This window comes from Bos javanicus, chromosome 22, assembly GCF_032452875.1.
Source record: "Bos javanicus breed banteng chromosome 22, ARS-OSU_banteng_1.0, whole genome shotgun sequence".
NCBI classification, from domain to species: domain Eukaryota; kingdom Metazoa; phylum Chordata; class Mammalia; order Artiodactyla; family Bovidae; genus Bos; species Bos javanicus.
In genome coordinates, this window is record NC_083889.1 from 53,006,222 (window position 1) to 53,149,342 (window position 143,121).

General features: G+C 45.6%; 4 protein-coding genes across 8 annotated transcripts; 1 reads left to right on the forward strand and 3 right to left on the reverse strand.

Annotated features, from left to right (window-relative positions):
• The first annotated feature begins 20,267 nt into the window (after window positions 1-20,267).
• On the forward strand, window positions 20,268-53,760 carry LTF (lactotransferrin). Its single transcript, XM_061397016.1, has 17 exons — window positions 20,268-20,467; window positions 24,229-24,392; window positions 27,370-27,478; window positions 27,774-27,956; window positions 28,573-28,720; window positions 29,662-29,717; window positions 35,065-35,243; window positions 35,671-35,845; window positions 36,432-36,586; window positions 38,544-38,634; window positions 40,869-40,916; window positions 41,539-41,694; window positions 43,599-43,740; window positions 48,498-48,565; window positions 50,482-50,666; window positions 51,797-51,986; window positions 53,541-53,760. Exons 1-17 carry the CDS (start codon window positions 20,425-20,427, stop codon window positions 53,573-53,575), a joined length of 2,127 nt encoding a protein of 708 aa, XP_061253000.1. The 5' UTR covers window positions 20,268-20,424; the 3' UTR covers window positions 53,576-53,760.
• An 11,710-nt stretch (window positions 53,761-65,470) lies between these two features.
• CCRL2 (C-C motif chemokine receptor like 2) lies at window positions 65,471-82,698 on the reverse strand. Of its 5 annotated transcripts, XM_061397020.1 has the most exons (3): window positions 67,009-67,115; window positions 66,853-66,906; window positions 65,471-66,583 (listed from the first exon to the last, which is right to left on the reverse strand). In XM_061397020.1, the coding sequence occupies exon 3, from the start codon at window positions 66,569-66,571 to the stop codon at window positions 65,525-65,527; it is 1,047 nt and encodes a 348-aa protein (XP_061253004.1). In that variant the 5' UTR covers window positions 66,572-66,583; window positions 66,853-66,906; window positions 67,009-67,115; the 3' UTR covers window positions 65,471-65,524. The 5 variants fall into 5 exon arrangements, with proteins under 5 accessions (XP_061253004.1, XP_061253001.1, XP_061253003.1 ...); XM_061397017.1 differs by lacking the exons at window positions 66,853-66,906; window positions 67,009-67,115 and adding an exon at window positions 82,235-82,698; XM_061397019.1 differs by lacking the exons at window positions 66,853-66,906; window positions 67,009-67,115 and adding an exon at window positions 67,141-67,418.
• Window positions 82,699-94,774: 12,076 nt separating this feature from the next.
• CCR5 (C-C motif chemokine receptor 5) lies at window positions 94,775-99,655 on the reverse strand. Its single transcript, XM_061397025.1, has 2 exons — window positions 99,556-99,655; window positions 94,775-97,823 (listed from the first exon to the last, which is right to left on the reverse strand). The coding sequence occupies exon 2, from the start codon at window positions 97,810-97,812 to the stop codon at window positions 96,754-96,756; it is 1,059 nt and encodes a 352-aa protein (XP_061253009.1). The 5' UTR covers window positions 97,813-97,823; window positions 99,556-99,655; the 3' UTR covers window positions 94,775-96,753.
• Window positions 99,656-108,190: 8,535 nt separating this feature from the next.
• CCR2 (C-C motif chemokine receptor 2) lies at window positions 108,191-111,999 on the reverse strand. Its single transcript, XM_061397024.1, has one exon. The coding sequence runs from the start codon at window positions 111,997-111,999 to the stop codon at window positions 110,887-110,889; it is 1,113 nt and encodes a 370-aa protein (XP_061253008.1). The 3' UTR covers window positions 108,191-110,886.
• Window positions 112,000-143,121: the final 31,122 nt, after the last annotated feature.

The window sequence follows — 143,121 nt, forward strand, 5'->3', positions numbered from 1 at the left end:
CAATTTTATTTATCCTTTCAAAGAACCAGCTTTTGGTTTTGTTGATTTTTGCTATGGTCTCTTTTGTTTCTTTTGCATTTATTTCTGCTCTAATTTTTAAGATTTCTTTCCTTCTACTAACCCTGGGGTTCTTCATTTCTTCCTTTTCTAGTTGCTTTAGGTGTAGAGTTAGGTTATTTATTTGACTTTTTCTTGTTTCTTGAGGTGTGCCTGTATTGCTATGAACTTTCCCCTTAGGACTGCTTTTACCATGTCCCACAGATTTGGGGTTGTTGTGTTTTCATTTTCATTCGTTTCTATGCAAATTTTGATTTCTTCTGTGATTTGTTGGTTATTCAGCAGCGTGTTGTTCAGCCTCCATATGTTGGAATTTTTAATAGTTTTTCTCCTGTAATTGAGATCTAATCTTACTGCATTGTGGTCAGAAAAGATGCTTGGAATGATTTCTATTTTTTGAATTTACCAAGGCTAGCTTTATGGCCCAGGATGTGATCTATCCTGGAGAAGGTTCCATGTGTGCTTGAGAAAAAGGTGAAATTCATTGTTTTGGGATGAAATGTCCTATAGATATCAATTAGGTCTAACTGGTCTATTGTATCATTTAAAGTTTGTGTTTCCTTGTTAATTTTCTGTTTAGTTGATCTATCCATAGGTGTGAGTGGGGTATTAAAGTCTCCCACTATTATTGTGTTATTGTTAATGAATGTGTGTATTCTTAAGATACATTTTCTCGTGCCTTTCTGTTGGTGTGTGGTCAGGGTGTTCTCTTGCTCTGTACATCCTCTCCCCGACCAGTGCCTGCTTCACCTGCGTCCTGCTGACGAGACTGAACTTCCTACATTGTTGTCTCCACTCCAACTGCTGGTTGCTCTTATCAAAGGCATGGTGAGGGGTATACCTCACCCTGGTAATTGGTTTCCCTGGTAATTAATGAGCCCACCTGATGATCAGTCTTCCCCCTGGGAGCAAAGACTGTCACCACGTTCTGCCTGCCTTCCACCACACGCGGTGGGGTGTTGCTCCCAGATCTTGCTTCAGACAGGTAAGCTTCCCCATCCATTAAACTGCTGGTGTCTCTGTTCCCAACTCCAGGCTCTTTCTTTGGTATTGAGGTGGGGCAAGCACAGGCCTTATAGGCCTGTGGGGTGCAGCCCACCAGTTGGGTAGATACACCAATTTTTTTTTTTGAAAGTTTATGAGTGTTTCAATTGCTTTAATCCTCACCAGCACTTAGAATTGTCCAACCACCAGTCCAGGGGCATGACCACCAGCTTGAGTCTGCATTTCTCATCTCATTGGCCTTGGTCCCAAGGGGTCGTGATGGGGCAGCTTTATTAAATCAGGACCCTTTTCTCTGGAGCCAGGGCAAACCATCTCTCCCCCAGGGAGTCCTTCTAGGGCAGCAGAAGAGTTAATAAACAAATAGTCAATAATATAAGAATAATTCTAAGGTATAAGGAAACTACATAGTATTGTAGTAGGGCTCTGGGTCTTGCAAGGGGTCTGGGTCTCCCTGGAGAAGGTGTGGTCAGTCCAGGGATAGCAGAGATGGTCACCAGGGGCCACGGGGCCAGGAGGCCTTCTGAGAGCCTGGAGCCTTGCCCTGCGGCTGCAGCTCAGCGTGTGACTCTGGGCTTGGAAAGGAAGTCTGGGTGCCAGCGCAGAGCAGGCCACACAGGCTGCGTGGGACTCCTGGATCTGTGTGGAGAGGGCTCTGGAAAAGGTCATCACCAGACCCAGGCTACAAATGGGCAGCCCAGACCGCCTGCACTCAGGCTCACCCTGTCCCCCCCAACCCCCCACCGCCAGCGCTGGAAGTGGCAGGACGCCTTTCTCCTGCTGTGTTCTTCCAGCTCCCCCTGCTGAGAAAGCTTACCATCTCTCTCCCTCTAAAGGAATTCCAGCTCAGAGCATGCGCTGACCGCTGCCGGTGCATTCTGAGCTGGGAGGCAGTAAGCTCATGACTGACACAAACTGTACACAAACGTGTGACAGGACCCCGTTGAAGTGGCTGACGGGAAAAGGGGCTGATCTGAATCACTGTAGCAAACAGTGTTTTGCCTGGGAATTATAAGGCTAAAGATGACAGGAGTTGGAACAAGCATACTCTAATTGTAACTGGTAAACGTGTTTTCTAGAGGGCTGCAATTCCAAAATTGCCTCACAGGTGTGCTGAGATAGAAGGTGGATAGAAGGCTGTTTGTACCGCAGGAGAGGGAAGGTGCACACCAGGAAGGAAGGCTGGAGTGAATCCTGAGGACGGCTTAGATCGTATGCAGCTCAGGACGTACTCAGCTGGTGGATACAGAAACAGCGTGAGTACATCTGAGCGTGTGATTTACACGAGTTGCCTTTACCTTCGGTGCCTCACTCTGTTGAGAGGGGCCAGCAGCAACAAGAACACCCAGTGTTAAGACTTTGGTTTCTGATTCTCATTGTCCAGTAAAAGGAAGGAAGACTCCTTGGTAAAATAGCTGATTATAGGCTTCGGGCAGGAAACGTACAAGATCAGCCTGTAGCATCTTGTGGTGCCAGAAAATAAGGAAGTTCTCAAAAAACAAAAGGATGCAGGCATGCCAAAAGGATGTGGGAACCAACTTGAAACAGATCCCAGCTGGCCAAAGCTGGGGCTAACATTTCTCTAAAGGGCCAGACACTGTGCCAGTTTTGTTTTTTTTTTTTTAAATATCGAATCCTGTCTACAGCCCTGGGAGGTTATTACTCCCATTTTAGAGATGAGAAAACTGAGGTCCAGAGAGGTGAATCGAAAACGCCTCTCCTGTAGCCCAGGGGCACTGTTGGAAGCTGAAGGCTGCCATTTGTCTCATGGCTTGTTGGTGTGGCCCCCAGGTTCCAGGTGACTGGCCCATCTGAGACCATCCCTTCCCAACCGTGACATCATTTTTCCCTTGGGCCGTCCTCCCCGCAGCCTGAAAAGGCCCTGCTGTGGGTGAGGAAGCAGGAAACCAGGCTGCTTCCTTGTTCCTGCCTGGCCTGAGGGTGGGAGTGGGGCGTCTGTCTGTGTGGCGTCCGGGGGGTGGGCTTTCCCTGCAGAGCAGCTGACCCCAGGTGGAGCGCAGCTGCTCCCCAAAGCAGCATCCGCTCTTCACAGAACCCAGACCTCTGTGCTCCCTCCTCCCCCTTGCTTCTAGAGGACCTGCCAGCCTTCTCCCCTTGTCCTTCCTCTTCCTCTGCTGTGACAAGCCTTAAAGGATTCCGAGGAAGGTGCACCAGGGCAGTTTCTCTTCTAAGACCTTTACGTGGAGGGCAGCAGCTGTGGTGTGTATCTCACTGACGCCTCCCAGCTTCAACTCAGTCCACTGCCTCAGGCCCCACCCCCCATCCCCACCTCCCTGGAGCTCAGGATGCCTTGGTTCCCAACCAGTCAATATTAGCTACAGCTAACCTGACCTGCCTCTTGAGAAACCTGTATGCAGGTCAGGAAGCAACAGTTAGAACTGGACATGGAACAACAGACTGGTTCCAAATAGGAAAAGGAGTACGTCAAGGCTGTATATTGGCACCCTGCTTATTTAACTTATATGCAGAGTACATCATGAGAAACGCTGGGCTGGAAGAAGCACAAGCTGGAATCAAGATTGCCGGCAGAAATATCAATAACCTCAGATATGCAGATGACACCACCCTTATGGCAGAAAGTGAAGAGGAACTCAAAAGCCTCTTGATGAAAGTGAAAGAGGAGAGTGAAAAAGTTGGCTTAAAGCTCAACATTCAGAAAACGAAGATCATGGCATCCGGTCCCATCACTTCATGGCAAATAGATGGGGAAACAGTGGAAACAGTGTCAGACTTTATTTTTGGGGGCTCCAAAATCACTACAGATGGTGATTGCAGCCATGAAATTAAAAGATGCTTACTCCTTGGAAGGAAAATTATGACCAACCTAGATAGCATATTGAAAAGCAGAGACATTACTTTGCCAACAAAGGTCCATCTAGTCAAGGCTATGGTTTTTCCTATGGTCATGTATGGGTGTGAGAGTTGGACTGTGAAGAAGATTGAGCACTGAAGAATTGATGCTTTTGAACTGTGGTGTTGGAGAAGACTCTTAAGAGTCCCTTGGACTGCAAGGAGGTCCAACCAGTCCAGTCTAAAGGAGATCAGTCCTGGGTGTTCATTGGAAGGACTGATGCTAAAGCTGAAACTACAATACTTTGGCCACCTCATGCAAAGAGTTGACTCATTGGAAAAGACCCTGATGCTGGGAGGGATTGGGGGCAGGAGGAGAAGGGGACGACAGAGGATGAGATGGCTGGATGGCATCACTGACTCAATGGACATGAGTTTGAGTGAACTCTGGGAGTTGGTGATGGACAGGGAGGCCTGGCGTGCTGTGATTCATGGGGTCGCAAAGAGTCGGACACGACTGAGCGACTGAACTGAACTGAACTGAACTGAACACGCTGCAAGTGGCCAGCATCACAACAGTGAACCCTGACCCAAAACTTTGAGGAAGACGATGTAGGAAGAACCACTTTACAAGTGTGACCACCAACATGCGTGGGAGAAAAGGTTCGAGTCAGCATGAGTGGGTTCTGTAAAGAGGCTGGACACAGGGAGGGTGTGGCTTGCTGGCATCCTAGGGGACAGGTACCTCCTGTAGTCCTCTCCTCTGAGGGTGCCCCCTCCTCACCTCAGGAGCCATGTGAGTCCTCAGAGCTGCACCGCAGCCCCACGGGGCTCAGCCCTGACCTTCGCACCCCTTAGTGACTGACATTAAGCCCATGGTGGTCCCTCGCTGCCAGCAGCGGGAAGGACAGGAAGGAGCTGTGGGACATGCTGCGTGGCACAGCTCCCTGCTTCCCACCAGTTTTCCTTCTTTGCCCCGCACCCCATTCCTGCTCATGCTTGCTTGGAGAGCTCTGCTTCCCTCCCCAGTGGATAGTGTGTTGCAGCCCTTGTGGCTGGTCTGGGTGGGCCCAGAGCACAGCCGGAACCGAGGGGATCAAAGCCTGGAGCCCAGCCAGCAAACCTGGTCATCACCCTCCAGGCTGCCTGCCTCTGACTCAGCCAGCCTGCAGCCCTGAACTCTGCTCCCAGCTTCCCGGATCCCTGTTTCAGCTGAGCACAGGACTGAGGTCGGCCGATCAAGAATTTAATCCACAGAAAGAAAGGAGGAAGGCTGGCTTCCAGGGGGCTGGCAGGGGCTCGGGAGAGCCAGGGGTCTGGCCGGGGAGGAAGTGTGGCCTTGGGCCAGGCCCGGGCGTCATGGAGACTCTTTCCAGTCAGGAGCTTGCTCAGCAGCCCCTGAGGGCATGGAACAGTTGGCCTCTCTGCCCCAGAGTGGCAGGTTCTTGCCCCGCTGGACTCTGAGGTGGGCAGGGTGGGGGTGGGAGGTGAGACAGACTGTGAAGCTGGAGGTATCAGCCCTCGCTGGGAACATTCTGCTCAATGATTCAGTTGTTTCCTTATTCCTCCTGTGGACCCCTTTGATGTCCCTGCTTCATATGATGTTCACAGCTCATTGTGATCAACAGCAGTGTGCTGGGGCCTCCAGAGTGGAGGCTCAGTGCCAGTGTGGGAGGAAGGTGGACACTGCCAGGACATTCAGGCCCGTCTTGGCACTGCCTTCCCAGCAGGGACACAGAGTTTCCTAGAGGAGCGGGGTGTGGAGGTGGGGTGGGGTGAAGAGAGCACACAGCCCCTGGGATCTGAGGCAGCCTAGAAGGGCTTTGGCGTCACCTTGCTCCCAGGCCTCGGCGTCCTCATCTGTGAGATGGGCGGAATAACAGGGGGACCCACCTCGCAAGAATGGCTGAGGATCCGAGTTGTGCACACACAGCGCCCGGCACTGTGCTCGGGGGTTGGGCAGGGTCTGCCAAGCGTGCTTGTTTCTTTTTCTCTCCCTCTCCCGCATCCTGCTCTCCCTTCACTTCTTCTCCAGAGCCTGTTCCCAGCTCAACTCCATCACACTGTGACTTTTGTCCATTTGCAAATATTCTTCCCCTTCCTCTCCCCTGGACTTTTCCAGTGGCTCAGATGGTAAAGAATCTGCCTGCAATGCAGAAGACCCAGGAGACGTGGGTTTGATCCCTGGATCAGGAAGATCCCCTGGAGGAGGAAATGACTACCCACTCCAGTATTCTCGCCTGGAGAATCCCATGGACAGAGGAGCCTGGTGAGCCATAGTCCACGCTATCGCAGAGAGTCAGACACGACTGTGACTAACACTTTCACTTCACTCTCCTCTCCCCATGGGCTTCCCAGATGGCTCTGGTGGTAAAGAACCCAGCTGCCGATGCAGGAGACTTAAGAGATGCAGGTTCAATCCCTGAGTCATGAAGATCCCCTGGAATAGGAAAGGACAACACTCCAGTATTCCTGCCTGGAGAATCCCACGGACAGAGGAGCCTTAAGGGCTACAGTCCATGGGGTCGCAAAGAGCTGGACACGACTCAAATGTCTTATCAAGTTCTTCTCTCCGCCTTCTCTCTTCAGCCACTGCCACAGGTTGCCATTTGAGGGAAGGAGTTGTTTTTCTTTTTTAACCTTTTTATTTTGTCTTGGAGTATAGCCGATTAACAAACAATGTTGTGATTGTTTCAAATTCAGTGATGGCCATCCATATTGATAATATGAAATCAGTCACCTTGGGAATTGGCAAATGCTACAAATCAGGGCTTAATAGACAGTTGTTTTTTAGTGGTTGTCTTAGAGTTAGACTTAAGAAAGTGGCAGAGAAAAGCCCCATAATGCAGATTAAACTAATGCACGTGTCATCTCTATAGTTATAGCATTGTAAATAGCACAAAAAGTTGAGAAAATATTTTTCCAGCACTGGAAAATGCTTATATATCTGATTCAGGAAAGATGTTGCTCACATCATTGACAAATAATTGAAGTTCTGTCATGGGTCTAGTCATTTCTCTTTCATCTTGCTCTTTAACATAAAAGAAATGTATCAAACAACTACGCTCCCAGAGCCAGTTAGTAAGCACTTTGCCCAGCCCTGGTCATGGGGCATACTGTGCTTCAACTCATACTGCCCAGTGGGTCTCCAAGGGGGGTTGTACCTGTTTATATGTTCGTTGGTGGGGTTTTAAACAAAATTCAGTTGTAGTTTGTAGTCATATCTCAGGACCAGCAGCTTCCTAGAAACTAAGCCCATGACTGAGCAAACTAGCTGACCCAGACTGGTTGAGAATGACCCGCAGTAGATTCCATAAGCAAAACGTACTTCCTAGGGCCACTTGCTGACGTGGGGTCTGGGAAGGGTGGTAGGCCATAGGAAGGAAGAGGCGACGCAGGTGCAGCTGCTCGGCTTCCTGGAGGGGGCTGCAGTTGGCTGGCCCTGAGAATTTTTTATTTAATTTTAATTTTTTTTAGTTATAATTCCCCCATTTAGTATTTGTTTATTTTTAATTGGAGGATAATGGCTTTACAAGATCGTGTTGGTTTCTGCCATATACCAACATGAATCAGTCATAGGAATACATCTCTCTCTTGAACCTCCCTCCTGCCTCCCACCCCCCACCATCCCACCCCTCTGGGTTGGCTCCGAGAATCTGAGTGAGGAAGGGAGGCTGCAGGCATCAGGGCAGGGGCAGCCCGTGAGCACTTTGGGGCAGAGTCCAGCTGGAAAATCTTCCCACAGACAGTGGCAGAGGGAGCGGAGCCGGGGGCAGCTCCCCTGGCCATGGTGTCCCCACTGTCTGGGGCTCCTGTCCTGTGTGCATCGGCCGCCTGGCCCACCCAGGAGGAAGCCCCAGCGAGGCTGTCCCTGGGGCAGAAGCCCCGGGTGAGGAAGCCGTGCTCTCCTCCTCAAGGCTTCTTGAGTTCAATTCATTGGTTTAATTCTCACATCTTATGGATCACTGCCCAGATCTGATCTCAATAAATCCTTTAGTGCCCTGAAGTCTGTGGGCAACACAGAGCAGCCTGTAAAATGATGAGTAAACATTGTTGAGAAACGCACAGAAACCCTTCGGGGGCTTGTGAATATGCCCATTGTTCTCCCTGCAGCCAGGGTGGACATTTCCTACTGTCTCGCTCTGGGAGAGGCCATGATGTGGTCAACAGTCATCACAAAGCAGGGTTAGTCCCGAATTTCCCAGAGGCAGGCTCTGTGCTAGGTGTGGACCGTGTGGAGAAACACTTCAACCCCGCCGAGTCCCTGTGCAAGGAAGGCACCCACATGCATGGAACAGCGAGGGTGAGCCCAAGGCTTGAATGGGAGACAGTCTGCCCTCCACTGTTGCAGGCGAGGGCAGTGCAGGGGCAGAATGGTCAGGGGGACCTCAAGGGGGCCATTAGGGAAGTTGTCCGAGACCCCCAACATGTAAGACTGAGCCATCGACATGATACCGAGTGTTTCATGAGCCCCTGATGCTGGACACTGTTTTGGGTAATTAGGCATCAGCATTATCCGGGAGAAGATGGATCCATGGTCCAAAAAATAGTTTTAAATAAAGCTCCAGAGCACTCTGCCTTTGGCCCTTGTCGGATCATCATACTCTGGGCAGCTGCAAGTCAGGGAGCTTCCTCTCTCACAATCCACCTGGAGGTCCAAGGGTCTGTCAATATGATGGTGCCCAGGATGGAACTTCTGGTCCACCTACTCCCAGTCTGTTCCATCCATGGTCTTCCTCATTTCAGTTAATGCAAGTTCATCCTTTAGCTTCTCAGGCCAGGCACCTTGGTATTGTCATCTCCCACTCCTGATCTTCACATTCCATATCCTCTGGAGATGTAAGCAAATCCCATCATGTCCACCTGTAAATCACACCTAGAGTTCAACTTGTCTTGCCGCTTCCCTGCTGCTGCACCCCAGATGAAGCTGTCTCATCTCTCTCCCTGATTATTGATGGTAACTGCTGCTCACTTACTTGTCTGTTGTCTTCGGGGCCTGGGACCAGGTCTGATTGACACTTGTGACCCCAGACCTTGACAAGCACCTGGACCACAATAAATGCTCCTTCAACTGAAGGAGACTCCCCTCTTCCCTTAGTGCAAGGAGTCAGGAAGCCAGATTCTACCTAGACCTACCAGGGCGGGAACAGGGCTCTGGGGTTAGAGACTTCATTTGTAAAATAGCATCAGAGGAAACATTCAGCTCTGAGAATGTCTGATTTTTTTTTTTTTTTGGTCAGGTTATTTCATAGGAGCAACCGCATGCCAGAATATTTCCAAATATCCTGGAAATTGCTTACTTCCCCGACTCTTTCTTCCATTTCCAAATAGCCATCAAGTTCTGCTTTGTGTAGCAGGTCCCCAGGCTTTGTTACCAGTTCTTCATTCTACGAGTCATCTGCCACCTTTAAGCCCTCATCTCGGCCTCTGGCCTCTGGCATCCGTGCGGCATCCCGCTGCTGCTTTCTCATCAAGGTGCCCCTTCCCGGATGACCAGGGAAGGATGGTTCAGAACGAGCTGGCCCTGGACTCACTCTCAGTCCCTGGTACTCTCCATGGCCCCTGAAAAGCACATCACCCGTCCTTAGTCACCAACGTAGTGACCCTCTGCTCCTGGGGAAGTGGCCAAGTGGCCACGTGGACCCTGGGAAAGCTTCCTTTGTAGCCCAGAGAACTCTGGAGGCATCAGAGAGAAGATGCGGAGCAGAAGTAGGGCCTGAGAGTCAGGAAATAGCTGGCTAGGAGACAGATTAGAGACGCCAAGGTGAGCCACAGAATTCATAAGTGAATTCAATGAGGTTGCCAGATATCAGGATAACGTTCAAAAACAGATTGTATTTGTAATACTAGCAATTATTAGGAAATGAATAAGATTCAGAAAGTTGAAAAAAAAGGATGATCTCGCTAACATAAATGTTGACTGAAAGGAATCAGAAACAAAAGAATACATACTGTATGATTTACATAAAGTTCAAACACAGGCAAAAGTAAACTATAGTGTTAAATATTAGGATAGTAGCTTTAACTTTGGGGATAAGAGAGAGGGTGTTGGTTTGAGTTGGGTATAAGGGGACTTCTGAATGTTGGCAGTGTTTTCTTTTTAGGCCTGACTGGTGGTTACATACGTGTTCTTTTTGGGACAATTTATTTAGCTCTACATTTATGTTTTTACACTTTCCTGTATGAGAGAGATTTTTTTTTTTTTAAGTTAAAAAAAAAGAGTACTCGGCCAGCTTGAGTAAGTGATCCACAGTTTAAGTTAGTTGACTGTAGCCAAATCCGAAGAGCCATGTGATTCAAAGGTAGCCCTTTCCAGGACAGTATGAGAGGGGAAGGGAGAGACATGGGGGAGGTGAGAGCCAGAGAAAGTGATCTCATTTCATGGGGGGTCCCCAAGGAAAAATGGGTTCTCATTCTGTGTGTGTGTGTGTTTCCCCCTATATCTGAACGTACACACCTGTGTTACTCAAAACCTTGGCTTGGCTGCTTGCTTTAAAACTAACTGGGTTCTTATTCAAAGTTGTTGTTCAGGAAGAACTCAAGCTCCCCATTTTCGACTCTTTGACCCATTGATTATTTAGAAGTATGACACTTGGTTTCCAAGTGTTTGAAGGTGTTCCTATCTCTTTGTTCTTGACTTCTAGTTTGATTTAGTTGTGATCAAACACATTTTGTACAATTTAAATTCTTTTAAAAGGGTTGAGGTTTGGTTTGTGTTCCAGGATGTAGTCTGTCTTGCTAAATGCTCTGTGGGTACTTGAGGAGAATGTGTATTCTGCTGTTGGGCAGTGTTCCCCAAATGCTGATTAGATCTTGGTTGATGGTGCTGTTGGGTTGGTCCTTACACATTGCTGATTTGCTGTCTCCTTGTTCTATCAGTTGTTGAAAGATATACTTCTGACTATAATTATAAATTTATCTGTTTCTCTTTTCATTTCTTTAAAAAAAAAAACATTTATGTGTCTGTGCTGGGTTTTTGTTGCAACATGCAGGATCTTTAGTTGAAGCATGTGGGATCTAGTTGCCCGACCAGGGATTGAACCTGGGCCCCCTGCATTGGGCGTGCAGAGTCTTAGCCACTGGACCACGGGGGAAGTCCCTCTCTTTTCATTTCTAGAGCTCTGGTTTTGGTGCATACACGTTTGGACTGTTGTGATGTCTTGATGTGTAGACTCATCATTATGTAATATTTCTTGCTGCCTGTAATAATGTTCTTTACTCTGATTTGACTTTATCTGATATTAATATAGCCACACTTTCTTTTTTTTTTTTTAATTAATGTTTACACGGTATATATTTTTTTCCATGCTTTTACTTTCAACCTAGCTATGTTGTTATATAGTTTAGTGAGTTTCTTGTAAGCAGTCAATGCAAGATTATTTTTTCAAAGCATTCCTCCAATCTCAGTCTTTTAATTGGGATGTGTGTGTGTTAGTTGCTCAGTCATGCTCAGCTCTTTACAACCCTGTGGACTGTGGCCTGCCAGGCTCCTCTGTCCATAAGATTTCCCAGGCAAGAACACTGGAGTGGGTTGCCATTTCCTTCTCCAGGAGATCTTCCTAACCCAGGGATTGAACCCTGGTCTCCTGCACTGCAGGCAGATTCTTTACCGTCTGAGCCACCAGGGAAGCCTCTTAATTGGGATAGTTAAATTATTTATATTTGATGTGATTATTGACATATTAGAGTTAAGCCTGTCATTTTAGTTTTGCTTTTTGTTTGTTTTTCCTGTTTTGACATTTCACTGTTTTCTTTCACCTAATATCTCATAGGTTGTCTAAACATTTTTTAGAATTCCATCCTGATTTATCTGTAGTGTTTTCGAGTGTATCTCTTTGTATAGTTAACCTAGTAGTTGCTCTAGGTATTATCTCATACACACAGTTTATCATTGTATACTGGTCTGATAGGTTGAGTGTGGACCCCAAAGATGTACACGTCCTAATTCTTGGAACCTGTAAATATGTTACCTCATGTGACAAAAGGGATTTTGCAGATATGATTAAATTATAGATCTTGAGATGTTTTTTACCTTAGTGGGCCCAATGTCATCATAAGGGTTTTTATAAGACAGAGGCAGGAGGGTCAGGGTGAGAGACTGGGCTATGATGATCGAAACAGAAGGGGGAGTGAGGCAGGGCCAAGGAAGCTGGGAAAAGCCAGGAAGCGGGCTCCCTGGGGCCTCCAGGAGGAGCACAGCCTGGTGTTCTGTGGCCTCTGAGTCTGACTTCAGCCTCTGCTTTTACAACTATGAGATGATTCATTTGTGCTGTTTAAGCCACCGTTTCTATCATCTCCAGGGTTTAAGCTGTATTAGCGGGGTTGGTAGGGGGGATAGGGAGATATGTGTGTTCTCCATCATGGGCCAGCACTGGAAGCTGGGTATGCTGCTTTGGGGTTCTGGTGGGACTTCAGACAGAGTTGTCTGGGTCACAGCTGAGATGAGACCTGGGTGGGCAGTATGGTTCTGGGAGGTTTCAGCACCTCCCAAGGGGGAAGAAGGATGAGATTCTTCAGGGACAGAGTGCAGGGACAGGAAACGGGGTCAAGCGGAGATGCCTTGGGACCGCTGTTAGCTCTGTGCTTCTGAAAGATTGATTCCTTCCGGCACAGACTGCAGCGGGGAGTCGAGAGGCAGGGGAGAGGTCAGGAGCCCAGGGCCATCTTGTGACCATAGGATAGAAAGGAATGTGTGGGCACAGGGGCAGGACGAAGAAAGACCAGCTGCCGTTGGGCCCCAGACCGCACATTATGGGTGAAGGAGAAGGGGAATCAAAAGACACATGAGTATTTTAACCCCGTGAGACTGAGAACCTGAGCCCAGCCCTGCCAGACTGGAGTGAAGAGAAGACCATGGGGAAGGGGAGTGTATAGGGAAGGGGCAGGAAAGACAAGCAGAGAAGCCCTTTGATCACTGAGTGTCCTTTACAAATGGGGCCACGATGGGCAACACCGCTACTGGTTCAGGGCCCTTGCTCTCCTGGCCCCCAGCCCCCTCCCCTCAGATTCCTCCAAATCCCCCACAAACACCATAGCTCCAGGGGGTCAGCTCTCTTTTCAAGAGGGCCAACCAGATGGCTGAACTTTAAGAGTCTTTTCTCAAATGCATTTTTTGGAAATTAATTCTCACTGAAAGAAGATTTTGCTGAGGGTCAATCTAGATCAGTCTCGGGTGGGTGACAAAGAGGAGGCATCTTGCTACCCCCCACCCCCACCCCACCCGCCCTGGGCTGGTGCCTGCGGAGCGACCTTGGGAGAGCGTCATTTCCGGAGTAAGACATGCTTGAAGGATAAAGGCCACAGCTCTCCGGCAAACAGCTCCGAAAGGGCCCCGGGTTTGTGCTAGTTCTACTTCTGGTTGCAGCCACAGACCCTTTCCCCCTGAGCTCAGCATCGGGGACGTGGGGTAGGGGTGCCAGAGATGAGTTGGTAATTGTGATGACTGGGGTAGAAGAAAGCTCAGCCACGGTCACAGCAGGATCCAGGCAGCAGGGCATCCAGGACAAATGCAGATGTGTGTTTCAGGAGGCAAAGAGCAAGAGAGAGCTAGACATGGAGAAAGAAGCCAAGGAGGGACAGAAAGCGAGAGGGGGAGGAGAGGAGGCAGGGGTTAGAGACAGAGACCCGGAGAAGGGGCCAGAGAGCAGGGCAGGGCAGGACTGAGCACTCTAGAAAATGGGGCGCCTGGGTGCACCCTAGGTGGGCTGTTCCCGTGTCTGTCAAGGCTCCCTGTGACACCTGTGTGTGTGCACCTCTCAGCACACACAGCCCCTCCCGCCGGGCCCGGTGCCCCCAGAGGCCATTTCTACTTCCCTTGTTACGCTCTGTTTAGCTAAGCCCCACGTGGCCGGGGCTGCTGAGTGTCTGTAAATATGGACAATAGCTCGCCTGTTCTGAGCCTCTGTAAACATCTCAAACATCAGGTCTGAACTCTGCCCACTTCAGGAACTGATATTATCTGTGTCCTTTTTTTTTTATACATCTGGGGAAACTGAGGCTTAGGCAGGTTGAGAGATGGCCCAGGACCAGGTGGCAGTTTAGGCTGGAGCAGATGGGAACCCCACGTCCAAGCCCATCTCTTGAGTTTCTAACTGCATCTCCCCTGTGCCCTCCAGCATGCCAGGCTGTCCAGGGAAGAAATGAATGGAGGGATGAGGAAGGGAAGGCTGTGTGGAGCAGCGGTCTGGGTGCTGGGCACTCCCAGCCTGGACGAGCTCTGAGTGTGCATCTCCAGCTGCTTCTCGGTGAAGGCCATCCTAACCTCTCTCCATGGGGTGCAGGTGGCAGACACAGAGGCCACCTGAGCTGACTTGCTCAAGGCCAGAGAGCAGGCCCCCTCTCTGCCCGAATGCGGCCCTGGGAGGGGCAGCAGAAGGGCCCCCAGGGCTCAGGTGCTTCCTGCTTGGGGGCTTCCCTGGGCAAGGGGCTCATTCCTTCTGGGAAGACATTTGCGTGGCTGGCCAGGGGCCAGCCCCCAGCTTCCTCCAGGCTGCCCTTGACTGGCACCTTCCTGGGGGACTCTCCCTGGGCCTGGCATGCTGCACATTCTCACCTCGGTGGATACCACGGTTCGGTGCTCATGGAATCCGATTGTTGCCAGGAATGTGGGGTGCCAAAATTGAAACTTTGCAGCTGGGTAAACCTGGGGTGTTTCCACTGCCCCTTTGACTGCTGGGGAGACTGTTGTTCAGCAGGTCTGTGGGGTGTCTGCCCCGGGAGGGCTTGGCCCTGAGAGGAGAGGGTCCATGCCGGCCGAGGGTCCTGATTATGATGAGGGGCAGGGAGGAGGAGGAAGAGGTCTGTGCACAGAAATAGAAGCTCTTTGTCTCTGTGGGTTCTTTGTAAATTGGGCAACAATTGGCAACACAACGTGTTAGTTAACAGAGGCCCGGTTTTCCTGCCCACTGCCCTTCTGAGCTCCCTCCTCCTCCTGATGACCCCCCAGCACCCACAGGCATGTCCAAAGGCTCCCAGGGACCTTGGGCTCTGTGAAAGGGCCCAGTGCGAAGACCTGATCTGAAATCTCAGTCATCGCACTGGCGGGAAAGCTGGGAGCTCTCCATCCATCTCTTGCTCATTCTTGCTTACTTTCTGCTCTCTCTTCAAGGTGGTCAGCACAGGAACGATCAAACCATTAAGAGGTCATGGGGCCGGGGGCAGGGATCAGTGACAGATTTCTAGCTGGATGGTGGACGAGCTAGCTGCTTTGCCAGAGTCCCCACGTCTGGAAGGAAGACCAATAAGGCAATCACGGTGCTTCTGTGAAGCTCAGCTGATGTGTGAAGGGGCCGACAGTGCCTGGGCCCCAGTTCGGTTCAGTCGCTCAGTCGTGTCCGACTCTTTGTGACCCCATGGACTGCAGCACGCCAGGCTTCCCTGTCCATCACCAACTCCTGGAGCTTGCCCAAACTCACGGTCCACAGGACGGTCCAATACCACCACTGAGATCGAGGGCAGAAGCCATCGCTGGGCCCTGGTCTCACATGCAGAGCTCTCAGAGAGTTCTGGCCGAGTGGTAGAAAGCGTGCCTGGCTGTGGGCCTAATGGGAGACACAGGGTTAACAATTTGGTCTCCATCTTTCACTCACTGCGTGACCACAGGCGACCCTCAGTTTCCCTCATTTTAGAGCAGGAACAGTGACTTTCTTAACTCAGAGTTTCTGTTAGAGTCACAGGAGACAAGGTGACTGACAGTGCTCTTTGGAGGAGAAGGTGCCATCTAACTGCTAGGCACTATTATCTTCTCCCTGCTAGGATGACACTCCCCCCCACACACACCCATTACAACAATGGGCACTGTGTTCCTCCAAATAATGACCAGCACAGGCAGAGGTCTGCTGTCAACTGGCTCTCTTGGAGGGAAAAATGACCAGACATCTAGAATTCGCTAATTTCCACAGTATAAATATTCCCACCATGACTGATTCCAAGCTACCAGTGGTTTGGAACCCGCCATGAAAGCCCTCAATACTTAACAAGTGGCTCTGTACCAAGCCAGTGACCTCACTAGCAGGGGCAGGAAGCAAGGCCTGGGTCTCCTGTCAGTCAGGCTGGAGCCCCCATTGAGTGGATGTGTTGGGAATTCCTGTTTTCCTATATCCCATGTGAAGCCAGTTCTGCCCAGCTCCCTCATTTCTTTCCAATACTCCTCTTGGCGGTTGAAGCTGGAGGACTCTAGAGAGGGCATGGGATTTACTTGCCCATCTGTGGGGAGGGCTTAGCTTGGACGGCAGAGGGTCACTGTGTGAATTTCAGGGGTGGAGAGAGGGTGGATCCTGGGGGAAGAGCTTCCCTCACAGGCCACGTCTCTTGTGTCTCCTGCATTGGCAGGTGGATTCTATACCACTTGTACCACCTGGAAAGCCCTGTTAAACACCAGCTCCTGCCGTAACACAGGGGTTTGTACCATAGCCAGATTCTTTATGTTCCTTATATTCAGGCTCTGCCACTGTCTCAGCTTCTGGAAACCTGCATCCTACTTCCCTGCAGGCTCTTCAAGATCTGGTCCAGCTCCAGGCACATCAGAGGTACCCCATATATGGATGTTGAGTTAATGGGTAAACTGATGGCTCCAGGCACAAGGGCTCTGGGGTGACTGTCATAGCCAGCCCTGGCCCTCATTGTCTTTCACATTTGACACATTACAAGCAGGATCTTTTGCTGCCCTCCTGTCCCTCCAACAGACTGGTTCCAAATAGGAAAAGGAGTACGTCAAGGCTGTATATTGGCACCCTGCTTATTTAACTTCTATGCAGAGTACATCATGAGAAACGCTGGGCCGGAAGAAGCACAAGCTGGAATCAAGATTGCCGGGAGAAATATCAGTAACCTCAGATATGCAGATGACACCACCCTTATGGCAGAAAGTGAAGAACTAAAGAGCCTCTTGATGAAAGTTAAAGAGGAGAGTGAAAAAGTTGGCTTAAAGCTCAACATTCAGAAAACTAAGATCATGGCATCTGGTCCCATCACTTCATGGCAAATAGATGGGGAAACAGTGGCTGACTGTATTTTTCTGGGCTCCAAAATCACTGCAGATGGTGATTGCAGCCATGAAATTAAAAGATGCTTACTCCTTGGAAGGAAAGCTATGGCCAACCTACACAGCATATTGAAAAGCAGAGACATTACTTTGCCAACAAAGGTTCATCTAGTCAAGGCTATGGTTTTTCCAGTGGTCATGCATGGATGTGAGAGTTAGACTATAAAGAAAGCTGAGCGCCAAAGAATTGATGCTTTTGAACTGTGGTGTTGGAGAAGACTCTTGAGAGTCCGTTGGACTGCAAGGAGGTCCAACCAGTCCATCCTAAAGGAGATCAGTCCTGGGTGTTCATTGGAAGGACTGATGTTGAAGCTGAAACTCCAATACTTTGGCCACCTGATGCGAAGAGCTGACTCATTGGAAAAGACCCTGATGCTGGGAAAGATTGAAGGCAGGAGGAGAAGGGGACGACAGAGGATGAGTTGGTTGGATGGCATCACCGACTCGATGGATCTGGGTTTGGGTGGACTCCGGGAGTTGGTGATGGACAGGGAGGCCTGGTGTGCTGCGGTTCATGGAATTGCAAAGAGTCAGACACGACTGAGGGACTGAACTGAACTGTCCCTCCTCCTCATTCATTCACTCATCCATTCAACCAATGTTAATCATTAAGTGCCTGGCACACATATAGGGCTCATTGGCCAGAGGATTTGAGGATGACTCCAAGGCTCTTCATTTGTGGGAAGTAGTAGGAGGGATTCCCTCATAACTCAGTTGGTAAGTCATCTGCCTGCAATGCAGGAGACCCGGGTCCGATTTCTGGGTCAGGAAGATCCCCTGGAGAAGGAAATGGCAACCCACTCCAGTATTCTTGCCTGGAGAATCCCATGGACAGAGGAGCCTGACAGGCTGCAGTCCATGGGATCACAAGAGTTGGACATGACTTAGTGACTAAACCACCACCACAGTAGGAGGTACGAGAGGAAATGTGGGGCTTGAGGGAGCAGAGGAGATCTATTTTTGATGCATTGACTGTAGTGCCTGCAGGACACGCAGCAAGGGGCAGATAGACACCTGACGTGGAGCTCAGGATGGAGGACATGACTTTGTGAATCCTCCTTCAATGTGTTCCAGGTCGGAAAGCCTAGGGCAACTTTTGGTTGTCCACTGAATCCATGTTCTCAAGCTTTTACCTGGCTATTTCCTCTACCTGAAGTTCTCTTGGTAGATAGGTAACCTTTCTTTCAGGTACCTAGGTCAAATGCTCTTCTTCAAAGCCTTATGGGCTCCTGATGATGCAAACCGGTCAAATGGCCCTCCTTCGGCTCCCTCGCTCACTCTATTTATGCTGCCTTGCCTCTTCCGTGGCCTGTGCCCACCCCACCCTCGGTGTGCCATCAGCTCCTTGGGGCCAGGACGGGACCCCCTTCTCTGTGTCCCTCTTGGTACCCACCAGTTCTGGCTTGGATGAGTGAATGAATGAATGTTGATAACAGATCCATGGAACATTGTCTTCTGGGCAGCCCCACCTCCTTTGTCAGCTTCAGATGGCCTTGGGGGCTGTTCTGTTGGCCTGAGGCTGGGACATTCCTTGGAGACACAGCATGAAAACAGTCTGCTTACTCCAATCCTGCCTCCAGGGCAATCCCTCAGCTCAGCCTCAGTTGTGGCCCCAGGTTCTCTATGTTCCTGCCAACTCTGTATCAGACATGAGAGAATCTGCAGGCATCTTACCTCCCAACCCATCCTTTTTCTAATTTGCACTTGGAGATACAGACCTGGGTTGTGACATGTCTTAATTCTTTTATAATCACGGAAGGGCAAAGCCAAGTTGCTAATTTAGATACAAAGATGCTTCAGCACTCCTGAGAATTAGTCAATTTTGTGTTACTTCATTATTTTTGTAATGGCTTATTGCAGTTATTGATGAAAGCAACTTTTAATGGTGCAACACTGTGTTTCCAAACCATGAGAGACCCTGGATCCGTCACCCCAAAAGCTGACTGGTGATTCTCCCACTGAACCTTGGATCCCACTCCTGTGCCCAGCAAGCAGGATCCCTAGTCAGACTCCACTCATGTGCCTTGGCAGGATCCACGCCCAGGGTAGAGGGGCCCCACAGCCTCCTCCAGGGCCTCCGAGACTTGGGCTGGCTCTTCTTCGCCATGGTGCCAAGTGCCGCCCACTGCATATCCACCCCCAACAGGGCCGCCTCCTGAGGTGTTGCCCCTCTGCTCCTGGAAACCCTTTGTGTACTCAGTAGTCTAAGCGAAGAATCAAGGCCAGCTTTTCAGGACAGACAGATTTCAGAATAACATACTGTCTAGACTAACCCACAGAGGGAATTTCTCTCACTGTTAGTACCTGACTTCTTCACTTAGTATCTCCTGGAGCTAAGTGCTCATCAGTACTTGCATGGTGGCCCTTTCTCTCTGGGCCCCCCAGTATGTTCCAGAGCATCATGCTCTATGTGACACCTCCCCTTTTTTTTTAAACTTTTTGGCCACACCTCACAGCATATGAGATCTTAGTTCCCCCAAGTGGGTTTGAACTTGCACATGCTGCAGTGGAAGCGCCAGGGAAGTCCTCCCCCACCTCTTGGTGGACACTTAGTTTGCTTGCAATCAGTGAAGGATAAGCAGGGCTGCACTGGAGACCCCTGCGTGGGAGTCGTTGTGTTTCAAGGGAGTGTACTCCAAGGATGCAGAGCAGAGTTCTAGCTTTAGAACTGAAAACCAGCCTCCTGAAACAGGGTCAGCCTGTGTACTGAGGACAAAATAGGACATTTATCAAAATGAGGTTCCTGTCTCCCACCTCATATTGCCACAAAACAACACAAGGGGTAGGGTATCCTTTTCATTGGCAAATGAGGGACCAGGAGGCAGCCTTTGGGCACTTAGGCCTCTGGTTCTGTTTTCTGGGAGCTGTATTGCGGTCTCAGGAGGACCCCAGGGGCAGTCTGGGTCAGACTCTGGGCAGCCTCTGCCAGCTGGACCAGGCTGCCGTGGACCCCGGGCCAGGCAGCGGGCCCTCTTTCAAAACTCCAGGCTGGCTGCTGCGTGCAGATGCAAGGGTCTCCGTCTGTCTTAACTGGTTCCCAAGCACTTTAGATACCTTCTCTATAGTCAAGGTGATCCGCAAAGATTCACCCTAGGACCCCTGCTCTGGATCCCGCTCTCTAGGAGGCACTGAGACCGGAGCGGGGACAAAACCCAGGGACTGCCACTCCCGAAGGGCTGCGGACAAGTGGGAAAGAAAGAGTATCCCCCAACTAGGCAGCGCTGGGGAACTTGAGAGGTGGGTGTGGGTTGGGTATCCTCTCCCCGAGCGCCAAGCCCCGCCCGGGCACCTTTCTCGCTCCCTCGGTCTCCACCCCCACTCTTCCCCCTTCCCCCCGGTTTTCCCCCTCTAGGAACTAGCAGACCTCGGGAGAGGGGAGGAGGGAGGCTGGGGCGCTTATAGGACCACAGGGCGGGGCAAACCTCGTGAGGTCACCGAGCACTGGATAAAGGGACGCAGAACGAGCGCAGGTGGCAGAGCCTTCGTTCCGGAGTCGCCCCAGGACCCCAGCCATGAAGCTCTTCGTCCCCGCCCTGCTGTCCCTTGGAGCCCTTGGTGAGTGCAGGTATGAGTGGGGGCGGGAGCATGCCCCTCCAGGTAGATGTCCCGGTCCCCACGCCCCGCTGTGGGAGCATCCAGTCCCCTCACCCCTCAGTGTAGGCGTCTGGGTCCTCGCTCCCCGCCGTGTGGGCCTCCTTGTCCCCGCAGCAGGCAGTTTGACACGGGCACCTGCCGCAGAGGAGGCGCCGGGAGCGGAGCGGAGCGGATCCCGCCCACTCGCCTGGGGAGGAGCCCGGAGCTGGGTTCCGAGAAGCCGGCGGGGTCCGGTGCCCAGAGCTGCCGAGCTCCCCAAGGGTCTTTCCCGGTCCCTGTCGCTTCTGTCCTACCCATAGCACTGGTGACAGGAGTATACAGAGGGAGGCTGGGTGGTAATGAGATTCCGAGAGGGCTAGTGACTTGCCCAAGACACTCAGGAGACTGCAGATGGGGTTCCAGCTCCTGTAAGAACTGTGTAACTTGGGCAAGAGACAGTATTTCTGAACCTCAGCTTCACTGAAAAATGGCTCAACCCTTTTTCCACAGGGCTGTGAGGAGGCCGCAGGGCCGCCTGCCCTGGTAGACAGAGGCGCACACAAGCCCTCCCACTGCAAAGGGGCAGGGGTAGGGGGCACAGACCCTGCTGCTGGGCCCCTTCTGTCAGAGGGTGCGAGAGGAGTGCCTGGTGCCTGGTTTTTAATGTGCCTGGACTAGAAGGGGACTAAGCAGAAGGAACTAAACCACGGTTCCTTCTGACCGCACCCCCCACCCCCTCAAGTGTCTGAAATGATTCCTGGAGTGCTCAGAACACTCACCTGTGCTGGACATTAGTGATGTAAATGTGAGGGCCGGGCTTCCAGCAGCGGAGGGGAAGGTCCAGGACAGTGGCCTCAAGGGCTGGAGAGTGTCAGCGGTGAGACGGGGTGTGTGCAGGGCTCAAGTGAAAGCCCAGGTGTCACCCTCTGCAGCCTGTCCCGCCAGCAGCTCAGTGCAGCCTCCTTCTGTCCTCCGGCATCTACTCCGGGCTGGGAGCTTCCTGGATGAAAAGAGGTGTTTGGAGGATAACCGTGAGCTTTTGCTCCCTAACCTGTCCCTCTTTTCTGGTCCTCTTCTCCAGTTTCCCTCCCATGTTGCTGTTCAGTCACTCAGTCATGTCTAACTCTCTGCAATCCCATGGACTGCAGCATGCCAGGCATCCCCTGTCCTTTGGTATCTCCCGGAGTTGGCCCAAACTCATGTCCATGGAGTCGGTGATGCCATCCAACCATCTCATCCTCCCCAGGGCTGTGGATTATTTCTCTCTTCTCTAAGGCAGGACTGGACCTGGCCAGGACCACCAGCTCACGACTACCCTTCCTTCTGCTCCCTGACCCGTGGCCTGCTGGGCCCATAGCACAGGGTCGGGGCCACCTAGGAGAGGCCGGAGGGGCAGGAAGCCTTGCTTTCTTAGAAGTGGTCATGGGCTGTGGTCTGGGATCTGGCTCAGAGTTGCATCACTGGGTTCCATTCTCACTTGAATCTTTGGTTGTCTTGACCCCCACTGAGGTCTGCAGTTTAAATCCTGCTGTCCATGGGATGGTGGCCAACGTCCCAAAGTATCACTGAATCCCTTGTCCTACTCAGTGGAAGGACTGGCCACTGGCCTAGGGGGTTCCTGCCCTGCTCCCCATGGGTGTCGTGGCAGGAAGAGGCTGGGTGGGCCGAGAAGAGTAACTCCACCCCAGCCCCTGCCTTTGAGAGACGGGCACTGTGTGTCCACACAGAAGGAATCTGAGCACATGTCCTTTCAGGAGGGTGCCATCCAGACTCAAGTGGGCAGCATGTGAGTGACTGAGACAGATCAGGGGCAGGGCTGGGGATACAGGGCCAGACCTAGATCTGCCTCGGGGAGCGTTTTGTGAAAGAGACACACAGCTTCAGAGCTGGCTGCTGGGAGCTGTGGAGGGGAGGAACACAGCGCTGCGTTCTGCACCCAGCGCTGGTGTTTGGGGGGCTGGGGGCGGTGCGTCTCAGAAAACCTCTCAGTGGTGCTTTAGTTCCCTGGGTCACCCCTCCCAAGGGAGCACACAAGCTTGTCCCCTGGTTCCCTATTCCTGCCCCTGCTCATGCCTTCCCTCCAGCTTGACACACAGTCTTCGTTTTGCTCTCTCCCTTTACCTCCATCTTGTGACCCCCCCCCCAACTCCCGATTTCTGCTGTGTTCTCCCTCCTTGATGCTTTTCTGCCTGGTTTCCAGGTTTCAGCCCACCTGTCCCTGCCTTCCTGTGAGTCGCCGCTCCACGGCTTCTGAACGAGACCTTCTAGGACCAGCACGGGAGGCTTTCCATGACCTGCCCCCAAACCCTTTACCATCTCCATGGCACCCCGTCTCTAACCAGTCAGCTTACATAGGCAGGGCGCTTGGTGTCTGACTGCCTAGGTTCAAATCCTGGATCCAGACTTATTAGTTGTGAAGCCTTGGGCAAGCCATAAGTTAAAGCCACAGTTTTCTCACCTAGGAAATGTGGATATCAGCAAAACTCAATGAAAAGGGATTGGGTGGATTGAGGGGGAACAGAACACATGAAGGGCTGAGGAAAGACCTGGCACAGATTGGCCTTGCAACCTCTCTGTGCACGTGGCCCATTGCACCCACTTCTTGGATTGCCTCCCCGCCCCAATTACTGGCTCAGGTCATGGGGACATCACACCTGGCTTGGCACTTGTTCTCTTCTAGGGCATTCATCATACTTGGTTGCATCCCTGGGGGCTTTTTGCCTCTCCCGATGAGACGGCTGCTGCCATCTGCTTGCACGCTCCTCTGCATATCACCCAGTGCCGTGTATACAGAGGGCATCCAGGAAACCCTGCTATATCCCAGTGGCTAAATTGGATAGTGCTGATTCTCACTTCAGGACAGATCCAGGAAGGCTTCCTAGGGTAGATTACACCCCTAGAAATTTCCCTGGGACGGTGGCAGAGAGCTGAATGCAGCCTCCTTCCCCACCAAATCACATCCAAAAGGGGAGTGGCTTTTGCAACCAAGAGGCTTTTTTTTTTTTTTTGGTAGCAGTTTTACTGATGTATATTTTACTTATCATAAAATTCACCTCATCAAAGTACACAATTCAGCGGTTTTTAGTAACTTTACCAAGTGGTACAACCATCGTGGTAAATCAGTTTAAGAACATTTCCATCCCTCCTTGAGAGTCCTCTTTTCGGTGCAGTGGTGAATGGTGTAACTCAGGCACACTGACCCATTTGGTACACGCCTACGGCAGCTCAGCTCCCGACAAGGGGTGGGGTGTGTTTTCCTTCATTCCCTTGGCATCCTCTGGGGAGATGTCTGAAGCCTCAACAACCTAGAGGGACCTGGATTCCAGGCTGGACGTTGCCACTGCTGAGCAGACTGTCACTCAGCCACCCTCGAGAGTCAGCTTCCGCACCAGAAAGACAGACGCAATACTTTCTCCCTGCCTACCTCCTAGGTTCCAGGGGATCAAAGCAGGTGGAAGAACTCCCTTAGCTGATGCAAGGGAGCATCGCTGGCTTTTTGTTGGGGGTAGGAAGTATGTCAGTCAGAGGAGGGAAACGATTCCAGAGGCTCTGATCATGTCCTCAAACAGCCCTCCGGCCAGCATGGAGTGGTCATTAGGCTAGCGAAACACCTCCATTGGAGGAGAGTGGCCTGACTCAGCCACAGAATGGAGAGGGAAGGGGAGGGCCCCTGCTTGAGAGGGCAAGGCCGTCTCTTCTACAGACAGTGATAGAGCCCTCACTCTTTGGCCTCTTTCTCCCAGGACTGTGTCTGGCTGCCCCGAGGAAAAACGTTCGGTGGTGTACCATCTCCCAACCCGAGTGGTTCAAATGCCGCCGATGGCAGTGGAGGATGAAGAGGCTGGGTGCTCCCTCTATCACCTGTGTGAGGAGGGCCTTTGTCTTGGAATGTATCCGGGCCATCGCGGTGAGTCCAGGCCGTAGGCTGGGTGGGACCAGACTGAAAGGGAAGGGATCCAAGTGCCATGGAAAATGTGCTCGCCCTGCCCCCCTCTGCTCTTCTTCCCGAGCGCCTGTAAGTTGGGAGCTGTCCTCTCTCCTAGGACACAGCGCTATTTTGGAAGCAGACATTGCCATTCTAACATTTGAAAACCATCTGTAGGGAAACTGGCATCACCACACAAATTGAGAATAATGACAGTGCAACGATGGTGGCTCAGACGGTAAAGAATCCACCTGCAATGCAGGACACCTGGGTTCGATCCCTGGGTTGGGAAGATCCCCTGGAGAAGGAAATGGCAACGCACTCCAGAATTCTTGCCTGGAGAATCCCATGGACAGAGGAGCCTGGTGGGCTACAGTCCATGTTGTTGCAAAGAGTCGGGCACGACTGAGTGACTAACCCACCACCACCACACAACGATGTCACAGGAGCAGTTGTATTGGGTGAATATGTAACACTGGCAAAAGTCAAGGTGACTCTAAAAGAAAGTCTCCAGAGAGATTACCTCTGAACTTGCAGAGGAAACAGCCCAGCCCATCATAGTCAGCACATTACACGCTGGGGCACGGCCTGCCAGGCCACACTGGAAAGACACTTGTCTAAGACGTTAGCAGAGAGAGAAAGGAAAGGCAGTCATGACTTGTGGATAACTTCAGATTCCTTTTGTTTTTTTCAGATGTAAAATCTATTGCCATCATTTTTATTTATTTGTTTGACAAGTATGTTGTGTGTCTGCCGTGTGGCATGGTAATGTGTATGTGATTTTAGCACAAAGTAGGTAATGTGTGTAAAGTTCCCATTAATATCTAGGGTTATTGGAACAGTTGCTGCTGCTGCCGCCAAGTCGCTTCAGTAGTGTCCGACTCTGTGTGACCGCATAGACAGCAGCCCACCAGGCTCCCCGTCCCTTGGATTCTCCAGGCAAGAACACTGGAGTGGGTTGCCATTTCCTTCTCCATATTGGAACAGTACTTAAGGGAAAAATCTAGTTTGAATAATGTTTTAGACTGTTATTTTACCACCAGCATTTCCTGATGGCTTAAAATGCAGATTCGTAGGCCCTATTCGAACTTGTTCCATATCTGTGAATAAGACATCAAAATCTGCCTTTTTAATAAGAGCTCCCTTTGAAATCAGTACTACATACCACAGACTTCCCTGGTGATTCTGTGGTAAGGAATCCATCTACCAATGCAGAAGATGTGGATTCAATTGCTGGGTCAGGAAGATCCCCTGGAGAAGGAAATACTCAAATATTCTTGCCTGGGAAATCCCACGGGCAGAGGAGCCTGGTGGGCTCCAGTCGATGGGGTCGGAAAGAGTTGGACACAACTGAGCGACTATACAACAACAACTACATACCATACACCAAAATAGAGATAGACTAAATGCTTAAAAATGTGTATTATTGAAAACTAGAGAGGTAGATTCATTAGCAGAACTGTGGAGGGAAGAGAAGTCTCTTAGCTTTTAAAAAAGCAATGAACTAAATGATGAAGTAAAATGAATGATTAAAAATTTTAATTTATAGCCATTAAAAACACTTAAGCAAAACATTTGACAGCATTGTAAAGCAATTATCTTCCAATTAAAAAAATTTAGAAAGCACTGGAGTGAATACGAACCAGCTCTGACAAGTGACAGTATTCTATAAAGAACTAATTCAACTGATAAGAAATGTAAGATCACATAAGAAAAACAATATGGGGAGATGGAGGTAGTATTAATAAAAATACTATGAAATGTTCCCCGTAATAATCAAGAGACATACAAATCTAAGCAATTTGTTAGCCCTTGAATTTTCTAAGTGATAGCACTTAATAAAATGAAAGCCTCTCACACTGGTGGTTCTATAGTGAGACTGGTCCTCACGGTAGGTGGCATTTCAAATTGGAAAGGAATGGCCTGGAAAGCAGGATGGCAATGATAGCCAAGGCCTTGAAGACAAAATGCCCATTGTCCGGATGATCCTGCCCTCAGATGCCGATCCCAAGGCACCAGGTCATCAGAAGGGAAAAAATCTAAGAGGACAAAGCTGTCCATGCAAGTGTAATTTTAACAGCAAGAAGTTAGAAGGAGCCCAAGTGGTGAACATTGGAGGGAATGTTTCAAATTTAGCTTAATAAATTATGAAAGAGCCACATTATGATAAAATATCATGAAGTCAATACAATCAATAAAGCTGCTACAGGAGAAAATGTAGGCAGTTTTAGATGAATAAAGCAGTTCGGAAAATATTATTTCTACCAGGCTGCAAATATGAGAAATAAGTAAGCATAGGTGAAGTAATATGCCAAAGAGGATGAACATGGTTTATGATGATGATAACTTTAAGATATATTAATGGTTGAAATTTGTATTCAATAAAAACAATAACTTAAATATAGAGGAAAAACAGGGGGGAAGCATCTGGAACTTTTTGTTTTTACTGAACTTTTAATTTTGTATTGGAATATAGATGATTGACAATGTTGAGGTAGTTTCTGGGGAACAGCAAAGGGACTCAGCCATACATATACAGGTGTCCACTCTCCCCCAAAATGCTGCCACCCAGGCTGCTGTATAACATTGGGCAGACTTCCCTGTGCTGCAGAGTAGGTCCTTGTTGGTTATCTGCTTAAGATACAGTAGTGTGTCCATGTCCATCCCCCAAATTTATAATCTAAAAGACGGTAAAGGATGCCATCGCGGAGTGATCTGAGGCATGTCTTGTGAAAAAGTGGCCACCTGGTGACCTCAGGAGTTACAGCAAAGGGGCTGGAGCTCATTACCCAGAGGGGCTCTGGGCTCATACCACCTCTCATGGCAACTGAGTGGGACGTGACTGGAAGCTGACCCTCTGGAAGATCCTTCCAGCCATGGAGCCTTCTGACATCCTGAGGTTCACTTGCCTGGCTTAGGGTAGGTTTTCTCCTGAAGCTGGTCTGGCCTGTGTTTTCAGGAGAAAAAGGCAGATGCTGTGACCCTGGATGGTGGCATGGTGTTTGAGGCGGGCCGGGACCCCTACAAACTGCGGCCAGTAGCAGCAGAGATCTATGGGACGAAAGAGTGTGAGTTCTCCCTGGGGACCCAGAAGTTGAGGTGGCCTGGACCTGGGCCCTGGGCTCTGTGGGGTCAGAGTGGACAAGGCACAGAGCTGAGGTCTCAGACAGTGTCACATGTCCAGGGAATGATGTCCCTGGGCTCTTTGGGCCAGTCACCAACCCACTGGGGAAGCAGAGGAGGCGCTGGGCTGCAGTGACCAGATGGAATTCCCCTCCCACTAGGGGCTCATTCAGGGAGGGCTGTTTCTCTCTCTCTCTGGTTCAGGCTAAGAGCTCTCTATTGTCTCTGCCTTTTCCGCAGCTCCCCAAACCCACTATTATGCTGTGGCCGTCGTGAAGAAGGGCAGCAACTTTCAGCTGGACCAGCTGCAAGGCCGGAAGTCCTGCCATACGGGCCTTGGCAGGTCCGCTGGGTGGGTCATCCCTATGGGAATCCTTCGCCCGTACTTGAACTGGACAGAGTCACTCGAGCCCCTCCAGGGAGGTAAGACACATCGGGGTTCTGGTGATCCCAGGCTGGGGTCTCTACTCCGGTGTCACTTTCACAAGCCACTTCGGGGTGTCCCAGGTGAGCATGTGGGGTGAATCCAAGGCAGGGGTCAGGTTAACTACTGTGAAGCCTGTGGGGATGGGGTCTTCTGTATCAGCAGCCCTGGGAGTTGGTAGCTGAGTCTGCTGCTGCTGCTAAGTCGCTTCAGTCATGTCCGATTCTGTGCGACCCCATAGATGGCTTCCTACCAGGCTCCTCTGTCCCTGGGATTCTCCAGGCAAGAACGCTGGAGTGGGTTGCCATTTCCTTCTCCAATGCATGAAAGTGAAAAGTGAAAGTGAAGTCGCTCAGTCACATCCGACTCTTAGCCACCCCATGGACTGCAGCCTACCAGGCTCCTCCATTCATGGGATTTTCCAGGCAAGAGTACTGGAGTGGGGTGCCGTTGCCTTCTCCAGGTAGCTGAGTCTAGTTTCAGCCACTGTACATCTTCTGAGCTCCTGGCTTTGCAAAGGCTATCAGGTGGGGGTGGAGGGGAGGGAACACTGGGGGTGCCACTGGCTGTGGTCTGGTGAGCTCACACCCTGGTTTATTTCTCTCTGTTCAACAGCTGTGGCTAAATTCTTCTCTGCCAGCTGTGTTCCCTGCATTGATAGACAAGCATACCCCAACCTGTGTCAACTGTGCAAGGGGGAGGGGGAGAACCAGTGTGCCTGCTCCTCCCGGGAACCATACTTCGGTTATTCTGGTGCCTTCAAGTAAGTGAGACTGTCCTCTTCTCCCCAGCGGCCCACGTGTCCTTGGGCTAGGAGGCCCTTTCTCTGGGCCCAAATAGGGCTCAGTGAGCTAGTGGGGACCATGGAGGAGGTCCAGTTCTCCTGTGCAGAGAAACTGAGTCTGAAAAAGGTGTGGGCTCTGTCCAGTGCACGATCTCCTCCAGTCCCCTAGCCCCCCGCAGGGCCCCCTCACCTCTGCACCAGCCCAGCAAACAGTTACCTCGTCAGCGTCCCCTCATGTCTCCCCAGAGATCCCTGAATCTGGCTTTGTCCCTCTGCGGTCCTGGGCTCCTCCTGCTGACAGGTGTCCCCTCCCTAACTACCGAGGGACTGAAGGAGTCTTGTCATGAGCAGACCGGCCCCAGACCCCTGGCCAGGCAGCCGGACAGCCTGGTCCCTCTCCCTGGGAGGTAGTGATCTCTGCCTCACTGGGGAGCTCTCTCCTTCGCCCCAGCCTCGCACTGAAGCTGATGTTTCTCCTTTTACCCCATCTGCCTCTCGGACTCAGGCATTTTGTGTGTGGGGGGGAGGCCTCCCCGATTCTCTGCTGCTCAGGGCACGTTTACCACTTAGCCCTGGGAGGGGAAAAAACCACGTGGCCGCATGTACTGCTTTTACCCTCTGGTGCAGAGGCTTGGAAACTTTTACAGAGAAAGACAAAGTTTTGCCCTCTCAATCAACCCTTAAAGGGGAAAGTGGGGGGTCTCTAGCCAGCATCCTCTGGTTCTTTCTTCCTCAGAATCCATCTGCAGGTGGCTTCTGATGCCTTCCCAGTGGGGGCCCCAGAGCCTCAGAGACCTGTCCTCTGCAGGTCAGGAGCCCACAGAAGACAAGCCCCAGGGCCCCTTTCCACAGGCAGGCTCGAGGAACAAGCCGGGCTGGCTGCTCTGTGCTGACCCTTCTGGTGCTTTCTCATCCCACAGGTGTCTGCAGGACGGGGCTGGAGACGTGGCTTTTGTTAAAGAGACGACAGTGTTTGGTAAGGGGAGGAGAGAAGCCACGGGTACTGCCTCCTTTGTTTTGCTTTCCTTTCATTTCATTGTAAATCCAAGTAGTGAGCTAATTTGACTCCTCACTTCCTGGCACACGATTATCAAAGCTCTCTGTAGAGCATAGCTCTTATTTTTATGTGACTTTATATTTTAAGCAATCAGTTTTCTTTGAAACTCCCGTGCCCGCTATCTTTCTCTTCTGCATCAAAGACGCCCATGTCAAGGTATCTGACACATGTCCTCCGAGACAGATGTAGTCTTGCAAAGTGTATGGGGCTGATCTGTGTTTCTGGATTCTAAGCTCACAGAAGTTTTATTGATCGTTATTGATGATGACGTGATCAAGGTTTCCCGCTCAGCATTCTGTTTTAGAGATTTACGTGTTGTTGTGCTGTACTTGTCTGGTTCAGTGGTTCTAACACTGAGACGTGCTCTGTGGAGAGCACACAACACATTTATTATCCACGGTCGTAAAGCGGTAGATACGTCAGTGTTGGTTTATCTTGCATTTCTCTGGCATCTGGTGAGTTTGATCATCTCAGTATATTTGCTGGTAGTTTGGGCTTCCCTTTCTTCCTTTTTCACCTTTGACTATCTTTCTATTGATTTTCATGCCTGTTTCTTCATGATTTTGATTCAAGCTGAGGCATTCCTCCTCTCTAGGTAACCCGCCATGGTTGGTTCTAGACTTTAGGAAAATCTCTTCTCAGTAAAAAAAAAAAAAAAAATCTGTCAGTAACAGGTTTCTTGAACAGAAGTCCTTGATATTGATAAAGTCAAATTGGTCACTTTTGCCCTGCTGGCATATGTTTTGGGGTCTTTTATTTATTTATTTTTTAATCCAATAGCATTGACTTTTATTCATTCATGTTAAGTCACCTGAAATGGTATCTGTTGCATTTAAATGCTCATTAATGTAAATGGCTGAACAAATCCATTTTAATGGATATTCAATCCATTAAAAAAACTCAATATCCCACATAAAGTCACTTCAACATAGCCTCATGACAACTCCCACACCAAAACAGTACTTTATTTTGTAAATTTTGACCCATTATTACTCCCATGTTATGGTCTTTTCAGCTGTCAAGCAAACAAGGTGAAGAAAAAATTTAGTTAGATGGGGGTTGCACCTGGAAAATAAATTTCTTAAACTCCATATACATGTTTCAAATCTGCTGGGTCCCAAGTCCATCTATGAACTCCCAGGCTGCCAGTATCATATGCAGCATACTAAAGCTACGCTATCTGAATAGCTTATTAATTCTGCATATATCAGGTCAACCGATGTGTCAACCTGTAACAGACTGCGCACTTTTAACTGAACATGGCAAAATATTCACTCTCTTGAACTTTACATCATCTTTGATATCAAACAATGAGGCAAATCCCAACAATATATACAAAAAACAACTTTGCGTTTACAAAAGATTGTTTCCCATACTGATTAATCCAGGTAGCTAACTCATTGGTTTATGCAACTTTATTGAAGAAAAATAAATCAATTACTAGCAGAGCTATTAGTTGATCACTCATCCATGATGTTATTTTCCATCCAAATCATAAAGATTTTCTACAATACAATTTATAGACTCCCCTCCCTAACACATCCTTGTCTGTTCATATGTACCCTACCTAGGAAATTAGGTAGGGATTCCACTTCAGCATTCTCTCCCTTTATAGTGAGACCATTTTCCTTACAATACTGACTGTACAAAATTCTACCTTTTTCCTACTGCTGTGTGGAGCCGTTTATACATAAAACTTGTTTATAATCATGGATTCTGAGCTATTTTGTATCACTCAGTTCAGTTCAGTTCAGTCGCTCAGTCGTGTCCGACTCTTTGCGACCCCATGAACCACAGCATGCCAGGCCTCCCTGCCCAAACTCATGTCCATTGAGTTGGCGACGCGATCCAGCCATCTCATCCTCTGTTGTCCCCTTCTCCTCCTGCCCCTAATCCCTCCCAGTATCAGGGTCTTTTCCAATGAGTCAACTCTTCGCATGAAGTGGCCAAAGTATTGGAGTTTCAGCTTCAGCATCAGTCCTTCCAATGAACACCCAGGACTAATCTCCTTTAGGATGGACTGGTTGGATCTTCTTGTGGTCCAAGGGACTCTCACGAGTCTTCTCTAACACTGCAGTTCAAAAGCATCAATTCTTTGGCGCTCAGCTTTCTTAACAGTCCAACTCTCACATCCATACATGACCACTGGAAAAACCGTAGCCTTGACTAGATGGACCTTTGTTGGCAAAATAACGTCTCTGCTTTTTATTATGCTATCTAGGTTGGTCATAACTTTCCTTCCAAGGAGTAAGCGTCTTTTAATTTCATGGCTGCAATCACCATCTGCAGTGATTTTGGAGCCCAGAAAAATAAAGTCTGACACTGTTTCCACTGTTTCCCCATCTATTTCCCATGAAGTGATGGGACCAGATGCCATGATCTTCGTTTTCTGAATGTTGAGCTTTAAGCCAACTTTTTCACTCTCCACTTTCACTTTCATCAAGAGGCTTTTGAGTTCCTCTTCACTTTCTGCCATAAGGGTGGTGTCATCTGCATATCTGAGGTTATTGATATTTCTCCCAGCAATCTTGATTCCAGCTTGTGTCTCTTCCAGCCCAGCATTTCTCATGATGTATTCTGAATATAAGTTAAATAAACAGGGTGACAATATACAGCCTTGACGTACTCCTTTTCCTATTTGGAATCAGTCTGTTTTTCCATGTCCAGTTCTAACTCTTACTTCCTGACCTGCATACAGATTTTTCAAGAGGCAGGTCAAGTGGTCTGATATTCCCATCTCTTTCAGAATTTTCCAGTTTATTGTGATCCACACAAAGGCTTTGGCATAGTCAATAAAGCAGAAATAGATGTTTTTCTGGAATTCTCTTGCTTTTTGATGATCCATTGGATGTTGACAATTTGATCTCTGGTTCCCCTGCCTTTTCTAAAACCAGCTTGGGAAGTTCATGGTTCACGTATTGCTGAAGGCTGGCTTGGAGAATTTTGAACATTACTTTACTAGCGTGTGAGATGAGTGCAATTGTGCAATAGTTTAAGCATTCTTTGGCATTGCCTTTCTTTGGGATTGGAATGAAAACTGACCTTTTCCAGTCCTGTGGCCACTGCTGAGTTTTCCAAATTTGCTGGCATATTGAGTGCAGCACTTTCACAGCATCATCTTTCAGGATTTGGAATAGCTCAACTGGAATTCCATCACCTCCACTAGCTTTGCTCGCAGTGATGCTCCTAAGGCCCACTTGACTCCACGTTCCTTTGTATCACTGGTCTATTTGTATTTTTCTGCTTTTATTCTTCTGGTTTGTAGTGATTCTTAATAGCTTATGGAGGTAGAAGTGGGAGGGAGAGAAAGAAAAAGAACCATCCCCAAACAGTTTGCTATTTATTTTCTAAGTAAGATTTTCGAATTATTTTCTTGATTGTTTAAAACATCATACTTTAAGTAGAATTGTATTGAATTTAAATTGATCCATGAAAAACTGATTTATTTATGTCAAATTTTCTAGTCCCTAAATCATAATAAATCTCTCCCTTTTGATCCCATCTCTTTTTAGGTTTTTTAATAGAATTTATAGAACTTAACCTTTTTCTCTTAGTCTCCTGCATTGTTTGTTATTGTCTTACTTTGGCTGTGCAGAAAGGCTCATGGGATCTCAGTTACCTAACTAGGGATTGAACCCAGGCCACCACAGTGAAAGCACTGAATCCTAACTACTAGACCATCAGGGAGCTCCCTCCTGAATTTTTTTTTTTTTCCTGCATTGTTTAATGAAACTAATTGCAGTCACTCAGTCGTGTCTGACTCTTTGTGACCCTATAGACTGTAGGCCGCCGGGCTCCTCTGTCTATGGGATCTCCAGACAAGAATACTGGAGTGGGTTGCCATTTCCTACTCCTGTGGATCTTCCTGACTCAGGGATTGAACCCAGGTCTCCTGCATCTCCTGCATTGGCAGGCGCATTCTTTACCACTGAGCCACCCGAGAAGTCAATGAGGCCAATTACCTGCTATTTAATGATTTTACTTGCTATTATAGTATATTATATTCTGTATTAGTTTCTGCTCTGTTGTTGCTAATGCGGGTAACACTTGATTTTTGTAGTGTTGCCTAGCTGGACTTTCTTGTTAGTTCTATTAGTTTTTTCTTGGTTTCACTGGCTTTTCTATGTAGGTGATTACATCATTTTTCAATGATTAAAATTTGTCTTTTTCCCTCCAGTGTTTATATCTCTCACTTCTTTAGTAAATTGTGAAATACAGGTCGTCTGGTATTGTGTTGGCAATGTGACAACTGACATCTTTGCCTTGGTCCTGATTTTGAAGTGACTTTAAATTTTCTTCTTTTAGTATGATTTTGCTGTAGATATTTTGATAACTAGCCTTTATCAAGTGTAATACCTTTGCCAAGTTCTCTATATTACTGGTTTTCCAAAACTGAAAAAAAAAAAGCACAAATAAATGTTGAACATGTAAGTGCTTTTCTCTGTAGCTATTAAGATGATCTCATTGTTTTCCTTTAATCCATTCTTGTCATGAATGTCTTTAGCTTCTTTGGCATTCAGTCATTCTTTTGCGAATGGAATAAACTGATAAATGTAAGAGTCTGACCTATTAGTTTAAACATGTTCTGTTATATTGAGTTAGCTAATTATTTTAGATTTTTATGTTCATAAGTAAAATAGGTCTGTAATTATTCCCTCCTGTACTTCTTTCTCTGATTTTGAGATCCAAATTATACTAAGCTCATAAAACAGCTTGGGTCGGTTTCCATTACTTAATGTATTCTGATGCAATTTACATGTGATATAGATCAACAGTTCCGAATCGGGATGGACTCACTCATACTGTCTTTCCCCCTTTTTTGGATACACCCTAGTGTTGAGAAATGATTCAACTGTATTTTTTGCTTTAAAATTTTTACCATTTTTATTCTTTCTAGAGATGTGGGTTAAGGCAGCAGTCTCTGGGTTGTTTCCATCCTGTGTCCCTTTGTAGGTGGGGTTGTCATGCAAACAGACAGGTCTTGTTCAGCCTCCTTGGCTTGCCAGGCAAGAGGTGCAACAATCCCAGAGCCTGTATGATCCAATTAGAGGAACATGGGCTTGCCCTTAAGGCTTCCTGGGCACTGTCTTTACTTTTCTGCATGTTCTGGAGCAATCCACTGCCCTTCTGACCCCCAGTTTTGTCAACTGTATAAGATGTCTCCTCCAGCTCAAATTCTATGGGGAGAGGAGGGCCATGGCTCATGGCTACTGACTGGGGTCTGCTCATCTGGACCCTCCTCTCCTCCACCTCTCCCTTCCCCCAGAGAACTTGCCAGAGAAGGCTGACAGGGACCAGTATGAGCTTCTCTGCCTGAACAACAGTCGGGCGCCAGTGGATGCGTTCAAGGAGTGCCACCTGGCCCAGGTCCCTTCTCATGCTGTCGTGGCCCGAAGTGTGGATGGCAAGGAAGACTTGATCTGGAAGCTTCTCAGCAAGGCGCAGGTACCCCACCCTCAGTACCCCCACCCGCTTGGGTCTGGTGGTGGGGAGGTTTCCTTCCTTCCTTCCCTAACTTCCTGCCACTCTGGAATATTCAGTGGCCTGCCTGTCTAGGCTGTACTCCATACAGCTGAAACAATGACGCCTCCTCTAGCATGACCCACTGGCGGTGTCTCCCGAGCTGGAACAGAAGTAGGTGGAGGGTGATGCAATATTGTCAAGACTCTAAGGTGCTCAGACCCCAGCAACTTCATAAAGACAAAGCCATGACTGAGCTATGTCTCAGGGAGGCCATGAGATCCTCTACAGGAGGAGGTCAACCCAGGTTCCTGCTCTCAGAATCATCCCGGAGTTGCAGATACTCTGTTTCAACCTGGTGTTTCAGTTTCCTGTCTACCACTGACATCATAATTCTCTTTCCCTTAATTAGGAGAAATTTGGAAAAAACAAGTCTCGGAGCTTCCAGCTCTTTGGCTCTCCACCCGGCCAGAGGGACCTGCTGTTCAAAGACTCTGCTCTTGGGTTTTTGAGGATCCCCTCGAAGGTAGATTCGGCGCTGTACCTGGGCTCCCGCTACTTGACCACCTTGAAGAACCTCAGGGAAAGTGAGTGAGGGCCAGGCCCGCCCTAAGGGCAGGCCGGTGTGGGTGGTGAGCCTTGGCTGAGGCCGTCGGGGAGCACCTCCCCACCCTCCACCCCCGCCCGCTACGGGCAGCTTGGCCCTGCTCTGCAGTCGTCCCTTGGTCACTTTCCAGCCCCTGGAGGTCTTCACCATGGTAGGTGGGACGCGAATGTGAGCGTCTTCTGTGGACCAAATCGGGTGACCGGTGTCTCCAAAGGAGCACGTCGCCTGCTGATAACGCTGCGCAGGACCCCGTGTGCGGCGGGATGCCCAGCCCTGGTAGAGCAGTTGCTGATAATACTGCCGCAGGACCCCGTGTGCGGCGGGTTGCCCAGCCCTGGTAGAGCAGTCAGTTTGCCTTTGGGGAAGTGAGAGGTACGAAGACACCCCGAGAGAGCCAGGGCCCTTCTGGGATGAATCCAGAGCCCTGGGCCCTGAACTTGGCCACGATACCACCCTGGGCCAGCTCAGCTGTGGCTCTTCCTCTGCTGGAGGCTTCAGGCGGACTCGGGGTGAACGGGGAGGCTGCACTGTTGTTACAGCCTGTTGACCGCTGTGTCCCCGGGCAGCTGCAGAGGAGGTGAAGGCGCGGTACACCAGGGTCGTGTGGTGTGCCGTGGGACCCGAGGAGCAGAAGAAGTGCCAGCAGTGGAGCCAGCAGAGCGGCCAGAACGTGACCTGTGCCACGGCGTCCACCACCGACGACTGCATCGTCCTGGTGCTGGTAGGGGGCCTGCTGCCGGCCTGCAAGCTGTGCGGGTGGGGGGCACAGGTCACCACATCTGGTTGGAGGGGAGCAGGGGCTCAGCGGTGCTCCGCCCCCAGGGGGGCAGGGGCTGCTCATGCTGCCTGCCCAGAGTGGGGACAGACAGAGCTTTCTGTCCTCCAGAGTGTCTGCTGTGGACTTCCCACTCTTCTGATCTTAAGAACAACTCACAATGAATGCAGGTAATCTGGAAAATTTAGAAAGATGTGATGTAAAACCAAACAGCAATGGAGCCTCACACGGGGCTACCACAGTTGAGTGCGTGTTAGTCACTCAGTCATGTCTGACCCCTTGTGGCCCCATGGACTGTAGCCCTCCTCTGCCCATGGAATTCTCCAGGCAAGAATACCGGAGTGGGTTGCCATGCCCTTCTCCAGGGGATCTTCCCGAACCAGGGCTTGAATCCGAGTCTCACATTGCAGACAGATTGTTTACCATCTGAGCCAGCAGAAAAGCACCTAGCACATAGTTAAGAGTTTCACTAATTCCTCACCCTAGGACTCATCAATTCATCTCAGTTTAGCCTCAGAACAGTGGTAGATTGTTCCGCTTATGTTGTTTTGAGTCCTTTTCACTTAACAGTATATCTTGGCTATTTTCCCATGTGACATATGCTTTGAAAACACTTTAAAAAATTATTTCAGTGACTGTTCTTGCCTGGAGAATCCCAGGGACAGGGGAGCCTGGTGGGCTGCCGTCTATGGGGTTGCACAGAGTCGAACATGACTGAAGTGACTTAGCAGCCAGTACTCTTGCCTGGAAAATTCCATGGATGGAGGAGCCTGGTGGGCTGCAGTCCATGGGGTCGCTAAGAGTCGGACATGACTGAGCGACTTCACTTTCACTTTTCACTTTCCTGCATTGGAGAAGGAAATGGAAACCCACTCCACTATTCTTGCCTGGAGAATCCCAGGGACAGCAGAGCCTGGTGGGCTGCCGTCTATGGGGTCGCACAGAGTTGGACACGACTGAAGTGACTTAGCAGCAGTAGCAGTAGTGAAGAGTGCAGGAAGGCCTGTAGGGGGCCTTGGTTTGATCACTGTTTGGGGAAGATCCCATGTGCTGCATGGTGGGGCCAAAAAAAAAAAAATATTTCAGAATATCTTGTATATGGATGTGGTACAATTTAGTCATGACCCTATTCTTCTTTGTCCCCTTATTTTGATGTTATCAATAACCCTGTGCTGTGCAGCCTTGAATAGAAATCTTCATCCACATCTCTAATTACCTTCAATACAGTTGTAAAAAAGTTTTCAGTCAAAGAGGGAGTTTCACAGTCTTGCTGAATCCATATTCCAGTGCTGGAGTGAGGGCTTGCTCATTCTGATGGTGAGCGAATTTAATTGGTTCTGTTCACTTGCTGAATACTTTGAGTGTAGTGCTAATGAGTGAAGACCAGACAAGACCAACCGTTCCCACCTGTCTCCTCAGTGAGGGAGGCTGGTGCAGGAGTACATCCCAACAGTGCTCCAAGTACAGAAGGAGTTTTTGTTCCGAGTCCGGGGGTAAAGAATCCACCTGCCAATGCAGGAGACGTGGGTTCGATCCCTGGGTCAAGAAGATCCCCTTGGAGGAGGAAATGGCAACCCCCTCCAGTATCCTTGCCTGGAGATCCCGTACACAGAGGAGCCTGTGGGCTACAGTCCATGGGGTCGCAAAGGGTCGTTCACGTCTTAGTGACTCCACAGCAGCCACAACCGGGCCGCCTGTTCCCGGTCTTTGCAGTGGGAGTGACGGCGTGAAAGGCGTGCACGGCCGGTACAGAAGTAATGGTGCACGTGGCGTTGCCTCGGGCTGCTCACATCAATCCTGCTGCTTCACTGGGCACCTGACGTCCGTTCTCTTAGAGCTGTAAAGACAGGCAGGGTGGGAAATAGCCTCACCGTGGTGCTGAAGATATGCTTTGTCTTGGCAGAAAGGGGAAGCAGATGCCCTGAACTTGGATGGAGGATATATCTACACTGCGGGCAAGTGTGGCCTGGTGCCTGTCCTGGCAGAGAACCGGAGTAAGTGGAGAAGAGTACCCCCTGGCTTATTCCCTCTGGGCTTCGAGGGCGGGGTGGAGAGCAGTAACCCCACTCGGTGGGTCATGTGGAGACATTAAAATGGACAGATAGGTTCAAACAGGAGAATCAGGAGAAAGAATAGATGAAAGTGGCTGTGTTACCCATATGGCCTAGTGTGGTGAGAACTGACAGATGCTCCTCTGTCAGATTGATTTCCTCTTTTTGATTTTTGAAAAGATTTTAGTAAGTTATAATATACATACTGAAAAGTGCACCTAAATGTACAACTCAAGAACATTTCACACACTGGTGCATCTCCAAGCTCTAGTGCCCACAGCGAGATACAGCAGGTTCCACAAGTCCTCTTGCGTCCACCAGCCCTCTTACCCCAGCAAGGGTAACGACTCCTGACGTCAAATGGCACAAATTGGCTCTGCCCGTCTTTGAGCTTGATGTAAAAGGAGTTGCACAGCAGGTACCTTTTAAAAAGTCTTTTGCTCAGCATTATATCTCGTTTTGCAGTATTCTGTTGTGACTCCGCTGCAGTTACTTATTTATTCTACTGTGGGGAAGCATTTGGGTAATTTCCAATGGTTGGCTGCCGTGGATAGAGTTGCTGTGAACATCTGGATCCTTGTCTTTTGGTGAACACATACATGCAATTCTGTTGCATGGAACTGCTGGGATGGTCTGTTTGGATTTGATTCTGGACTGCTGAGATTTAAAAGTTTGTGATTTCTCAGGTGGAGAAAGACAGATACCTTCTGATGTCACTCCTATGTGGGATAGTTAAAAACTAAGTGAATAAACCAAATCAAGCAAAAACAAATACACAGATTCCGGGAACAGAGTGGTGGATAAGAAAACAGGGAAAGAGATGTGGGGGAGAGGGAAATGGGTAATGGGGGTAGGTGATGGATGGAAACTAAAGTTTTGGTGGTGAGCAACTGCAGGTAAGGGGCTTCCCCAGTGGCGCAGTGATAAAGAATACGCCTGCCAATGCGAGAGAGTCAAGAGACATGGGCTCGATCCCTGGGTTAGGAAGATCCCCTGAAGGAGGAAATGACAACCCACTCCAGTATTCTTGCCTGGGAAATTTCATGGACAGAGGAGCCTCGGGGGCTATAGTCCATGGGTCACAAAAAGCACACACACACACTATAGGTATAGTACTCATAAAACTTACATAATGTTATAAACCAGTTACAAAATGTTTTTCTAATAAAACAACACCTACATTCAAATTATCCATCACATGAAGTGGGGGTGATGAGACTTCCCAAGGAGAAGCCGATTCCGGCGTCCAAAGGCATGGATGGAGAGTGCTGCAAGGATGTGAACAATTCCACTTTATCCTTCGCCTCTCCACAGGGAACCAGAGGAGGCCAGGTGCCCCCCACCTCCGACCGGTGGGGATTAGGTAGGAATCCTTTGGTTGCAAATAACACCAAGCAGTTGCCAAGTGGCTTAAACAAAAAAAGATAGTCGATTGAACTGTGTAGACGTTCGTTTCAGCAGTTCCACCCCTGGGTACATCCCCAGACACGTGTGAAGATGTCAATGACCACAATGGAAGCAGTGAACTCAGGAGCCACAACTCAGCTCAGTGAGTTCCATACGACAGTAAGGCGCTTCGAACTTAAAGTCACAGTATTGGGGCAAATGTCGTATGATGTCTCTTCCATGTGGCGTCTAAAATATGGCATAAATGAACCTATCTACAAACAGAAAGAGACTCACAGACATGCTGAGCACACTGGTAGCCAAGGCGGGTGGGAGCAGGGAGAGGCACGGACTGGGAGTTCGGGCTTGGTAGACGCAAACTGTTACTTTTAGAACGGATAAACAGCAAGGCCCTGCTGTACGGTACAGGAAACTGTGTCTGGTTTCCTGGATAAACCATAATGGAAGCAAATATAAAAAGACAAATGTGTATATGTGTTTAACTGAGTCACTTTGCCATATGGCAAAGATCGACACGACACTGTCAATCAACTACACGTCAGTTTAAAAAAAGAACTTAAAAACACAGCGTTGGGTTGAACTGAAAACAAAAACCAGAAAAGGAAGAAACACATTGAAGTCTATTCTACAATGCCATTTATTTATGTTGAAAACAAACGTATACAAAGCCATGCCAATATGCGTTTTTCAATATGTGGGTACCTTTGGAAAACAAATGAACACACTAAACGAAGTGTTTAATGACATTTTGCTTCTCTTTATTCTTTCAGAATCCTCCAAACACAGTAGCCTAGATTGTGTGCTGAGACCAACGGAAGGTGAGTTCAGGGTCAAGGGTACATTCTTGTCCCTGGAGGAGGAGAGGTTGGGAACTTAAAAAAAAAAACTCACAAAGATGCAGCCATAGAAGCTGTGAGTTCTTTTGCAGATGCCAGTCATTCAGAGATGAGAGTGCTGGGATTCACATTCACGTAGACCCTCACACATGGCAGAGAAATCTTAGAGTTCCTCACTGTGTCCTGAGCACGGGGAGGAGGGGTGGCCCATCCCCATCTCGTACGGATGAGGAAGCAGAGCCCTAGATCTCACTCATAGCCATGGATAATACTGTGCAGATCCTGGCCGGAGCCAGGGTCCCTTGTGCTAAATCCCATGCCCTGTTCACCAGCCAGCCCACCACCCTCCAGAGCTGGTGCCTCCTCGGCTTCGGTAGAGAGTGACACTTGCCAGCAGCAGAGTCTACCAGGCTTGAGCTACCAGGAGGGGAGCTGCACCCCACTTAAGCTTAAGCTGTGTTGGTCTATTTGACACTGACCAGTCATCTGGGGGGATCGTTGCCTAGCGATGCTTCTTAACCTTTGTGGGCCTGGGTTGCACTCTGTGCAATAGAGTCCATGGACCAGGCCCTGGGAGGCTGACTTGCTCTTCCGTTTGTCCAAGGGTACCTTGCCGTGGCAGTTGTCAAGAAAGCAAATGAGGGGCTCACATGGAATTCTCTGAAAGACAAGAAGTCGTGCCACACCGCCGTGGACAGGACTGCAGGCTGGAACATCCCCATGGGCCTGATTGTCAACCAGACAGGCTCCTGCGCATTTGGTAGGAGTCCTGAGGCAGTCGTGGGGGTAGGCTGGGGTCCCCTGAGAAAGTCAGGGCAGGGAGGGGCGGGGATTTGCAGGCTGGCTGCGGCCCACAGGCCTCGTTTGGTGTAAGCGGTCCCCTGTGGCTGCCTCCTTCAGTTTCTTCATACAACCTGCCCCACGCCCCGTGCACCCCACACGGAGGCACAAAGCTGCAGTGTCCGTCTGCCTCTCTGCACGCTAAGAATGGATGCAGGTACTGAGAAGTCCAGAAGTCTTTTTTTTTTTTCCCACCTCCTGGAGCTCCAGATCTAAATTCCTCCCAGGCGCTGGCTCCCTAGTTTGGGAAAAGCCACCTGCCTTCCTCATAAAAGGTGTCTTCTGCTACTACACAGAACTGACTTACAGAGGAAACCCAGTAAGACCTCCAGACTTCTGCCTCAGCCTCCCCGCTCCTGCCCTCCCCACTGCACACCGTGCTCATGCCTCACACAGGAGCCACACCCTACCTGCCCCGGGCCTGGTGATGGGGAGGTGTGTGCTCTGTTCTCGTTGTGGCCACGTCCTGGGCAGGCCTCTTCTCCGGTGGGGCCCTGCTGCATTTTGAATGGGTCTTTGCGATCCCGCCTTGGCAGGCTTTCATGTGGCTCTGCTCCTCCCCAGGAGTGCATGCTGGTGTGGCTCTTTCTGACCCCACAGCTGCCTCCAAGCTGTGGGGAGGCTGCCAGGACCACAGAGGGACACTCCCAGCATCTCCTGAGCTTGGAACATGGTGTGGCTTTTCCAGTGGCAGGGAATGCGCAAGTCAGATAAGGGGCGCTGTTTGCTCACTGGGGCAGGGCTTCCTTGTCGCTTTTATTTCCTCTCTCTTTAACCTGTTTTAATCCATGTTAACTCCTTGTTGTTCAGTCGCTAAGTGGTGTCCAACTCTGAGACCCCATTAACTGTAGCCCGCCAGGCTCCTCTGTCCATGGGATTTCTCTAGGCAAGAATATTGGAGTGGGTTGCCATTTCCTTCTTGAGGGAATCTTCCTGACCCAGGGATCGGGCCTGAGTCTCCTGCATTGGCAGGTGGATTGTTTACCACCAGAGAAGCCCCCACTAACCTCTTAATGTGGGCTAAATCGCATGATGAGTTGGTCCAGATTCGGTTCAGCTGCAAGGGCAGAGAACCCCCAGTAGAAGTGAATAGAGGCTTATTTCTCTCTCACGTGAGTGAAGCCCAAAGGTGGCTTGTCCAGAGCTGACAGGACAGCAACATGGTATCAGGGACCCGGCTTTCAAATATCTGGCTGTTTTGACACGTATGTGACTTCCATGCTCAAGGTCACTCACGGCTCATGTCACATCTGGCGGTCCAGCCCGCACTTCTGCTTTCCACATACAGAATGAAGGAAGGGAAGGAGAAGGGGCAGAACATGTGTGCCAAATGTCTTTTGAAGATGTTAGGACACTGGCCCCCAATACTCCCGCTCATATTTCAGGAGTGAGTGCCTGGCCACATGGCTTACTAGCTGCAGTTTGATAAGACTTATCTCTGTTTTACTGGGTACCAGGTGCCCTGGTAAAAAGCAGGGTTCCTATTACTGAGGAAAAGGGGAGAGCACAACCTGAACATTTTGCAGCTTCTGATACAATGGCCATGGAGTTCATCAGGCTGAGTCCCCTGCTCTAGGCTGCGAGGATGGAACCCTTTGTACAGTCATAGACCCTCTTCTCCAGCCCCAGTCAGGTTGCCTATAGTCTCAAGTTTTGCTGAATCCTGTTGGTGCACAGGTTGGTGGTAACTTGTTACTATGTGTTATAATGACTGTGTTCTGTCTGCCTTGGTCAGACCAAGCCACATCTGTCACCTGTTAGGCAGAGACCACTTAATCTTAACACAGGTAGGAAGAGCTGGCTCCCCATGTTTCTTCTCTGCAGATGAATTCTTTAGTCAGAGCTGTGCCCCTGGGGCTGACCCGAAATCCAGACTCTGTGCCTTGTGTGCTGGCGATGACCAGGGCCTGGACAAGTGTGTGCCCAACACTAAGGAGAAGTACTATGGCTATAACGGGGCTTTCAGGTGAGTGCTGTGGCCAGGCTTCATCAGGACAGGGCCCTGGCCCTCAGCCTCCAGGATCTTGGCACATCGCATTTCATTTTTTTTTTCCTCTTTGTAAAATATATTTCCTTTATTTTGAATTGGAGGATGACTGCTTAACAATGTTGTGTTGGCTTCTGCCATAGAAAATCAGCCGTAAGTACCAGAAGTATACGCACATGGCCTCCCTCGCTGCCCCCTGCCCCCTGGAACACCCCTGTATATCGCTGAGCACCAAGTTGAGTTCCCTGCCTGGTACAGCGACTCTCTGTTTCACACGTGGTGATGTTTACATTTCAGAGCTTCTCTCTCAGTTCGTCCCGCCCTCTCCTTCGCCCTGCTGTGCCCGCAAGTCTTTGGCACCGCATTGCTAAGGGGCCCGATGTGGTCTGTCGGGGGCAGCCTGGGGATCAGCTGCTGGGCGGGCTGGGGAGGGCTCCTCCCACAACACCCACCATCAGACTGACCCCGGGGCTGTCTGACCTCAGCTCTGCTGGACCCCTTCCTGTGTCCTGGAACCAAGGCTGATCTCAGTGGACCTCAGTGGCATGTTCAGAATCAGAGAGGGAGAGGTTGAGGTATAAGTCCTTTCGGGAACTCAGTTTTATGGGGAAGATTCTCTTTCCCGTAGGCGCCACCTTCTCCCGCAGCCTAGGTAGTTATGTCTCACGTTTTTCTGCTCTCTTTGATTTTGGCCTTAGAAATGGCAGAGAGAGAGAGTGTTGCAGAGTTATTCTCCAAGGCAATGGCACCCCACTCCAGTACTCCTGCCTGGAAAATCCCATGGATGGAGGAGCCTGGTGGGCTGCAGTCCATGGGGTCGCTAAGAGTCGGGCATGACTGAGTGACTTCACTTTCACTTTTCACTTTCATGCATTGGAGAAGGAAATGGCAACCCACTCCAATGTTCTTGCCTGGAGAATCCCAGGGACGGGGGAGCCTGTTGGGCTGCTGTCTATGGGGTCGCACAGAGTCAGACACGACTGAAGCGACTTAGCAGCAGTGAAAAATAAACCAAAAGTGTTCTCAGAAATCACAAATTATAAACACTTAGTGAATTACAGTATCTTTTCACAGCCCTCGTTTTTTCAATCCCATTCATGCAGCTGTTACTTCTGAATGATACCGTTAGGGGTTTGAAGGGCAGAGTTCTCCCCTATCCGTTATTTTTTCTCTTTTCGCCAAGAATATATTTCACCACTAGGTGGCGTCATGTACCTGAGAAACACTGCTCAAACTGGTCTTGGAATTTTTTTTAACGTAAACTCAGTAGCCCTCACTCCAGTGATGGGATGATATAAAAGTAGCTTTTGCTATACTCTGAGTGACTTATTAAATATTTCATGAATGTACAAAAAATTTTAAGGGGCTAGGTTTTTGCACATGGAAGAGTTGTGATGTGATTCCACTCAGAAATACTGAACAGACAACTTGTCTGATAAAAAACCATGAGGTTTTCCTTTTCAAACCTATGTAAGGGACTATTTCACTGAAAACACATACACTTTAGAATTCCTATTTATACTAGAAGGAAATGCTTTGTCTTTTGCTCAACTCGAAAGTTGGAACTGGAAGTTCTGTTCATCTCTCTGTTTCTAACATCCTCATATATTGCTGGTTCTCAATTTTTAAATGCCAGCCATTTTCTGCTGACTTTTTATTATGAAAGAAGAAAACCTAGCCTCTGTTACTGCTCCTGTGCCTCTTCCACTCGTAACCACAGGCTTCACCTCCTTTTAGTACCCAACAAGAGTATGAAGTATCTGCTGCTGCTAAGTCGCTTCAGTCGTGTCCGACTCTGTGCGACCCCATAGATGGCAGCCCACCAGGCTCCCCCGTCCCTGGGATTCTCCAGGCAAGAACATGGAGTGGGTTGCCATTTCCTTCTCCAATGCATGAAAGTGAAAAGTGAAAGTGAAGTCGCTCAGTCGTGTCCGACTCTTAGCGACCCCATGGACTGCAGCCCACCAGGCTCCTCCATCCATGGGATTTTCCAGGCAAGAGTACTGGAGTGGGGTGCCATTGCCTTCTCCATATTTAGGGTTTACTTTATTATGAATATGCAAATATTAGTCTCATATTAAATATGTGATATAATACGATTATATTTCCCTTACTGTACAAAGTTTTAGTTTACTCTGGAGTTGATAAGTGTCTTATTAAACTTTGCTTAACTTTCTATACTGCTTTTAAAAAATCACTCATTCATCCCCAAACCTTGCACTCGTAGCACAAATCTCCTAACATCCTGTGCATAAACAGACTGGGTGCTGCCCCAGGTTCATCATTTACCTGCGAATGTAGCATCTGAAGTTTCCACCCTCCTTCCCAGTCTAGATTGGCCCTTTCTAGGCCCCCCGAACATCTGTGGTCCTGAGATTCCTCTGAATCATCATTCTGGGATTTTCCATTGTCTTACTTCCTGTTAAAGGACTTGTTTTTTGGATCCTGCAGCTTTCGCTTTCTTGATTTTGTTGTGACAGAACATATCTTCTTGAGAAAGAGTGAGTAGGAGTTGCTGGTTTTTGAGTATTTACATGTTTAAAAACATCTTTAGCCCACTCTTGAAGGGATTTATCGTTTGAATAAGTAAATGTAGCCTAGAAAAAATGTTCCTAGGAATTCTGGCAGGATTTCCACATCTGGGAAATGGCAGCATTAACTGGTTTAATCAACAGTCCCACGAAAAACAAGGAAGAGTGTTGGATTCAGCACAAACACACACACAGACATGTTCCTAAGAGCATTGAATAACTGACAAAGTAACAAGGGATTATTAGACTAAAATCTAAGGCAAATAGGGACTCAGGGAGCTAAGTGGAGCCACTTTGTCCTGAGACAAACTTACACTCAGAGGTTGCATACACCTTTAGGGTAGGAGTGGACGAGAGGTAGCTTCCCCTCCACTCCCATAGGGCTTCAAGTTGCCTAGATGCTGAGGAAAATACACACCATCCCTGAAAAAGTGAAACCATGGGCCAGCTCTTACATGAATTTGTAGCTCCAACTTATGTCTCTTAGGATGGTTCAGAAATTCTCAACTCATAATTCCAAAAAAAGTGACCCTAGACTAGCGAGATCACTCCTCTAGGAACCTGTCTGGAAGACAGAATCTTCAGGTTAGGCCTCAAAGACTGCTCAGAAATACGCTTTGAATAATAATGAGCCAGACACAGTACAAGCAGTAACTATAGCAATGCTAAACCAACACACAGGGAAGAAGTTGCCAGAAGTGGAAAACAGAAGAAGCAGCAGGTTAGTGTTCTTAAAAGGAATAAATAGAACTTCTAGAAAGGAAAAAAAGTACAGCGATTGAAGTTAGCTGTGCAGCTGACCAATTTAGCAGATTAAACGTAGCTAAAAAGAGAAGTAGTGATGTGGAAAGTATATGAAAAAATTATGCAGAATGTAACATAGAAAGAAATAAGCAAATTCAGAAATTTAAGAGCATCAATCTATTGTCTTCTAAATCTAAAGTTCCCGATGAGAAAGCTGATAGCGGTTTTTGATTCCTGCTGCTGCTGCTGCTGCTAAGTCGATTCAGTCGTGTCCAACTCTGTACGACCCCATAGACGGCAGCCCACCAGGCTCCCCCAGCCCTGGGATTCTCCACGAAAGAACACTGGAGTGGGTTGCCATGTCCTTCTCCAATGCATGAAAGTGAAAAGTGAAAGTGAAGATGCTCAGTCGTGTTCGACTCCTAGTGACCCCATGGATTGCAGCTCACGAGGCTCTTCTGTCCATGGGATTTTCCAGGCAAGAGTACTGGAGTGGGTTGCCATTGCTTCCCTAATTCTTTGTATATGACATTTTTTTTCTTCTTGAAAAGAAAATTGTTTTTAAGTTTTTAGCAGTTTATTTTTGGCTTCCTAATTCTGAGAGAGAAGTTTTAGAAAGCTCATGAGATGTTTTAGTAAACAGATCTACACAAAGAATATTTTTTTGAAGAGTAAGTAAATCAGACATATTGTATGCATATTTATCTCTAAATTTCAGAGATTAAACAATGAATGAAAAATACTCTCTAGGAAAAATGAGTTCGGGGTTTCACCCAATGTAAAATGCTTTGAAAGTTATTTTCTTGAAAAGTTTTTGATTTTAAAAAATAAAAGAAATAAGCAATAGTTGTAAAAATTATTTTTAAATCTCCCTCCAGTGTTCTGAAACTTCAAGAGGTTATATATGTGGGTCTTCTTTTAATCCATTGGTTGCACATGTGTATTTACACTGCATGTATATAGGCTGTATTTAGTCCTCCTGTTCTCAGCTACTTTCATGGTACCTGGTACTTCTAAATGTTGAGTTTTTCTGGAGTTCTGCTGTGCACATCAGCTTTCTCCTTGGGTGTCCCCCACCCAAGTTGGACACTTGGGTGTCCAATTTATGTCACAGTTTTCTTTACTCTGTTGGGTCAATTACTGCTCACCTATTTGATCTCTGACTTCCAAATGACATTATTATCTTCCCTCTTTCCCTCTTGCCTTCCTCTCACTCATGGATTTGTGGCTTAAAAAAAAGAAAATCTCATTCGTGCCATGTTATTGGCATTTTACAAGGAGGGAAGGTACTCAGAAGTCTTTGAGCTACTATTTTAAACTCGAAAGTTCCTGGACATATTTGTCTTTCTTTTTTCTATTTGCTTCCATGTTTCAGTTTTTGGAATGTGTATTATAAATAGCTATGAAAATTCTAATAGTTTTTCCTCTCTGGCAATGTTTTGATTCTCTGGAACAATTTAGGTGCCTGGCTGAGGACGTTGGGGACGTTGCCTTTGTGAAAAACGACACAGTCTGGGAGAACACGAATGGTAGGTAAAGGTGTTTTCCTTTCCCCTTCAGAGCACGATCCTTGCCGTCACAACAGAGCCTACTGTTGTGGCAGTCCCAGCGCGGGTTGGAAAAGAATTTCCTGACACAAAGTATTTCAGCAAGGAGTGACTTTATAAGAACAAGGAGCAGAGATAACGAGGGTCTGCAGGCACAGCGGGCCGACCTCCTGACCAGGGATCGTTGACCAAATGCTGTTGGAACAGCAACTAGGCTCAAGGGAGAACTGACTCTTTCCTGGGTTAGTAGCCAACTTTTATAACCTCGAGACGAAAATTGCTGCTGGAAGGGTGGCATTAGGTGATTGGTTAGGGCGCTAGAGAGTGAGTACCGGGGTAGGCATTTTTTCCTGTTAATAATACGGGGTCAGGAAACTGGTCAGTAAGGATCAGGTGGGCTTTTGGCAATGGTTGCAATGGGGCTCAGTCAGTTCCAGAGGTGACCTTGATTCTGAGCCACAGAAGCACACTATCTGCCTGTCTCAGCCAATTGGAAGTTGAAAGTGAATGATACTTAAAAAAAAAAAAAAATTTGAACATATGCAAGTAAAAGTTTCCCCTTTTTAAAAAGGAAGTAGAAGGCTTCATTCAGCCCCTGTGAACTGTCAGTGGGGAGACTCCTTGGGGAGTGAATGAGGGCAAAATCACAGGCGGATGATCAAGGGAAGATCCACCAGCCAGTAGAGAACTAGCCACTCTCTCTTCTGACCTCTGGTGAAAATAATAATGATAACTTCAAGACTCAGCAGTTTGCTACCTTCTAAACTGCACCTCTGTGCTCACCTCCCATCAGCCTCCCCACCCAGAGGGAACTACCACTTCCTCCCCTGGAGAAGGACCTGCCTCAACTTTCCACCTCCCTCCTTCAGTGACAGCCACAGTCCTAGCCGCTGCTTCCTCAAGTCCCTGGGGAGAGCGACTGAGGCCAGACATGTAAATTTTGGGATGATCTGAGTATCGAATAGACAAAGCCAAGAGGTTGGAGGAAGTATTTTCTTGAGGGGAGAGGACAAAAGGAGAGAAGCAGCTGTGTGACCAGGAAGCCGTATTTGCATACACACAGGCGATTTGCATACACACAGGCGGGCATGCACACAACTGCATTTCGAATTCAGGAACCTTGAATCTAAGTGATCTCCAGGGCTCAGATGAGTATAGTTTTATGTTTCTCTGGGATTTTGCAACTGTATTTTATTGAAATTGATTTAAATATATTTGATAAGCCCATAAGAGAAGTTCCTATCCTTCTTCTAGTTACATTAAGGGCGTTGGAGTATGAAAGGAAACAATTTCTTCTTGAACACAAACCAGCACTTCTATTTCTGGAACTTGCTGGAAAATACGGATTTTCCATATTTTTATAATACACATTCCAATGTAACAGCTTTGTGGAGATACAATTTACATACTGTAAAATCCACCCATTCGGACTGTCTGATTCAGTGATCTCCAGCACATTCGCAGAGTGGTGCAGTTGCCAACAAAATCCAATTGGAGAGTGTTCACAAAACCCTTAAAAAAGCTCTGCCCCTGTTAGCAGTCCCTTCCCCACACCCCCAGAGCTGGCAACCACCAATTCACTTTCTGTCTTGTGGGCATTTCACAGAAATGGAATCCTATGATAAGTGGTCTTCTGTGATTGGCTTGTCTTATTTTGCATCATGTTTTCATCCGCGTGGTAGCATGTGTTAGAACTTGGCTTCTTCTTGTTGCTGAGTAAGACTCCATCGTGAGCACTGGTATTTGATACGTTTGAAGTCTGTATAACTTGAGGAGCTTTATTTGTTCTCCTTCACCTGTGTGCATTTCAAGAGGCCGGTGGGTGGTCACAGCCCCAGAAAGGAGGCTTTGACTCAGCCGGGCAGCCGTGGCTGATGCAGCCTTCTCTCTGTCTCCAGGAGAGAGCACTGCAGACTGGGCTAAGAACTTGAATCGTGAGGACTTCAGGTTGCTCTGCCTCGATGGCACCAGGAAGCGTGTGACGGAGGCTCAGAGCTGCCACCTGGCGGTGGCCCCGAATCACGCTGTGGTGTCTCGGAGCGATAGGGCAGCACACGTGGAACAGGTGCTGCTCCACCAGCAGGTAAGGATCACAGGGCCTCCTGCCTGTGCTTACCTGCAGGGGCTCCCCTCAGGTGAGCAACCACAGAGCTCAGCGGATCTGCTTATCTCCAGCCATTCTTCCTCGTGCCCCCGCTTGAAGCTGGAGATGACAGTATTTGTCCACACTGTGGGGCTGCCCCGAGTCTCAGGCCCCTGGACGTGTGCTCACTGCCCAGCCAGGAGAGGCTGTCTCTCCTTGAGCCTCCTGTTGTTCTTCTGGCAAATGAGGGAGGCGACTGAGCCTTCCTTTCATAGCCAGGTAGAGAGTTGAGTTTCTTCTGCTGATGTCTCCAGAGCCTGGGCTGGCTGGGCAATGTTCTCTGACAAGGCCCCTGCATTTGTAATCTCTAAAAACAGCTGACCCAGAACCTCTATAGATTTAAGGCTATCTATGTGAAGACATTTTAAAGAAATCCTATAATTTCCTTAAAGTCTGGAATTTTTCTATTAGTTTGTCTAGTTCTGTGTTAAAACAGCATGTTTTTTTTCAGATGTGCTCTAAAGACAGTGACCCTAGGATGTAAAAATAGGCCCCATTACTAGCATGTCTGGAGCTCCCACTATGCATAGTCACAGGTGCTGATAAGAAGTCTGCCACCATGAAGGTGCTTGGTCCTTGCAGCTCACCTCTGGAGGAGCCCTGGGCACAAAGGAGGAACCATGGTCAGGGGAGGCTGGGTGACCCGCCCAAGGCAATGACCTGGTCTGTGGCAGAGAGGATTTCCCATGCAGACTGCCCCTCTGGGAGAGCTGGCCTATTAGAATGTTAGAGGTGATTAACCTTGAGGACGGATCTCAAACTCCTCATCTGGTACCTAGTCACTCATAAGAAGTTCTGAGGGCAGAGGCCACAGATTTAAGAAGCAAGGCAAGATGGTGGGAGGTGAGATCAGAAGTGGTGAGGCGCCTGGGCACTGGCCTGGGGCCTGGAGCAGGGGGACACAGCGCAGGGGAAGGCTCAGCCAGGGCAGTAGATCGATTCTAGAACTCAGCTCCTTTTGCCCCACAGTCTTCCTGCAGCTGATCCTGCACAGCAGAGATTGCCTCCCAAGTCCATAATCTCTCCTCTTTTCCTCAGCTGGTCTCTTACTGTCTGCCCTTCTGACATAGGCTCTGTTTGGGAAAAATGGAAAAAACTGCCCGGACAAGTTTTGTTTGTTCAAATCTGAAACCAAAAATCTTCTGTTCAATGACAACACTGAGTGTCTGGCCAAACTTGGAGGCAGACCAACGTATGAAGAATATTTGGGGACAGAGTATGTCACGGCCATTGCCAACCTGAAAAAATGCTCAACCTCCCGTAAGTGGAATATAAATAACATCACTGAGAAAGCGTCTTGCATGAAGGTCAAAGTTGGAGGGTCAAACATTTTAGGGGTGATGTGGGTTTAAAAACGTTAAGGCAATACAATGTCTCTGCACCTCAGAGATGGAGATGGTGAAGGACAGGGAGGCCTGGCATGCTGCAGTCCATGGGGTTGCAAAGAGTTGGACATGACTGAGTGACTGAACAACAAATACCTCAGGAAATTATGCTGTCATTGATAAAGTGAAAGAATTAGAGAATAAAATAAAGCAGTAGATAATATGCTAAATTTTTATAATGCTGATTGCAATTATAAATATATTTATGCATGTAAATATACCTATGTACATAAATATATGTATGTATGTATATACATGGGATTCCCAGGTGGTGCTAGTGGTAAAGAACCTGCCTGCCAATGCATATAAACGTATGTACACATGTATATACATGTATATTGAGAAACGGCAAATTCTGATTTCTAGGCAAGTTACCATAAACAGTAACCATAGAGAATATAAATTCTCAAAAACCATTTTAGCCAGGAGAATGTATTGACAACAATTTTAAAACGTCTAGAAGACATAGCAGAGTGTTGTAAGGCTCTGGCAATACTTCCCAAATCTTAGTGAGTTCTACCTCCTCTGTGCACTGGAGTCATCCAGGTTCCCGTTCCTGGTCCCTCCCCAGGGGAGTTGGAGGCATTGGTGGGGCTTGTGTGGTGGTCCAGGGGGAGGGGAAGGCTGGGAATCTCTACATCAGTGGTTTTCAACCGAGGATGATTTTGCCCCTGAGGCATTTGGCAATGCCAGGAAGTATTTTTAATTCTGATAACTTGGGGTGGGGGTGCTGCTGGCATCTGTGGGTAGAAGCAGGGATGCTTCTAAACAAAGCACAGAACAGCCTTCACAATGAAGAATTCCCCAGCCCCAAATGTCAGTAGCACCAAGGCTGGGAAACCCTGCTGTATCCACAGATATCTCAGGGAATTGTGATGCAGGTGGATCTAGGGCTACACTTAGAAACCCCACTGCAGGGCTACTCTCAGAGCAGCCCGCTCAGGACTGCGCCTCTGGAGGGCAGGGCTCCTCTGTCTGTGCTGAATCCCCAGCACTTAACAGAGACTTGTACGAAGCAGGTGCTCAGGAGGGATTCATGGATGAATGAGTGAGTGAGTAGGTAGACACTATTGCAGGCAGATTTGCACGAAGATGATCAGTTGCTCGCAAAAGAAATTTGAGGATCATGTGAACTTGAGAGTGTGACAGCTGGTTCACCTGGAGACAAGTGGGTGGGGTCGTGTTACTCAGGCCAGAGCAGGAAATCTCGAAGCTCAATGAAGACCTGAGCTTCTGTGTGCTCCCTTGGGCCCTGCGGCTCTTAGCAGGAGGAGTCACTGGGAAATATGGGGATGGCAAGCTTTGACCAACAGTGGGGAAAAAGGGCAGAGGGAAGTCTGTTTTAGTGTCTTCTTTGATTGATGTATTGATTCCAAGAAAAAAAAAAAGGAATCCTTTTCTGAATCTCTGGCTTCGTTGTGTCCCACAGCGCTTCTGGAAGCCTGCGCCTTCCTGACGAGGTAAAGCCTGCAAAGAAGCTAGCCTGCCTCCCTGGGCCTCAGCTCCTCCCTGCTCTCAGCCCCAATCTCCAGGCTCGAGGGACCTTCCTCTCCCTTCCTGAAGTGGGATTTTTGCCAAGCTCATCAGTATTTACAATTCCCTGCTGTCATTTTAGCAAGAAATAAAATTAGAAATGCCGTTGATTTTCATTCCCTATAAAATGCCAATTATCTTCTCTCAAATGTCATACTGAAATCGTGTCTGACCAAATATCTGCCCAGTGGAACCTTTCCTTCCCTGTTTTCCAGGTTGCACCCGCCTCCCACTTTCCTGCAGTTTTGTGTTTGGTGTCTGATGGTCTGGAATCTAAGGTCAGGCCAAGGAACTATTTTCCTCTAGGGCACCTGGTTGGTCAGTTACTGTCAGCTGTCTGTGTAAGTGTATGTTGGAGTGTATATGTGCATGTATGTTTGTTTCTAAGGTGGGGAAGAAATAGAGAGTAGGAATCAAGGGATTAGTGGAAGAAAGTGGGTGCCAAAAAGGTTTATGAATATTTGGTATTTTGAGTAAATAGCATCAGGTGTAATAAATGTACAAATATAGACAAGCAGGGGAAAATGTGGAATACATTGGGCCCTCCATGTCCCTGGGTTACACACCCTTGAATTCAACTAACAGAGGACTGAAAATATTTGAAAAATTTCACAAAGTTCTAGAATGCAAAACTTGAATTTGCCATGAGAAGGCAATGGCACCCCACTCCAGTACGGTTGCCTGGAAAATCCCATGGACAGAGGAGCCTGGTAGGCTGCAGTCCGTGGGGTCACTAAGAGTCGGACACGACTGAGTGACTTCATTTTCACTTTTCACTTTCATGCATTAGAGAAGGAAATGGCAACCCACTCCAGTGTTCTTGCCTGGAGAATCCCAGGGACGGGGGAGCCTGGTGGGCTGCCGTCTATGGGGTCGCACAGTGTCGGACACGACTGAAGCGACTTAGCAGCAGCAGCAGCAGCCAACTATTTACATATCGTTTACATTGTATTAGGTGTTATAAGTGGCCTAGAGGTGATTCAAAATGTATCAGTTCAGTTCAGTTCAGTTGCTCAGTCATGTCTGACTCTTTGCGACCCCATGAATCGCAGCATGCCAGGCCTCCCTGTCCATCATCAACTCCCGGAGTTCACTCAGACTCATGTCCATTGAGTCAGTGATGCCATCCAGCCATCTCATCCTCTGTCGTCCCCTTCTCCTCCTGCCCCCAATCCCTTCCAGCATCAGAGTCTTTTCCAATGAGTCAACTCTTCGCATGAGGTGGCCAAAGTCCTGGAGTTTCAGCTTTAGCATCATTCCTTCCAAAGAAATCCCAGGGCTGATCTCCTTTAGAATGGACTGGTTAAAATGTATAGGAGGAAAAAAAAAAAAGATAACATGTACAGGGGGATATGCGTAGGTTGTATGCAAATACTACATCATTTTACATAAGGGACTTGAGCATCCTTGGGTTTGTCTTGGAACCAATCCCCAGGTACACTGAGGTACAAGGGGAAACTAACTGTGCATAACTGTGCATTTATCCCTTGGCTTTATTGGTCCTCATTCTCCAGTTAACCTCTAGTCATCGGTTTATTCCTACTTTTCTCAGCCAAGCTTTTTCAAGTGTGGTCAGAGGGGGCTGCCTTCATTTCCTTCAGCAAGTCAGGTGGGTGGTTGGGTCATTCTCTCTTCACCTCACTGTAATTTGATTCTAACCTATTCACTCCCTTGAAGTGAATAAGAATTCTGAAATAAGACAGAAGCTTAGTAGGGTTCCCATCTCTTCCCCCGAGCCCCTTACATCTCCGATCCTGTGGACCACGTGTTCCTTGAAGCCCTGTTTCCTGATCTTCCTTACTGCTCCTCCTCCTTCCTTTCTCTGCCTTTAAGATTTCTAAAAATTTATCTTTAAAATTTATTCTTATTATTCTGTCCGTTGTACTGGGTCTTTGTTTCTGGAAGGACTTTTCTCTAGTTGTTGTGACCGGCTTCTTGCTGCAGTGGCTTCTCTTGTGGAGCATGGACTCCAGGGCTCGTGGGCATCAGTAGATAACTTAAGTGGAATGAAAGGCCCATGAAATCCCCTTTTCTGGCTGAAATAAAGTTTCAAAGTCTAACATCACTGTATCCACTGATGCTCAGTCACGTCTGACTCTTGTGACTCCATGGACTATAGTCCATGGAATTCTCCAGGCCAGAATACTGGAGTGGGCAGCTTTTCCCTTCTCCAGGGGATCTTCCCAACCCAGGAATCGAACTGAGATCTCCTGCATTGCAGGCAGATTCTTTACCAACTGAGCTATCAGGGAAGCCCCTGTATCCATTAGCTCATGCTAAGTTATATCAACATCCCAGTGCCTTACATAACAAAGCCACATTCATGGGTCATGGGTCACATTCATGCCTGTCGTGAGTCATCAGAGACTCTGTTGTTCATCTCTTTATTCTGAGACCCAGGCTGAACCATCAGCTCCCACCTAGGGAATGTTGGCTTTTAAACAGGGGAAAATAAAAGAATTGGAGGCATGACACAATAACTCTTAAAGCTTCCTCCTGGGAGAGGCCATATAATTTCCATTATTTCATTACCCCAAAACAAGTCAGGAGGTCATAGCATCACTGTGTGTGTATGGGGGAGGGGTCTTTGGTCTCATATCCTTTCACTCTAACCCTGAAGTGAGTGTGAACTCTATTTGGTGTCCCTGGTTTTACTTTCTGAAACCCCCAAGTTCCTTAAAATCTTCTAGGAAAGCTCATGGCCTTGCATTCTGCATGGTTCCCACTCTAAGCTTTTTTCTGCCTGACACAGATATTAATGACCATCAATTGTAATACATTTTAGCACATTCCGCTTCAGATTGTACTGAATTAGTGTTTCCTCAGTTTTTTGGAAAATATTCTTGTCTATAGTTAACCATGCAGACTATTCACGGAGGCTAATTATTTACTCACTTCAAACACCACTAATTCCTCAGAAAGACAATGCAGCGTCTGTAACATCTGTTTACTCATCAAAAGCCAAGGAAAGCCATTCAGAACCATCTGCCTTGTGTTTTGACCATTGATATTGGTCCCAATGTCTTCAACTCTGTAAGCAAGAATTGTCAATGAAACATTAACAGTCTTTTTTTTTTTTTTTTAATATTTATTTATTTTTGGCTGTGCTGAGTCTTAGTTGCTGCATGGGCTTTTCACTAGTTGCGGTGTTTGGGCTTCTCATTGTGGTGGCCTCATCCGTTGTAGATCACAGGCTCTAGGGCATGAGAACTTCAGAAGTTGCAGTTCCCTGGCTCTAGAGTACAGGCTCAGTACTTGTGGTGCACAGGTTTAGTTACTCTGTGGCATGTGGGAGCTTCCCAGATGAGGGATTGAATCTGTGTCCTCTACACTGGCAGGCGGATTCTTTACCACTGAGCTACCCAGGAAGCCCTACCAGTCTTAAATAAGTTAATTTTCTCTGGACACATTTGTTTGCAGTTGCAATCAAACGATTTCTTTAATTCAACATAGTTAAAAGGCTTTTCTTGCTTGGTTAACAAGTGAGCTATTTAGAAACTTACTTTGCTTGTAGCCTCATTTCATTTTTTGTTCTGAACAAAAAAATTTTTTTTTCTTTTTTTGGTTTTGGCTGGACTGTACAGCTTGTTGGAGCTTAATTCCTTGACCAGGAATTGATTCTCGGCCCATAGCAGTGAAGGAGCCAAGTTCTAACCACTGAATTGCCAGGGAATTCCCTTGAAGAAATTCTGTTGTGATGAGATATTTCACTTTAAAATTTCTAAATTTCCTAATCATTTTTTTTTCCCTCTGAGTTTGGAATAGTGCAATGAATGCTTAGACTGGAGATATCAACACATGTTGTATTCTTTTAGCACAATGACAGTTTCACTGTGTAATAAATACAGTGCTTTGTCATCTAATTTGATAACAAAATAATCCACAATTCATAGTGACATTTGAAGTTCACTTTTTGTTTATTTTTGACATGCTGGATATGAACTGGTAATAAAAAGAAACTGTCTACTGAAAACATTTTTTTAAAATTTACATTGTGTGTGTAAAGAGAAACTGTTTTGTCTACTGACAACACTTTTTTATATTGAAATATAGTTGATTTATGATGTGTCAATTTCTATTGTACAGCGAAGTGATTCAGTTATATATATATGTACATTATTTTACAAAATTTTTCCATTATGGTTTATCAAAGGAGTTTGAATATAGTTCCTTGTGCTATACAGTAGGGCCTTGTTGTTTATCCATTCTATAGATAACAGTTTATATCTGCTAATCCCAAACTCGCAATTCATCCCTGCCACCACACCCTTGCCATTGGCAACCACAAGTCTGTTCTGTATGCATGTGTCTACTCAAACCATTTTGGATACTAAATATGTGGGTTTCTTACACCAAACAACTATCTAATTCTCTGTGGACACCAACTGTGGGTTTCCTGTAAGTCATTTCAAGTCTGACACTAACCACTTAGAGTTCACCACAGGTTAAAGGCCCAGGCCCACCAGACTGCCCTCTTCCTTCAGATGCCAATCACAAGTAGTGGGTTCCCAGGTTACACATACATTTGACCAACTTGGCTATAAACCAAGGATTCCCACAACTTCCTCCTTACGTTTGATAATTTGCTATAATGACTCATAGAATTCAGGGGAACACTTTACTTATAGTTACCTATTTATGTTAAAGGAGCATATAAAAGATACAGAATAGCCAGATAAAGAGGTACATAGGCTAAGGACTGGAAGGGCCTAGAGCATAGGATTTTCTGTCCCTGTGGAGTTGGGGTGTGCCTCTCTTCCAGCACATGAATGTGTTCACTAACCAAGAAGCTCCCTGAACCCCGTAGTATAGGGTTTGTATGGAAGTTTTGTAACATACACACAATTGATTAAGCCATTTACCTCTGGTGATTATTCAGCCACTCTGCCATCCCTGGAGGTTGGGAAGTAGAGCTGAAAGATCCAATCCTCTAATTACAAGTTGGTGCTGGGAACCAGCTCCCACGCTGAACTTACATAGGAAAGCAGCAAAAGTTACTTCACCAGCATACACTCAGATCTGACTGAAACTCAGGTATAAAGTTTATTATGAATAACAAAAGACACTCCTATCACCCCGTCAGTCTAGGCTGAAGATTGCATGTACATGTCATATCGTATTGTGCCTGTACATGTACATGCCATTGTCGTATCGCATCGTCACAGTCTGCTACTTGAAGTGCTGCTGAATCATAACCACCTGACTGTGATTTGCAAGGCACCAAGGGGCAGCAGGAAGCCACGAGAGTTCCAGAAACCATCACACAACCACTGGACTCAGCCATTACAGTGCAAAAAAGCCCACTAGCAACACGTATTTACAATGCCAATAAAACTTTGTTAATGGACACTGAAATCTTTATTTCATATGACTTACACATGCCATGAAATATTCTTTTGACTTTTTCCTATTAAAAAAAAAGGTAAAAGCCATTCTTTGCACAGGTGCCCTGCCAAACAAAACAGCAGGTGGTAGGCTGGGTTTGTTCCAAGGCTTGTAGTTTGCCAGTTCCTTTGGATGCCGCCCTTTGTCCTGTGGTAGGAACATCCCTGGCTCTTTCCATCTACTCTTACAAGTTAGGCTTTACCTCTGCCGAGCAGGACAAGTGCCTGGAGGTGCTCTAGAAGCACAACAACGACGACTCTTGTTTCCACTGCACCACGTGTTGAAAGGGCCTAGAGCTGCTCTGGGGCAGCGAATTATCCACCACACCGATACCTGCAGCGCGGTGCTGCAGCGCTTGGTCAGTGCTATTGGGACTATCACTACCGCGCAAGAGTCCACGTGGCTGCCAGTGTCTGCGCCTGCGCTTGCGCAGTCCTTCCGTGGAGGGCTGCGCGGCAACGGAAGGACTTCGCGGCAGAGGGCCGGAAGGTTATCGCGAGGGTTAGAAGATTCTCGAGAGGCCTCAAAAGTTCTCTGACGGCCTTTAAGATTATGTCAAGGGCTCGAAGGTTTTCCCTCTGGCTGCTTTCCTTGTTTTGTGGGTTTAGTTTGAGGGAAAAGCCCCTACCGTGTGGTGCCGGGAGCTTCCTGTCAGGAGGAGCGTCATGTATTCTTAAGTCGGGAAACAGACTGAGGCTGCATAATTCTCTCTCAGGGAGTTAGCTGTTAGCCTTAGCGTATTTGGACTAGTTTAGCGCCGCATTGTTTCCAGAAATAATTACAAGTCAGTCCTGAGTGGGAAAGAAGTGGCCTGTGAGCAGGACATCTAGAGCCCAGGCCCAGCTCTGCTGCTGTGTGACCTCAGGTAAGTCCCCTAACTGTTCTTGCCTCGGCTTTATTTGTGGGTGAAATGAGGGGCTGGGCCTTGTTCTCTCTGACTGTCGAACAGATTGAGTCTCACCCCAGTCATGAGGGACCAGAAAGGAGACTTTTAAAATTTGTCCTGGGGAAGGGTATCATACTTTTTTCTTTGTTTTTGCCTGTGGTGGTCTGTGTGCAGGTTGGAAAAGTATTTCTGGAAAGGCAGAATGAAAGGAGAATACAGTTTATTAGAGTGCACTCATTAAAAAGAGTGTGTCTAATAGGCGCAGTGGGCAGGCTCAGGGAAGAAATGACAACTAACACGGGTCATCTGCCTGTCTTTTCTAGCCGGGGAACAAGGAAGGGAATGGGATAGAAATCTTGCTGTCATTTACTTATTAGGTACCATATGTATGCTTTCCTTTTACGGGGGAGAAGAACAGGACAAATACCCTTCCTAATATGGGGTTAGGAAAGGGACAAGCTATGCTGCCCAGGATGGCGCAAAAATTGCAACAGTTGCGACATGGGTGGAAGGGTGATAAGGGTCTGATGCTTTCTGTTTCTGCCTTCTGAGGCCCTTCGAGCTCAGCTTGTTCTTTTGTCCTCTGGCCACTATATTATCCAGACAATATCAAAGTTAAGTTTTCTGGGCTTCCCTCGTGGTTCGGTGGTAAAGACTCTACCTGCTGGTGCAGGAGACATGAGATCCATCTCAGGTCCAGGAACGTTCCACAGGCTGCAGAGCAACTGAGTCTGTGTTCCTCAACTGCTAAGCCTGTGCCCAGAGCCAGGGAGCTGCCACTGCTGAGCACAGGTGAGAAGCCACTGCAGTGAGAAGCCCATGCACCACAACTGGAGAGCAGCCCGTGCTCCCTGCAACCAGAGAAAGCACACAGACAGCAATGAAGACCCATTGTGGCCAGAAAATTTAAAAAAAATCAGTTTTCCTCTTCAGCTTGATCTTAGGAACATTTCCCTTTGTGCAGTGAGAGTCAAAGAGGGCTCAGTGGACATCTACATACCCACCATGTGGAGCTGACAGGTGTTAACATTTTGATGTGTTTTCCTCCTCGTTTCCTTTATATGACCTGATGTGTGTGTGTGTGTGTGTGAGACATTAAATTATTTGAATGTGTGTTGTGACCACTGTGACATTTCATTCCTAAGTTGGGTTTTTTTTTGCATTTTTTTAAAACAAATTATTTTTAACTGGAGGATAATTGCTTTACAATATTGTGTGGATTTCTGCCATACATCAATATGAATCAGCCATATCATTCCTAAATTCTTGAACATGCATTCTCTAAGAGTAAGGACAGTGTCCCACATAATCCCAATTTTATTGTTACTCTTGAAATGATAAATCTATAGCATCTGATATGTTGTTCATAGTCATATTTTTCACATTTTCCCTGTAATGTCTTTAGCCTCTTTTTAAGGAAGTGTTCCCATTACCCATTGGTAGTCAACCCCTCCTTACCTTCCTTCATGGGCATGAGTGTCACTTCTCTCTGTGGGAATAACAGCACCTGTGTTGGCTGGAGTCTTTTTCTTGGCCACCTCCTCATCTGTCACTGCATCCCATCTCCTCTAGTCCATTTGGAGATGAACCTGACCCTCTGCCTTGGAGTCTTTCAGAGACAGAGTGGAAACAGTGAGTATGTGTGCAGATCATCGTCAGACAGAGCTGGCGTGTACTTGGGGACTTGGGTTGTGTGCTTGCAGAGGAGGTCCGGCCTGTTTGCACGGGGCAGCTGAGGAAGGTCCTGAGCCATGGTGAGCAAGCTGGGTGCACCCCCAGGAAGTGTGCGGCAGGTGCGCTGCAAAGACAGACGCCTGAAGTAGCGTGTGGGCGAGGGCTTGGTGGGGAGGGCTGTCCACAGACTCACAGCAAAACTGTTGAGCTGACCATGTGGTTGAGGGCAGAGGAAAATACATATTGTCATAGGCGATACAAGCCAGATGGTCTGATCCTCCCTACTACTCTTCAGACAAAGAAGTGGGGATGAGCCACATGTCCCCAGATCCTTTTGTTAAACATAGTCATTTACCTGGCAGTTGCAGGAGGCTGATATGGGGAGGAGGAGGCCCATGAGAACTGAAATTCAAACACCATCAAGGTTCAGGCAGTGTCTGTGGAGGGTGTGAGGAAAAGTGCTGTGTGGCAGCATCCAGTGGGCCAGTCACCGTGTTGCTCACTAAGCCCTCATCCTGGCCATCAACCCTGCCTGGGGAGGAGTCTTATTCCCAGTTATCTGAAGGTCAGGGAGGCTAGGTGGCCTGTGTTGGGTCCCACTGGAAGAGAGAGACACCCCTTCCTACCCTCTCTCCAAGCAGGCACGGCAGGGGGCTCTAGGGATGTGACTAATGGCCCTAGTCATAGCTAAAGGCCACATCCCAGGGAAAGATCAAAGGATTTGGAGTCTGAAATTTAGATCAAAGATTTTCTTCTGTTAGATGTGCCAGAAATGGTGGTTTGGAGAACTCTGCTTTTCTCAGTGTCCGTAAATGGGTGGCTGACAGGACCGGCAATCCTCAGACCCGCCTTCCCCCAATCACTTGGTATATTGTAAAAAATCTGGTGCAGTTATATACAGGAACTCACTCTATAAACCAAGCTCTAGAGACTAACCAGGAAGTACTGGGTGGAGGAGAGGAAGGAGCATAAGATTTGATATCAGAAAATGTCAAGCCCAGATTCTGACCCCTGAGAGCTGTGTGATTTAATTCTCAGTTTCCACACTTGTAAACTGAAGCTGATGATTCTCAGTTTTCTTTGACTTTTCTGTGGTGCAGATATGTCTGTGAAGGCAGTTGGTAAACAAAAATGACAAAGTCTTATTGAAATTCCAGCTTGGTGGGGGAGCCTGAGACCAGCAAAGGATGAGCAGCTCTTAGGAAGGAGGATGACTGGGGCTGATGTGGTCCCAGAACATTTGGGGAGAAAAAAGGGTATTTGTTGCTTAACCAAACTTCAAAATTAACTGGCATCCTGTGTTTTTTTTCCAACCTCAAATTTTATTGTTTTCTCATTCACTGTATCAGTTGTTTACCATTTTACAGCTTGTTCCGTTTATACCCACAAATACATAGAATTGAGATGAACAAGAGATTTCTCGTGAGATTTCAGCCTTTCTCTCAAATGTCCCAAGTCAGAATTATCTTGACTTGATAGGCAATTCTTTTTGCATTAGAAAATAATTTAATTTACAGGCAAAACAGAAACGTTGTCAATTTTTCTTAACTATGCTAACTATTTTCTCTTTGGCTTTTTAATGATTTTTAGTTTCTAATGCAATAGTTTGTAGAAAAGTGCAGAAGCATGTTTTTTTTTTTTTTAATTGAAAGATAGTTGATTCACAGTATTTTAGTAGTTTCAAGTATATAGCATAGTGATTCTGTATTTTTGCAAATGATACTCCTTTATAAGTTATTATAAGTTAATGGCTATAGTTCCCTATACTATGTAATACACCTTTGATACTTATCTATTTTATACGTAGTGGTTTGTGTTTGTTGATCCCATATCCCTAATTTGTCCCCTGCACTTCCCTCTCCCCTTTGGTAACTACAAGTTTATTTTCTATGTCCGTGACTGTTTCTGTTTTTCATATACACTCATTTGTGTTATTTTCTAGATTCCACATAAGTGATGCCATGCAGTATTTGTCTTTCTCTGTCTGACTTATTTCATGCAGCACAATATTCTGTAGGTCCATCCACATTTCTGCAAATGTTAAAATTCCTTCCTTTTTATGGCTGAATAATATTTCATTTTGGGTGTGTGTGATCTGCACTTGATGGGCACTTGGGCTGCTATCGTGTCTTGGCTATTGTAAATGGTGCAAACCTGAATCATTTTTATCTTTAGAACAACTGTCCTCTGCTAGGGGAAGAAGATCTTGCTGGGTTATCAATGTTCCAAATATACTACATATGTGTGTGAGCTGTTGTAACTGGATCATCCTTCACAAACTTTTGATTTTCAATAATGATTTCACTCTGAGTCACTGTCAGAATTTATATACGCCCATGTTTTCATTCTGAAAATTCTGAAAGGATTTGTTCTGTGAATTCAGCACTGTGTGTATGAACATCCAAAATCAGTGTCATTTTGTCTGAGATTTCTGTTCCATATGTGGGAGAGGTGAATGGAGAGTCCAGACCTACTCATATCAGCATGTGAAGAGCATTCCCAAATGCCTTCTCCTTCTCCTCTTTTTATATCTGCTGGGGTACTTTCTTCTGAGGTCTTGCTCTTAACTTGTCATGGTGTTTTTATTTGCTGTTTAATGTCATTGAGGATGAGTCCTGGCTTAGCTCAGGCTGTCACAACAAATACCACAGACTTGGTGGCTTAAACAACAGAAACTTATTTCTCACAGTACTGAAGGTTGGGAGGTCCAAGATTGAGGTGCTGGTGGAATTCTGGTGCTGGCTCTCTCCCTGGCTTGCCAATGGCCACTTTCTTGCTGTGTGCTCCCATGGTGCAGAAAGAAGACATTCTCTAGTGTCTTTTCTTAAAAGGCATTAATCCCTTCCTGAGGGCTCCACCTCATCTAAACCAAGTTACCCCACAAAGTCCCCATCTCCAAATACCGTCACACTGGGGCTTGGATTGCAACGTATGAATATTTTGTAGGACATGATTCATCCATACTACCCTGTGTGGACATGGAAGATCCAGGGATTGGTATAGCTTGTGCTTACTATGAGATTTCTCCCAGGTGCCACCTCTTCCTCCTCCCTCCTCTGTACTGGAGGTGAGAGGTTGTTGTCCGTAGTCATCCCAAATATAAGCTGTCACCTCTACTTGGGATATGTAACAGAAAACGGGCACTAGATAGCACCCGGCAAACGTGTATTGTGGCATTTTGTAGTTGCATGTGGTGAGGCCTAAGGTGTATGTTACACTGAAAAGAACAAAGCATGCCTTGTATTAAAGGTTTCTAGACACAATCTTACATTTACTATTGTTAAATAGGAGGAAGTATTAGAAACCTTGGGAGGCTCAGCGGTTGGGGTTGTCTGGGCTCATTGGGGGTGTGGCAAGTAGCCAAGAAGACCCAGAGTACTTTCCACAGAGAAAGTCTGTTTTCCTCTTTTTATCCAGAGCCTCCAGCTAGCCAGCTCTTTCAGTTACATGAAAGGAAAGGTGCCTGATAAATTGCTTCTGTGGGAGTAGGTTGCTTCTCTTTCAGAATGTGGTTCAGTTGGTTTTAAAAGTGCATATTTTCTGTATGTATTTTCTCGCCTGAATTTTGAAAGTTTGGTGTGCTGGCCACAGCATAGATTCTGGAGTGAATGGCACTGGGTTTGTGTCCCAGCTTTGCCACTCTCTAGCTGTGTGATCATAGACAAATTTCTGAGCCTGTTTCCTCCCCAGAGAAAGGAGATTAATTCCACCCATATCATGAGCAAGCAGTGAGATGTGGAGGAGCTCACGTTTGTCAAGAGCCTAGCACGTTGCCTGAGACAGATTCAATGCTTGGTGGATGTTTGTTCGCCGCCCCCTTTTCTCCCTGTGTCCTATTTTATATACAGATGTGTAAAAAACGACTGGACAGAACAAGATGATGAGTGAAAAATCGATGTTTATTTATCCTGCCTTTGACAGGAGCTAGTTTCCATTTAGCTAGAAAGGTGATATTCTTCCCCTGAGGCGCCTTGGGCAGGTTCCTCAGTGGGCTGAGGTGCAGTGTCACTACACAGGTAGAAAAGGTGGCAGAGGTGTTTCCTAAATGCCTTGTCAAGAAACACGTAGAGGAGAGGGTTGACGCAGCAGTGGGTGGCGGCGATGATTCTCGTGATCTGAACGCTTTTGTTCAGGTTGTAACTACTCCCACAGCCATGCAGGGAGAAGTGTTCATTGAAAGCAGACAGGAAAAGTACAATATTGTAGGGTCCCCACATCAGAAGGAAAATTGCCATTATGGTGAAAACAAGCTTGAAAAGGCCATAGTTCCTCTCCCTGAACTGGAGTGTTTTCCTCATTCGCACGTAGCAATATACAAAAGCAAACAGTGGCAAAAGAAATCCCAAAATATTCATCTTTAAGGTCAGAAAATGCTTCCAGAATGTCTCATCGGCTGGTAAGAAGTGAAGTCCGGTAAAGAAGCACTTGTATTTCTGGCTTTGCATCTGAGGTTTGTAAGAAACAAGTTCAGGCAAAGTGACCAGAGTGGCTGTGACCCACACTAGAACACTTATGAAGATGCTGCCGGCCACAGTCCTGCAGGCCGAGAAACGCCTCCTCACATGGAAAAACTCCTTGTACCTTTGCACAGTCAGAAGGACATTGAAAAATGCCTCACTGTACAGGCCTATGGAGTAGAGCAACAGGAGAATTTTACACAGAGGGTCATCAAAGCCCTCCCCATGAGAGGCTGCGTAAGCCCAGAATGGCAGAGTGAGCAAGAAACCCAAGTTTGAAAGTGCCAAATTGAGGAAAGACATGTTTTCTGCTTGCCTGAGTCCTTTATATTTTACCAGGATAAACACAACCAAGATATTGTCCAGGAGGCCAACCATGAACACCGTGGTGTAGAGGTAAGGCACCAGCTGGGCCGAGAGAATCTTGGGGTCGTATGGGGTGCATGGTTCTATTTCGTCATCACTCAGATCATCCTCTATGAAGACATCATAGTCATCCTCTGGTGCTGGCGTGTAATTAGCCATCTTCAGGCTGCCCTGGGGAGAAATGAAAGGTTATTTTCCCTTCCTACAGCTATGTGGTCCTGGATGAAACAGCACACAGGACTAGAGCCCCTGCAGCCACGCACGTCCTTTTCTGGTGTTTATTTTAGCCAGAGCAGGTCTCAACTTAGAAGATTTAAAATAAACATTTCTTTAACATGCCCCTGCATCCTGAGCACAGCTGCTATAATTCATCCCTTCATTAAGCACTTAGGTGTTTAGTAGTATACCAGCTACCACAGGGAAACAAAAGTAAACGTTACCCTTCTTCATACAACTTCATTCTCCTGGTAGAAACAAGACTTGCCTACTTGAAGCTATATAAGAAAAAACACAATTAAAGAGAACTAAGTACCAGGGTTTAGTTTCACAAAATTGGTGTCCGTCACAGTTCCTATGTGTTTAAAAAGTTTGCTCACCCTCTGTAAACAGCTTCCTGTGATAGGCAGAGAAGTCTGAGTTCTCTCGAAGGATATAAATAAATGTTTGCAAAAGTGAAACCACCCTAAGTATCAAGTGGACACAACTGGTTAAATACGTCGATGACTTACCACTGACTGAGTTCCTGGGAGGGGAGGGAACAGCCTCCTGACCTACGAGTTGCTGTGGGAGCCGTCTGGCCAGATCAAAGACTTAACTTCCTTCTGAATAGCCGGCCCCTGACCCTTTGGGGCAAGAGAAACCACTGTTTATCCCCCTGGTGGCTGTGTCCCACCAGTCACAGGTCTCAGGGACTAAGCGAAATAAAGCAACTTGAAAGCTCCCACTAACCCCTAGATAGTTTCTCAAGCTGCAAAGAGAAACCGGGAAGTTGTTTGCTCCTGCTGCTGCTCTCCCCACCCCCACCCCGCACCCCGCCTTTGATTTCCCTGTGGCCATCCTGCTGGCTGCCCCAGATAAGGAACTAAGTTATTGCTGCTTCTCAGTGATACTGAGGGAGGGATGGAAAGTGCTCTGACGTGCAACTCTGAGCAGGTAGTGGGTAGCAGCAGAGAAGTGTCACACGCAGTGACTGGCGGTGACTGTGCATCCGGACCAGGGGCTGACGCTCCCCTGGAGCATTTCATCAGTATTAGCATATGGGTCAGTCTTCAAGAACTTGTGGTGAGCAACCCTGCTTGGACTCGTACTGTTACTTTTGAAAGTAGCAGTAGCTGAGAGGAACAGTAACAGGGCTTTCCTCAGCTCAGCTGGTAAAGAATCCATCTGCAATGTGGGAGACCTGGCTTCGATCCCTGGGTTGGGAAGATACCCTGGAGAAGGGAATGGCTACCCACTCCAGTAATCTGGCCTGCAGAATCCTGTGGACTGTATAGTCCATGGGGTTGCAAAGAGTCGGACACGACTGAGCGACTTTCTTTATTCTTTCTGAGAGACATTTTTTGTGTGTCAGATATTTGACTGAAGAATGGGGCCCCAAGGGAGGATTTGGTGCCAGTGGAAGCCACAGAATAATGTCATTTGAGAAGAGAGTGGGTTCAGAGATGAGACCTCAGTACCAGTGAGCCTGGGGGAAATCGATGTGATGGAACCAAGGAATTAGGAAGGATGTTAGGAGCTGACCCTGCTCCTATAAGAAGGGTCTAGTGCAGGAAGATTCCATGGTGAGGACACAGAGGCTCTATCAAAATGCTGTGCAGAGAATGTGAGGGGAACAAGTTCAACTCTAGACTGAGGCTGGGGTGGGTGACGTTTAAGGCCAGAGAGAAAGGAAGCTGAGAGTCCACATTTGAAGGGAGATGGGGTGGTTGGGAAGAAAGATGAACTGAAAAAAATAACTTGAAATAACTGGAAAATCTGTATGAACTCCTGGATCGACTGTTTGTACCTGTGATGGACCTAATTTGGGGACCAGTCTTACATGTTGGCTTCCTGTTCATTTCACTGGTTAAAAGACTTCTGTTAATGCCAAAGATGTTTTTGAAGTGATAGTGCAGAACGTAGATCTGTCAGAAATATAACTGAGGGAACTATTAAGGGAAAGGAAAAATAAACAATAAAGGCCTGGACAGATATGTGACAAGCATTAAATTTAACCCAGAGGGAAACTCGTGATGTTCCTCTGTATGAAGGGGTTGGAAGGGTTGGGAGAGATTGGTGCTGCTGGGAACCTGGGCTGTGAATATTTCCCAGCAAGTCTTCCTCCATCATCCCCCAGTATGGCTTCTGTGAGTCAGTGAGGGTCACCGCGCCCTGGGGGTTCTGCCCCCTGCAGCTGGGCTATTTGGAGACACATCAGTCCCCCCACAACTTTGACTAAGTGATGGTGCCTCATGGTGCTTTATTGCCTGATGCTCACTGGTCAGTCTCCCAGAGGGGAGTGAGGGTCAAGTCAAACTTTGAAACTTAAAAAAGCCCATGAACATACACACTGCACATTGTGTGGTTAAGTGGAGGAAAATAGCAGCAAGCAGGTGCCTCATCTGTATCACAGAATCATGTGAAATTTGAAGTTTCCTAGAGAAAAGCATCGTTCGGTAAATTCCAGATCACCCTGACTTCCTGATATTCAAATGGACTTCACTTTCGGAATTATTTTATTTTGGCTTGATTCCCAGAATTCTGCTTATTTACACCCAGACCTTGGAGTTCTTTTTTGTTTGAATTGAGATATAATCGATGAAAAGCATTCTAGAAGTTTAAGGTATGCCATAAGGTATGCCATTTATATTGCAATATGATTGCCATGGTAGTGTTAGCTAACAAAATTACCAATTTTTTATGTGGTGAAAACAATTCTGTTTTCTTAGCAAATTTAATGTTTATAATACAATTTGGTTGTCTATAATCACTATACTGTATATTTGATCTTGAAGACCATGGGATTCTTGAAAATTAGTAGGAAGGAGTTGTTTACAAGTCTAAAGTTGAAGCAGGAGGAAGGTTTTATTTACCATTTTAGTATCTGGAACTGTAATAGGGTCATCATTATTGGTGAAACTTCACTACATTCTAAGGTTTGTGAGCTGCATGCTCAATTAAAAAAAAAAAAAAATCCAAGGTCTGGGTGTAAATAAGCAGAATTCTGGGAATCAAGCCAAAATAAAATAATTCCGAAAGTGAAGTCCATTTGAATATCAGGAAGTTAGGATGATCCTTACCGAACAATGCTTTTCTCTAGGAAACTTCAAATTTCACATGATTCTGTGATACATATAATTAAACCCCAGTTTTTTAGACAATTGAAGTATAGTTGATTTACAGTGTTATATTAGTTTCAGGTGTATAACATAGTGATTCAGGATATTATACATTATACTCCATTTGAAGTTATTCTTTAGAAGGACTGAAGGTTCAGCTTCAGCTGAACCTCCAATACTTCAGCTGCCTGATGTGAAGAGCTGACTCATTGGAAAAGACCTTGATGCCGGGAAAGATTGAGGGTAGGAGTAGAGGGGGATGACAGAGGATGAGATGGTTTGATGGCGTTACCAACTCAATAAACATGGGTTTGAGCAAACTCTCAGAGATAGTGAAGGACAGGTAATCCTGGTGTGCTTCAGTCTTGGGGTTGCAGAGAGTTGGACATGACTTAGTGACTAAATAACAGCAAAATTATTGCAAAATAATGGCTATATTTCCTTGTGCAATATATCAATATTGCTTATTTATTTTATACATAATAGTTTGTATCTTTTCACCCTTTACCCCTCTCTTGGCCCTTCCCCGAATCTTCCCTCTCTCCACAGGTAACCACTAGTTTGTTCTCTGCATCTGTGAGGCTCTTTCTGTTTTGTTATATTCGTGAGTTTGCTTTTTTAATTTAGATTCCACATATAAGTGATAACATACAGTGTTTGTTTTTCTATGATTTATTTAACTAAGCATAATACTGTGTCCATCCATGTTGTTGTGAATGGCAAAATTTCATTCATTTTTATGACTAATATTCCATTGTACATGTATGCACCACACCTTCCTTATCCATTCATCTGTTTATGGGCACTTAGGTTTCTTCCATATCATGGCTAATGTAAATAATGCTGTGAAAGTTGGGGTTCTTATATCTTTGAAATTAGTGGTTTCATTTTTTTCAGATGTATACCCAGGAGTGTAATTGCTGGGTCATCTGGAAGTTTTATTTTAGTTTTTTGAAGAACCTCTATACTGTTTTCCATAGTGGCTGCATCAATTTACATTCCTATCAACAGTGTACGAGGGTTCCCTTTTCTCTACATCCTCACCAATATTAGTCATTTGTGGCCTTTTTGATAATAGCCATTTTAACAGATATGAGGTGATAATACCATTGTGGTTTTGATTTGCATTTATCTGATGACTAATGATGTTGAACATCTTTTCATGTGTCTGTTGGCCATCTGTATGTTTTTAGAAAAGTGTTTATTCAGGTTCAGTCCCAGTTTCAGTATAGGAGGCTATCATGTTATAACTCTTACTCCCCCCATAACATGTAGATCATTCATTTGTTCAACGAATGTTTATAAAATGCATAGCATGTGCCCAGCTCTGTTTAGTAGACAAACATCCTGACCTTCATGGAGCTTACGTTGCAGACAAAAACAAAATAAGTATGTAAGTTGAAGGTGGTAGGAGAGAAGTTCTGTGGCAAAAAGTAAAGCAGGGAAGGAGACTAGGAGGGGCAAGGGTGGTTTGGGGGGTCACATTTTATGTAGAATAGTCAAAGAAAGCCTTGCTGACAAGATAATCTCTGATGAGATGAAACAGCAAATGATTAGGTCCAATAATTTATACTCATCTCATTTTCTTGTTGTTACTGAGTTCTTGTATCAAGGAGATCAGAAAACACACTGAGCAAAGGCACACAGAAACACACTGGAAAACACACTTAGCAATAACTTTACAGGAGATGCAGAAGTATTCTTCATGTTACATTGGTTTTCCATTAAAAAAAAAAAAAAGCTGAGGGTGCAGTGCATCTGTTAGTAATTCATTGCCTTTTAGCCCCTAACCCACCTTCCTTCCTTTGCTTCGTGATCCTCAAGCTGAACTCTGTAAACATTTGTCCTTTGCCAGCTAGTACAGAAGGTGCTGAGAATCACAGGAAGAGGCAGGGGCTTCTCATTCTGGTTCCAGGATTTTGTTGTTTGTTTTCGCTCCTTGGGATGACCTGACAGTGCTGTGTGGAGACTGATGCCCACCCTCTTGTGTGTCTCGCTGGTACCCTTACAGGCAGTTTCCGACTCACCAGCCCCAAAGGGCAGCACCTTGGCAAATTTCCTGACCATCTAGAGGGTTGCAGTCACCCTCTCTGACAAGGTCTGAATCTCAGATTTGCGAGGGAAGGCATCTTGCAGGTGTGTTCCTTCTCGGGCGCTCTGCCTCAGCCTGGAGGCCGCTCCCTATATCTGCTTCCTCCTCCCTTGGGTTTTCAGTCCCCTTTGACTGCTTAACAATTCTTGGTAGTGAATTTTCTTTGTTCAAATTGCTGGTATGATTCCTGTCTCTTAACTGGATGCTGATTGATTGATAGAACATTAAATTAGTTGAGTGAAGGGATGGGAGAGTGCTAGGATGCTTAATGCATCCTAGTGCGGTGGCATTTCAGGGATCTAATGATACCGAGAAAAGGTTATTCAAAAATTTAGAATTACAATAATTTATCTATTTCTTAAAATGGCTTCATCAAATATCAGTGCTGTCAGATTATCTAATTTTTATTAGCAAATATTCCAGAAAATTTGATACGTGTAGGAAAAAAAATCTTTGATAATGATATTCCCAGCAGCTATTATAATTTTTAAATAGAACTACTTCTTGATGGAAAGTGTGTAAAACCTATTTTTAGAAAACCATCAGTTTTCCTCTGGGTTCGTTGTTTGGTGCTGAGCAGTAGATTGAAGGGGAATATACCTTCATGTTGTAATTTAAGGGATTCTGAGAATGTCTCATCCTGCCCCCACATTTTCTCCTACATCCTGGCCAAGCTTACAGCATCACTTTAGTGCTTAGTCCTCGTACTACCTGGGCTACCTGATGACGAACTCTGAAATACAGATTTTATATGTACTTACTGGAAGAAAAATAGTTAATTATATCCTTAACAAAGGCTTTTTCAATGTTTGTTTGGTTTATTCTGCATTGTGCTAAAAAACGTAAAAAATGGGGGAGGGTGACTTTGCTCACAGATGTTTAGAAGATAGGTGGACTAAAAATATAAAACAAGTCTTTACTACAGTGCTTCTCAGAGCTCTTCAAGTGCTGATAAGCATTTGGATCCTGGAGAAAGTATGTGGCATTTCCCAAAGTTGTTAAATCATGGAGCCCCCTTGTTAATTCTCTTGCAGTTACGTATGGACTAACTGCTCTGCAGGACATGTTTCGAGAAATGTTACCTCAGACATGCAAATATTGCTGTGCTGTGTGGATCAGATCAGATCAGTCGCTCAGTTGTGTCCGACTCTTCGTGACCCCATGAATCGCAGCACGCCAGGCCTCCCTGTCCATCACCAACTCCTGGAGTTCACTCAGACTCACGTCCATCGAGTCAGTGATGCCATCCAGCCATCTCATCCTCTGTCGTCCCCTTCTCCTCTTGCCCCCAATCCCTCCCAGCATCAGAGTCTTTTCCAGTGAGTCAACTCTTCGCATGAGGTGGCCAAAGTACTGGAGTTTCAGCTTTAGCATCATTCCTTCCAAAGAAATCCCAGGGCTGATCTCCTTCAGAATGGACTGGTTGGATCTCCTTGCGGTCCAAGGGACTCTCAACAGTCTTCTCCAACACCACAGTTCAAAAGCATCAATTCTTTGGCGCTCAGCCTTCTTTACAGTCCAACTCTCACATCCATACATGACCATCCATACATGACCATAGCCTTGACTAGATGAACCTTTATTGGCAAAGTAATGTCTCTGCTTTTGAAATGCTATCTAGGTTGGTCATAACTTTCCTTCCAAGGAGTAAGCATCTTTTAATTTCATGGCTGTAGTCACCATCTGCGGTGATTTTGGAGCCCAGAAAAATAAAGTCAGCCACTGTTTCCACTGTTTCCTCATCTATTTCCCATGAAGTGATGGGACCAGATGCCATGATCTTCGTTTTCTGAATGTTGAGCTTTAAGCCAACTTTTTCACTCTCCATTTTTACCTTCATCAAGAGGCTTTTGAGTTCCTCTTCACTTTGTGCTGTAAGGGTGGTGTCATCTGCATATCTGAGGTTATTGGTATTTCTCCCGGCAATCTTGATTCCAGCTTGTGTTTCTTCCAGTCCAGCGTTTCTCATGATGTACTCTGCATATAAGTTAAATAAACAGGGTGACAATATACAGCCTTGACGAACTCCTTTTCCTATTTGGAACCAGTCTGTTGTTCCATGTCCAGTTCTAACTGTTGCTTCCTGACCTGCATGCAAATTTCTCAAGAGGCAGATCAGGTGGTCTGGCATTCCCATCTCTTTCAGAATTTCCCACAGTTTTTTGTGATCCACATAGTCAAAGGCTTTGGCATAGTCAATAAAGCAGAAATAGATGTTTTTCTGGAACTTTCTTGCTTTTTCCATGATCCAGCGGATATTGGCAATTTGATCTCTGGTTCTTCTGCCTTTTCTAAAACCAGCTTGAACGTCAGGAAGTTCACGGTTCACATATTGCTGAAACTTGGCTTGAAGAATTTTGAGCAGTACTTTACTAGCGTGTGAGATGAGTGCAATGGTGTGGTAGTTTGAGCATTCTTTGGCATTGCCTTTCTTTGGGATTGGAATGAAAACGGACCTTTTCCAGTCCTGTGGCCACTGTTGAGTTTTCCAAATTTGCTGGCATATTGAGTGCAGCACTTTCACAGCATCATCTTTGAGGATTTGGAATAGCTCAACTGGAATTCCATCACCTCCACTAGCTTTGTTCATAGTGATGCTTTCTAAGGCCCACTTGACTTCACATTCTAGGATGTCTGGCTCTAGGTCAGTGATCACACCATTGTGATTATCTGGGTTGTGAAGATCTTTTTTGTACAGTTCTTCTGTGTATCCTTGCCATCTCTTCTTAATATCTTCTGCTTCTGTTAGGTCCATATCATTTCTGTCCTTTATCAAGCCCATCTTTGCATGAAATGTTCCTTTGGTATCTCTGATTTTCTTGAAGAGATCTCTAATCTTTCCCATTCTGTTATTTTCCTCTATTTCTTTGCATTGATCGCTGAAGAAGGCTTTCTTATCTCTTCTTACTATTCTTTGGAACTCTGTATTCAGATGCTTATATCTTTCCTTTTCTCCTTTGCCTTTTGCTTCTCTTCTTTTCACAGCTATTTGTAAGGCCTCCTCAGACAGCCATTTTGCTTTTTTGCATTTCTTTTCCATGGGGATGGTCTTGATCCCTGTCTCCTGTACAATGTCACGAACCTCATTCCATAGCTCATCAGGCACTCTGTCTATCAGATCTAGTCCCTTAAATCTATTTCTCACTTCCACTGTATAATCATAAGGGATTTGATTTAGGTCATACCTGAATGGTCTAGTGGTTTTCCCTATTTTCTTCAATTAAAGCGCAGGCGGCTGTGACGGGCGCGCTAAGCGCGGCCTAGAGGAGGTACTGCGGGGAGCTGCCCGTGAGAACGGGGTCCTTTGTCCGAAGGACACAGCTCTGGGAGCTGCCTCAGTCCTTGAGGGTTTGCTTGCAAACATAGCTCTCTGTCCCACCACCCCAGAGATTAGGCGCTTATTTACTGCAGGCACCTGGAGTTCTGTGCAAACTTCTCACGCACAGAGAAATGTTATCTGGTGTAAGAAATAATAACAGGGTGCCATTCCCATGCTCTCAAGATTTCTTGTGACTGTTTGTAAGATGTATAGGCCAACCAAGAAAAAATGTCAACTGTCTTGTCTTTCTCACGCTCTTCTGTATAAATATGAGATGCTGAATAAAGTTGGTGTCAGACTGCGTCCCTTCGTGGTGACGTGTCTGAACCTCTCGACCCCATCTTTGTAGTCTCTTGCTTTAGTTTCTTTCTTAGCCCCGCCGTGCACGTTCTCGGGACCTGATCGACTTTGCCGGCTGGCACCGGCAAGGTACCCCACGTCTGAGGTCAGGGGCAGAAGCCCGGAGGACCCCATGCCTGAAGGGCGGCGGCCAAGAGGAGTTACCCCACGTCCGAGGTCAGGGGCAGCGGCCGAGAGTGACAGACTGCGATGGTGCAGGAATGGCCGAGAGGAGCTACCCCACGTCCGAGGTTGCGGGGGGGAGGGGGGGCGGCCAAGAGGAGATACCCAGTGTCTGAGGTCGGGGTGGCGGCCGGGAGGAGATACCCCATGCCCTTAAGCCCCAGGCCAGGGGTGGCGGGCGGGAGAAGCTACCCCATGCCCGAGGCCAGGGGCGGTGGCCGGGAGGACCAACCCACACCGTGGCTGCACGGGCACAGGAGGGCCTAGAGGAGCTATCCCACGTTGAAGGTCAGGAAGGGTGGCGGTGAGGAGATGCCCCTCATCCAAGGTAAGGAGCATTGGCTGCGCTTTGCTGGAGCAGCCGTGAAGAGATACCCCACGCCCAAGGTAAGAGAAACCCATGTAAGACGGTAGGTGTTGCAAGAGGGCATCAGAGGGCAGATACACTGAAACCATAATCACAGAAAACTAGTCAATCTAATCACACTAGGACCACAGCCTTGTCTAACTCAATGAAACTAAGCCATGCCTGTGGGGCAACCCAAGATGGGCGGGTCATGGTGGAGAGATCTGACAGAATGTGGTCCACTGGAGAAGGGAATGGCAAACCACTTCAGTATTCTTGCCTTGAGAACCCCATGAACAGTATGAAAAGGCAAAATGATAGGATACTGAAAGAGGAACTCCCCAGGTCAGTAGGTGCCCAATATGTTACTGGAGATCAGTGGAGAAATAACTCCAGAAAGAATGAAGGGATGGAGCCAAGGCAAAAACAATACCCAGTTGTGGATGTGACTGGTGATAGAAGCAAGGTCCAATGCTGTAAAGAGCAATATTGCATAGGAACCTGGAATGTCAGGTCAATGAATCAAGGCAAATTGGAAGTGGTCAAACAAGAGATGGCAAGAGTGAATGTCGACATTCTAGGAATCAGCAAACTAAAATGGACTGGAATGGGTGAATTTAACTCAGCTGACCATTATATCTACTACTGTGGGCAGGAATCCCTCAGAAGAAATGGAGTAGCCATCATGGTCAACAAAAGAGTCTGAAATGCAGTACTTGGATGCAATCTCAAAAATAACAGAATGATCTCTGTTCGTTTCCAAGGCAAACCATTCAATATCACAGTAATCCAAGTCTATGCTTCAACCAGTAATGCTGAAGAAGCTGAAGTTGAACGGTTCTATGAAGACCTACAAAACCTTTTAGAACTAACACCCAAAAAAGATGTCCTTTTCATTATAGGGGACTGGAATGCAAAAGTAGGAAGTCAAGAAACACCTGTAGTAACAGGCAAATTTGGCCTTGGAATACGGAATGAAGCAGGGCAAAGACTAATAGAGTTTTGCCAAGAAAATGCACTGGTCATAGCAAACACCCTCTTCCAACAACACAAGAGAAGACTCTATACATGGACATCACCAGCTGGCCAACACTGAAATCAGATTGACTATATTCTTCGCAGCCAAAGATGGAGAAGCTCTACACAGTCAGCAAAAACAAGACCAGGAGCTGTGGCTCAGACAATGAACTCCTTATTGCCAAATTCAGACTTAAATTGAAGAAAGTAGGGAAAACCACTAGACCATTCAGGTATGACCTAAATCAAATCCCTTATGATTATACAGTGCTGTGTGGGAACGAGGATAATTGACTGAGGAGCCCAGCTCCCTCACTCCAAAAGTACATCCTTGCATCCATGCCAAGGCCTTGCCTGCCAAGGGCTGCTCCCAGCCCAGTGGCCCTAGGGCCACTGGGATGGGCCCATTCCTGGATGATGGACTGGTGCTTCTCCCTCACCCCACTTCTTCCTTCTGTCCTTTGTTTTGGGTCAGACTTGCATTGTGATCTGGTAACTTTCCCAGCTTTGCCCGCCACCCTTCGCAATCTCTCTCAGAGGTTTCATCTAATACATTTATTTTATGCTGAGTCACATATTAGTGTCTGTATCTTGAAAGAATTTGGGTAAACACAGCCTTGGAAGGGAGACATCAGTCTTTAGAGAGTCTTGAGTCCTTTGCTTACTAAAGAATGATATGTTCTGCAGCATCTTAAGTGTTAGTAGCTCAGTCATGTCTGACTCTTTGCAACCCCATGGACTGTAGCCCACCAGACTCTTCTGATGGAATTCTTCAGAATACTGCAGTGGATAGCCATTTCCTTCTTCAGGGATCTTGCCAACGCAGGGATCAAATCTGGGTCTCCTGCATTGTAGGCAGATTCTTTACCAGCATCTTAATCCCTCCTTCATCTTTTTAGCCACTGTCTACCTGACTTCCCTGGTGGCTCAGATGGTAAAGTGCCTGCCTACAATGCAGGAGACCTGGGATTGATCCCTGGGTCGGGAGATCCTCTAGAGAAGGAAATGGTAACCCACTCCAGTACTCTTGCCTGGAAAACCCCATGGATGGAGGACCCTGTTAGGCTACAGTCCATGGAGTTGCAAAGAGTTGGACATGACTGAGCGACTTCATTTCACCTACCTGTGCTCTGCTGGGGTCAATCTTTTTGAGACACATAAGGCCACTTGATGTCATTATGCCCCCATCCATGCCATCTTCAGTCAGTGCGCCAGGTCAGTTTCTGATTGCCATTCTTCTTCCTGTCTCCTCTGCCCTCACCTCCCTTCCTAACTCTCTCTTTTCTCCATTGCTCTCCTCTGTGCCCTCTGAAATCTGAATTCCACTGCAGACAATCCTCCTGGCATCCTCAACTGAATCCCAGAACATTCCTTGGCATGTTCCTTGAGGATGCTCTTTCCCTTTCACACATGCCTAATCCTTGAGGGTCAGAAGGTGATGTTCCTGGCTCCAGTGCCTCTTGCTGACCATTACTCCTGCAGATTTCAGTAGGTAGATATATAACAGACTGCTGTGGTCTCCAGCCCCCACCCTGCCCTCTGCTCATCATTGCTGATTACCACTGTCTGCCTGATTGCCTCTTATTAAGACAAGGGTATGTGGATAAGGAGCTTCTCTTCACCTAGTTTTCTCCATCATCCTGGTGGCTTAATTGCCCATGTTGCCTTCCACTCAGGGCCCAGGGCTTTCAACTCATTAACTCCACTGGCCTTCAGTTTCACTCCACTATCATCCACGCTAACAGTCAGATGTGGGGTTTGTTAAATTGATTCTGCACTGAACTTTCACAGTAAAATTGCTCACTCTTCTGATCACAGCATCTACTCCTTAGATCTTTCTCACTGCATTTGCTCTTTCTGTACTGTTGTTCTCCTTCATCAAGCCCTCTAGCCTCTGCGTCTCAGCCCTTCCTACAGCCACATCCCTCCTAGTCTTGCTAAGATCCCATAGTCTATAATGTAGTCATTCTCTGGTCAGTACCTTGGGTGCCCTTGATTCCCAGCCTTTGATCCCATCACTCTACTTCTCCCTGCCATTCTTTCTTTGAGAATGTGTTTCTGAGAATAGCTGGTTAAAACCACTTAGCCATGAAGACAGAATTTATGACTAATTTATGGTCTCTAGTCTCAACTGGCTTCCAAGGATTTTTCTAGTTTTCCTTCTAACTCTTATGGGTTATGAATGTCCCAAATTGCCACTTTCTCCTATTTTCTGTTGGCTACTTTGAGCAATTTAAAACTCTTCCATCTCTTCAAATGCTCATTCCTGTCACCTACACTTATGTTCAGGAAATGACCTTACCTTCTACCTTTCTTGAACTCCCTTAGCTCCCTGGTCCCCAGCTTCAGATTCTCCTTTCTTCCCTCTTTCCGCGGACTCAGCTGCTCCTCTTTTATTGAAGGCTGATGTCTCCTTCTGCACTCTGGCTCTCATTCTGTCTAACCTCCGTTAGAGTATTCCATGTTTTGCTTTAGCTCCAACCTCTCTTTCTCTGTTGGTCTCTCCAGAATTTTTAAATGCTCAGGTCTCTCAGATAAAGACTGTAATCCTGCCCTTAACCTCACACATTGCTCGAGCTACTTACTCTCCCTCTTCCCAGACAGCTTTCATTAGTTGTCCAGCTGCTTCATGTTGTTCACTCCCTACCAAGTCCCCTCTGGCCTAGCGTCTGTCCCCACCATTCCAGTGAGGCTGGTTTCCCGGGGCCACCAGCAACATCTTGTGGTGAAATGTAATTGGTTGCTCTGCCGACTCAGGACAGCTAATGCCCCATAAACAGGTGTCTAATATCTCCCTGCTTCCCAACTATAAACAACAATCCCACCAACCAAGCTCCAAAGCCAGCACACAAATACCACTACATACATCTAGGGCCACCCAAGCTGAAGCAGTGCTTAAGCTTTTGAAACCTCTATAGAATCACAAAATCGTTTCTGTGGGGCTTTCTAGTAAAGATGGCAGAGTGAAATAGGGTCATGAACTCTTCCATCTCCAGGCCCTTGTAAAGTGACTAAAAGATAGTTTCAACAAAAATTCTAAAACATGGCCAGTAGCAAATGAACAAGAAATAGGGTATGATCTTGTACCACGACTTTGAAAGTGGTGCATCTGAGCTGTGCATGTGTACTCAGTCATGTCTGATTCTTTGTGACCCCATGGACTGTAGCCTGCCAGCCTCCTCTGTCCATAAGATTATCCCAGGGAGAATACTGGAATGGGTTGCCATTTCCTCCTCCAGGGGATCTTCCTGACCCAGGGATCGAACCCATGTCTCCTGTGGCTCCTGCATCTGCACATGAATTCTTTACCACTGAGCCACCTGGGAAGCCTGAATTTGAGCTGTACATAAACCTAATCCTACCACAGATACGGTACTGAAGAAAGAAGGAAAATTGCTAAGTCCTGAGAATTATTTCTGTATTCTTCAATTAGCAGACAAGTGGACTCAGAAGGCATCCACTTGTGAGTGTGTATCCCTGGGAAAAGAAAGGGAAAACGTCTACTGAGTAAATGCCCTCGTATTTCAGAGCGGTTTCTAGGATTTTTTGTATCTGAGATAGTGTGCTGAGTTAGGGCAATAAGAAAAATTCCACAAGAGTAGCATATACGTTTATAACACTGTGTGGGTTCTGGTAATAATATTTTGTCTATGTTTTAGGATTTTGATTCCTCATAAAAATGCTTGTAATCAAATCATGATTTAATCAACCCTGAAATTCAGAGTTCTGATCCTATTAGGATTAGGCCTGCCAGCTGTCACTCACAGAGGTCCATTTCCTTGTACATTTTGTAGTCTCAGTGTGAGTTCATATTTATTGGAGAATATTTTCGTGACCTGAAGTGGGAGCACTGCCTTCTGGAGGAGTTTTGCCTTTGTTCCAGCCAAGAGCACTGAGAATATGGATGGCCTGAGACAGGGTTTCCTGGCCTGTTTGGGGGGGTCTCCCATTTTGAGGGTATTCTAAAATTAAACCTTAGATTTTCATGAAGCATTGGGGTTTTGGATTCTTACAGATTTTTCACCAATCAATTAGAGCCTAGGTGAAAACAAGTAAGCTTCCTTATTGTTATCTACCTTTGAGAGAATTTCTTCTGGTTCACCTTTTCCCCAGCACTAGCTTTATGTCAGGACCTCTCAGTTGCAGAGCCTCATCTCACATAGCCTAAGGCTTTATTGTCTGCCCCCAGGTTGGAGTTAGGCTTAGTGTCCTTTTTATGTGTGTGGCCTTTGATTTGTCTACCTGAGACAGTGATCAGAATGACAAATATCCACTGAGTAGTGTTTCAACACATATTTGTTGAAAAGTGCTATTCATTTATTCCTCTCCCAGGTATTTATTGTCTACTGATTATATATCTTCCTTTTGCTCTGCTGTACCCACTCTCTACTCACCTCCACCTTGGTTTATGTCCAGGGAGCCTTATCTTATAATAGCAGTCTCCTCTGTCCTCTGAGTATCAGCTGCATTTGGCCAATGGGGAGTTTTAGGCAGGAGATTAGAGAGTGAGGTCAGGGGATTTAGCTCCCTGGCTCCTTCCTGGTGGTTCTCAGGGGTCGTCTTGCTGGTGGGACTGATGTGTCGCTTGACCTGTGAGTGGCTCTTGTCAGTCTCTACCCACGCCTGTGCCCTGCCCCTTGTTCCTAGCAGTGGGAATGGCAGCCTGCTCTCACTGCCACCAGGTACTGCACTGTACGCTGTGGTTTCCTCATGCCCTGTCTAAATCTTGTAAAGAGTCTTCTTACCAAACTTGCCTCAGTTGCCCTACTTGTATGTGCCATTTATTTCCTGCCAGGACCCTACAGGACATGTCTCCCAAGTGCGGGGAGCTTTGCCAGGTCCCTGGAGAAAATGGCAAGCAAAGTAGACCCCTTCTCTGCCCTCATGGCAGTAACTTTCTGGGGGGAGATGGTCAGGTGCACACCCGGCTGTAATTCAGGGGTTCACGTGCTGTGTGAGGGGAGCACACAGGAGCTGTAGGAGCTGTCAGCAGGGGCACCGGGCCAGGTTTTCCAGTGTGGGAGTCTCTAAGCCCAGTCTGAATGCGAGTTAGCCAGGTGAAGTGTGCGGAGGCCTCTTCCCCTCTCCTCCCTTTTCCTCCTAGTGTCTTCTTTTTCAGGTTCCTGAGGGACCATCTACTTGGATCCCAGAGATGGAGCAAGGGAAGGGAAGATAACAGAATTCAAGATGGAGACATCTTATTACTTACTGGTATCTGTGACTGAGTTTCAGTGGAAGAGAAAGTTGTACCCCAAATCAGGCTATCTTAGATCGCGTTCCTGGCAATCCAGAGCTCTCAGCGGCAGCGGTCCTGTTAGGGTAGCTTCTGGGTCACTCACGTGTAAGGGAGTGAGTGAGGCAGGACTGGGCAGAGGGAGAAGCCACCACGACGTGGGTGCAGCACACACCTCCACACAGTGTGAGGGCTCGGCTGATCTCTGTGGCGCTCTGGGGTGGTCCTTGAGCACCGTGCCACGGGGAGAGCAGGGGCCCAGCCTTTTCAGTCCCGCCTCAGCAGTCACTGGCCTCAGTCGCCCTGCAGACAGGCAGGTCCCAGTGGCTGAGGGTGGTTTCCAGTGATGGGGGCAGCAGCCCTATCCCTAGGACTGAAGTGGGCATCTGGGCAGAGTACAGCACAGGCTGAGGGTTCTGCTTTTCTGCAAATGTCGTTTACCCTGGTTGACAGGAAATGGAAACTGGAATTTTCAACACCATCATGTTGTAAGACTGTGAAACCCACGTGTATGGTGGACGGAAGGAGTAGTCATGTGCAGAGGGAGGCCATGCTGCGCACTCACTCCATCTGACCGTCTCCCTGGTTCTCACCATTGTCCACAGGGTATGGAGAGCAGAGTGGAAGAGGAAGTGGCTCATCCCCCCGCCCCACCCCCCAGCATGCCCTTCTCCTCCTCGCCTTCCCTGCTCCAGCTTTTGTAGGGTTGGTTATGCTGGACAGTCACTGTGATTGTATACTAACCATATCTTAACTAGATAAAAATATTTTTCTTATGAGCAAAAGTTAAAGATAATTAAGTAGCATCTCACTTTAAAAATAATTCCTTGAGAATTAAATCCTGACAGATTTTAACTGTGCAGGATGGGATTTGCCTTGGTCCTCAGCCTGGGTGATTGCTCTGGGCCCCTCTGAGGGCCAGCACCCATGCGAGCCCCCGTGTTAGAAACTGCACGCAGTGCTCCCTCCTGCCCAATGCTCCCCCAGGCTGGTCCTTGAGGCTCCTCAGAGGCTCTGAAGCCAATCCCTTCCAGGCCCAGGGGCCTTGAGCGGGCTTTTATCTCTGTATCAGAGTCCACGGTCCCATCCCTTCCTGTTCCAAAGGAGTCAGCTACACCCTCTGGAAAGGGTCATTGGAAAGGGCACTTCCCTTCCCCAGTATACAGGACCTTCAGACCGCAAAGGCTGGTCCTGTCCTTGAGAGAGCCCAGAACTTGGGGACAAAAATCATGCATTTCTGTGGGAAGGAGGAAATACAATTCTGTGCCCCTTTGCTACATGAGTTGGCCCAGGAAGAGACACGGCAGGAGCTTCTAAATTATTGTGCCTTTCTGATTGTGTCACAGGATCAGGAGATGTGTTTTTCTGCTCTTATCTTGCTTGGCAGTATTAAACACCACTGACATTTCCTGTTCCGCCCAGAGCTCTCTCCTCTGCAATTGTCTTTGCCCTGCCTAGTACACCTTCCCCTTCTCCTCTGGGACTCCTTTGCTGCCTCTATTCCTCTGGGTCCTGTCTTGAGCCACTTTTCCATTCCCACAGTGTTCACTTCCTGTGACCCCCCTCCAATGTGGATCTCCACCCATTTGCTTTGCTAATTCAGGGCCAGCACATCCAGCTTCTCTTGACACTGCCACCTCCAGGAGTTCTAACTCAGCCTGTCCTAAAAACAGAATCCCACATCCTGGAGTCAGTGCTCCCCATCCCTTTGGGCTGGGCCCAACCCTCGACCTTCCCCACTCCCTAAATTGCAGTCCTTGGCAGAGGGCCAACACAATACTGTAAAGCAATTATCCTCCAATAAAACAAACAACTAAAAATGTAGCTTTCAAATATGTTTTTTTCCACACAGAGCTCTTTACCTTGGCAAAGCCCTCCATTGTGTCCCAGAAGGTGCACTGCCAAAACCTCTGCCCAGAGTCCCTGCCCCACTTCTTGTCTTCCTCCAGCACATCCACCACTTGCCTGGGCCATTCAGGGCCCAAGTATGCATTTATTCCCTGGCTTCAACAGGCCCAGACTCCTTAGCAAGTCTGTCCTCATTTGTCGTCTACTCTCCAGCCGCCAGTCCCATTTCTTTCCATTCCCTTCTCACTTTCCCTTCGCATGAAACCACTCACCACCTATTCTGTGAAGCTACCTCTTCTCTGTGACTCTGTTTTTTCTCATACACTGTGGCCACTGAAATTTCTCCATTCATCACACATGTATACACTTTCCCTTATGATTTCTCCTCATCTAATAGCCCCCCCCCCCAATCCCTTCCCTTATGTGCACAGACTGGATTGCTGAGAAAGATAACCTAAAACTGCTGTGTTTTAAAGTCGCCTGGCTGAGGAGGGTGGGGGTAGGGAGACAGGGATCACCCCCCCCCCCCACTAGGTCTGTGCGTGCTGTGGGGAAGTGGAGAGCACCTCTGGTGGGACCCACTATGGGTTTGTCTTGCATCAGCAGGTGTGGAAAGGCTGTGGAAACGGTGGAGTGACAGGAATGGGTGCTTGTGGACAGCCTGAGTCTCCTTTGGCCATGTAAAGTATCTGGAATATTCCATGAGTCTGGAGTCAGCTGCAGCCATCTGTGTGGGGCCTGATCCAGGGTCCTCCTTGCTGAGATTGGAGGAGGGTTCTCTGCCATGGCACTGCTGACAGATGGGGGCTGGGGTATGGTTTTGTTGTGGGGGATTCCAGGCCTCTTTCCAAATTGTAACAACCTGAATGTCTCCAGACATGGCTGGATGGCCCCTGGAGGAAAGTCATCTTCTAGTTGAGATCCACTACACTAGAAGAATCAACTGTGGGAGTGAGGGGAAAGGGGAAAAGTTTTTGGCAAGGGAGCACTGAACAGAAAATGAATGGTATGTATCCTGAATTTGGCTGAAGAGTCATGAGGTTGGATTGAACATGCTAGGAAGGATGGAATGGGAACTTTACGTTGTGAAACAAATGCAACTTAGAATGAGGAAAAGTATGTCTGGTTATAAAATAGTTGCTTTTATGCTTCTGGGTGGGGGAGCTGATTTAATCTTGAGATGTCTTAAGGCCCTCCTTGATCCTCAGGCTTTCGGTGAGCCATCATCTCTGCCAGGAAGTCAGTTCTGACAGCTCAGCACCTGGCTGGGGGGTCCTCCTTGGTGCTGGAGCATGCCTCACTCTGTGCTCTGGGATAGTCTGTTTAACTCTCTGGCTCCTGTCTCCAGACTCTTAAATCATTTGGTGAACACAGGAACTTCATTCCAAATGTGGTTTGTGACACTGCTCCTTCTCTGAGTCTCTTGTTTTGTCCTACAGACTTTTTCTGAAAAGCAAAGCTGAGGGTGTCTCATGGTATCAAGGGTTTCCTGTGGCCGGCAGGATAGAATCCACACCTGAGAGCTGGACATAGATGTTGTATACAGTAGGCACTCATTAAATGTTGAATTAATGAGTAAGTGGGGGCTATGGAATCATAAATAGCTAATGTACTTGTGTACTGTGTTGGGGAGATTCCTGGCTCCCCATCACCTTCTGTTTTGCTTCTGCTCAAAGGAAGTGCCTGGAGGGGACACTACCTGGTCCCGCCCTCCCTCTGTACTGGCCACCACTCCTAACCTCCCTTGAGAGGGATGCCCCCCTCCCCTCCTCTTACACACTCACGTGGTTTGTCTTTACAATCCATCTAGCCATCCATCTACCTCTCATCAAGTGGCTGTGCCACTTGAAGCCCCTGGCCTGTGCCATTTTCATGGTTGCCTCTGCACACTTGTTCCCTCCCCGGTGATCTACTTGAGGAGCTTCTCTGCAGCCCTTGCTCAAGTACACATTGCCTCCTGCCGGCTTACTTCCCTGGGCTCCTGTGCTCGGGCTGGGAGAGCTACCCTCCTCTGACTCTTAGAGCCTCCTTCCTGTACCTCATTGCCTTCAAACACCAGGCCACTTTGTTTATTTGCTTGCCTTTCTCTCTAAACAGTGAACCTTGTGAAGGCAGGAACTGTCTTTTGTGGAATGGTTGCTGTCTTGCGTGTAGAAGGCCCTCGTAATGCTTGCTGAATGAATACATGTTGAATTGCAGATGGTTAATGCACAGCTTTCTTCAGTTTGGCAATAAGGAGTTCATGATCTGAGCCACAGTCAGCTCCTGGTCTTGTTTTTGCTGACTGTGTAGAGCTTCTCCATCTTTGGCTGCAAAGAATATAATCAATCTGATTTCGGTGTTGGCCATCTGGTGATGTCAATGTGTAGAGTCTTCTCTTGTGTTGTTGGAAGAGGGTGTTTGCTATGACCAGTGTGTTCTCTTGGCAAAACTCTATTAGCCTTTGCCCTGCTTCATTCTGTATTCCAAGGCCAAATTTGCCTGTTACTCCAGGCATTTCTTGACTTCCTACTTTTGCATTCCAGTCCCCTGTAATGAAAAGGACATCTTTTTTGGGTGTTAGTTCTAAAAGGTCTTGTAGGTCTTCATAGAACCGTTCAACTTCAGCTTCTTCAGCATTACTGGTTGGAGCGTAGACTTGGATTACTGTGATATTGAATGGTTTGCCTTGGAAATGAACAGAGATCATTCTGTTGTTTTTGAGATTGCATCCAAGTACTGCGTGTCGGACTCTTTTGTTGACCATGATGGCTACTCCATTTCTTCTAAGGTATTCCTGCCCACGGTAGTAGATATAGTGGTCATCTGAGTTAAATTCACCCATTCCAGTCCATTTTAGTTCGCTGATTCCTAGAATGTCGACATTCACTCTTGCCATCTCTTGTTTGACCACTTCCAATTTGCCTTGATTCATGGACCTAACATTCCAGGTTCCTATGCAATATTGCTCTTTACAGCATCGGACCTTGCTTCTATCACCAGTCACATCCACAACTGGGTATTGCTTTTGCCTTGGCTCCATCCCTTCATTCTTTCTGGAGTTATTTCTCCACTGATCTCCAGTAGCATATTGGGCACCTACTGACCTGGGGAGTTCCTCTTTCAGTATCTATCATTTTGCCTTTTCATACTGTTCATGGGGTTCTCAAGGCAAGAATACTGAAGTGGTTTGCCATTCTCTTCTCCAGTGGACCACATTCTGTCATTGCCAAATTCAGACTTAAATTGAAGAAAGTAGGGAAAACCACTAGACCATTCAGGTATGACCTAAATCAAATCCCTTATGATTATACAGTGGAAGTGAGAAATAGATTTAAGGGACTAAATTTGATAGAGTGCCTGATGAACTATGGACGGAGGTTCGTGACATTGTACAGGAGACAGGGATCAAGACCATCCCCATGGAAAAGAAATGCAAAAAAGCAAAATGGCTGTCTGGGGAGGCCTTACAAATAGCTGTGAAAAGAAGAAAAGAGAAAAGCATAGGAGAAAAGGAAAGATATAAGCATCTGAATGCAGAGTTCCAAAGAATAGCAAGAAGAGATAAGAAAGCCTTCCTCAGTGATCAATGCAAAAAAACAGAAGAAAACAACAGAATGGGAAAGATTAGAGATCTCTTCAAGAAAATTAGAGGTACCAAGGGAACATTTCATGCAAAGATGGGCTTGATAAAGGACAGAAATGGTATGGACTTAACAGAAGCAGAAGATATTAAGAAGAGGTGGCAAGGATACACAGAAGAACTGTACAAAAAGATCTTCACGATCCAGATAATCACGATGGTGTGATCACTCACCTAGAGCCAGACATCCTGGAATGTGAAGTCAAGTGGGCCTTAGAAAGCATCACTACGAACAAAGCTAGTGGAGGTGATGGAATTCCAGTTGAGTTATTCCAGATCCTGAAAGATGATGCTGTGAAAGTGCCACACTCAATATGCCAGCAAATTTGGAAAACTCAACAGTGGCCACAGGACTGGAAAAGGTCAGTTTAACTACTGCACAATTGCACTCATCTCACACGCTAGTAAAGTAATGCTCAAAATTCTCCAAGCCAGGCTTCAGCAATATGTGAACCGTGAACTTCCTGATGTTCAAGCTGGTTTTAGAAAAGACAGAGGAATCAGAGATCAAATTGCCAACATCCAGTGGATCATGGAAAAAGCAAGAGAGTTCCAGAAAAATATGTATTTCTGCTTTATTGACTATGCCAAAGCCTTTGACTGTGTGGATCACAATAAACTGTGGGAAATTCTGAAAGAGATGGGAATGCCAGACCACCTGACCAGTCTCTTGAGAAACCTATATGCAGGTCAGGAAGCAAGAGTTAGAACTGGACATGGAACAACAGACTGGTTCCAAATAGGAAAAGGAGTACGTCAAGGCTGTATATTGTCACCCTGCTTATTTAACTTCTATGCAGAGTATATCATGAGAAAAGCGGGGCTGGAAGAAGCACAAGCTGGAATCAAGATTACCGGGAGAAATATCAGTAACCTCAGATATGCAGATGACACCACCCTTATGGCAGAAAGTGAAGAGGAACTAAAAAGCCTCTTGATGAAAGTGAAAGGGGAGAGTGGCTTAAAGCTCAACATTCAGAAAATGAAGATCATGGCATCTGGTCCCATCACTTCATGGGAAATAGAGGAGGATACAGTGGAAACAGTGTCAGACTTTATTTTTCTGGGCTCCAAAATCACTGCAGATGGTGACTGCAGCCAGGAAATGAAAAGACGCTTACACCTTGGAAGGAAAGTTATGACCAACCTAGATAGCATATTCAAAAGCAGAGACATTACTTTGGCAACAAAGGTCCATCTAGTCAAGGCTATGGTTTTTCCTGTGGTCATGTATGGATGTGAGAGTTGGACTGTGAAGAAAGCTGAGCGCCGAAGAATTGATGCTTTTGAACTGTGGTGTTGGAGAAGACTCTTGAGAGTCCCTTGGACTGCAAGGAGATCCAACCAGTCCATTCTGAAGGAGATCAGTCCTGGGTGTTCTCTGGAAGGAATGATGCTAAAGCTTAAACTCCAGTACTTTGGCCACCTGATGTGAAGAGTTGACTCATTGGAAAAGACTCTAATGCTGGGAGGGGTTGGGGGCAGGAGGAGAAGTGGATGACAGAGGATGAGATGGCTGGATGGCATCACTGACTCAATGGACGTGAGTTTGAGTGAACTCCGGGAGTTGGTAATGGACAGGGAGGCCTGGCATGCTGCGATTCATGGGGTCTCAAAGAGTTGGACACGACTGAGCAGCTGAACTGAACTGAATGCACAGCTGAATGGTACTAGGGTGACTCCCCTCGTTTCCCATTTCCCCAGGTTTCTGGTTCTGGCCCAAGGAAGGCAGAGCCTCTGCCCATGTCCCTTTTCCCTGTCAGTGGAGGGCCAGTGTTGTCCCTTTCTCTCACCCCTGATTGTCCCAGCTTCTTCGGGAGGAGTGTGGGCTGGGGGGGGGGGGTCTCTTGATTGCAGTTTTTTCCTACTGCTACACCTTGGGGTGAGGGTCCTGGATCTTCATGAGGACAGTGGTGAGAAACCCCATTGCCTTCCTGCCTAAGCCATATCTGCCCATGTTACTTTGCCAGGACTCATTGACTATTATCTAGTTCTGATTCTCCTTGTGTATAAGCTTCTGTCAGAATCCCAGAAATAGGGGAGAGGAAATGACCTGTCATCCACATCCCCATCTCTCACTTTGGTTTGAGCCATAGGGTTTGGATCCAGCCGGAAACCTGATCAGATTCGTTATCCTTAAAAGACTTTTCAGAGGAGATCCGTGAGGTCGAATGGATTGAACATACTGCCACAAAGTTGGGAGGCCCTTTCTGTCTATTACTCTAAACCCTTGGTGTTTGATTTCACACCCAAAGAGCCCTCTCAGGTGTGCAGTGCTTCTGTTCCCCTGCAGAAAGCAACCTGGATCACCCACCATGGTGAAGAGCATTCTTTGCGGGAGTGGGATTCTAATCTAGAGAGCAAATAGCTATTATTAGGAAAGTAGCCCCGGAGAAGGCAATGGCACCCCACTCCAGTACTCTTGCCTGGAAAATCCCATGGACGGAGGAGCCTGGTGGCCTGCAGTCCATGGGGTCGCGAGGAGTCGGACAAGACTGAGCGACTTCACTTTCACTTTTCACTTTCCTGCATTGGAGAAGGAAATGGCAATCCACTCCAGTGTTCTTGCCTGGAGAATCTCGGGGACGGGGGAGCCTGGTGGGCTGCCGTCTATGGAGTTGCACAGAGTTGGACATGACTGAAGTGACTTAGCAGCAGCAGCAGGAAAGTAGCCCACAGTTACAAGAGGTTCCTTCTGTGTGCCAGGTGCTACATTAAGTGGTTAGCATGCAGTTTCTGTTTAATCTTCTGAACCAATCTATAGGGAAGGTATTGTTATTAGGCCCATATTACAGATGAAGACAGTGAAGCTTGGAAACATTTAGTAATGTGCTTGAGAATTTAAACATAGAATCCTTGATGCCAGAGTCCAAGTAATACCGATATATATCAGTATCTATTGTATGCCAGACTTGTACTGTCCATTAATGTAGTATTGGCCATTAGTTCAGTTCAGTTCAGTTGCTCAGTTGTGTCTGACTCTTTGTGACCCCATGGACTGCAGCACATCAGGCTTCCCTGTCCATAACCAACTGTCCATCACCCTGTCCAACTCCGGGAGCCTACTCAAACTCATGTCCATTGAGTCCGTGATGCCATCCAACCATTTCATCCTCTGTTGTCCCCTTCTCCTCCTGCCTTCAATCTTTCCCAGCATCAGGGTCTTTTCAAATGAGTCAGTTCTTTGCATCAGGTGGCCAAAGTACTGGAGCTTCAGCTTCAGTGTCAGTCCTTCCAATGAATATTCAGGACTGATCTCCTTTAGGATGGACTGGTTGGATCTCCTTGCAGTCCAAGGGACTCTGAAGAGTCTTCTCCAACACCACAGTTCAAAAGCATCAATTCTTTGGCACTCAGCTTTCTGTATGGCCCAGCTCTCACATTCATACATGACCACTGGAAAAACCATAACTTTAACTAGAGGGACCTTTGTTGGCAAAGTAATATCTCTGCTTTTTAATATGCTGTCTAGGTTGGTCATAACTTTTCTTCCAAGGAGCAAGCATCTTTTAATTTCATGGCTGCAATCACCATCTGCAGTGATTTTGGAGCCCAAGAAAATAAAGTCTGTCACTGTTTCCATTATTTTCCCAACATTTGCCATATTAAAAAATTAATTAATTGAAATAAAAAGCCTAGTTCCACATTCGCATTAGCCACATTTTGCACTGGTCTGGTGGCCACTGTTTTGAACAATGCAAATACAGAGCATTTCCATCATTACAGAAAATGCTACTGCACAGTGCTGGTCTAGACACTATATTCCAGCATAATTCCCAGTGGATATTAATAGTACACCAAATTATAGGAAAGGAATCTGACATCCAGAGTCTTTAAGTCACTTATGCAAACTCCCATAATAGTATTGAGGCTGAGCTGAAGTCAGTCTGATTTTTAAATACCTATTCTTTCATCTACCAGGCTCTTCTTTGTACCCTGCACAAAGGAGAGAGTTAACCAGTGAACAGAGCCCTGATTTGATCATATGTTGGAAAATGTTTTAATTTTCTTAAAAGGGATTTTTGAAGAATATTAGCTAAGTGGTAGTAAACATAAGTAGAGCAATTTGAGACTAAATAGGAGCAATGATCTTCTAAAACTTTATTTCTCCGCAGAATTTTCATTGTCGTATGCAGGGTTGACCAGGACTCCCAGAGTTATCCAGTTCTTTAGGGATGATGGTTTTCGCTGGACTTGGTTAAAGGTGGGGCTTACTGAAGGGAGACGGAAACAGTGGGGGCAAAATTCTTTTACCTAAGGAAGCAAAATCTATATTCACTTCCAAACCATCTCAGACAGACCTTGATGTGTTCTTTATTGAATTTGAAGCCGCCAAGCTCAGCATGGGCGCCAGACATCCCACTTTTATTTACTTTTCACTTGGAACAGACAGGTCAAAACACAATCCAAAACCAGAAATGAAAGCAAAATATTTGGAGCCTGGAATACAGAATATTTTTATATTGCCAATTAAGTCTAGATTTACATGCTTTTAAAATCAGCCTAGGGGAAGGCAGAGTCAGTGTTCTGTTATGAAAATGGAAAGATCTGAGTCCAGACTCTCCTGGGCCCACAAGTCGCCCACTCTGAGGCTGGGCAGCATCCTGTCCAGATGGCAGTCCTCCCTGAACCTGCTTTCAGTTCAACCGGCTGTAAGCAAGTGGTGTTCAAACTTGTGGCAGCACTTAGAATCACCTGGGGAATTTCTGAAAGTCAGAACCACAGGCTGCATCACAGACTTCAAATCTGAATCCCAGAAATTGGCCAGATCTGCAGAGATTGGTTCTGGGCAGCTGGGACCTTCACTACAGGCATCAGTGAAAGTTGCTCAGTCGTGTCTGACTCTTTGCGACCCCATGGACTACAGCCCGCCAGGCTCCTCTGTCCATGGGATTCTCCAAGCAACAGTACGGGAGTGCGTTGCCATTCCATCAGTGAGGCCTCCACTGATGCTCCACTTGTTCTTCACAAATAACGAGTAGTGCATCATCCACCCCGACCTGTTGTGGTGATAATTCTTGTACACAACAGCTGTGGTGCCAGCAGAGACAGACATGAAATAGCTGAGTATAAAAATGCCCCGTCTGCATCTCTCTGATCAAGGATGGCTGCTGGCCACACTTGTTAATTTGCTAAGTGACCACAGGAGGGCAGTACAGCACAAGGTTCTTAATGGCTTTGCATTTAATTTGAAAACGACATATAAGCTGTGCTTTAAAAAAATAGTTGCCACTTTATAAGAGACAAACATAAGTTGCTGAAGCATGACAGAATCAAAGTGACACAGAACTTATTCTCAAAGTAGTAACAGTATGGAGCCAAATGTAAGAGTTACAAAAATGCTTACAATAAATTAAGGAAAATGAAAAGTGTGGCATAGACATATACATAATGTAAAATATTAAAGTTTGACAGTATTTTAGAAAAATACAAGCAAGATTTTTATAGTGAAGTTTATTTAATTGTTCAGGACCTATGGAAAATGCCTCTTTCTGCCTCTTCTGTCTACCCTCACCCCAAGGGTTATATAGATGCTCTGCACAAACCCTGAACTGCTGGTAAAGGATATGCTTCAAGCTATGAGCCAGAGCAGTTAGGAAGTTCAGGAGTTGTTCTCTGGCTCACATCTCACTTCAGTGGTAAGTCTCCTGCCTTCATAAGAAGGGTTAATACTTGGACATCTATGTTCATGTGGGGGAATCTGTCCTTTGATTTTAAAGTAAATGACATTAATTTAGTCACTAGAAATACCAACGCATTTAATTTAGTGAGAGCTGCTGCTACTGAGAACCCTTGTAATACAGATGTCAGCAGAACCCTAATTTATGAATTTGCACATTATTCCTCCCTCTAAGGACATTCACCTTTTCTTTGACTTTCTCCATGGCATGTACGAAACCCCCTCCTTGACAGGGCTTCTGGGTTGAGGCATTGAGATAAGTCAGAGCCTGTGGGCCACAATGAATTAACATTCATTTATGATCTAAACAATGGGCAAAAAGTGGGCAGTGAAGGGGCCTGCAGAGCCAGGGGTGTGGAGGATCCAGGCAAATGAGTGGTGAGGAGTACACATGATGGGGGACAAGATGCACCCTGGGAAGGCCACAGACACATTGGGTAGCTTTTCTTCATGTTGACATTGGACTTGTTTTATTTAGCAGGAAAGAGGATGAGCAGTACATGTGTATCAGTCATAAAACTGACATCTTCCAAACTCCCTATGAAGCCACCTTCATCTTACAGGGGAGGCCTCCTTTCTCCCTGGTCCTTCCCTCTGCTTTAACCCCAGCCCCTCCCACCTGACCTCAGTTCATGCCTCCTTGTGCCCTGTGAGATGGAAGGCAGTCCTTCAGGATTGTTAGGGAGAAGCTGTCCTTGTCACAGACCTCCAAGTTAGAATGGCAACCGACGCTAGAGTGTGCTTGGAAGAGGAGAGGGAAGCAGGGGGAAAACTGTGTGAATGTGCCCAGGTAGGTCACCTCTACCTGGAGCACCTGTCCTCCTTCGCGGAAGGAGGCACGTGCACAGAAGTCTATGTGAACACTGTTGCCATCACTGCAATGGCAGCCAGGTTTTGGGGAGAGATTGTCAAATGAAACAAAAGCAATCTTTATAGCCACCGATGACCTTTTTCTGTATCATGTGTCTGCAACACAAGATTACAGATGAATGACCAAGTTACAACATTATGTTTTTTCCATTGTCCAACCTAGACAGCTAACGTGTTGAATCACACATTGATTTTCTCTGAAGAATCATGTCAATTCTTTTGCTTGAGTAGAGAATTAAGTTTGAAATTTAAAAGTTTTCGGGGTCAGTTGCTCAGGATCTCCACTCTGAGAGATAGCGTCTTTAAAAACAAATTATTCTGGCAATTTTACCCAGTGAGAGGGTCAACTTTAAAAAACAATTAGAAAAAGTAATCCTCAATATGTGTGTTTGTATGTGTGTGAAATTTTCCAAATAAGCTACTTAAAAAGTTCTCTCACAATTTTATGTGCAGTATTCTAAATGTACATTGGCTGAAAGAACAAGAATACAGTCAATTATTTTTTAGAGTTTTTATTAGATGCATATTTTCTTTCAAGCAACTTGTAACTGTCTATATACATAATAATGTCATATATATGTATATGTGTGTGTGTGTGTATATATATATGTCAGAATGTTTGAACTGACCCAGAGACGAGGCTCATATGCCACGTGTATACTCTCAACAACTTTAAGAGCAAGACAAAAGACCCTTCCAGTCACTTCCTATTGACAGCCACAACCCTCAAGTTTCACACTTTAGAGCTGGAGAAAAATCAGTAGTACTTCTTATTCTGACATCTTAATCTCTTGAGAGGTTCTCATACCTTTGTGTTTTCCCACCTAATCTTTACAGTGGTGGTCTTAGCTACCCCTGGACTCAAAACAGTCTTAGGCATATACAAAATAATAATATAACTAGCAAACTGCAAAAATCCCACACAGTTCTTCCTTTGAAAGAAGTCTCTTAGTGTTTGGATAAGGTTTGTTCAGAAATGCATCTGGAATGTGTATCTCTAGCCCCCACATTCAGGTTGAAGCACAGAGGTTGGTAAATTGTGTATTCTGTGGTTTAAAAAGCTTGAAGCGACCTGTTTCCAAATGAGTGTGTCCTTCTTCCCTTTATCTATTGATAGCAGTCATTTAGGCTTCCCTCAGCTCTTCCGGGCCTCTTTACTCAGTGCTTATAAAGCTTTGGATTTTTGTTAACTATGTAATCAGTACCACCCAAATGTCATATCTGACCTGGAAGTGTTTCTGGACCTCAGACTCGTGCATTTGTAAATCTAGTATTTCAGAGCCACCTGGGGATGCCTCATGGTTTGAGCCAGGATGGAAGGACTGCTCTGGTGGCTGGAGCAGTCAACGGCAGACAGCCCAGGGTCTGTCTGCCTAGGGTGGTGTTCAGCTTACAAAACTGGACCCTTTCTCTTCCACCAACCCCTGTTTTGACCTAAACCTCCTTCTCCTCCCATGCTTGATGTCTCTTTTAGGGCAGTTCTGATGCTTGCCTCAAATCTAGGGAGTCTCTGATTCCTCTCTGCCCTTCACTGCCAAGCCAAATCCACCCCAAATTCTGCTGACTCTCATCCTCAGTGCTGTGAGGAGGTATCCATCCTTCCCATCTCTGGCTTCAACTTTAGTGGAGCCTCCTCACTTGATCACATTGTTGCTGGTCTCCTTGACCTGAATGCTCACCTTTCCAGGCCATCCTTTGGTTATGGAATGAGCCTTCTGCAACACTGGCCAGGGCTCCCCACTCTGCTCTCAGACTTTGATGAGCAATGCCATCCAGTTTTCTCATGCGCCAGCCTCATTTTTCGTCCCAGGAGTTCCCCCAGCCAGTGCCTGTCTCCCCACAGCCAAGTTTTGCCTGCATCCTGGAGCTCAGCTTCCTTCTCCACCAACAGACCATTGACCTCCAGTCCTTTTTCTGTGAAGAAGCCTTCCCAGCTCTCAGCAGACCACAGGGCTCTTCTTTGGCATCAGTGTCTGTGGAACTTATTAATATACCTTTTGGGGGAGATCCCACATGGAAGATGTCATTCCTTATCTGATCACTGGCATGTCTTTTCTCTCCATGGCAAGAGAAGGACCTATTTTAATCACATTTGCAACCTGGCTATGGCCCTACCCAGATAAGAAACTATACAATACTTTCCTCAGTTCATTTTGTTGTTCCTGTTCAGGTAACCAAACTCAGGAATTAACAATTCTCTGAGAAGTTTTTTTTTTTTTTTTTTTTTTAAGACATTGAACCTTTTGTAGTGAGGGGAGAGCTTGCCAATAAATTGTATGTGGAGGGGGATGGTGAGAAGATTGCTATTTCATCAGCATGTTTTGGTTTGGCTTTCTAGAATTGATGGACTTGAAATATCTAATATATTTAGAACTGATGCCAAACTGACGGATGAAGTCTTAAATCCTTGTTGACAGTAATTTCCTCTTGAAAAGAACTACTCCCCCACAGTTTGCAGATATAAACTGAGTCAGATCACAAGCCAACAGAGATTTCCTGTTCTCCTGTGGATCGTGTATAAACGGAGCTTACTCGCTCTGGAGCCTCTCCCTGGAAGACTGGACAGCCTTTGCAGAAGCGGCTGGCGAAGTACTTTCGGAAGAACCGTAAGAGATAGTTTCGGAACTTCTCCCCCACGAAGGCGTAGATGATGGGGTTGATGCAGCAGTGCGTCATCCCCAGGGTCTCTGTCACCTGCATGGCTTGGTCCAGCCTGTTAGAGCCACTGCAGTTATTCAAGCCAAAGAATTCCTGGAAGGTGCTCAGGAGAAGGACGATGTTGTAGGGAGCCCAGAAGAGAAAGTAGACAATCATGATCACGAAGATGAGCCTCACAGCCTTGTGCTTCTTCTTCTCGTTGCGACACCGGAGCAGGGTTTTTATGATTCCCGAATAGCAGACGATCATGACAAGCAGTGGCAGCACCAGCCCCAAGATGACTATCTTTAAAGTTTGGAAATTCTTCCAGAAATGATACTGACTGGATGGGAAATGTGGGCTGCATGTATGACGAGAGCCTTCTTTTTGGGATTTGGTAAAGATAATTCCTGGGAGAGAGGCAAACACAGCCACCACCCAGGTGACCACACTTGTCGCCACCCCAAAGGTGACTGTTCTGGCTTTTAAAGCAAACACAGCATGGACGATAGCCAGGTACCTATCGATTGTCAAGAGGATGATGAAGAAGATTCCACCAAAATAACCAATGAAATAGAACCCTGTGAATAACTGGCACGTTGTATTTCCAAAGACCCACTGGTCTGCAGCATAGTGAGCCCAGAATGGGATGGTGATGATGAAAAGTAGGTCAGAGATGGCCAAGTTGAGCAGATAGATGTCAGTCATGCTCTTCAGCTTTTTGCAGTTTATCAGGATGAGGACAACCAGCATGTTACCCACAAAACCAAAGATGAATACCAGCGAGTAGAGTGGGGGCAAGAGGCGGGCTGCAATTTGCCTCACGTTGAGTTTTTGGCATGGCTCTGACATCCCATAATCAATGTCATAGAGGGGAGTTGATGTTTGATAATCCATTTTGCTTGAGTCTGTAAATAAAGAAAAGCTCTTTTATAAAGTCCTAGAATGTCCTTAGCAGTCCATCATGAATGCAAACCATTTTACATACTAAAGTAGGTTTTAAAAATTGATACATAGATTTCTACATTTAACTGAAGTCCCTTTTTTGGTCAAACAATGAACTTTTTATATTAGTTTGCTCCTAGCTTCTCTGCTTTGGGTTTCCGTGGTGGCTCAGATGGTAAAGAATCTGCCTGCAATGCAGGAGACCTGGGTTCGATCCCAGGGTTGGGAAGATCTCCTGGAGGAGGAAATGGCAACCCACTCCAGTATTCTTGCCTGGAGAATTCCATGGTCAGAGGAGCCTGGTGGGCTACAATTCATGGGATCAAAAAAGTCAGACACGACTGAGCGACTAACACTCTGTTTACTAGACGGAGAGCATCAGCCCTCTCACCAAATAAAATTGGGTGTTGCGTGGCCACGTGCAGTGAATGAAGCTGTGATAACAATGTCCAGAGACTGGGTCAGGGACTGTCCAACCGTGTCTGTTCTTAAGCTGTCATTCCCCGGAGTTAGCTTACACATAGCATCATTAGGAGCTTGCTGGTGGTAATGAACAGTTCTCAAGGGCACTCTGCCTACCAAGCACTGTTCTAAGCTTCACTTCATTCATTCAGTTAATCCTCAAGGTGACTTAGTGAGGCAGGTCAGGTTTATTGTCCCCGTTTTGCAAATAAGAACCTCGGAGCACAGAGAAGATGAGTAACTTCCCCAAAGACCCACAGGGAGTAAGCAACTAATTCTGAAGGCAGGCAGTGCACACTGTAACTCTTATCTGCTACAGTCCCTGTCTTTCACTCCTTGGTGAGAGAACTACAAGCAGGATTGTCAGCCTAGAGCCTTGATGTAGTCAAAATGAAACAGACTGGTGCCCAAGTCCCTGGAGAAGGTCATAGGAGCCAGTAGCCAGTTGTCAAGTCCCGATTGCCATTCTCACATTTTCTCTGAAGTTTGTGTTTGTAGTTTCTGAGCTGCTATGATTAAGGACCCCGTCCCCTAATACATAAGAAATGGTCAAGTGGACAGTGTTTCATCTCCTAGCATGCGTCCTGTGTTAGCTTAGTTCCTTCACAACCCACTAACTTGCCTGGTCTATTTAGGTCCCACTGCTTGACTGAGAATTTTCTTTAATTAGTCCCTGTGAGACTCCAGCTCCCAGTACCTCAGATTGAGCAGCTGGGAAAAGCACACAGAAAAATCTCACCTTTAAATTCTGAGCCAGAAAAAGAATCAACTAGATGTCAATGAAAATTGATTTGATGTTTATAACTTGTTACCAATCTGGACAATTTTCAGGCTTCCTTCTTTTCCTGGCAGAAATAAAAGGAAACTTAGACGCAGCCTCTGGTCAGGCACATGTTCAGGGGCGTCCTGCTGAGGAGCTTTTATTTCTCCTAACCAAAAGGGAATGTCTGTCAAAGTTTTGGCCAGTAATTATTCTCTGAAAATATCTTTCTTTTGAAAGGTGAAGGCTTTTTATAGTCTTTCATTCATAATCCTGTTTTGTATCTTTGATGTTATCACAGTCTGAAACTGATTCTAAACTCTAACTTTTTCCTTACTTAAAGATTATATTTTAAGATAGTTCAGTGAGCACCTGGTGTATTTCTGATGTTTTCTATGGTTTCCTGTAAAGGCTTTTACTCATCACTCAAGCTGCGCTAAGAAATAGGCAAAGTTAGCTGAGAGACGACTTACCGAGAGAGATTCTCGTAGGGGAACGGATGTCTCAGCTCCTCTGACCAGCTGAGCTGTGCAAGTCAAACATATAGACAGCATAAAAGTAGGAAATGCACAGTTTCTTCTGAGTTGGGGGCGGAGTTTTACTGAATAAGTATCTGGCCGTGCAAAAAATCATCAAAGAACAGTCCTTTTTTTTTTTTTCTTAAATTGAGCTTAAAATAGACTAGAAAATAGATCTCTAATCTGAAACTTTATTCATGGGTTTCCCTGATTATGCAATTTCTTTTTGCTTCTTAGTTCACCCAACTACCCAAATGGTTAGAAAAAAGAAGGAATTAAAGGATATTAGAACTAGAACATTCATAAGCATCTAGTCAAAGGGCCATGTTTTACTGAAAGAAACTGCTGTCCAAGAGACAAATGATTTGTACTAGACTGCAGGGCTTATCAATGGGGAGGCTCAGAGGGTGAGAGATTCTGACCCACTTGCTATTTGTCTTCCACAGAAGCCAACTGAAACTGACTTTAAAGTGGGGGGAACATCTCACATTGACCCTGTGATCCCCCATAAAGCTGGGCTTCCCAGCTGGCTCAGTGGTGAAGAACCTGTTTGCTGACACAGGAGATGTGGGTTTGATCACTGGGTTGGAAACATCGCCTGGAGGAGGAAATGGCAAACCACTTCAGTATTCTTGCCTGGAAAATCCATGGATGGAGGAGCCTGGTGGGCTACACACAGTCCCTGGGTTTGTAAGAAATCTGACACAACTGAGGGACTGAGCGTGCATGCCCCCCACTTGTTCACTCCCTCACTACCCCCTTTCCTCCCACAACTCACACACATACACTCACCACCCAATACTATTTTCCTCTGCAAACTAAAATAGCTGATTGCTTAAGGGTTTTTACTGTACGTTCACCTGTGAGCTGAACGTGTTGCCCATCTTTCTCCAGATCAAGTACCTTTGGGGCACGTCATTATAAAATGTTAGCCTCCTTGTTCACCATTTTGCAGCCCTCCAAGGCAGCCCATGTTTGTGGGTAGCTGTACTGTGCCAGGGACATAGGTAGCAGAGTCCCACACTCCAAGGATACAGTCTATCTGGAATTTCTTTGAGAATTTTTCAACATGAAACAGGCAGCAAGTGGCAGAAGAAAAGGGTCAAGTTCAGGATTCTATTTCAATATCTCCAGTCACCCCAGGCTTCCTTGGTGGTTGGTTACTTATCTAAAAACCTCAATTGTTGACAACAGAACTGAGAACATAGAACAGAACTGAGAGCCAGCCCTGAGCCACAGGAGGGCCCTCTGCGTGCTTTTGTTTCCTCCACCACAGGCTAAGAAACACACGCCAACACGGACTTGTGATCTGAGAAGACCCCAGACCTGCTGAAGTGGCCTCTGCAGTCAGTTGCCTGAACTCAAGGCCTGGCCCTACCCTCAGCTTTCTCATTTGTGGAATGGGCTGAATAATGGTAGTTGCTCCTTGGGTTTGTTGGGAGGATTGGTTGAGACATCCAAGTTGAGAATGTAGCATATAATATATACTAAAAAAAAATCAGACTCGTACTCATTCAGTGATTCTTAGAGAGATTTATTATATAAAATTCTAATAAAATTGGTTTCCTGGGGTCCTTGTCAGCAAGGCAGAGCTGAAAGGGAGAAGCTAATGGCTGGTGCTCCAGAGTAGGGGGTTATGACTGCTGGGGAAAGCCAGAATAGGGCAGAAAGAACCAGCAACTGGCAATCAAAACCAGGGCAATGAATCATGAAAAAAGTGTTCAAATTCACGCTGTATGTGGATTCAGGAGACAGCAGTCGAGAACTGGAGTCCAGCCACTAGGCTGGGCTTGCTGCTAAGTCACTTCAGTTGTGTACGACTCTGTGTGACCCCATAGACGGCAGCCCACCAAGCTGCCCCGTCCCTGGGATTCTCCAGGCAAGAACACTGGAGTGGGTTGCCATTTCCTTCTCTAATTCATGAAAGTGAAAAGTGAAAGTGAAGTCGCTCAGTCGTATCCAACTCTTAGCGACCCCATGGACTGCAGCCTACCATGCTCCTCCATCCATGGGATTTTCCAGGCAAGAGTACTGGAGTGGGGTGCCATTGCCTTCTCCAGGCTGGGCTCAATCCTCAGCTTTACTGTTTACCACTTGATTTGTACAAGTTTCCGAAGCTTTCCAGATCTTAGTTTTCTTATCTGTAAAATGAAGGCAAAAAAACCCCAATCACAAATGTGCTTGACAGATGTGTGGTCAAGATCAAATGACAGAACAAGTGTAGAGCCTTTTGTTGGTATTGGCTCTCTGTGGGCTAGTTAAGTGGTGTCGTACAAAGTATGCTTGAGAAAGCATTTGCAAAATGGGTAGCAAATAAATTAATACAAAATTTCACAGGAAACAGGGAATATAATTTGTCTCAATGAAGAGACCCTTGTGTGTTCACTGGTAATACACTGGGTAGAACTCTTAGATGCTGCAGGACAAACATAATGTGTCTGTGTGTGGCTTTGGTTGCTTTGTACTTTACCACATGGACCTGGGGTTTGTCTGCCCTGTCTTCTGCGGGTTGTCATTGGGGTGGTTGTAGACTTGAGGGAACGCTTACCCCCAGAGGGCAGTGTAGAGTAGTGAAGCAGGCTCAGAGTCACCCAGACTGTGCTGCTGACTCATTGTGTGCCCTTAGCCAGATCCTACCCCTCTCTGAGCTTCTGTTTCGTATTTTGTCAAATTATGTGCTAGACTTTAGGGGCCCCAGGAGACCTCCCTCCTGAAATACAAAATGACTCCATGGCCAAGTTGCTTTGGAAAAGACACATTTGGGCAATACAGGGTGAGGATTCACAGGCTGAAACAAGGAAGCACAGCTTAGCAGTGTGTGTGTGTCCCCTTTTAGGGGGACATTCAGGTCACCTTTTGGGATAGGGGTTCATTCCAGGGATGCACAAGGAAGGGAGGACCCATGGGAACATCTTCAGCATTTAATCAATGAATTATTGCTCTGGATACAACAGCAAGGCAAACCAGTGGTTTATCATGCCATGACTTAGTTTTCCCATCTCTGCTTATCTTCTTACCTTGGCCCTTCCAGTTTCCAGGGCTCTGGTTCTGATATGCAGGTCTTCAGACTCTCCGTGAGGAATGATCTTTTGGCTGGTTTGCTGCTCTGGACTTGATGCCCAGCCCTCCTCCTGGGGTGCTGGCCAAGCTTTCACTAGCTGCTCCAGGTCGAGTCATTGTACCCAAGTTCCGAGGGCAGCTTCTCTCTGCTTGCCCACGCCATCTCTGGACCATGACTCAGAGCATCACACACAAGATGGGGAGGACACCTACTCTTTTCTTGGGTTCAGAGGGCCAACTGCATGAGCTCAATGAACTGAAACCCTGGGGGCTCACACGGACTCTATCGATGTCAGCAGTGAGATGGGCTGAAAAGATAGCACACGAATCTCTTAGTTTTTAAAACATGTATCTAATTCTAAAACTAACACATCATGCTCATTGTATCAAGTTAGGAAAAACAGAAAAATAGAAAGTACAGAAAAGATTAGTCATTGTCTCACAATCTCAAAACAGTCCCTCGACACATGATGTATTTTAATCCAGACCTTTTCCCATGCATACTTTTTGATTAATTGTTCTCACACACATACCAGTTCATTATGCTGCTCCTTTTTTTGGCTAAAAATTACAGTATAGGTATGTACCCATGTTGTTAAAAATTCTTTATAAATACATCTCTTTAATTGTTACTTAGATTGATGTGTAACTTACATGTAGCAAAAACACACTAGTCCTAGGTGTACATTTTGGGGAAGTTTTGATACACATACATCCCTGTCACCAGATGATAGAGAGCAGCCCTGTCACCCCAGAACATGCCCTCACACCCAGCCCCACCTTGCAGGGGCCAGTCTGTCTTCAGTGCATGAATGAGATGTACCTCTTTTATAGCTTCACATAAATGGAATCACAAATGCTGTCCACTTTCTGTCTGGCTCCTTTTGTTCAACCGAATGCAGTAACTGTATGTGACAGAGCTCTGTTGTTAGGTGAGCCCTTTCCCTGGGTCACTCACTTGGACAGCATGTTGTGGGTGTTGCTGTCAGTGCTCTGATATCTCCACCAAGGAGGAAACTCCTAGTGTCCCTGAAGCCCCCTTCACCAGCAGAGCCAGAGAATCCCCATGGTTCTCAAAGATACAGGAAGAACCCCCCACCCCCACCAGTATTACCTTTTGCACCTGTGTGCCTCAGCAGTGATGCTGGGGTCCCATGACTCCTCTTCATCTACTGCTCCAGACACCATTCATGGTGAGTGGGAATGGGGGGCCACCATCCTGTCCTCTTCACTCCCACTGTGTCTGTCCATTCAGTTCAGTTCAGTCACTCAGTTGTGTCTGACTCTGCAAACCTATGGACTGCAGCACACCAGGCTTCTCTGTCCATCACCAACTCCCGGAATTTACTCAACCTCATGTCCATCAAGTCAGTGATGCCATCCAACCATCTCGTCCTCTATCATCCCCTTGCCTTCAATCTTACCCAGCATCAGGGTCTTTTCCAGTAAGTCAGTTCTTTGCATCAGGTGGCCAAAGTATTGGAGTTTCAGCTTCAACATCAGTCCTTCCAATGAACAGCCAGGACTGATCTTTAGAATGGACTGGTTTGATCTCCTGGCAGTCCAAGGGACTCTGAAGAGTCTTCTCCAACACCACAGTTCAAAAGCATCAATTCTTTGGTGCTCAGCTTTCTTTATAGTCCAACTCTCACATCCATACATGACTACTGGAAAAACCATGGCTTTGACTAGATGGACGTTTGTTAGCAAGATAATGTCTCTGCTTTTTAATATGCTGTCTAGGTTTGTCATAGTTTTTCCAAGGAGCAAGTGTCTCTTAATTTCATGGCTGCAGTCACCATCTGCAGTGATTTTGGAGCCTAAGAAAATAAAGTCTGTCACTGTTTCCATTGTTTCCTCATCTATTTGCCATGAAGTGATGGGACCAGATGCCATGATCTTAGTTTTCTGAATGTTGAGCTTTAAGCCAACTTTTTCACTCTCCTCTTTCACTTTCATCATTAAGAGGCTCTTTAGTTCTTCTTTGCTTTCTGCCATAAGGGTGGTGTCATCTGCATGTCTGAGGTTATTGATATTTCTCTTGGCAATATGATTCCAGCTTGTGCTTCATCCAGCCCAGCATTCTGGATGATGTACTCTGCCTATAAGTTAAATAAGCAAGGTGACAATATATGGCCTTGATGTACTCCTTTCCCAATTTGAAACCATTCTGTTGTTCCATGTCCAGTTCTAACTGTTGCTTCTTGACCTGCATACAGATTTATTAGGAGACAGGTAAGGTGGTCTGGTATTCCCATGTCTTTCAGAATTTTCCACAGTTTATTGTGATCCACACAGTCAAAGGCTTTGGCATAGTCAATGAAGCAGATGTTTTTTTTCTGAAACTCTCTTGCTTTTTTGATGATCCAGTGGATGTTGGCAATCTGATCTCTGGTCCCTCTGGCTTTTCTAAATCCAGCTTGAACATCTAGAAGTTCACATATTGCTGAAGCCTGGCTTGGAGAATTTTGAGCATTACTTTACTAGTGTATGAGATGAGTGCAATTGTGTGGTAGTTTTAGCATTCTTTGGCATTGCCTTTCTTTGGGATTGGAATGAAAACTGACCTTTTCCAGTCCTGTGGCCACTGCTGAGTTTTCCAAATTTGCTGGCATATTGAGTGCAGCACTTTCACAGCATCATCTTTCAGGATTTGAAATAGGTCAACTGGAATTCTATCACTTCCACTAGCTTTGTATGTAGTGATGCTTCCTAAGGCCCACTTGACTTCACATTCTAGGATGTCTGGCTCTAGGTGAGTGATCACACCATCGTCATTATCGTGGTCGTGAAGATCTTTTTTGTATATTCTTTTGTAGAGTATTCTTGCCACCTCTTCTTAATATCTTCTGCTTCTGTTAGGTCCATACCATTTCTGTCCTTTATTGTGACCATCTTTATTGCATGAAATGTTCCCTTGGTATCTCTAATTTTCTTGCAGAGATCACTAGTCTTTCCCATTCTGTTGTTTTCCTCTATTTCTTTGCAATGATCTTTGAGTAAGGCTTTCTTATCTCTCCTTGCTATTCGGAACTCTGCATTCAAATGGGTATATCTTTTCTTTTCTCCTTTGGCATTGCCAAAGCTTCTCTTCTTTTCTCAGCTATTTGTAAGGCCTCCTCAGACAACCATTTTGCCTTTTTGCATTTCTTTTTCTTGGGGGATGGTCTTGATCACTGTCCTTTGGACCCTTCCCAGTTGGACCCCTTTACCCAGCCCATGCACCATGCTCCCCTAGCCCTGTGCAGATCATCAAGCTGAGTAGACACTAATAGGCTGTCCACCTCATCACTTTGTTAGATATGTCCAGACTTGGTGGAAACCCCATAACCCTGCTGAGAAGCCTGATCTGTGCACTTTGGGATTTCTTTTAGATCAGTGTGCAGACATGAAGCTAATGCAACTTTATGTGTGGTGAGGTGTGGTTTAGTTGCTAAGTCGTGTCTGACTCTTGCTACCCCATGGACTGCAACCTGCTAGGCTCCTCTGTCCATGGGATTCTCTGGGCAAGAATACTGGAGTGGGTTGCCATTTCCTTCTCCAGGGGACCTTCCCAACCCAGGGATCGAACCTGGGTCTCCTGCATTGCAGGCAGATTCTTTACCAACTGAGCTATGAGGGAAGCCCCTAAGTGTGGTAACAGAAGTCTAATGTACGATTAAGGTGTGTACTAGATCTAGCACAGTCTTCAGTGGGTCAGGTCACACCTTCACCTCTATATTCTGCTCTCTGTATAACAGGATATTAGGTGGGACTTTTCCTGTTGCCCCAGAACTGGCAACTATGGCCTGAGGCTGAGGACAACGAGGTGTTAAGTACCCTGAAATTCTACAAAAAACCACTGACACCTAGGATTGAACACCTCCTCCAGGGCTTTCTAAGTGTGACAGATTCAGCTCTGTGCCCCTAGTCACCATGACAACTCTTCTCACTGTGTCCTGTACAAGGTGGAGACAGGTTTGGGCAGGAAAAGGTTTTAGAAGTGGGTGAGGTTGATGGGAAAGAGGGTGAGGTTCCTCTCCTCAAAGCCAAAGGAGGGACCTCTGAGAGAAACGTGTGAGGAGTGGAAACTTGCTGGAAGGGGAGGCCAGTACCTCGTTCCTGGGTGGGGCATCCACTGGGCAGCAAGCCCCCTGAGCAGGAAAGAGGAGATTGGGAGACAGGTGATGGTGGAGACGGTGTGTGGCAGTCCCAAGGATGTCTAGTGATAAACGTGGTGCCGGACTGTGGCATCTGGAGACATAGCCAACTCAGTCACTCACCACACCCAGGGCTGGCCCTCCCTGAGTTCATAGGCTGCCTCGTGGAGGCCACTCACCAGCCCAGACACTTCTTCACTCGTGTTGGGTTTCCTCTTGGTGGCCCTTGGTGACCTTTGTCACTGGCTAATCTCACCTGAGGCCGTTTAAATTTGTCAGAGAAATTTTAATAGGGAGAAAAAGTGAGGGCAAAGAGGTAGGGTCTTGATGGCTTACTTCCAAGAGACGGCAGGGCCTCTCTGAAAAATACTCAAACTGTCCCAGTTACCACAGATTGAGGAGGATGGTATGGGGTGGACGGTGCCAAGTGCCAGCTTCACCAAGAGTCTTAAGTATGATACCCACCCCTTGGAATGATCATCTTTCCTGACATCTGCTTACCTCAAACGGCCCACTTGAATGCTGTCCCTGGGATAAAGGAGACTTGGGGTTTCCACTTCTAGAAAATGGTTCTAGAGATGGTTGGCAGCTTTTAAGTGGCAGTTTGTTTGGTGGCAATAAAATCCTGCTGTAGCTATTATTACTATGATGCCGGACTCACTTTCTCCTTGGGGCTCTCAAAAAATTTCACACACACGTCTGTTTCTGTGCCTTGCATACACTGCCTTGCATAATGCATTGTGATTATTAATACTCTATTGTGATGATTATTTCTCCCCTGCTCCTCCCCATCAGTTGTCTCTGGGCTGGGAGGTCTAAGGGCATGAGAATAACATAACCATGTCTATGTGCCCTCCCCAGGCTGACACACACTGACTCCTCAGGTGTGTTTGTCACATTGAATTCCATCATGGAAAAACAATTTTCCAAATTTTATTTATGGAGGCACTATATAACGTATGTATCAGTTAACTTTTGTGCTTCTTAGTAAACAACCCCCACAACTCAGAAGCTTAAAACAGCTAACGCGGACTGCTTACTCCTGTGACATCTGGCTGCTGGGTAGCTGGGGCCCAATTCTGCTCTCTGCGATTTCCCACTCACTCAACCAGGCACCTGGGCTGAGGGACTTGTGGTCTGGGGTGGACCTTCCTGCGGCTGAGCAGGGAGAGCCAGAGACTCCATCGAGGCATTTCAGCACCCGCTCGGATGAAGCAGGTGTCAGTTGTGCTGTCTCCTGGCCGAGCCGCCTGTGGTCGGGCTGAAGGGGTGTCCCTCCTGTAGGGTACGCTGCAGGTCACACATCAAGGACAGGCATGTGTAATCACACAGGGGAACAGTGAGAAGTTGTGAACAGTGAGACAGTTTGTCACACCACCGCATAACAAAACTGGCAGTTTAAGATTTTTTTATTGTGGTAGAGATAGAATATGAGATTTACACTTCTAACAGTTTTTAAGTATACAATAGGGTATTATTATATAAGCACACTATTTAGTACTTACTCATCCTGTATAACAATTCTATGCATGTTGATAAATGGATAAAGAAAACGTCTACACATTCAAGGAATATAATTTAGCCTTAAAAAATGGGAAATTCTGCAGTATGCAACAACATGGATGTACTTGGAGGGCATGATGCTAATGAAATAAGTCAGACACAGGAGGACAGGAACTGCATAATTTCACTCGTGTGTGGAATCTAAAATCGTCAGACTCATAGATGAATAGAATGGTGAATATCAGAGTCTGGGAGAAGAAGTACAGAGGAACTGGTAATCAGAAAGTTCTTAAAAAACAGTATAGTTAAGAGTGTTGATTCATTTTCCAAGTTATAGTTTTTAAAAAATTAATTTGTTTTAATTGGAGGACAATTGCTTTATAATATTGTGGTAGTTTTCAAGTCATAGTTTTTTAAAACAATATTTACATTTCATCATCAAAACAAAATTTAATGCATTCATTAGGATAATACAGATATCTGAAGGTGAAAGCCGCCCCCCCCTCAACACAACATACACCTCTTTCTGAAGCCTCTAGACATGAAGTAAGAAAGTAAAACCTTAGTAACTTCCAGTTCCCCAGTTGCCAGGTTCCAGGATCCCTGTGTTTCTTGCCTGCATCAGATTGGAGATGCTCTAACACGTAGATATATTCTTAGCTTAGCTCAAGCCAAGACCAAAGTCTTTGCTTGCTTAGGTGAACTTCTCCTACTCCCTATTAGGAGTTCCCACTGGCCAAAGAGAGGACCCATCTAAGCATCAGTAAAGATGCAGCAAAGCATGAAGCATTCAAATAGGATTAAATCCACGACTTTCTAGACTTCATAATGAGGCAAAAAAGATTTTTGGTACAAAGTTGGAATAAAGACACACAGTTGAGATGGCAGTTGTGGTGTGCGCGCTGTAATCTGAGATTATGTAGATGCTATATCACCATAAGCTAGTAAACCCATAGCTCACAGACCTCCAGCTCCCTGACAATATTTATGTTGAACCAGCAGTCTCCCAAACACACCGTGTGCCCCACCAATACCAGAATTGTCTCTATGACTAATACAGCATTTTTAGGCTTGGCATAATAGTAAGTATCTTAAAAATGATACTTTACCACAATTTTAGGTTTCAGTTTCCAGCTTTCATTTAATTTTTACTTTACATTGAAATACATGTGTGTGTGTGGTGTGTGTGTGTGTGTTTGTGTATCTGAACTCTCTGCCTGTGTGCAAAAATGAGTTGCCAGAAGGTAATTTGGAAAACATTTTTTTTCCAGCCTGTCTAGAGTCTTCCTCATCTAGGCCTGCCTTGCCTGGTAATAGACCCTGAGGTCACAGGCTGATGTTTGTTTTTCAGAACAGGCCCCTTCTCTGCTTTGAACTCTCACCCCAGTATCCCCACTGATTGTCTTCCCTCCCCCAGGCCCAATAGGGGTTCTTGTTTCACAATTTCCTTCACATTCTCCCCACAGCCACTCTCCTGGACCTCTACAAACCGGCTTTTGGGGTGGGGCAATCCTACAGGCGGAACTGTGGTAAAGGCTGTGGAGAGACAGGTGGGCAAGGGCAGCAAGAAAGCAGGAAAAGCCACAAAGAAACAAAATACTATCAGATCCCTTTAGGGGTTCTGGCGCATCCTTCCTGACTTTTGCTCTTGACCAATTCTGGAAACATTCCTGTGCATCTGGTGTGAGCGTGCTCCTCCACTCCTCATGGAGGAACTCTCTAGAGCCCACTCCTTTCTCATAATCACCACCTCCACCCCTCCCCTTTCCCTTTTTAAACAAAGGCTTTTATTTTTTCATCTCATTAAAGATTATGTGTATTTTATAAACAAACATTTTAATAAATTTTTGTACAGAGGGATGAGGCCTAAGAAGCATATGTACAATGGGGCAAGGTATTGAATAGATTTCAAATGTAGCTTGTGTGGTTGTCATAGTTAAACTGTAATGAAGCAGAAATGTGTCATGCACTTAACAGAAGAGGATCATGGGCCTAGCCAAAGCTCCCAGAGAGTTCTTACAGTTCCCTTGCTCGCCACGACCTAGGAGAACCTCCAAAGTTAAATATGGTAGGAGAGGGTGCTAAGGACCAGTGCTGCTGCCTGGCTGGGCAAGCGAACCCCTTACCTGCGTCCTCGTAAAGGCTTAAACATGCTTATACTTTCCCCTCCTTCCCCTTGGTCTGAACTCTACTCCCCCTCTTTCCATTCACCCTCGCCTGACTCCTCTTCCCAATCTCCAGAGGATTAAAGAGGTTGATAGAATCCGAGAGTAAGCAAAGTGATGGATGGGCGGGGGGAGGTGGAGGGAAGAGCACAAACACAAGGCAATATGGCATTTTCTAGGAACTGCAATGAGCTTGTTGGAGATTCCAAGTCTCTGCCCACAGTTGTTTTGGAATATTCCCTGAGCATGGTACCTCTACAAGAGTAACCTAATTCTTCATTGATTCACATAATCCTGAAGTTCCTGGGCACTTACTCTAGAAACTTTAGACTCCTCTGTTCTTCAACAAACCCTGGCGGCTTATTATCATATATAGATTGCTATCCCCTTTTGAAAATAACAGGTGAACTTCTACTCTTCTATAAAGCAGCTGAGACTTCCTGTTCCCCAGTGGAATGGGTGTATGTTGAACTCACTCGATCTCCTGTCTCCCCATAGAAAACTGGGCATTGTTTGCAGAGGTGTTTGGCAATATGCTTTCGGAAGAACGTGGAGAGATACCTCCTGAACTTCTCCCCAACAAAGGCGTAGATGATGGGGTTGATGCAGCAGTGGGTCAGCCCCAGGGTCTCTGTCACCTGCATGGCTTGGTCCAGCTGACTGCTGCTCTTACAGTTACTCAGGCCAAAGAATTCCTGGAAGGTGCTCAGGAGAAGGACGATGTTGTAGGGAGCCCAGAAGAGAAAGTAGACAATCATGATCACAAAGATGAGCCTCACAGCCTTGTGCTTCTTCTTCTCGTTGCGACACCGGAGCAGGGTTTTTATGATTCCTGAGTAGCAGATGATCATGACAAGCAGTGGCAGCACCAGCCCCAAGATGCTCCTCATAATTGTATGGAAATTCTTCCATCCTAGTGGAAAATAAGGGGCACAGGCGTAACCTGAATGTTCTTCGAGGGATTTGATAAAGATGATTCCCGGGAGAGAGGCAAACACAGCCACCACCCAAGTGACCCCACTTGTCACCACCCCAAAGGTGACTGTCCTGGCTTTTAAAGCAAACACAGCATGGACAATAGCCAGGTACCTATCGATTGTCAAAAGGATGATGAAGAAGATTCCACCAAAATAACCAATGTGATACAGCCCTGTGAAAAATTTGCACATCACATTCCCAAAAACCCACTGGTCTGCAGCATAGTGAGCCCAGAACGGCATGGTGAGGAGGAACAGCAGGTCAGAGATGGCCAAGTTAAGCAGGTAGATGTCAGTCATGCTCTTCAGCTTTTTGCAGTTGATTAGGATGAGGACAACCAGCAGGTTGCCCACAAAACCAAAGATGAAGACCAGCGAGTAGAGCGGCGGCAGGAGCTGTGCTTCGACTTGTCCCACGCTGGTCTTTCGGCAGGGTTCACTGTAATCATAGTCATAACTGGTGGTGGGTTCTTCATCATTCCCCTTGACATTTGTTGTAAACAGAGAGTGAGATGTGGGAAGCACATTGTGGCTGAATGTATCATTGCCATCCATCTTCCTCGGTCCTGTAAACAGAGGACAAGATGATGACATACAGCACAATGGCTACAATCCCCAGTCTTAACGAAGGTCCCTGCTCCACTTAAGCAACATCCCAGGCTTTGTCTTTCCTTGGCAGCCATCTCCTTGAAAGTGTGTGTGCTAGTTCACCACTTCCCCTTATTCCTGATCACAGACACCAGTCATCTTTCCACAGCCATTTCCCAACACCTTGGCCTTCCTGCAGAGCCTGACTCTCATTGTAAGGCTGACCATGCTGGACACTTGCTTTCTCTACTAGGCCTGTGACTCATTACTGGATGATAGTATATAAGGGGACTCCACTAGGGAGCTTCTGGGGATGCTCATAATGAGCCATTATGAGTTGCATTTTCTGTTACTTGCCACCCAAAATGTTCTGAACACTCTCTCAACTTTCTGCCCCCATCATTTTGCCAAAACTTCTCTTGCCAGGATTGCAATGACAGCCCAGTTGTAAACACCCTGGCTTTTAGTTTCATCTTCATCAAACGTTTGATCCTTCTGATGACCGCTTTCATTTAAAACTTTTGGTTTGGAAATTCCCTGGCAGTCCAGCGCTTAGGACTTCATGCTTTCACTGCTGAGGGCCGAGTTAAATCCCTTGTTCGGAAACTAAGATCCCACAAGGTGCATAGCACAGCCAAAAAGAAAAAAAAAATTTTAAGTTAAAAAATAAAAAACCTGTTTGGCTTCCAGTAGGCAATGGCATCCCACTCCAGTACTCTTGCTTGGAAAATCCCATGGACGGAGGAGCCTGATAGGCTGCAGTCCATGGGGTCGATAAGAGTCGGATATGACTGAGCGACTTCACTTTCACTTTTCACTTTCATGCATTGGAGAAGGCCATGGCAACCCACTCCAGTGTTCTTGCCTGGAGAATCCCAGGGATGGGAGCCTGGTGGGCTGCTGTCTATGGGGTCACACAGAGTCGGACACGACTGAAGCGACTTAGCAGTAGCAGGCTAGTTCCTGGCCTACCACTTCTTTTTCATATTCTTTGTTGGTGTTTCCTCCCCCTACCTACGCTGTAAGGGTCCCTAGGCACCATCCTTGGCTCCCATTTCTTTACCATTTACCTCTTAACCCTTGTTCCAAAGTTCTTCCTGAGTTGTTTTCAGGTTCTAAGTTTCCTGTAGGCTAATGCTTCCCAAAGCTCTGCCTTCCAGCCCCACCTCAGAGTTGAATTTTCCATTGCCTATTGCATATATCCCCATAGACTTATTTATTTAACCAATATTTATTGAGCACTTACTAGGAGCCATACTCTATTTTAGACAGAGAGCAAAGTGGGTATCAGATAGGTACCTCGAATTCAACCCACCCCACACTGAACACCCCTGGAAAGCTGCTTCTGCTTGTGGATTCTTTATCATGACCAATGTCATGCACTCCATTATTTAAGAAGTAAGATTTGACATTGTCTTGGGTCCACTCTTTTTCAGAAGATTAGGAGCCAGGCCTTTGGAGCTAAACAGACCTAGACTTGAATCCTGCCTCCAGCGTCCCAAGTTGTGTAGCTTGAGGTTAATTACTTCTTCAACTGTCAGTTTCTTTTTGTTTAAAATAATAACCATGCTGAGTTGCTGTGGAAACAAAGACAGTGCAGCATCTAGTACAGAAAAATGCTCTGTATTGTTGCTGTTATTATTATGTTATATGGATTCTGCCTCATAATCACCTCTCAGAGTCATCCCCTCTGCACCTCTTTCAACTGCCACTCTCTTGCCTCCTATGCATCCTGGCTTTGCTGAGCTCTTGTATTTGTTCTTGCCTTTTTCCTCACCATGTTCTGTTTCAATCTGTCTTCTCTGAAACTGAAATTGGATCATGCTCTTCTCAGTTTAAAACTCAAGTAGCCCCATGATTTGTATATGGTAGGGCTTCAAAGGCAATGCCCAGGCTATTCATCATGGCTTTTCTAAGCTCCTTTCTTCTCTGCTTCATCTCTAATCACTTCTCAAATCCCAGATCCTGTGGTCCAGCCATACCCATCTTTTCCCCACTTTTCCCAGGCTCATCATTTCCTTCAGGCTTCAGTGGTTTTGCACATGTTTGCCCCCTTGCCTAAAATGTCTGGTGAGTTCCTGTTCATCCTGCGATGTGTGTGTGTGTGTGCGTGCGCCCGCGCACTCAGTCGTGTTTGACTCTTTTGCGACCCCAGGGACTGTAGCCTGCCAGGCTTCTTTGTCCACGGAATTTTCCAGGCAAGAATACTGCAGTGAGTTGCCATTTCCTACTCCAGGGAATCTTCCCAACCGAGGAATTGAACTTGCATCTCCTGCATTGGCAGGCAGATTCTTTACCACTGTGCCACCTGGGAAGCCCTCTCCCCTTCTCTGTGAACTCCAACCATCCTCCTCTGTCATATCATTCTTACCATCTCAAAACATTGTGCATGCCTGTATGATAAACACATTATCATGTACCCATTGTGTGCTCCTTGAGAGAGAGGACTAGGTTATGTTTCTGTCTTCAGCACTTACGATAGCACCTGGGTAAAGGAGGTACCAGTAATATGTTCATTGAAAAAATACATAAAACTCATAGTAAGTGTGACAACTAACAACATTAGAATTGTTTTCAAGAATGTTTATTTTTTTCCTGGCAGTGACTGGATTTGTTTTTAATCTGTGTACACGCCTTATTTTTCACTTTCTCTTGTGATTGATACATTTCACAGATTTTGAATTTCACAGCACTGAACTAGATTCTTTAAATGAGCAGAAACTAAATAATACTTCTGGTCAAACTTGAGGAAAAAATGTATCCACATAAAGAATTAACACTATAGTGATTAATTGACTGTTCATTAGGCTCCATGTGCTATGCTAAATACTCTTCATATGTTAATTAATGTAATCCTTAACAACAGTTTTGTGAGATAAATATACATTTTAAAAGTGAAGGAATAGAAGCATGGATGAATTAAATAATTTTTTTCCCAGACTCACAATGCAAGTAATGGCTGAGCTGGAATTTGAACTGTTGGGCTATTCCATTTCAAAGGCCTTCAAGGGTTTGCATCTTCAGACTCTGAGAACAGAGATGAATGTAGAAGAATGTAGAAGTAACTGATTTTTTGGTTGTTCTTCATGCCTTGAACAGAATGTTTTTGGCATTTAGCCTTAAAATCCACACACTTGCCCATACAAATGTGCTCTACCTATAAATGCACAAGCACAAAAAAACACACATACACACACATTTCTGCCAGTAAAATAAGCTCCAAGAGGGTAGAGAGCTTTGTTTTTGCAGTGAACTCTTAGTGCCCTAGAATCCAGCCTAGTACATATAAATATCAAATGAGAAGTGAATAATGGAGAACTAGTAGGCTACAAGCTTCTGAGAAACAGAGGGCTCCCCTGTGGGCTAGACTCCCAGGTAATCTAGTGGGAGCTGTTATAACAACTAAAATATTGGGGTTCCTTGCACATAGCCTCTTAGCTGTAACAGGCCCTCTGGGCTGTTTTGTAGTTAGTCTCCTCATCTGTATGGAACAGTGTAGACTGGATCAGTGGTTCTGAAATGTTGGCTTTCAGATTACACAGGAAGCCTGTCAGTCAGAAACACACAGTGCAGACCCTTGTTCTGGTGATTCATATTGGGGATGAACTGCCCCAGCCACTTCCACCGTGTGTTTCCTATGCTTTGTTGTTCACCTGCCTCTCAAGTGCCAGAAACCTTTTTATCATCTACTCCTGTGTCACCTAGCTGCTACCACAGCAGACACGTAGCAAGGAGGCTGAAGAGCACTGGTTTAGGTGTCACTTTCAAGTGTCAAGACACATCAACCAGAATTGATTAAAAGCTGCCTCTCAGAAAAATGAACCCCTTACTTCAGCCTCTGAATTGAGGTAAGAAGTGTATTTTGGTGCAGGGCCTGTACTATCACATATATGGACTAGAGGGGGAGAAATTCAGCGTAGAAAGTTCCAGCTCTTCACAGTCCTTGGGGGCTGGGAGGGGCAGAATGAGAGGAGCAGTATTTGAGAAGCCTGATTGTCCTACTTTCTTAATTGTCTTCTTTTAGCCCAACTCTCTCCTACCAACTGAGCTCTGATGGAGTTCTCCCTCTGCTTTATGCTTCCTTCCTGCCATTAGGATCTCTCTATCATTCCTGGGACAGATGCCACTCTCCACCCCTTTCTCCTATCTTAATCATCCCCCAAGTTCCTGGGCAATACAGACTCCCAGTCCCTGCATCTAGCATCGAGATGCTTTGAGCCTTTGATTCATAAAGTGGTGGAAAAAGCACCCCCAACTCACCGGTAGATGGCTTCTTTTAAGTGGCACTGGTGTGTCAGGCTTCTCAGCAACTGAACCAAACAGATCTGGAGGTAGAAACTTGGCGTGCAGAAGTAGGAAATAAAGTTTCCTGCAGAAAGAGAAGGCGGAGATACAAGGGCAAGTAATGGTAAAGATTTGAAAAAAAGAATGATATAGTTCTTCTTTTCCAGCCAAGAACGATGTACACTAGGTTGAAGTCTCCAGAGTAGAATTAATTTTGAAATCTTGATTATGCAACCTTGAGGGTTTAAATCAGGCACACTCCATGTTTGCTCCTGGGTCTAACGACTCTGGGCTTCTTTATCTTGTGGTTCTCTATATCTGGAAATCTTTCACTCTCTTCTGCCGGTAATGATTTGCATGAAATGAGCACACTAGAATTTCATTTCCTAGAGGATAAATGCTAATGGGGGCTGCTGGTGATGGTGAAGGAAATTAGGTTTTGTTGACCATATGCTCTGATTTCAGTGGCATCAAGAATTTGGGACTTGGTTAGAAAACTTATTTAGACAGAACTTTTTAATGAAAAGGGAATGTTAAATGGTCTCTTCTGTCAGAGATTTCCTTAGTAAGAAGATCCTCAGCTGTTATAGGTTCCAATCTTGAGAAGAAAGTTTTGCTAAAAGAAAACACCATTGATATTTGGCAAAACTAATACAATTATGTAAAGTTTAAAAATAAAATTAAAAAAAAAAAAACAAGAAAACACCATTGAGATTTTGGCAAGATAGTAGGTTAGGAAGTACCGTGAGTCAGTTTTCTCACCTAGACAACAGTTTCACTGGCAGAAGCTGTCTAATCCAACTGATTTGGAACTCTGGAGTCTGTTGAGGGTCTTCAACTTTCAGGAGAAGGCTTGGATGACCAATTGCAGTTAACTATGGCCAATTTCAGCTCTTGGCACAGTAACCCCCACCTACTTCCCTACCCCAGGCACTTTGGCAGGCAGTTCTGCATGTGTTCCTAGGGCAGCTTGCACGTAGCTTGCAGAAGCCAAGGTGGGCACAAATTGGGCCCTGACCTTCAAATATCAGGGATCTGTGCTCTGATCACTGATGACTGCTTCTGATCTTAGGAATGCAAACAGAGAAGGGCAGCCATTGTTGTTGTATTCCCCTCATAGCTGTAAGCCCCTCCCTCTCTGGCTGAAGTGACTTTCAGGGTATTTAAAGAGCCAGTGCCCTTTATTTTTCTGTATTTGATTTTTCTATTTTTCCCTTTTTGGGAGTCACACATTAAAAACTGGGACCTTCAAAAATAGCTGCATTTCCAGGGAAAATTAAAAAGGGACCGCACTCGTAGCTCAGTTGGAAAGAATCTGCCTGAAAGGCAGGAGACCCAGGTTTGATTCCTGGGTTGGGAAGATCCCCTGGAGAAGGAAATGGCAACCCACTCCAGTATTCTTGCCTGGAGAATTCCATGGACAGAGGAGCCTGGCAGGCTACAGTCCTTGCGGTTGTAAGAGTTGGACACGACTCAGCGCCTAAACCACCACCACATATTCAGGGAAGAGCACAGGCTCTGAAAAGACCTGAGAAGACCTTAAGTTCACAGGCTGATCCTTGGCATAGAGAGAGGTTACAGCAATCAAAACAAAAACAAACCAAGAACAATTGTAAAAAAAAAAAAAAAAAAAAGCAAAACACTTACATTACCATGTGTAAAATAAATAGCAAAGAGGAAATTTGCTGTATGGCTAAGAAACTCACACAGGGGTTCTTGTATTAACCTACAGGAGTGGGATGGGGAGGGAGTTGGGAAGGAAGTTCAAAAGGGAGGGGATTTATGTATATCTATGGCTGATTCAGGTTGAGGTTTGACAGAAAACAACAAAATTCTGTAAAGCAATTATCCTTCAATTAAAAAAAAAAAAATCCTGAGAAGGGGAGAATCTGATTTCCAGAATTACCATGTTGTTAGGTTCAAATGTCCAATTTCAGCCAAAAAAAAAAAAAAAAATCACAAAATATGTAAGGAAACAGAAAAGTATGTCCATTCAAAGGGAAATAATAAACAAAGAGAAACTGTTCCTGAAAAAGATGTGATGGTAGATCTATTAGATAAAGACTTTTAAAGAGTCTCAAAGACTTAAAAGGAGACATGGAGAGAATCCAGAAAACTATGTATGATCAAAAAGCAAATATCAGTTAAGAGATGGAAAATCTAAAAAGAAGCCAAAAAGAAATTCTGGAGCTGAAAAATACAATAACTGATATGAAAAATTCACTAAAGGGATTCAGAGGTAGATTCAAGCAGGCAAGAGAAAGAATCAACAAACTTGGAAGTTATTGGGTCTGCAGAACAGAAAGAAAAGATTGAAGAAAAGTGAGCAGAGCTTAAGGGACTTGTGGGTGTCCCAGGATAAAAGAGAGAGAGAAAAGGGCAGAGTATATTTGAAGAAATAATGTGTGAAAACTTTCCAGTTTTAAAGGAAGACCTGAATATAAGCATCCAAAAACTCAGTGAACTCCTAGTAGGATTAAGTTCAAAGAGACCCACTCCAGGACACATTATAATCAAACTTTCAAAAGACAAAGACACAGAAAGCAGCAGGAGAAAAACAAATGATCACAAACAGGGGATTCTCAATAAGATGATAAGCAGATTTCTCATCAGAAACTTAAATGGCCAGAAAGCAGTGGACCCATATATTCAAACTGCTAAAAGAAAAAAAGCTGTAAACTTGTTTTTCTTAAAACCAGCAAAACTATACTTCAGGAGTGAGGGAGAAATTAGGACATTCACAGATAAAAGAGTTTTTGTATGTTGTTGAAGTTAAGCTGGTACAAATTGAAATTAGAATGTTATAACTTTGGGATGTTAAATGTGACCCTCATGGTAACTACAAAGAAAATAGCTATAGAATATATACAGAAGAAAATAAAAAGCAATAAACATTACATTTCAAAAAAAATCAACTAAGCACAAAAGACAGTAATGCAGGAAATGAAGGACAAAAAAGTTCTAAGGCATATTGAAAACAAATAGCAGAATGACAGAATGTCATTCCTTGTAAGTAATTACTTGAAATGTAAGTGGATTAAATCCTCCAACCAAAAGATAAAGAATGATAGAATGAATTAACAAAGCAAAGCAAAAATATGACCTAATTAAATACCATCAATAAGAGACTCACTTTAAAAGACACAAAGAGATTGACAGTGAAGGACAGAGAAATATGTTCCATGGAACTATTACCAAGAGAGCAGAGGTGGTTATGCTAATATCAGACAAGATAGACATGAAGTTCAAAAAAGTTTACAAGGGATAATGAAGAAGGACACTACATAGTAATAAAAGGCTCAGTACAGCAAGAAGGTATAATTATAAACACTTACGCCTAATAACAGATCATCAAAATATATGAAGCAAAAACTGACAGAACTGAAGAAGTAATAATCACTGGAGACTTTAATAACCCGCTCTTAGTAATGGGAAAAAAAGTCATACAGAAGTAAGGAAATAGAAAACTTGAATACCACAATAAACCAATGAGATTTTAACAGATGTATATGTACAACTCTGCCAAACAACAGCAGCATACAGTGTACTTCCCAAAAGCACATGGGAAATTTTCCAGGATAGGCCATGTAGAAACAAGGATCTCAGATAGCCTTGGCAAGTTTCTAAGCTTTATTTTCCCCAGCTATGAATTAGGAATAATAAGGTGTCTGGGGTCTCTGAGGTGTAAATAAACGTAAAGCAACTAGTACAATACCTGGCGCATAGTAGGCTCTCAATAAATAGTAGTGAAGAATAATAACAGTAAAACACTCAGGGAAGTTCAGGTGTCCTTTCTAGAGTTCAATAAGTTGTGACCATGTATCCTGCATACATGGTCAAAAGACCTGTTTTTCGTACTAAGCAAAGGGGCCTCAGGTTGTTCCTCTAAGAAACAATTCTTTGCTTGAACAGGAATGGGGAAAGTTCCCCCAAATCTCCTAGTGTGGTTTTTCCTGAGATATCAATAACAAAACAGGTCATATTCACCCCACTGATACTGTATCCACTTCCACTTATGATATCTTGCAACTAGTTCCTTTGAGTCAGTCTGGAATGGGGAAGGTCAAGACCCAGAAATTTGGCTATTGCTGATTAGGACCACTCTACATTTCTGCCTTCACACAAGCATCATTGACTCCAGGTCTGTCATTTTATAAACAGAGAGATGCTCAGAGGTAAGTAGTGGTAGAGCCTGAATTCAAATCTTTGCCTTATCTCTACCGCAGGGAACATATGACACAGTTGGCTGACATCTTGAAGACTTTATAAGGATACGTATATGTACATAGGCATTGACAGGATTAAAAGAACCAGCAAGGGTGTTGAGGTGCCCAGAGATGCTAGCAAAAGTGGGAACTGTTACCCATGTGCTTGAAGAGTCAAAAGAATAAACAGTATTACCTAAGTCCTACTGAGAGCTGAAAGCTGAAGGATACAGGCACTACTAGAACTGCAGCCAAGCAGGAAACCTTCTGTTCCCACTCTGATCTCCTGCAGCACATCCCAGTAATTTTGGGTTAAACCCAATGAGAAGAAGGTGCAGTAGGGAGTCTAGGTGATGTAGCACAGGACATCAGCTTTCCAGGGCTCAGAGTGGATCTGGGGAAGAACAGCAAATAGCCACACTGCTATCAAGTCAAATTTTTTTCTTTTCTTTTCACAGGGTCCATGTAGATAGTCGGAAAATTGGGAACCAAAGTTAGTACACCTTAGAATTCTTTATGCACGTAGAAAGAGTTACAAAAGATACTTCTCCTTGAGTTTGAGAACCACACCCCCCACCCCCCGCCCACATCCATCTACCTGTTGGCACTGGGTTCATGGTTTCTGAAATTCTCAGGACTGGCAAAAGGAGTATGACCTTGGAGTAAGTCTGGAGTATGACCAGACTTAGAGGAAAACATGTCGCCAGACTTCTGTCTCCGGTGTGACTGCTGACCAAGCAGGGTCACATAGAAGACATGGCTGTGATCATCTCAAGGTGACCTGGGCCAGGGTTGAGGAGGTGATCAATTCTTCTGTAAACCAATGAAATAGAGTTCATGCTCCCTGAATGAAGAGGGAAGAACCAGACCAACAACACTGGCCATGGAAAGTTTTAAGATTCTTGATTATTCATAATCTGAAGATCAACAGCTGAGTTGAGGATTAGACTATTGAAGCTGAAAGTTAGATTTATTCCAAGAACCTCTCTGCCCCTCCGTGGGTGGCAGTACTCAATTAAAACATGGGGAAAAGCATGCTAGAGAGAACGGCTGCTGGAGCAAGGAGATAGGAGAGGTTTGTCAACACCCTGAGGTGCTTTGAGGATGTCCCCTTGACATTGTCAGTTGGATTTATTCAGTTAACACCTTTAGAAGGTTAAACTCTTGCCATTTTTTTTTTCAACAGCGATGCTTTTGGTTGATTGTGGTTTCTATGGTTTGCCTGCTTCCTGTGACCTACTAAAATAGATTAGTGAGTTCTAGGATTTTACATCTTCAGTTCAGTTTTGGTTAAAAACAATAATCTAGACTAATACCCATCAAAGAAGCACAGTTTTATGTTCCTTCATGTTCTGGTCATGTCTTTATGATAAAAATTGTATGAACTGTTTCCATTGTTTTTGTTCCAAGTGACAAAGCAATACAACAGGGTATATAGTCTAAGCAGAAAAGCCCAGAAACAACACATGATTTTTGGAAAGGAAAAGTGTCAAGTAACACTCAGAGGTGAGACTTGAATTTCTCCTTCTTTTTTAACCCTCCAAGTTCAATAGCATCTCCAAGTAAACCAAGAACAGACTAGAATATATGATGAAGAATAGAAATAAAAACGCCATCAAAATGGTAATTTGAGTCTGTATTAACTTAGAGTGTAAAGGTAGCAGATTGATGTTTCCATACCTTTAGGCCAAATAAACCTTGGGGAAATAGTGTGAGGTCAGGATCTTTAATACATTCACTTGCTGTCAAGTGACTTAAGTTGATATCACTTGAACCATATAGTAGTGAGATAATGGGGTGTTTTTCCATAGCTCAGATGCTTCAGACTACTCTGTGACTAGAATCAGATCTCAGTCTAGATGCCTCAGAGGTGGCCTGCTCTGGGGAGGAAATCTTGGCTGAGAATTGGTCAGAACAGAGTACTTAGAAGACATTTTCAGCTACCTCCCAGGACATGACAAAAGTGGGTTAGGGGCTGGTTCTGGGGAATGAGAAGCTAGAAGTCGCTCTCACCACCATTACCTGCCCCCCCACCCCAAGGCATGATGAGTAGGAGGAAGATGGAAAGAAGTATCTACAGGATGAGGTTTCATACATAGCATTAGGGACCATAGGTCCACCTCTGACATCATCTACTATTTGAGTGTGGCTTCTGAGGTGTCCTAGGGTAGAACACAATGTTATACCCAGCTGCAGGAAACCAAGATCATGTTCTTTGCAGGCACAGGTGGCATGAGAAGAAACCCACAAAGCTGGTATGGCAGATTCTGATTGGAGAATATGAATGTGGACTCATCCTGGGCTGCTGAGTGGGCAGTGGCTGATGGAAGATAGTGGATCAAGGGGTCTAGTGGAAATATATAGCTATCATTGTGACTAGTTGGAAATATATACCTATCAATGCTTTCAACCTGCTTTCAGCCTGTATATGTAGACATATACATGTGTGTGCTACTTCAGCTGTGTCTGACTCCTTACAACCTTGTGGACTATAGCCCACCACGGCATTCTTCAGGCAGTATTACTGAAATTGGTTGCCATGCACTCCTCCAGTGGACTTCCTGACTCAGGGATCAAACCCGCATCTCTTTTATGTCTCCTGCATTGGCAGTTGGGTTCATTACCATTATGTGCCATCTGGGAAGCCCCAGACATATACATATGTGTGTGCTAAGTTGTTTCAGTCATGTCCGACTCTTTGTGACCCTTTAGACTGTAGCCTGCCAGAGACTCCTCTGTCCATGGCATTCTCCAGGCAAGAATACTGGAGTGGGTTGCCATGCCCTCCTCCAGGGGATCTTCCTGACCCAGGGATCAAGCCCACATCTCACGTCTCCTGCACTGTCAGGCAGGTTCTTTACCACTAGCGCCACCCGGAAAGCCCCATATACACATGCATATGTCTCTCTCTTTCTCTCTCTCTCCCTCTCTCTCTCTATATATATCATGTTGAAAACAAAAGCTTGTTCTTTGAAAAGATCAACAAAGTTGACAGACCTTTAGCTACACTGATTAAGAAAGAAAAGATATAAGTAATATCAGATGAAAGTACTTATTCTACCAAGTTTACAGAGATAAAAAAGGATTATAAGAGAACACTATGAGCAATGTCCACCAATAAATAACCTAGATAAACTGGAAAAATTCCTAGAAGCACATAAATTATCCAAGACTGACTCAGAAGAAATAGAAAATCTGAAAAGATCTATTAAAAATTAAAGAGATTGAATCAGAAATCAACTGAAAGCATTCAGGACCAGGTGGCTTCACTGGTGATTTCTACCAAACATTTAAAGAAAAATTAACATCGGTCTTTTCAAACTCTTCCTAAAAAAGGAAGAGGAGGGAACATTTCCTAATTGATTCTTTGTAACCAGTATTACCCTGAGATCAAAGCCAGACAGAGACCAGTATCTCTTATGAATACAGTGCAAAACTAACAGCAAAATACTAGCAAACTAAATTCAACAGCACATTGAAAAGATCATACTCTATGGCCAACTGGAATTTATCCAAAGAATGTAAGCATGGTTCAGTAAAAGAAAATCAACCATTGTAATACATAACATTAACAGAATGAGAGAAAAAAATATAATCACCTCAGTTAACACAGAAAAAGCATTTGGCAAAATTAAATGCCTGTTCATAGCAAAAACACTAAAAAAATTAGAAATACGAGGAAACTTCCTCAATGTGATAAAAGTCATATGTGAAACCTCATAGTTGGTATCATACGCAAAGACCAAAAGCTTTCTCTCTAAGATCAAGACAAGAACACTCACTTTTTCCACTGCTGATCAGCATTGTACTGGAAGTTCTAGCCAGAGCAATCTGGCAAGAAAAGGAAATAAAAGTCATCCAAGTTGGGAAGAAAGCAGTAAAACTATCTCTCTTCACAGATGACATGATCCTACATATCGAAAACCCCAAAGAAGTCACAAAAAAGCTCTGCTAGAGCTAATAAACTGGAGAAGGCAGTGGCACCCCACTCCAGTACTCTTGCCTGGAAAATCCCATGGACGGAGGAGCCTGGTAGGCTGCAGTCCATGGGGTCACTAGGAGTCGGACACGACTGAGCGAGTTCACTTTCACTTTTCACTTTCCTGCATTGGAGAAGGAAATGGCAACCCACTCCAGTGTTCTTGCCTGGAGAATCCCACGGACGGGGGAGCCTGGTGGGCTGCCGTCTGTGGGGTCACACAGAGTCGGGCACGACTGAAAGGACTTAGCAGAGCTAATAAACACATTTAGCAAAGTTGCAGGAAACAAAATCAGGGCACAAAAATCAGTTATGTTTTTATATGCCAGCAATGAACAATCTGAAAAGCAAATTAAGAAAACTATTTGACTTATAATGGCATGAAAAAGAATAAAATACCTAGGAATAAATATAACTATAGAGGTTAAACGGAGAAGGCAATGGCACCCCACTCCAGTACTCTTGCCTGGAAAATCCCATGGACGAAGGAGCCTGTTAGGCTGCAATCCATGGGGTCGCTAAGAGTCAGACACGACTGAGCGACTTCACTTTCACTTTTCACTTTCATGCATTGGAGAAGGAAATGGCAACCCACTCCAGTGTTCTTGTCTGGAGAATCCCAGGGACGGGGGAGCCTGGTGGACTGCTGTCTATGGGGTCGCACAGAGTTGGACACGACTGAAGTGACTTAGCAGTAGCAGCAGCATAGAGGTTAAAGACTTGTATACCCTAACTATAAAACACTGAAAGAAATTAAAGAAGACTTGAATAAATGGAAGGACAGCACATGTCAATGGATTAGAAGACTTAAATTGTTGAGACCGCAGTATTGCCCAAAGCTATCTAAAGATTTAGTGCAATCCCTATCAAAATTCCAGTGGCCTTTTGTAGAAATGGAAAAACTGATCCTCAAATACATGGAAGTTTCAAGGGATACCAAATAGTCAAAACAATTGAAATGATGATAGCACCAGCAGAGCAACTTTGGAGAATTTCAGCTTTCCAATTTCATAACTTACTGCAATGCTGTAGTAATTAGTGCCAGTTTATCCTGGCATAAGGATAAACATGTAGATAAACAGATTATAATTGAGAGAGTCCAGGAATAAATTTCACCCCCTTCTTTTCATGCCTTCAGGCTTTCCCAGCATCAGGGTCTTTTCCAATAAGTCATCTCTTTGCATCAGGTGACCAAAGTATTGGAGCTTCAGCTTCAGCATTAGTCCTTCCAATGAATGTTCAGGATTGATTTCCTTTAGGATCAACTGATTTCATCTCCTTTCAGTCCAAGGGATTCTCAAGAGTCTTGATTGACTAATACAATGTGCAATAAGGATCTAATTTTTGTCCTGTATGCTAATTAACTATATCATGAATAGTCCATTTTCCCTGATAAAAAAATATTTATTGGAGTATTATTGCTTTACAATGTTGTATTAGTTTCTGCTGTACAGGAAGGTAAATCAGCTATCAGATCAGATCAGATCAGTCACTCAGTCATGTCCGACTCTGCGACCCCATGAATCGCAGCACGCCAGGCCTCCATGTCCATCACCAACTCCCGGAGTTCACTGAGACTCAAGTCTATCGAGTCAGTGATGCCATCCAGCCATCTCATCCTCTGTCGTCCCCTTCTCCTCCTGCCCCCAATTCCTCCCAGCATCAGAGTCTTTTTCAGTGAGTCAACTCTTTGCATGAGGTGGCCAAAGTACTGGAGTTGCAGCTTTAGCATCATTCCTTCCAAAGAACACCCAGGACCGATCTTCAGAATGGACTGGTTGGATCTCCTTGCAGTCCAAGGGACTCTCAAGAGTCTTCTCCAACACCACAGTTCAAAAGCATCAATTCTTCGGTGCTCAGCCTTCTTCACAGTCCAACTCTCACATCCGTACATGACCACAGGAAAAACCATAGCCTTGACTAGACAAACCTTTGTTGGCAAAATAATATCTCTGCTTTTGAATATGCTATCTAGGTTGGTCATAACTTCCCTTCCAAGGAGTAATTGTCTTCTAATTTCATGGCTGCAGTCACCATCTGCAGTGATTTTGGAGCCCAGAAAAATAAAGTCTGACACTGTTTCCACTGTTTCCACATCTATTTCCCATGAAGTGATGGGACCGGATGCCATGATCTTCATTTTCTGAATGTTGAACTTTAAGCCAACTTTTTCACTGTCCGCTTTCACTTTCATCAAGAGGCTTTTGAGTTCCTCTTCACTTTCTGCCGTAAGGGTGGTGTCATCTGCATATCTGAGGTTATTGATATTTCTCCCGGCAATCTTGACTCCAGTTTGTGTTTCCTCCAGTCCAGCGTTTCTCATGATGTACTCTGCATATAAGTTAAATAAACAGGGTGACAATATACAGCCTTGACGAACTCCTTTTCCTATTTGGAACCAGTCTGTTGTTCCATGTCCAGTTCTAACTGTTGCTTCCTGACCTGCATACAAATTTCTCAAGAGGCAGATCAGGTGGTCTGGTATTCCCATCTCTTTCAGAATTTCCCACAGTTTATTGTGATCCACACAGTCAAAGGCTTTGGCATAGTCAATAAAGCAGAAATAGATGTTTTTCTGGAACTCTCTTGCTTTTTCCATGATCCAGCAGATGTTGGCAACTTGATCTCTGGTTCCTCTGCCCTTTCTAAAACCAGCTTGAACATCAGGAAGTTCACGGTTCACGTATTGCTGAAGCCTGGCTTGGAGAATTTTGAGCATTACTTTACTAGCGTGTGAGATGAGTGCAATTGTGCGGTAGTTTGACCATTCTTTGGCATTGCCTTTCTTTGGGATTGGAATGAAAACTGACCTTTTCCAGTGCTGTGGCCACTGCTGAGTTTTCCAAATTTGCTGGCATATTGAGTGCAGCACTTTCACAGCATCATCTTTGAGGATTTGGAATAGCTCAACTGGAATTCCATCACCTCCACTAGCTTTGTTTGTAGTGATGCTTTCTAAGGCCCACTTGACTTCACATTCCAGGATGTCTGGCTCTAGGTCAGTGATCACACTATCGTGATTATCTGGGTCATGAAGATCTTTTTTGTACAGTTCTTCAGTGTATTCTTGCCATCTCTTCTTAATATCTTCTGCTTCTGTTAGGTCTATACCATTTCTGTCCTTATCAAGCCCATCTTTGCATGAAATGTTCCTTTAGTATCTCTGATTTTCTTGAAGAGATCCCTAGTCTTTCCCATTTTGTTGTTTTCCTCTATTTCTTTGCATTGATTGCTGAAGAAGGCTTTCTTATCTCTTCTTGCTATTCCTTGGAACTCTGCATTCACATGTTCATATCTTTCCTTTTCTCCTTTGCTTTTCACTTCTCTTCTTTTCACAGCTATTTGTAAGGCCTCCCCAGACAGCCGTTTTGCTTTTTTGCATTTCTTTTCTATGGGAATGGTCTTGATCCCTGTCTCCTGTACAATGTCACGAACCTCCGTCCATAGTTCATCAGGCACTCTATCTATCAGATCTAGGCCCTTAAATCTATTTCTCACTTCCACTGTATAATCATAAGGGATTTTATTTAGGTCATACCTGAATGGTCTAGTGGTTTTCCCTACTTTCTTCAATTAAGTCTGAATTTGGCAATAAGGAGTTCATGGTCTCAGCCACAGTCAGCTCCTGGTCTTGTTTTTGTTGACTGTACAGAGCTTCTCCATCTTTGGCTGCAAAGAATATAATCAGTCTGATTTCAGTGTTGACCATCTGGTGATGTCCATGTATAGAGTCTTCTCTTGTGTTGTTGGAAGAGGGTGTTTGTTATGACTAGTGCATTTTCTTGGCAAAACTCTATTAGTCTTTGCCCTGCTTCATTCCGTATTCCAAGGCCAAATTTGCCTGTTACTCCAGGTGTTTCTTGACTTCCTACTTTTGCATTCCAGTCCCCTATAATGAAAAGGACATCTTTTTTGGGTGTTAGTTCTAAAAGGTCTTGTAGGTCTTCATAGAACCATTCAACTTCAGCTTCTTCAGCGTTAGTGGTTGGGGCATAGACTTGGATTACTGTGATATTGAATGGTTTGCCTTGGAAATGAACAGAGATCATTCTGTAGTTACATATACATATATTTTCACTTTTTTGGATTTCCTTTCCATTTAGGTCACCACAGAACACTGAATAGGGTTCCCTGAGCTAGACAGTAGGTCCATACTGATTTTTTAAAAGCAGTTTTATTGAGATGTAATTCACAAACCATAAAATCTACCCATTTAATGTATAAATTTAATGTTTTGTTTTAGCATATTCAGAGTCCTGCAGCCATCACCGTAAGCTAATTTTAAAATATTTTCATCACCCCAAAAGAAACCCTGTACCATTGTCAGTCACTCTGCATTGCCTCTCCCAGTCTCTGTCCCCCTGCCATGCCAGATCTAGGCAAACACTGTTCTACTTCTGTCTCTATGGAATTGTCTCTTCTGGACATTTCATGTGAATGGAATCATACAGTATGTGGTTTTTCATGACTATTTTCTTTTGCATAGCATACTGTTTTCAAGCTTTATCCATGTCATAGCATGTATTATTACATCTTTCCTTTTGTGGCTGAATAGTATTGTATAGATAAGCCACATTTTATTTATCCACTCATTAGTTGACATATTTGAGTTGCTTCTACTTTTTGGCTATTATGAATAAAGCTCATTTGAACATTTGTATACAAGTTTTTTTGTGGATATATACTGTCATTTCTCTTGGATGTATACCTAGGGGTTGGGCTGCTGGCTCATATAGTAAGTGTATGTTTAAGTTTTTGAGAAACTGCCAGGTTGGTTTCAAAGCTGCTGCTGTATATTTTACATTACTACCGGCTATGTATTAGAGTTTCAATTTCTCCACATCTTGCTGGCGATAGTTGTTATCTGTGTTTTTTATTGTAACCACCCTGGTGTGAATTGGTATCACATTGTGGTTCTGATTTGCATTTCTCCAGTAGATAATGATATTGAGCATCTTTTCATGTGCTTATTGGCCATTTTTGTATATTCTTTGGAGGAATATCTGTTCATGTCCTTGGCCCACATTTTGTCGGGGTTATTTATCTTTTCAGTTACTGAGTTGTAGTCATTCTTTGTGTATTCTGGATATGTCTCTTATTAGATATGCTGTGTGTAAATATATTCTCCCATTTTGTTAGTTGTGTTTTCACTTTCTTGATGATATCATTTGCAGCACAAATGTTCTTTTAATTTTGAAGTTCAGTTTATCTACTCTTTCTTATGTTCTTAGTGCTTTTGGTGTCATATCTAAGAAACCACTCTAACCTAATGTCATAAAGATTTACTCCTGTTTTCTCCTAGGAGTTTAATCATTTTAGGTGTTACATTTAGTTATATGATTCATCTTGAATTAATTTTTGCATATGATATGAGATAGTCATTCGAATTTGTTTGTTTTTTGAGGGAATGAGATTTGTAGATTGTCCCATTGCTGGCACAGCCCTGGGTAATGAAGCATCCGTAGTCTCACTGGACCCTCACGCCCAGTTGGCTTCAGGATGGGACTCAGGTTCATTCTTTTGCATGTGGCTATTCAGTTATCCTTTTCATACTGTTCGTGGGGTTCTCAAGGCAAGAATACTGAAATGGTTTGCCATTCCCTTCTCCAGTGGACCACATTCTGTCAGATCTCTCCACCATGACCCGCCCATCTTGGGTTGCCCCACGGGCATGGCTTAGTTTCATTGAGTTAGACAAGGCTGTGGTCCTAGTGTGATTAGATTGACTAGTTTTCTGTGGGTATGGTTTCAGTGTGTCTGCCCTCTGATGCCCTCTTGCAACACCTACCATCTTACTTGGGTTTCTCTTACCTTGGGTATGGGGTATCTCTTCACGGCTGCTCCAGCAAAGTGCAGCCGCTGCTCCTTACCTTGGACGAGGGATATCTCCTCACTGCCGCCCCTCCTGACCTTCAATGTGAGATAGCGCCTCTAGGCCCTCCTGCACCCACGCAGCCACCGCTCCTTGCACGTGGGGTTGGTCCTCCCAGCTGCCGCCCCAGAACTGTACAAAAAAGATCTTCATGACCCAGATAATCACGATGGTGTGATCACTCACCTAGAGCCAGACATCCTGGAATGTGAAGTCCAGTGGGCCTTAGAAAGCATCACTATGAACAAAGTTAGTGGAGGTGATGGAATTCCAGTTGAGCTATTTCAGATCCTGAAAGATGATGCTGTGAAAGTGCTGTACTCAATATGCCAGCAAATTTGGAAAACTCAGCAGTGGCCACAGCACTGGAAAAGGTCAGTTTTCGTTCCAATCCCAAAGAAAGGCAATGCCAAAGAATGCTCAAACTACCGCACAATTGCACTCATCTCACACACTAGTAAATTACTGCTCAAAATTCTCCAAGCCAGGCTTCAGCAATACGTGAACCATGAACTTCCTGATGTTCAAGCTGGTTTTAGAAAAGGCAGAGGAACCAGAGATCAAATTGCCAACATCCAGTGGATCATGGAAAAAGCAAGAGAGTTCCAGAAAAACATCTATTTCTGCTTTATTGACTATGCCAAAACCTTTGACTGTGTGGATCACAATAAACTGTGGGAAATTCTGAAAGAGATGGGAATACCAGACCACCTGATCTGCCTCTTGAGAAATCTGTATGCAGGTCAGGAAGCAACAGTTAGAACTGGACATGGAACAACAGACTGGTTCCAAATAGGAAAAGCAGTACGTCAAGGCTGTATATTGTCACCCTGCTTATTTAACTTATATGCAGAGTACATCATGAGAAATGCTGGACTGGAGGAAACACAAGCTGGAATCAAGATTGCCGGGAGAAATATCAATAACCTCAGATATGCAGATGACACCACCCTTATGGCAGAAAGTGAAGAGGAACTCAAAAGCCTCTTGATGAAAGTGAAAGCGGACAGTGAAAAAGTTGGCTTAAAGCTCAACATTCAGAAAACGAAGATCATGGCATCCAGTCCCATCACTTCATGGGAAATAGATGGGGAAACAGTGGAAACAGTGTCAGACTTTATATTTTTGGGCTCCAAAATCACTGCAGATGGTGACTGCAGCCATGAAATTAAAAGATGCTTACTCCTTGGAAGGAAAGTTATGACCAACCTAGATAGCATATTCAAAAGCAGAGACAATACTTTACCAACAAAGGTCCGTCTAGTCAAGGCTATGGTTTTTCCTGTGGTCATGAATGGATGTGAGAGTTGGACTGTGAAGAAGGCTGAGTGCCAAAGAATTGATGCTTTTGCACTGTGGTGTTGGAGAAGACTCTTGAGAGTCCCTTGGACTGCAAGGAGATCCAGCCAGTCCATTCTAAAGGAGATCAGCCCTGGGATTTCTTTGGAGGGAATGATGCTGAAGCTGAAACTCCAGTACTTTGGCCACCTCATGCGAAGAGCTGACTCATTGGAAAAGATTCTGATGCTGGAAGGGATTGGGGGCAGGAGGAGAAGGGGACGACAGAGGATGAGATGGCTGGATGGCATCACTGACTCGATGGACATGAGCCTGAGTGAACTCTGGAAGTTGGTGATGGACAGGGAGGCCTGGTGTGCTGCGATTCATGTGGTCGCAAGGAGTCGGACACGACTGAGCGACTGAACTGAACTGATTCAGTTATCCCAGCAGCATTTGTTGAAAAGACTATTCTTTCCCCTACTGAATGATCTTGGCACCCTTGTTGTAAATCAGTTGACTATAAATATAAAGTTTTACTTCTGGACTCTCAGTTCCATTCCATGGGGCTTCCGTGGTGGCTGAGACACTGAAGAATCTGTCTGCAATGCAGGAGACCCAGGTCCACCCCTGGGTCAGGAAGATTCCCTGGAGAAGGACATGGTAACCCACTCCAGTATTCTTGCCTGGAGAATTCCATGGACAGGGGAGCCTGGTGGGCTACAGTCCATGGGGTTGCCAACAGTAGGATATGACTGAGTGACTAACACTTCACTATACCATTTATCCATTGTCTTGATAACTGAAGCATTGTAGTAAGTTTTGAAGTCAACAAGTATGAATCTTCCATCCATGTTTACTCTTCTTTTAAAGATTCTTTTAACTATTCTGGGTCCCTTGCATTTCCATATCAATTTTATGTTCAATGTATCAACTTCTGCAAAAACCAGCTGAAATTACATAGGGATTGAGTTGAATCTGTAGATCCATTTGGGGAATATTGCCATCTTAACATACTGAGGTTTATTATTACCTCTGTTTTTGCCACCCCACTGTCTCTAGTACAAAACTGCTATCCTCTAGGTCACTTGGTGGTCTAAAATGACCCAGCCATCTTGCCTATATTCAGACAGCAGAAAAGAGCAAGAGAGGAAGGAAAAAAAATAAGGAACTCATCTCTTTGCATCTAAGTGTAAGGTTTGCAGAAGCTGTACACAGCACTTCTGTTCACTTCTCATTGGCCAAAATTCCATGATTCTTAGTAGCAAGGGAAGCTGAGAAAAGTCATCTTTTGACTGGCTATAGTTGCCTTGTCTAGGATTTTGTTACTAAGTAAGATAGAATTACTAAGAAAGAAGAGCTATTAGAAGGCAACCAGTAGTCTCTGTCAGAGTTAGACATTTAGATGTATTTCTACCTCCTCCCCCATTGTTCTATCAGGCATGGTAGAACCTTGTCATCTGACTTAAGACCCTCTTAAGACAAACAATCCTCTGACTTTAAGCTATAGGTATTGAATGTCTTTATTACCATTTTGTTTCTTTACAAATTGTGGAACTTTACTTCTGAAAGAACATTTGGTCTTCTCCTTTTATGCTTGTCTTTCCCTATCCAGCTATTTTGTGTTTGTCTTTGTCTAGTTCCCTAAGCCAGAACCAGACTCTGCGTGTTGGCCCAAACTGCCTGCCCTGTGAGGATATTGGAGCTGTAACAACAGGTGATGTGATTCATGCTCTTTTTCCAAGTGATTTCTGAGTCCTCTTGCCTCCATAGGCCTGCTGCCTTGTATACACTGTGCACCTGGGGAAGAGTGGGCTACAGCGGCCAGCCTTTGTTCAAGAGTTGTGGAAACTCATCCTACCTTTGATTTTGAGACTCAACATGGCTCCCATCTCCATCTCATGCATGTCTTAATAACAGAAAGAACACAACCAAAGAAGAAGTTACTAACCCATGGATGAGAAATCAGTGTTTTCAAGGAACTGAAAGAAGACCAGTATGGCCAGAGCACAATCAGTCTGATGGAGTGTGTGTGAATGTTTTTTGGGTTAGAAGTAACCAGACTGTTGTTCAGTCACCCAGTCGTGCCTGACTCTGTGACCTCATGGACTGCAGCTTGCCAGGCCTCCCTGTCCCTCACCATCTTCTGAAGTTTGCCCAAGTCCATTGTGTCGGTGATGCCATCCAGCCACCTCATCCTCTGATGCCCTCTTCTCCTTCTACCCTAAGTCTTGCCCAGCACCAGGGACTTTTCCAGTGAATCAGCTGTTCACATCAGCTGACCAAAATACTGGAGCTTCAGCTTCAGCATCAGTCCTTCCAGTGTGTATTCAGGGTTGATTTCCCTTAAGATTGACTGGTTTGATCTCTTTTCTGTCCAAGGGACTTTCAGGAGTCTTCTCTAGCACCACAGTGTGAAGGCATGAAGTCTTCAGCACTCTGCCTTCTTTACAGTCCAGCTCTCACAACTGTGTGTGAACACTGGGAATACCATAACCTTGACTATAACCAGACTGTACAATGCTATATTAAGGAGTTTAAGTATAATATGCTACGTCACTTCAGTCGTGTCCGACTCTGTGCGACCCCATAGATGGAAGCCCACCAGGCTCCCCTGTCCCTGGGATTCTCCAGGCAAGAACACTGGAGTGGGTTGCCATTTCCTTCTCCAATGCATGAAAGTGAAAGTGAAGTCGCTCAGTCGTGTCTGACTCTTAGCGACCCCATGGGTTGCAGCCTAACAGGCTCCTCCTTGGGATTTTCCAAGCAAGAGTACTGGAGTGGGGTGCCATTGCCTTCTCCGTTAAGTATAATATAAAGTAGTAAAGGCTTTGGATCAGGAGCATATAGAAGGGAAATGAGAAATTGCATTTTCCCGAATCCCTCACCTTGTATGGATTTCACATGGCTTCCCTTCTCTGTGTGGTTAGAGGTCTCCAATGAGGAGAACATGCCTATGCTTGGAAGGCAGAAGGGCAGAAAGGCCATTATTCTCAGAACTTTGTGGCAGCCAGATACAAGGATTTTTCAGACTTCTCTCTCATATCTTGCTTTACTCATTGCTCATATGTAAAGAGAACCAGCAATTATACTATTCATGAAATATTATCATAGGGCATCATTTTATTACTCAAAATAGGGACTAGCTGGGGCTTTTCATAATATTTTATTATCTTTTTCTGTAAGCTCATTAACTTGGCCAATATTTAGCTGGCTTCGGGTGGATGAGCATTGCAATGTGTAATGATTAGCCCTTCATTTCAGTTCAGTTCAGTCGCTCAGTCGTGTCCAACTCTTTGCGACCCCATGAATCACAGCACGCCAGGCCTCCCTGTCCATCACCAACTCCCGGAGTTCACTCAAACTCACGTCCATCGAGTCGGTGATGCCATCCAGCTATCTCATCCTCTGTCGTCCCCTTCTCCTCCTGCCCCCAATCCCTCCCAGCATTAGAGTTTTTTCCAATGAATCAACTCTTCGCATCAGGTGGCCAAAGTACTGGACTTTCAGCTTTAGCATCATTCCTTCCAAAGAACACCCAGGGCTGATCTTTAGAATGGACTGGCTGGATTTCCTTGTAGTCCAAGGGACTCTCAAGAGTCTTCTCCAACACCACCAAAACCATCAATTCTTCAGCACTCAGCCTTCTTCACAGTCCAACTCTCACATCCATACATGACCACAGGAAAAACCAAAGCCTTGACTAGACGGACCTTTGTTTGCAAAGTAATGTCTCTGCTTTTCAATATGCTATCTAGGTTAACCCTTAGAATGTCCCTATAAATTGTCCTCAGTGTTTGTTAATGACTTTGCACTGATCTTTATTATTTACTCTTTAGATCCCTATCAGGGAAAACTAATGATTCATGTGCAATATGACTGGAAATAGAACACATACATTCATTCACCAAATGCTGACTGAAGGCCCAAAGTGTTTTGGGTACTGTACTGATGAAATAGAAAGATGCATAAGGCACAACAAGGTGTCTACCTTCAAGGGAATGGCAGTGTGACAGAATGGAGAAATTTTAATGCAGGGCAGCATAAGATAATGGCCACCAGTGTAGATGTCTGTGCTTTGGAGAGCTCAGAGGAGGAAGGACCTCCCGCTGGGGGTTTCGGAGAAAAAAGGATTCATGGGAGGAACGGCATTTGAGATGAGCTCTGAACAATTTAAATCTGGGGGGATGGTGAGGGAGGAGATTTCCCTTAGAAGAGATGGCATAAACAAAAGTAATGAGAGAGAAAGAGGGACAAAGATGTGGTGAAGACATGTTACTGGAGATAAGGCCAAAATGTTAGGTTGACTCACGGAAGTCATGGAAAACCTTTAATGATAAGTTCAGGCCTTATATGACTTGGTGCTCTGACAAGGAAAATAAATCTGATGGAGGTGAGCAGAATGGATTGAGGCTAGTGCCAGGAGGCCTGGTGTTACCTGGTATGAGGTAACTGGAGAGAGGGACTGGAAGGGAAAGGAGGGATGGATACAGATGAGAAGCTGAAGGCAAAATGCATGGGATTGTGGGTACATTGCTGACTAGGACTGACAGTGAAGATAGTAGACTCAGAACTTTGCTTCTTACTCCTTTGGTGCATCGGCCTGGTCACTCTTGAGGCTAGGGAGTCTAGAGTCTTACTACTCAGAGTGTGGTCCACAGCATCAGCATTGCCTGGGAGCTTGTTAGAACTGCAGATCCGTCGGTCCCACTCCAGTCTGTGGAATCAGCAGCTCTTGGGGTGGGGTAATCTGTGTTTAAACAAACCTTACAAGTGATTCTGATGGATTTTATGTTTGAAAGCCATTGGTCTAGAGAGAAGTGATTTTCTGTAGGTTGATAGGGCACTGCATTTAAGTTGAGAGAATTTAGTGTGAGCCCAGTACTGCCCCCTCATGCTCTGGATGACCAAGTACAATTCATGTAACCTCTGTGGGTGGGCAGGCTCTGGAGCCAGACACCAGCATCCTGATCTCAGCTCTTGTAGGCCCACCTGGTGATTAGAGTGGGCAGCGTTGTGTCTCTGAGACTGCTTCCTCCCCAACAAGATCCTGTCTAAGTCCTCAGAAAATGGGAGCTCTTAGTATTATTATTTCCTCATCTGTACCCATGACACAATTGGCCTCGCATTGTATGCTTCTAAGAATGGTCTGAAAGTTGGCCCTAGTCCATACCATTTTATTTAGGAGTGATAAGTGGTAAGTTTTATCGAGGAGCACCTTGGGACAACTATGCTGATTTTCAAGGCAGAAGACTCCCTTGCAGTTTTGGCTCTGCCCTCTCTAGACCTGCCATCTCAGTACCACTTACCCTCCTTTAACTTCAGCTCTGAGGCCATAAAATAGATATATCAGTACCTCACTTTCTACTTTCAGAGATTTTAAGAGGAACCCCCACCCCTGCTGGACAACTAAAATAAAGAACAATGCAGGTTAAAAGCTCTTTAAATTGTAAAGAACATGTTTATCATTATTCATGTTATAATGAATAAAAGGGGTGTATTTCTTGAACCAACAAGTCTCAAAACTTAATGCATCAGAATTTCCCATTGAGCTTGTTAAACCTGGTCCTTACTCCCAGAGTTTCTGATTCTGTAGGACTGGAGGGCAGAGAACATGCGTTTCTAACAAGTTCCCAGACAATGCTAGTGCTGCTGATACAGGACCCTACTCTGAGAACCACAGACTCAAATGTAAACTTGGTCCTGAGGAAATGTCAGGGGCGAGATTCCAGTTCAGTGCAGTGAGCACATCAAATCACTATGGGAGTCCAGAGAAAAGAGCACAGGACAACGTCGGAAAATGACTTTCCAACCTGTCTTTGACCTTTGTTAGCTCTGTAACTCTGGTGGAGCTTCAGAGGCTTCTCAGCCTTAGATTCCTCTCTGAGACGGGAGAGATGGGTGATTTTAAGAAGAGCCTTTTCATTTCAAACACACTTTTAGTCACGAATTTGTCCAACTTTGCAGGTTGCTTGAATTCTCAACTGTAATGGTGCAGAGACTTATTTTTCTCAGAGCTGTTTCCCGTTGACTATTTTTTCCCCTTTTTTGTTGGAGTAGTCAGGGAACAGGGGGAAGCTTCTGGACTTTCTTTGTAAGAAAATTCAATTTCCATTCCTCTTTTTTTTGTAAGTAGAATTTTACCTTCCTCTTTTTGTTTCTTTCTCCTGAGCCCTGCCTTCTCTGAAATGTTTCAGTTCCCTCTCCTGTATTTTTAGACAAACTTTCCATCTTTCAATAAATGTAGCTGGGGTTCTTTTTATGTAGCTTGTTGAGGGTCAGAACCCGAGAGGAGACTACTTCTGGAATGGACATGGAGTGAGTCCCCCAATTCCTTTTTCATTCTTCCAAGGCTTCTGATTTTAGGTGTCGGGTCTGTTGTTGCTGTCTGTTTGTTTAGCTTACAGTCAAGGCTGGGGGCTTCTTGGGAAGTCATTCGTGGATATAAACGCAAAGCCATTTCATTCAGTGATGCTCAGTCAACTTTGATTAAGACTTTTTGCCTCTCCTACTACCTTGCTTTATTTTTCATTCTTTCTTTTGCACTCTGTTTAATACCTATGGAAAATTAGAAGTATATACAGCCCACTCAAATCTGTATACTCACCAGATACTTCTTACCCCTTCTCTTTCCTTTCTGATCTCTCAGCATTGTTGCCTGTTATGTTAATAAAGCGATCTCTTACTTAGCAAACTTTTGAAGTTCTTTAACCCCAGGAATAGATTAAAAAGCCTTTCAAACCATGAAAGACTGAAATCTTTCCCTCCAGGATCAGTGATGAGATTAAGATACCCATTTTCACCACTTCTGTTTAATAAGTAGTGGGAGTCCTAGCCAGAGAAACTAGACAAGGAAAAGAAAATAGACAAGGAAAAGCACCAAAATTGGAAATAAAGAAGTAAAATTGTCTTTGTTTGCATATGACTTGATCTTATATGTGCAAAACCTGGAAGATTCTATATAAAATCTGTTAAAACTAATGAATTCAGCAGTGTTGCAGGATACGGAATCGATACATGAAAATCAGTTGCATTTCTGAAAAGCAGAAAGAAAAGAATTCCATTTACAATAGCATCAAAAAGAATAAAATATGAGTAAACTTAAGCAAGGAGGTGAAAAACTTGCACACTGAAAGTGCAAAACGTTTCTGAAGGAGATTAAAGAAGTTAGAACTAAATGAAAGGTAATCTGTATTCATGGATTAGAAGACTTAATGTTGTTAAGATGTCAGTATTAACTAAAATAATCTGCAGATTAAAGTCTGTGCAACCCTCATAAAAATTAAAGCACTTTTTTTTTCACAGAAAAACAAAAATCCATCCTAAAATTCATATGGACTCTCAGAGGACCCTAAATAGCCAGATAATGTTAAAAGAGAACGAAATTAAAGGTCTCACATTTCCTGATTTCAACCTTATATAAAGCTACAGTAGTCAAAACGGTTGTTCTGGTGTAAAGAAAAATACACTGAATACATTAGAGAGCTCAAAAATAAACCCTCACATATATGGTCGAATAAATTTTGACAGGGCATCAAGCTAATTCAATAGGGAAAATACAGTATTTTCAACGTGGTGTTGGGAAAACTGGATACCCAAATGCAAAAGACTTAAGTGAACTCTTACTATATATCATATACAAAGATTAACTAAAAATAGATAAAAGACCCAAATGTAAGAGCTAAACCTATAAAAACCTTAGAGGAAACATAGAGGAAAGCCTCATGACATTGGATTTGGCAGTAACTTCTAGGATCTGATGCCAAAGGAACAGTCAACAAAAGTCACAACAGACAAACTGGACACACAACAGAATGAAAGAGCAATCCATTGAATGGAAACAATTTGTAAATCATATATCTATGAGAGATTAATACCTAAAATATATAAAGAGCTCCTATAGCTGAACAACAAAAAAGCAAAGACCTAATTAAAAATTGGGTAAAGGGCTTGAACAGCTTATAAGTCCAAAAAAGAAAATGCCCAGCAAAGCCATGAAAAGTTGTTCTACATTGCTAATCATTAGAGAAATACAAATCAAAATCACAATGAAATACCACTTCACACCCATTAGGATGGTACTGTCAAAAAAACCCCCAGAAAATAACAAGTGTTATGAGGTTTGGAAAAATTGGAACTTGTACTTTACTGGTAGAAATGTAAAATGCTGTAGTAGCCACTGTGGAAAACAGTTTTGTCAGTGCCTCAAAAAATTAAATATAGACCATGGGATCCAGTGGTCCCACATCTAAGTATATTCTCAGAAGAATTGAAGGCAGGACTTGCCCTAAACAGATGTTTGTACTCTCATCTCTGTAGTAGCATTATTCACAAAAGTCAAAGGTAGATGCCACCCAAGTGTTCATCAAGAGATGAATAGATGGACAAAATGTGGTATATGTCTACAGTGGAAGGAAATTCTGACACAAGCTTCAATAAGGATGAACCTTGAAAACATTGTTTTAAGTGAAATAAGCCAGTCACAAATGGATAAATACTCTATGATTCCACTTGTATGAGATTTCTAGAGTAGTTCAGTTCATAGAGCCAGAAAGTAGAATGGTGATTGCCAGGGGCTGGGAGGAGGAGAAAACGGGGAGTTAGTGTTCAGTGGGGCCAGTTTCAGCTGAGGAAGATAAAAGTTATGGAGGTGGACGGGGTGGTGGTGACGGTTGCACAACAGTGTGAATGTACTTCATAACACTGAACTGTGCACTTAAAAATGGTTAAAATGGTAAATTTTACGTTATGTGTATTTTACCACAATTAAAAAAAAAAACCAGAACACAAACTGTCTCCCAGACTAAATTTCACCACATCATGGGCTTGTAACACTGAGGATGATCTTTCTGGTTATGTGTTGCAACCCACTGATGTTACAGATGAAGAGACTGAGGCCCCGAGAAATGACACGACTTGATGGAGGCTGCCTAGCCACAAGAAGCAGAAGCAAGTCATGACAGTTGTCTTTCTGTCACTCTGCTTAACCCCATGTGGCTTTTCCAACTAGCCTTCTTGTGCTGGACTTCCATGCCCTCAGCCCCACCCCTGTCTTCTCACACATCCTCTGCAAAACCTTCAGGCTGTTTATTTGAGACTCAAGTTTAGGTCTGTATTCCCGATTAAAATCTCCCATGCTGCCCTCCTGCACCCCATTGTGTGATTAAGACCAGATTCTCTAGTGTGGCGTAGCAGACTTTCTGAAATCTGACTGTCTGACTCACCTTCCTCTCCTCCTGATGTCACCTTGCACTCTAAATTCACTCTACTTCCCTGAGGTGTTACAAAGCTTCACACTGAATCTCCTGCCTGAGTATCTTACTTCCTCTCATTATCCTACAAAACAGCATTTCAGATCCCCTCTCCTCCAGCCAGCCTCCTGGATGTCCTGACGAGGATTGGGGCACCTGTGTTGATGTCAACACTGTACTGAGTACCACGGATCCCACTTTCAATTATCATTGCCTTCACACACTGCATGGCTGGGCTGTGAGTGTCCAGAGGACAGGGGTCATGTCTCTGATCTTGTTAACACGTGTTTCTCAGTCATGGCTGTACATCAGCCCCAATCAAGGAACTTCACAAAAATACAGAGGCTTGGGCTGCTTTCTAGACCTGCTGAATCTGATTCCAGCAGCAAAGTGCTCACCATATTTAAAGGGAAGTCCAACTTCAGGGATTGGTAGGTCTATATAGGAAAATGCTAGGAGATAGGCCAGCAAATAAAGAAGGTTGGCATCCTTGAGAGCACCTGGACCATGGGAGTGATACTGAAATACACATTCTATGAAGGGTAGTCTGGTGTAGTAGGCAGTGTGGATTGGGAGGATGAGAGGCTGTGGGCAGAGGCTTGAGCAACAACCTAAATGTTGTTTCAGATTTTTATTTCTGGTACCTAATGTGATACAGTGTCAGACTTTATTTTTTTGGGCTCCAGAATCACTGCAGATGGTGATTACAGCCATGAAATTATAAGACACTTACTCCTTGGAAGGAAAGTTATGACCAACCTAGATAGCATATTCAAAAGCAGAGACATTACTTTGCCAACAAAGGTCCATCTAGTCAAGGGTATGGTTTTTCCAGTGGTCATGTATGGATGTGAGAATTGGACTGTGAAGAAAGCTGAGCACTGAAGAATTGATGCTTTTGAACTGTGGTGTTGGAGAAGACTCTTGAGAGTCCCTTGGACTGCAAGGAGATCCAACCAGTCCATTCTAAAGGAGATCGGTCCCGGGTGTTCTTTGCAGGAATGATGCTAAAGCTGAAAGTCCAGTACTTTGGCCACCTCATGCGAAGAGTTGATTCATTGGAAAGGATTCTGATGCTGGGAGGGGTTGGGGGCAGGAGGAAAAGGGGACGACAGAGGATGAGATGGCTGGATGGCATCACCGACTCAATGGACGTGAGTTTGAGTGAACTCTGGGAGTTGGTGATGGACAGGGAGGCCTGGCGTGCTGTGATTCATGGGGTTGCAAAGAGTTGGACACAACTGAGCGACTGAACTGAACTGAACTGAATGTGATACTGGCCACAAAATCGATGCTCAAGGAATGAATGAGTGAATGAATGAACTAGAGTCATGGTCGCAGGAACGGAAGAGAAAACTTTCCTGGATATATCTCAGGTGTAGAGAGAGAGTATAGACTTTTCTTCACCAGCTTTTAGAATTCTTACTTTTTTTAAAAAAAACATCTAGGATTATGTTCATTAAACTGTGGCTCAGCGCTGCTCTGCCAGGAATGAAACACCACGTATACCACAACCCCCACCCCCAGTCCCCTCCAGTGACCTCAAGTGTAAAACAGTGGTTGTAGCTGAGCTCAGCAGATTTCTGCCCCACTTCCCCTGCTTCTCTGAGTCAACTACAGGGAAGGAAGAGTCATGTCTTTTCCTGGACACACATAGGTTTTGTTTGGGTCAGAGAAGAGTTAGAGTTTCAAGGTTTGTTGTTCAGTCGCTCAGTCTTGTCCAACCCTTTGTAACCCCATGGACTGTTGCACGCCAGACTTCCCTGTCCTTCACCATCTCCTGGAGCTTGCTCAGATTCATGTCCATTGAGTTGGTGATGCCATGCAACCATCTCGTCCTCTGTCATCCCCTTCTCCTCCTGCCTTCAATCTTTCCCAGCATCAGGGTCTTTTCTAATAAGTCAGCTCTTCACATCAGGTGGCCAAAGTATTGGAACTTCAGCTTCAGCATCAGTCCTTTCAATAAATATTCGGGCTGATTTCCTTTAGGATTGACTGGCTTCATGATCTTGCAGTCCTCCAACACCACAGTTCAAAAGCATCAATTCTTTGTCATTCAAGCCTTCTTTATGGTCCAACTCTCATATCCATACATGACTACTGGAAAAACCATAGCTTTGACTATATGGACCTCTGTTTACATAGTAATGTCTCTGCTTTTTAAATGCTGTCTAGGTTGCTCATAGCGTTTCTTTCAAGGAGCAAGCATCTTTTAATTTC

What these genes read in the sequence shown, in the direction of transcription:
- LTF (XM_061397016.1), top strand. Translation starts at nt 20,425, where the DNA reads ATGAAGCTCTTCGTCCCCGCCCTGCTGTCCCTTGGAGCCCTTG. An exon ending in CTTGAAGAACCTCAGGGAAA is followed by an intron (nt 35,846 to 36,431) that starts GTGAGTGAGGGC and finishes GTCCCCGGGCAG; the next exon opens with CTGCAGAGGAGGTGAAGGCG. An exon ending in AGGTGCTGCTCCACCAGCAG is followed by an intron (nt 50,667 to 51,796) that starts GTAAGGATCACA and finishes CTTCTGACATAG; the next exon opens with GCTCTGTTTGGGAAAAATGG.
- CCRL2 (XM_061397017.1), bottom strand. Translation starts at nt 66,571, where the DNA reads ATGGCTAATTACACGCCAGCACCAGAGGATGACTATGATGTCTTCATA.
- CCR5 (XM_061397025.1), bottom strand. Translation starts at nt 97,812, where the DNA reads ATGGATTATCAAACATCAACTCCCCTCTATGACATTGATTATGGGATG.
- CCR2 (XM_061397024.1), bottom strand. Translation starts at nt 111,999, where the DNA reads ATGGATGGCAATGATACATTCAGCCACAATGTGCTTCCCACATCTCAC.